This window comes from Hemiscyllium ocellatum, chromosome 24 (genome assembly GCF_020745735.1).
Source record: "Hemiscyllium ocellatum isolate sHemOce1 chromosome 24, sHemOce1.pat.X.cur, whole genome shotgun sequence".
In the NCBI taxonomy this organism is placed as follows: domain Eukaryota; kingdom Metazoa; phylum Chordata; class Chondrichthyes; order Orectolobiformes; family Hemiscylliidae; genus Hemiscyllium; species Hemiscyllium ocellatum.
Window position 1 is genome coordinate 30,189,342 of NC_083424.1, and position 121,896 is coordinate 30,311,237.

The 121,896-nt window shown below is 40.1% G+C and overlaps 2 protein-coding genes across 8 annotated transcripts; one reads left to right on the top strand and one right to left on the bottom strand.

The window, feature by feature from the left end:
* Positions 1–32,033: 32,033 nt before the first annotated feature.
* denr (density-regulated protein) lies at positions 32,034–69,798 on the bottom strand. Of its 2 annotated transcripts, XM_060844003.1 has the most exons (8): positions 69,663–69,798; positions 63,807–63,909; positions 62,142–62,161; positions 56,099–56,183; positions 44,747–44,824; positions 39,959–40,075; positions 39,519–39,658; positions 32,034–32,312 (listed from the first exon to the last, which is right to left on the bottom strand). In XM_060844003.1, exons 2-8 carry the CDS (start codon positions 63,898–63,900, stop codon positions 32,268–32,270), a joined length of 579 nt encoding a protein of 192 aa, XP_060699986.1. In that variant the 5' UTR covers positions 63,901–63,909; positions 69,663–69,798; the 3' UTR covers positions 32,034–32,267. The 2 variants fall into 2 exon arrangements, with proteins under 2 accessions (XP_060699986.1, XP_060699987.1); XM_060844004.1 differs by lacking the exon at positions 44,747–44,824.
* A 209-nt stretch (positions 69,799–70,007) lies between these two features.
* On the top strand, positions 70,008–121,551 carry ccdc62 (coiled-coil domain containing 62). 6 transcript variants are annotated; one of them, XM_060843657.1, is made up of 15 exons: positions 70,008–70,134; positions 81,974–82,067; positions 85,909–85,949; positions 88,155–88,313; positions 91,139–91,331; positions 92,719–92,885; positions 92,983–93,084; positions 94,229–94,400; positions 98,234–98,335; positions 98,906–98,994; positions 105,561–105,661; positions 107,430–108,365; positions 109,159–109,342; positions 113,139–113,279; positions 118,505–121,551. In XM_060843657.1, the coding sequence occupies exons 1-15, from the start codon at positions 70,111–70,113 to the stop codon at positions 118,520–118,522; spliced, it is 2,523 nt and encodes an 840-aa protein (XP_060699640.1). In that variant the 5' UTR covers positions 70,008–70,110; the 3' UTR covers positions 118,523–121,551. The 6 variants fall into 6 exon arrangements, with proteins under 6 accessions (XP_060699640.1, XP_060699639.1, XP_060699637.1 ...); XM_060843656.1 differs by lacking the exons at positions 113,139–113,279; positions 118,505–121,551 and adding exons at positions 73,083–73,376; positions 111,403–111,651; XM_060843654.1 differs by lacking the exons at positions 113,139–113,279; positions 118,505–121,551 and adding an exon at positions 111,403–111,651.
* The last annotated feature ends 345 nt before the right edge of the window (positions 121,552–121,896 follow it).

The following is a 121,896-nucleotide window of genomic DNA, read 5'->3' on the forward strand; positions in this document are numbered from 1 at the left end:
AATGGGAGGGGTGTTGGGCTGGGGGGAAGGTAGCTGGTAATGCAATAGATGGACGAAGGTGGGGGTGAAGGTGATAGGTTGAAGAGGAGAGTGGAGCGGATGGGTGGGAAGGAGGATGGACAGGTAGGACAGGTCAAGAGGGCGGTCCCTAATTGGAAGATTGGATCTGGGATAAGGTAGGGAAGGAGAAATGTGGAGACTGATGAAATCCACATTGATCCCATGTGATTGGAGGGTCCCAAGGAGGAAGATGAGGCATTTTTCCTCCAGGAGACGGGTGGTAAGGGTTTGGTGGTGGAGGAGGCCTAGGACCTGCATGTCCTTGGGGGAGTGAGAAGGAGAGTTAAAGTGTTCAGCCAGGGGGTGGTGGAGTTGTTTCATATGTGTGTCTTGGAGGGGTGGGGTTTGAGGTCGGAGGTGCAGGAAGTGGATGGGATGCGCTGGAGGTCATTCATTGACCATGTGGGAGGGGAAATTGTGATCTTTGAAGAAGGAGGCCATCTGGGATGTTCTGCGGTTGAATTGGTCCTCCTGGGAGCAGATGCGGCAGAGATGGAGGAAATGGGAATAAGGGATAGTGTTTCTACAGGAGGCAGGGTGAGAGGAAATGTAGTCCAGGTAGCTGTGGGAGTCGGTGGGTTTGTATAGATGTCCGTGTTGAGTCCGTCACCTTTAATGGAGATAGAGAGGTCTAGGAAGGGGAGGGAAGTGTCCAAGATGGTCCAGGTGAACTTAAGGTCAGGGTGGAATGTGTTAGTGAAGTTGATAAACTGATCAACCACCTCCGCACGACGTAGCAGAGGAAAAGGTGGGGAATGGTACCGGTGTAACTGTGGAAGGTGGATTTTTCTGCGCACCTGATGAGGAGACAGGCACAGCTGGGGCCCAGTCAGGTGCCCAGGCTACCCCTTTGGTCTGGAACAGATCATATTCACTTTGTACATTAAAAATCCCAAGCTCTTTTTTTTCCGATGTTTCCAACAATTTCCAATAATTTTCTCCTTTTTTTGTAAAACAATCAGATAACTGATTACTGATAGCTACTCATTTCAATTTCGAGATCTCTCCACTCTCCAGCATCTCATTGAAAACTGGAATATTAATTTTCAGTCATTTTTCATTTACATATTTCATTGAGTTCATGTAATCCTAGGGTGACGTGTTATCCATGTATTACTCAATGGCAATTGCTGCTGGATCTGCTTTAATAATTTCTTCCAATATTTTCACTAAAAACAATGCCATGTCTTTTGCTTCAGGAAGTAATAGAGCTTCTGCTGCTAATGTGCTTTTCACTGCTTGTTTAACCTTTAGCTTCCCAGACTAATGGGTAATATTTGCCTCCTTTTTCCAGAAAAGTTATAAACTCTGAACACCTGAGATCCTATTACTGAGACTTGCATAAGAAGCTTCACTAAAAACAAACTTCATGTTTCTGGCATCTCCCAGTGATCAAAACTTTAAAATGCAATGCTCCAAATCATTTTGTTTCATTTTTTCCTTTCTCTGAATATTATCTTCCATCCTGGGATTTTTCATAGCTTTACTCAATTTTAATACTTCAAAAATAGCATCTAGGCTTGTTTGGATGCATAGCCAATTCTAGTTGACTGTCCAACTAGACTTCACAATTCCTCTGTTTCAGTTTTAGAAACTAATGTATTGGTTTGTGGGAATCTGGCTTTGTCTGATATGAATGGGGCTAACATTTTCCAAATAAATTGCTGAAGCAATGGGACACCCAATCCATTCTGCCTGATTTCCAATCCAACATACTTAAAAGCCTAAGAAGTCTGATTTTCAATTTAGAATTGTGTTTTAAGCCCATTTATGACAACATATTGAAATTCACTGCTCCCAATCCACTATCTAGATGCATTATAAAGATGCCTGAAAGCAGCCTTTCATTGTGGCAAGACCTGCTTTTAACTGAAGACAGCAGAATTATTTACTGAGAAGTACCAAACATTAGAAGCATCTTTTAGGCCATATACACATTCAAGTAACTTCCAGAGAGTCCCCAGTTCATTTGGTGCCACTGGTGGAGGTCAAAGGAACACCTTCCTCTTGAGCTGATCTCTCTGTGGAAATGTAGTTTGGATATCAATTTGATTTACATTCCCAATCATTTGTTGCTAACAAAGCCAAGAAAATTTCGTAGAATCCCTACACTACGAATAGAGGCTATTTGGCCCATTGAATCTGCACTGACCCTCTGAAGAGCACCCCACCCAGACCCAACCCCAGCAACCTAACCCCACATTTACTATAGCTAAACCACCTAACACGCAGGGTAATTTAGCATGGCCAATCTACCTAACCTGCACATCTTTGGACTGAGGGATACGTGGTCAAGTAAAACTGAGTCATGTTGATCGGGCTTCATGCATCTCTTGTGCAGTGTAACGTGTATGCCTCACTCTGTCTAAGAACCCTATCATCTACAAGTCCTTGCTTCCCATGATTTGCCTGCACTGCTTGCAAGCAAAAGTTTTCGCTGTACGAAGGCTACAATAAATTAAATGCAACAAGGCAGGAATTGAACCTGTCCCTGGTGCTGTAAAGGCAGCAGTGCTAACCTCTAAACCACTGGGCTTCTCAAATTGCTTGCTTACTGTTGGTGTATCTACTCACATCTTGGACTCCAGTTATTTTTGAAAAACTTGTGCCATTGGTCTTGCTTTAGCTTCACAAGTCTCATCAGGAGATGCCTTTTCTCTGTGTAATTACCTATGTGATAGGACTGCTTGTCACCCATCAGGCATCTCTGTGCATTCTCTAAATTCTCTACAGATTTGTATTTCTTGTTCTTTGGCATATTTTATTAACTTATTTTTAGTTTGTAGCCACTGACACTTCCTAATCACATGGACCTCTGTTTTTGGTGGCCTTTCTATTTTGTGCTACATTTCTTTTCTTTGTTAAACCACACCCTTTATCTCACCTTCTATATTTTTCTGGATTGCTGCTGTTTGACTTCTGGGGGAGAGGGGTGGGTGGTAATCACATAATAGTGATGGAACTTCAGAATTTCCACCAAAAATTAACATCTGGACTATATCATTCCACAATCTGCAACAAATCCTTAGCATGTATAACTCACATTGCTGCTGGTGATAATTTAGTTTGACTCATCTGCTAATATTTTATGAAACATCTATTCCTGCATGTTTCCTTTCACATACACTTTGCTAAAGGGGCTTTCTGATACTAAATTCATAACTATTATGTTCATATTTGCCCACATAGATCAGTAAAATCCATCCCCCATTATGACTGAGAATTTTGGTTGGTGGTCCAGGTTGAGCCCCAAACTATTTTTCCATTACCTTATTCATATCTATTGTTTTATTTTTACTTTTTGTATTATTGTTGACTGACAAAATCTGCATGCCACATCTACAAAATGTAAAGTGAAAATGTTGTTTTCTTTATCCCATATACTTCAATCTATAAGCACTGCCTCATCTTGCAGACGGTAGACTGGCAATTGACCATGATGGTGTCCTTCAATATTTTTTGCAAATCTCACATCTATCAGTTACATCTACTATGGGCTTATCATATCCCCAATTCCTTATTCTTGTATTCTTTACTAATTTTTTAGTAAACATCTTAGAGGACAAATTAGCAAATTGCGTACGTAATTAACACAACCAACTTCTGGGTTCTAAATTTTAACCCCTGTTATCATTAGGACTTCTTTAGATTCTTTAATGGAAGGACTATGTTCTGTTAAAGGAATACAATACTTCCCCAGTTGAGTAAACTGAAATTTCACAGATTTTCCAAATACAATAATTTTGTTGTTTTCCACATCCAGTCTCATCTCTCTTGACTGATAGCCAATGTAATTTTGATTGTATTTCATAGCAAGCTATTGGTGCCCATAAAATGGTTGTTTCTGACTATTTTACAAGGAATGACTATACTTTTCAAAGATTTATGAGTTTTATCTTCCCCAAATCTAAAACTGGTCAAAGTCTCTAAATCATTAACTTTGTCCCTTATTACTCAGTGCGCAGATAACATTTCAGCCAGTCTATTCCACACAGAGCAGACATGCAACCACTGTGCCATACTACACAATTGAAAAACTCTGCCAGCAGCACATTCATTACTGGGCTGAAACTTCTTGTGACCAATACAATTCACTCTCTTTGATCCATCTTCTTCCTCCAAATTGTCTGTGTCATGTTTAGTTGTGAATTATATGTTTGGGACAGTTCATGGCATAATGGTGCTTTGAATCACACTTGAAACATCTATTCACCACACCCTGAACTTTTTTGGCACTCAGTCTCTTATTGTAAATCTCAAATTCTCTTCATTTCTCAAAATTATCAAGAGCATTCCAGCTGTCATTTCTAATTGGTATAGTTCTACTTATGTATCCAATCTGTCTCCAGATTTCGCAATTTATTTACATTGTGTCCTCCAAATTAGCCCCATTGTGCTATGAATGTTGTTTGGAAGGAATACTTTCTTAGGAATTTTCTTTCAGTGCTTCCAACATTTGTTCTAGTGTATAATTATTTGCAAATCCAGAAGTCTGTTCATAGTGGATGTTTTGGCACAGTCGAGAAACTAAATACCGGCATAGATTGAGAAATTTCCACATGAAGTTTCTGCAGTCTTACATACAATCTGCTGAATTCTATATGTACTCTTCCATAGTAGTATCCTGGGTCTTTCTAAATTTGTCAAAATCTTATCATACCTCATGAGCGGTCATTGAATCACTTTTTTGACAACATTTGTCCATAAAGTTAGCAATCTTTCCAAACCTTCATCTGTGTTCAAATCATCAAACTCCAATTTAAAAAAAAACTTCCTTCTTATCCTGCTTCTGCATGGTAGCAAAAGTGCCAAGGCCTCTTTTCCTCTTTAGAAACGAAGTAACCCAGGTCCACATTCTTCCACCTGTCATAAAGCTCACTTACAGAAAACTGGGATAGGTAATCATAACCCGAAACTTTACACTTCGACTCAACCATGCTCCGCAACCAATGTTACACTCCAAAAGATAACTGTTTTTTAACGCAATCCAAGACCAAACTTTCAGTGAGAGCTTTATTAACCACTGTTAACCACTGTTTATAAAACTCACACCCCAAATATTATTACTATTTCATAATAATACAATCAATTCCCATTCAATTGACCTTTAATTAAAAGGTCTATCTTGTGTTCTCTCATTCTATTATGTCTCAGGCATTTTTTCAGACCAAATGAGATAATAAGAACCTATGCCAAGCCCATCTGCCAACACTGTTCTCTTTACTCTTAAAAGAAATGGAGAACGTATTGCCTTTGACAACTTAGCAGGCAACGGAAAAAAAGGGCTGCACCAAACTCAAGGATCTACTTGAGGACATTAGCTAAAATGATGCATTAAATTCGAACTTACCAATGTTTAAATAAAGTATGAAATGAAGAGGAAGTGGTGTTACTTTGATAGATAGCTGATTTCTTGGTATGATTAGTCATCTATTCCCTTGTAGTCATTGTGCTATTTAAAACAAGTTGTTAACTGACTGATGAGATATATTTTCTCAATGTCATCTTAAACAATTTTCATGTGCTAGAAAATCCAAATAATTCATTACTTTTAATTATTTTTTCCTTGATATGAAATCTTCATCATCTGATATATCTTACTTGAGCAGCCATTCTGTATGTATGAGGTTTGACTATGCAGAGGGAATCATAACTAAATTACATCCAATCTTTTCTCAAGAATAATATACAGGCACTTTACAGTGGGAATTGTAAAGGCAATGATCCAATTCCCATTTATTTTTCATGGTATCAGACAGTGATTTTCATCAATCAAATTGCTTGTAAAAGACATCATAAACAAGTTAATTGCTACAGAAATAGGATCAAGACAGCGAGCTCCTCAAGACTGTTCCATCATTCTATTGATCTTACTTAATTTTCACTTCAATTGCATTGACTGCTTTTGATCTTAACACGCATATCTAAAAACAATACTTTCTACCTTAGAAGTTTTAATTTCCCCAAGATCTAGATAAAGCTTTTTGTGTGCAAGATACTTCCTGATTTCAGTCCTTGATGATCTGGTTCCATATTTTAAGTTCTGTTTCTTACTGAATGCCTAGAATTGAATTCAGTGCTTCAGAAGGGATCTGGTAAAGACTCTACAAAGTTAAAGAACAGCATATCTCTTTTGTATTCAGCCCCTTAAGATAAAGGCTAAATTCCTCTAACGTTTTTGATTGCTTTCTGTGTGTCAAGCACTTTTAGTGATTTCTTTAAATGGACACCCAAGTCTCTTTGCTCTTCTACAGTTCTTAGTTTCTCAAGTTTTTAGAATTTGTCTTTCCTGGGATGAAATAAATGATTTCACACTTCTTCATCTCCATTTAGTTTTGTTCACCCAATTCTTCCATTCCCTTTCATAAGTTTCTGGCTTTATGTGCATTTTCCGTTGTGTCTTCCCGCTTAGTGACTCTGCAAATGTGATTACAAAACTCTCCACTTCTTCCTTCATGTCACTGAGGGGTCTTATTGGCTGATACAAATAAACATATAAGTTAACATATACAAGTAAAGACTTTGAATTTTGAGGTCACGTACTGTCATAAAGTCATACAGCCATACTGCACAGAAACAGACCCTTCATTCCAACTCATCCTCACCAATCAGATATCCTAAATTGATCTAGTTCCATTTGCCAGCACTTCACCCATATCCCTGTAAACCCTTCCTTTTCATGTACCCATCCTTTGAAATATTGGAATTGTACCAGCCTTTACCACCTCCTCTGGCAGCTCATTCCATACATGTGCCCCCCCAAACCCCCACCACCACCCTGTGCATTAAAACCTCAGGTTCCCTTTTAAATCATTCCTGTCTCACCTTAAACTTGTGCCCTCTGGTTTTGGACTCACCTACCCTGACTAATCACCCTATTTATGTCCCTCATGATTTTCTACACTTCTATAAGGTCACCCCTCAGCCTCCGATGCTTCAAGAAAGAAAGCCCCAGCCTATTTAATCTCCCCCTGTAGCTCAAACCGTCCAACCTCGGTGACGTCCTTGTAAATCTTTTCTAAACCCTTTCAAGTTGAACAACATCTTTCCTATAGCATGGAGACCAGAATTCTAAAATTGTAAAATCATGCAGCATTCTAAAAGAGGGTTCTCCAGGTCCCTAACATTAACTGTTTAAGTCCTGCCTTGATTTGTCTCACATGTTGTTCCAAATATTTATTTGTATTAACATGCTTTTCACTTGGGGCACTGGAATAGGAAATCTGACTGATTTTACTGCCTATCCCAGTTGATGGTAATATTCGACAAGTCAGACCCCAGAATGATGTTTGGCTTGGTAGATCATAAAAGATTTTTTTTAACTTTTACTTGTTCAAAATGATGACTGGGGACTGCAATGTAGGGCACATGAGGTTGCAATTTTTTTAACAACAAAACTTATGTTTATTATACAAAGAAAGAAAAACACGAACAAATCTATATATATAGAAGACAATATTATCTTACCGCGATCATCACAATAAATTTCAATAATATATTTCCTCAATTAATGTTTCCTTACACTACCCATTACAGAAACTTATTTCCAGAGAAATAGCACTTGTGTCACAGCTTTTTAAATCTTTAGTTAACTCATTCCTTTTTTTGTAAATTATGGAGAATATCTTACAATTCCTTACATAGTCACTGGCATAAACCTGTCACAATTCTGATGGCCTAAACCTTTGCAGTTCTACCTGGTGAAGATTTCTCTCTAAGCTCTCCTGGCTTAGAAGCTTCACACATTGGAAGTCACTTTAGCTAGGCTGACTGGTCTTCCTGAACGACTTGTTTGTCCTGCTTGGAGACTGTTCTGCAATCTGGACTGAACGCTGAATTCTTATGAACTGAGAACTGAGCAAGGCTAATTAGAGACCAAAAAGAGGATTTACATCTGGACAGAGGAGACATGGCTGAGGAATCAATACTTTGCATCTGTCGCTATCAAGGAAGCAGATGCTATCCAGCCAATGGTGACAGAGGAGGAAGTCTCCGCAGTGGTGCCAGGCAACTAGGAAATTGCACGTATTATACCCTCGATCAAATAAAAGGTTGCAAGAATAAGCCTAGCAATTACAGATTAGTCATTTTAAGTTTAGTCGTGGAGAAGCTTCTAGAAATAATTATTTGGACTAGAGTTAATTGTCACATGGGAAAATGGTGGATTGATTAGTAAGAACTAGCGTGGATTTCTAAAGGGCAAGAATGTTTAGCTAACTTGTAAAGAGGTAACAGAAATGGTCAATGAGGGTAATGCTGTTTCTATGGTGTACATGGGGTTAGTTAGCTTAAATGCCTGGCTTGCAATGCACAGAGACGCTAACAGCGTGGAGTCAATTCCTAGACTGACTGAGGTTACAGTGAAGGACTCCTTCACAACCCCTCCCCTCACCTGAGGCATGGTGACCCTCACATTAAACCACCACCAGTCATCTGTCTCTGATGAAAGAGCAGCCCTATGGTCTGGTAAGACTCCGTTGAACTTTTATGGGCTTCCAGAAGGTGTTCAGTATAATGCCAAACAACAGACATCCGAGAAAAATTATAGAATAAAAGGGGAAATAGTAAAGTGGTTACAAAATTGGTTGAGTGATTAAAAACAGAGAGTAATGATGTAGACATTGTTTGGTTTGTAGGAACATTTGTAGTTCCCCAAGGGTCGGTATTACGACAGTTGCTTTTTCTGATATATATTAATGACCCTGATCTTGGTATGCAGGAATAATTTCAAAGTTTGTGGGTAATACAAAACTTGGGAGTGTGGTAAACTGTGAGGAGAACAGTGTCAACCTTCAAAAGTTGAACTGGAAAGTTGCTGTCTAGCTTTGATAAGCATTATTTATGACTAAATTGAAGTTTCCTGGGTTACTGCACCATTCTACTCCCATTGTCTTATTGGTTAAAGTCTCAAATGAACAAATTAATATTGGGATTTGTGTTTAAATTTTAACCTTGAACTTAAAGTCGGGAACATTTAGGAGATAGTGATCATTGTATCATAAGGTTTAGTATGATGGTCAATCCAGAGCAAGAAAAATCAGTTGGCAGAGAACCAACGTTAATGGAGCAAGAACAGAGCAGGGCAGATGATACTAGAATGAAAGATTGAATAAACTGAGCAATGGGTTTCCCTCAAAGAGGAGTTGATTCAGATATATTCAAGGAATATTTTATCAAACAGGAATGGTGAGCCACACAAATTTAGAGTTCTCTGGATGACAAAAGAGACAGGAATTAAAATAAAGAAGAAAATATCTATTATGAGATGAGCCAGGTAGAAAATACAGCTAACACCGAAGAGGAATACAAGGGTTTCAGAGGGAAGGTGAGAAAGTGTATTAGAGGATCAAAGAGGGATTATGAGAAAAGACTGGCTTCCCATATAAAAGGGAATTCCAAAGTCTTTCTTAGGAATATAAATAGTTAAAGAATATTAAGAGGAGGAGTAGGACTGATTAGAGACCAATTAGGAAATTTACATGTGGAGGTAGGAGACTGTCTTTTGAAGGGCTTATGCCCGAAATGTCGATTCTCCTGCTCCTTGGATGCTGCCTGACCTGCTGCGCTTTTCCAGCAACACATTTTTCAGCTCTGATCTCCAGCATCTGCAGTCCTCACTTTCTCCATGTGGAGGTAGGAGACTGGTCTAGGTATTAAATGAATATCTAAGAATTAGATAGTACACAGGCCATGGTGACAGATGTGGAAACTTCAATAACCGATGGCTCAAGTAAATTGATAAATAATGTGTTGGATAGATTGTTGATGCTTAAAGTTGACAAGGCCAAGTTGACAAGGGACTAGATGAGATGCATCCAGGGTATTGAAGGAAGCAAGAGGGGAAATTGCAGGGGCACAAACCACAGTCATTCAGTCTGCCCTAGACTCTGGGGAGTTAAAAGAAAACTGGAGAATTGCAAGCATTATGCCCTTGTTTGTAAAAGGTATAAGGATTAATCCAACAATTACAGATCAGTCAGTTTAACTTCAGCAGTGTTGAATCATCTAGTAACAATCATTTGGGACAGGATTAATGATCATAGGGACAAATGTGGGCTAATTAAGGACAGCTGGAATTAATTTCTTAAATGAACATCTTAAATGAAAATCATGTTTCACTAATTTACTGGAGTTTTTTGAAGAGGTAGTGGAGAGGGTTGATGAGGGTAATGATTTTAATGTAATGTACATGAACTTCCAAACAGCAAATTCATTTCCAAAATGTTAAAGCTCCTAGATTAAGAAGGGCAGTAGCAATATGTAAACAAAAATGCTTGAGTGATAGAGAAAGAAGATTAATGATTAATGTTTTTACAGGCTGGAAGAAGATTTGTAGTGCGGTGCCCCAGTGGATGGTAATAAGGCCTTTGCTTTTCCATATATATATATATAAATGATCTAGACCTTGTCCTACAGAGAAAAGTTTCAACATCTGCAGATAGTATGGACTGTGGGGAGCGAAGTATGAAACTTCAAAAGGGAACTGACAAGTTGATGCTAGGGCAAATGAAATCCAATGCGGAACTGAAATGTTACATTTTGGTGGAAAGAACATGGAGCAAAAGTATAAAACAAAAGGGTATTACTGTAAAAGCATGCAGGAGCAGAAAGACTTGGCAGTATATGTACATATGGTGTGAGCAGCTACCAAAGCATACAATGCCTGGCCTTTATTAATAGTAGTAGACAGCATAAGAGTGAAGAGTTTATGTTGAATATGTATAATACTGTACACAAATTATACTCTAGCTAAATATTGTGTACAGTCTTGGTGCCACATATCAGAAAGTATATGAACACATTGGAGAGAGTGCAGAAGAAGTTTATAAGAATGGTTCCAGGAATGAGAAACTTCACTTGTAAGGATAAACAAAGCAAACTTTAAAGCCAAGTGCTGGAAAGTGGGACTAGTATAGATTGGCCAAACTTGATGGACAGAAAGGTTTCTTTCGTGTTATGAGAGGTTGGGATTGTTTTCATTAGAAAGGAGAAAGGTAAGAGAGGCTTGATAAAAGTTTTCAAAATCATGAGTGGTCAGAAATTAAACGGGAAGAAACTTCCCAAATGTAATAGGATTGAGAACAAAAAGGCACAGATTTAAAGCAATTTGCAAAGGAAGGAAATGGAATTGTGAAAAAAATAATTAGAATCTGGAATGCACTGCCTGGAATGTGGTGAAAGCAGGTTCAATTAAAGCACTCAAGAGGGCATTTGATGATTATTTAATTTGAAAAAAAATATGCAGAGGTATAAGGAAAGGTTGGCAGAATGACACTGCGTTATAATGCTCATTTGGATAGTCGGTTACAGTGATGGGCCAAATGGCTTTTTTCTGCATTGCAATGATTCTGTGATTCTGTAATTATATACTAATCAAATTTCTGTGCTGTAGTCAAGTTGTCAGAAGAAGTTGCTTCTGTATTAAGATGGTGCTATATTTAAACTGGGGTTTCCCTTCAAACTGGATGAGGTTTTCTGCAGAAGATATCTGAAGTAGGAAGATTTGAAAATTATTTAGAGGCTGAGACAAGAGTATATTTCAGAACAGCTGAAAATCAGAACGAAAGCCAGAAAATGCTTGATACTTGCAAATAGTCTGGTAACACTTGCGGTGAGTGAAAAAAGATTGAAAGTTTCAGGTCAAAGACTTTTTCTAGTTATGAGTTACTGATCTGAACTATGAAAGGTCAGAAAATGATTGTAAATTATGGTCTTTTAAAAAAAATCATAAAAAGATAGACAGGGTGGTGAAGAAGGTGTTTTGTACACTTGCCTCTATTGGTCAGTGCATTGAATATAGGAATTGGGATGTCATGTTGTGGCTGTGCGGGACATTGGTTAGGCCACTTTTGGAATACTGCGTGCATTTCTGGTCTTCCAGCTATAGGAAAGATGTTGTGAAACTTGAAAGTGTTCAGACAAGAATTAAAAGGATGTTGCCAGGGTTGGAGGATTTGAGCTAAAGGGAGAGGCTGAATAGGCTCAAGCTATTTTCCTTGAAGCATAGGTGGCTGAGGGGTGACTTGTTAGAGGATTACAAAATCATGAGGGGCATGGATAGGGTGAATAGCCAAGGCCTTTTTCTCAGGGTATGGGAATCCAAAACTAGAGTACACAGGTTTAAGGTGAGATGGGAAAATATAAAAGGACCACAGGGCAACTCTTTCATATAGATGGTGGTGAATGCACGGAATAAGCTGCCAGAGGAAGTAGTAGAGGCTGGTACAATTACAGGTACAACACTTAAAAGGCATCTGGATGGGTACATGAATAGGAAGAGTTTAGAGGGATATGGGCCAAATGCTGGCAAATGGAACTAGATTAATTTACGAAATCTGGTTGGCATGGATGAGTTGTACCAAAGAGTCTGTTTCCGTGCTGTACATCTCTATGACATAATAAAAAATTTTACAGTACACTTGCCAGATCCTTTATTCTGATGACTGTGCTTATTGTTAACACTGCTACTAGGTAGTGCAGTAACTGCGCACTTAAACATGGCGATGAAACAGAAGGGAGCAGCAGCTACATGGAACAAAGTGAACTGCTGGTATAATCAGTTATGTAGAATCAAACTGATGAACATGGCTCACCATAATCAATGGACGTGTCATCTTCTGCTGTGTTGATTGTTACTTTCACCTTAAACCTATGCTCCATAAACCTATGTGACATAGTGATTAGCAGTTAGCACTGTTGCCTCACAGTGCCAGGGATGTGCATTCAATTCTGCCGTAAGCAACTCTCTATGTGGAGCTTGCTTATTCTGCTCATGTCTGCATGGGGTTTTCTCCAGGTGCTCCTGTTTCTTCCCATGGACCAAAAATGTGCAGGTTAGATGGATTGGCCATGCTAAATTGCACATAGTGTGCATGGATGTGTAGGCTAGGTGATTCAGCCATGGTGAATGCAGGGATGGGATGGACCAGGTGAGATGCTTTTCTGAGGGGTAGTGTGGATTTGATGAGCCAAATGGCCTGCTTCCATACTGCAGGGATTCTATGATTCTAGCTTTGGATTCCTCTACACTCGGGAAATGAACCTGACTATTCACCCTATCCATGCCCCTCATGATTTTAGAAACCTCCATAATGTCACCTCTCAGCCTCCTGCACTTGTGAAAAAAATGCCAGCCTATGCAGCCTCTCCCTATAAATCAATCCCTTCAGTCTAGGTAAATGTGCAAATTTTTAAAAGGGACTTGAAGGGCAACTTCTTCACACAGAGGGTGGTGTGTATTTGGAACAAGCTGCCAGATGAAGTGGTAGAGGCGAATACAATTACAACATAAGTACAAAACATTTGGACAGGTTCTTGGCTTGGCAAGTTTAAAAGGATATATGTCAAGCACAGGCAAATAGGACTAGTTTAGGAACCTGGTTGGCATGGTTGACTTGGGCTGAAGGGTCTGTTTCCAGGCTGTACACCTCTATGACTCAAAAATGAAGGGCATCAGCTTTGCTATCTTTTCCTAAAAGCATTTCAACATGATGGGTGAACATCAGATAATTTACATTTGTAATTTGAACAATGCCCTAAAATCTTTAACATCCTTGGACTGAAAAGCCATTGAAGTTAAAGTCTCACTTTTATCAGTTTGAACAGGTTGTAAAATCCGCAGTGGTTGGAGCAGCATCTGTAATCCAGGGATGAAGGTGATTCACATGGGCCAGACCCACTTGATACCCCACTTCAAACAGCTGCCATAGACACATGTAATAATTTAATACTGTCCAGGAAATACAAAGCTGCTGCCTGGAGAAGTGTCAGAGGACTTCTGAAATGATCATTTTAGCTGATGTCCCAGCACCATCTGTGCATCTACAACTGACTATCACCTTTGCTGGCCATCTTGGGTGTTGGTAACTCACTGTTTATGATATATTAAAATTCTTGGGAAATTTATTTTGATGTTCAAACACTCATGTAGCCCACCTCTTTTAAGGCTATTCTAAATGCCTGCTGTTTTTGTAAATTCAGGTAATTATAATTGCTTGTAAATTAATGAGGGCATTTAGCAAGTTAATAGATTATTGTAAATTTCAGGTACTAGTTGGAAGAATCCAGGATTAACTATTTTTTCCCAACTTTTTGTACTGCTAACCATTATGATATCTGTAGTATGGTAAATGCTGAATCTTTTATGCATCATCCCATATAATGACATTGCAGTAGTCTGCTGTGAGATGAAACTGGTTGAACCTGTAAGGTAGACTGTCCCTTTAAGGCAATCCAATATTAGACTGCAACGTGCTTGAGATCAGTCAAGGGGGATGGTAGACCATGATGCAGCAACACTGTGGTTAATCACACATTTATCATACAGAGAGCTACACTGCAAGATTAGAGAAACTTAAGTAGGGTGGTCATACAGTGTGGGAACATACTCAGGTCTAAGGCAACTCTTAATGCATTTTGGTTACTTACCCACAAAGCTATCCTGTTCAATGAAGAGTGGGAGAAATGACTGCAACCTGCATATAGCAAAATGAGACAATTTTTTCCCCACCAAAATATACACAAAACTACAAAAAAGGCTTACTTTCAGGGTCAGATGTTAAACAATACCAGATTATAATCCAACAGGATTTTGGAGCACTGCTCCTTCGTCACTCCACATGAGCTTCCTCTTCAGGAGATCTGGAAGTCTTCCAACTCGGCCCAACAAGTCCACACCGACCTGCCGAAGGGTATACCACCCAGACCCATATTCCTACATTTATCCCTTCACCTAACACTACGGGCAATTGAGCATGGCTAATTCACCTAACTTGCACATTTTTGGATTGTGGGAGGAAACCGGAGCACCCGGAGGCCTGTTTCCACACTGTAAGTAATCTAATCTAATCTAACTATGGAAACATATAGATGTTTGTGGTAATTGCCCTATCCATGCTTTCACATGTATTTTATATGGGTGCTTAACATCTGGAGCATGGTTCATGTCCTCCGTAATAATTGAGTATATAATACTTATAACAGAGAAAAATTCTCAAAGTGCTTCACAACCCAAAGGTGAAATGATTGGGAGGGTTCATTAAAAACTTGTATGGTCAGGCGGATGTTCAGGAAGGTCCTTAAGGAGGAGAGTCTTCAGGAGGGGATTCCAGACCACATGCAGCCTAAACAATGAAAAGTCTTTGGCTGCCAATCATGGAATGAAGAAGGCAAAGGAATAGTCAAGTGACCACACACAGAAGAATGGACAGTTTGGAAGAGGATCGTCCAGAGGTGCAATTGGAGCACAAGGTGAGATTCATCCACTGTGAGGTTGTGGATCACAAGGCAATGTTCACAAGTGGAAAGGTAGTCAGAATCATGAAGTCTAGCCTGAGTTTTTATGAAGGGCTTATGCCCGAAACGTCGAATTTCCTATTCCTTGGATGCTGCCTAACCTGCTGTGCGTAAACCAGCAACACATTTTCAGCTAAGTTTTTATAAGCCTACTTCCTGAAAAGAGAGTAGGCTCCTAGTGCTATCACAAACCAGTGGGTCGCATTATGGTTTATCATATGAACTAGGTCTTTGATGGAGTTCAGCTCTCTGTGGCCTGTAACAGCCTGACAGCTGAACCACAGACACTGAAAATTAATTGTTATTTGACCAGGAAGCCTTGCAGATCAGAATGTGCTTGGTGAATTCAGGTTGTAGCTGAGAAATACCCATCCTTTAAAATATGTTATAATGAAATCTAGGCTGGATGTGTTGTGGGTAGTATCCTGGTCTTTGAACCAGAAGCTCTGGAATAAGTCCCACCCAGGACTTGATGGCCAAAGAATGTGCATTCATGACATGGCCAAACAGATAGAGTATCAACCTGCAACTGCTTCCAACATATGCTGATGGCAGATGATAACAGTGTGACGGAACCCTGGACTGCCATATGTTTGAAGGAGTGTTGCAGCTACCATTATCACTATTCATAGCCCCAGACTGCAGCGTGCATGTTCACATTGCTATAGCAACTCTGACTTCCTGAGTGAACTGTAACACATTACTAACAAAGTTTAAGTTATCCAAAAACATTGATATACTTACTAGTGGATCTTGATCGGCCATTATGAATCAGAGAATACATTGTTAGGGATCAAAACATCATAATGTATTATTCACTGTCTAAAGTTTGGTTGTTTAACTTAAAAAAATCTTAAAAGGACAGACAGACTTTGTTATCTTTTTAAAGTATTTATTTACTATCTGACAGCTTGGTGAGAGGGAGAGGGTACAATCAGAAGTGACAATATTTCTGTTGAATAAAGAGAACTATGGAGCTATGAGGGAGGAGCTAGCCAAAGTTCAATGGTGCAATACCTTAGCAGGGGTGACAGTGGAGGAACAATGGCAGGTATTTCTGTGTATAATACAGAAGATGCAGGATCAGTTCATTTCAAAAAGGAAGAAAGATCCTAGGAGGAGGCATGGGTGGCCATGGCTGACGAGGGAAGTTAAGAAACATATAAAGTTAAAAGAGAAAAAGTATAACCTAGCAAAGATAAGTGGGAAAATGGAGGACTGGGAAGCTTTTAAAGAACAACAGAGGATTACTAAAAAGGAAATAAGCAGAGAAGAACACGAGGTACGAAGGTAAACTGGCCAAAAATATAAAGGAGGATAGTAAAAGCTTTTTCAGGTATGTGAAAGGCAAAAAAAAATGGTTAAGACTAAAATTGGGCCCTTGGATACAGAAACAGGGGAATATATTACAGGGAACAAAGAAATGGCAGAAGAATTAAATTGGTACTTCAGATCTGAGTTCACTGGGGAAGACACAAGCAATCTCCCTGAGGTAACAGTGGCTAAAGGACCTGAACTTAAGCGAATTTATATTTGCCAGGAATTGGTGTTGGAGAGACTGTTAGGTCTGAAGGTTGATAAGTCCCCGGAGTCTGATGGTCTACATCCCAGGGTACTGAAGGAGGTGGCTTGAGAAATCGTGTATGTGTTGATAATTATTTTCCAAAGTTCGATAGATTCAGGATCAGTTCCTGCGGATTGGAGGGTGGCTAATGTTTTATCACTTTTTAAGAAAGGTGGGAGAGAGAAAACAGGAAATTATAGACCAGTTAGTTTGATCTCAGTGGTGGGAAAGATGCTGGAGTCTATTATAAAGGATGAAATTACAACACATCTGGATAGTAGTAACAGGATAGGTCAGAGTCAGCATGGATTTATGAAGGGGAAATCATGCTTGGCTAATCTTCTGGAATATTTTGAGGATGTAACTCTGAAGATGGATGAGGGAGATCCAGTAGATGCAGTGTACCTGGACTTTCAGAAAGCTTTTGATAAAGTCCCACATAGGAGGTTACTGAGCAAAATTAGGGCGCATGGTATTGGGGGCTAAAGTACTAACTTGGATTGAAAGTTGGTTGGCTGATAGGAAAGAAAGAGTAGTGATAAACGGCTCCATTTTGGAATGGCAGGCAGTGACCAGTGGGGTACTGCAGGGATCAGTGCTGGGACTGCAGCATTTTACAATATATGTTAATGATAAAGAAGATGGTATTAGTAATAACATTAGCAAATTTGCTGATGATACAATGCTGGGTGGCAGGGTGAAATGTGAGGAGGATGTTAGGAGATTATAGGGTGACCTGGACAGGTTAGGTGAGTGGATAGATGCATGGCAGATGCAGTTTAATGTGGATAAATGTATGGTTATCCACTTTGGTGGCAAGAACAGGAAGGCAGATTACTACCTAAATGAAATCAATTTAGGTAAAGGGGCAGTACAAAGAGATCTGGGTGTTCTTGTATACCAGTCAATGAAGCTGCAAATGTGTTGCTGGTCAAAGCACAGCAGGCCAGGCAGCATCTCAGGAATAGAGAATTCGACGTTTCGAGCATAAGCCCTTCATCAGGAATAAGAGAGAGAGCCAAGCAGGCTAAGATAAAAGGTAGGGAGGAGGGACTAGGGGGAGGGGCGATGGAGGTGGGATAGGTGGAAGGAGGTCAAGGTGAGGGTGATAGGCCGGAGTGGGGTGGGGGTGGAGAGGTCAGGAAGAGGATTGCAGGTTAGGAGGGCGGTGCTGAGTTGAGGGAACCGACTGAGACAAGGTGGGGGGAGGGGAAATGAGGAAACTGGAGAAATCTGAATTCATACCTTGTGGTTGGAGGGTTCCCAGGCGGAAGATGAGGCGCTCCTCCTCCAGCCGTCGTGTTGTTGTGTTCTGCCGGTGGAGGAGTCCAAGGACCTGCATGTCCTCGGTGGAGTGGGAGGGAGAGTTAAAGTGTTGAGCCACGGGGTGATTAGGTTGGTTGGTTCGGGCGGCCCGGAGGTGTTCTCTGAAGCGTTCCGCAAGTAAGCGACCCGTCTCCCCAATATAGAGGAGGCCACATCGGGTGCAGCGGATGCAATAGATGATGTGTGTGGAGGTACAGGTGAACTTGTGGCGGATATGGAAGGATCCCTTGGGGCCTTGGAGGGAAGTGAGTGTGGAGGTGTGGGCGCAAGTTTTACATTTCCTGCGGTTGCAGGGGAAGGTGCCAGGGGTGGAGGTTGGGTTGGTGGGGGGTGTGGATCTGACGAGGGAGTCACGAAGGGAGTGGTCCTTGCGGAACGCTGATAGGGGAGGGGAGGGAAATATATCCTTGGTGGTGGGGTCCGTTTGGAGGTGGCGGAAATGGCGGCGGATGATACGTTGTATGCGGAGGTTGGTGGGGTCGTAGGTGAGAACCAGTGGGGTTCTGTCTTGGTGGCGGTTGGAGGAGCGGGGCTCAAGGGCGGAGGAAGGGGAAGTCTTCCCGCTCCTCCGCCCTTGAGCCCCGCTCCTCCAACCGCCACCAAGACAGAACCCCACTGGTTCTCACCTACCACCCCACCAACCTCCGCATACAACGTATCATCCGCCGCCATTTCCGCCACCTCCAAACGGACCCCACCACCAAGGATATATTTCCCTCCCCTCCCCTATCAGCGTTCCGCAAGGACCACTCCCTTCGTGACTCCCTCGTCAGATCCACACCCCCCCACCAACCCAACCTCCACCCCCGGCAAATGTAAAACTTGCACCCACACCTCCACACTCACTTCCCTCCAAGGCCCCAAGGGATCCTTCCATATCCGCCACAAGTTCACCTGTACCTCCACACACATCATCTATTGCATCCGCTGCACCCGATGTGGCCTCCTCTATATTGGGGAGACGGGCCGCTTACATGCGGAATGCTTCAGAGAACACCTCCGGGCCGCCCGAACCAACCAACCCAATCACCCTGTGGCTCAACACTTTAACTCTCCCTCCCACTCCACCGAGGACATGCAGGTCCTTGGACTCCTCCACCGGCAGAACACAACAACACGACGGCTGGAGGACGAGCGCCTCATCTTCCGCCTGAGAACCCTCCAACCACAAGGTATGAATTCAGATTTCTCCAGTTTCCTCATTTCCCCTCCCCCCACCTTGTCTCAGTCGGTTCCCTCAACTCAGCACCGCCCTCCTAACCTGCAATCCTCTTCCTGACCTCTCCGCCCCCACCCCACTCCGGCCTATCACCCTCACCTTGACCTCCTTCCACCTATCCCACCTCCATCGCCCCTCCCCCTGGTCCCTCCTCCCTACCTTTTATCTTAGCCTGCTTGGCTCTCTCTCTTATTCCTGATGAAGGGCTTATGCTCGAAACGTCGAATTCTCTATTCCTGAGATGCTGCCTGGCCTGCTGTGCTTTGACCAGCAACACATTTGCAGCTGTGATCTCCAGTATCTGCAGACCTCATTTTTTACCAGTCAATGAAGGTAAGCATGCAGATACAGCAGGTAGTGAAGAAGGCTAATAGCATGCTGGCCTTCATAACAAGAGGGATTGGGTATAGAAGCAAAGAGGTTCTTCTGCATCTGTACAGGGCCCTGGTGAGACGACACCTGGAGTACTGTATGCAGTTCTGGTCTCCAAATTTGAGGAAAGACATTCTGGCTATTGAGTGAGTGCAGCGTAGGTTCACGAGGTCAATTCCTGGAATGGCGGGACTACCTTACGCTGAAAGACTGGAGCGACTGGGCTTGTATACCTTTGAGTTTAGAAGACTGAGAGGGGATCTGATTGAGACATATAAGATTATTAAAGGATTGCACACTCTGTTTCCGCTGATGGGTGAGTGCCGAACCAGAGGACACTACTTAAAAATACAGGGTAGACCATTTAAGACAGAGATGATGAGAAACTTCCTCACCCAGAGAGTGGTGGCTGTGTGGAATGCTCTGCCCCAGAGGGCAGTGGAGGCCCAGTCTCTGGATTCATTTAAGAAAGAGTTGGACAGAGCTCTCAAAGATAGTGGAATCAAGGGTTATGGAGATAAGGCAGGAACAGGATACCGATTAAGGATGATCAGCTATGATCATATTGAATGGTGGTGCAGACTCGAAAAGCAGAATGGCCTACTCCTGCACCTGTTGTCTATTGTCTATCTCATGGTGAGATTATTAAAATTAAGCAGCAACTGAAGTTAAACAGAGTCTAACTGTTTGAGATCTTGGAGAGGATTTGTAGCTCAGGTTGTAAGTTTGCTCGCTGAGCTGGTGGGTTTGTTCTCAGACGTTTTGTCACCATGTGAGGTAACATCATCAGTGAGCCTCCGGTGAAGTGTTGGTGTTCTGTCCCGCTTGCTGTTCATGTGTCTTGGTTTGTTGTGTAGGTGATATCATTTTCAGTTCTGTTTCTGAGAGGTTAGCAAACGGGCTCCAAATCGATATTTGTTGATGGAGTTCTGGTTTGAATGCCAGGCCTCTAGGAATTCCCATGCATGACTTTGTTTGGCCTGTCCTAGGATGGATGCACTGTCCTATCCCACTAGCTCAGCGAGCAAACTAACAACTTGAGAATCTAGTTGTAACTTTGCAGCTTCAGTGAGGTTACTTTGTCATAGAGTCATAGTCACAGAGATGTACAGCATGGAAACAGACCATTCGGTCCAACTCGTCCATGCCAACCAGAAATCCCAACCTAATCTCAACCCACCTGCCAGCACCCGGCCCATATCCCTCCAAACCCTTCCTATTCATACACCCATCCAGATGCCCTTTAAATGTTGCAGTGGTACTAGCCTCCACCACTTCCTCTGGCAGCTCAGTCCATACACGCACCACCCTCTGCGTGAAAAGGTTGTCCCTCAGGTCTCTTTTATATCTTTCCCTCTCACCCTAAACCTATGCCCTCTAGTTCTGGCCTCCCTGACTCCAGGAAAAAGACTTTGTCTGTTTACCCTATCCATGCCCCTCATAATTTTGTAAACCTCTATAAGGTCACCCCTCAGCCTCCGACGCACAAGGTAAAACAGCCCCAGCCTGTTCAGCCTCTCCCTACAGCTCAAATCCTCCAACCCTGGCAACATCCTTGTAAATCTTTTCTGAATCCTTTCAAGTTTCACAACATCTTTCCGATAGGAAGGAGACCAGAATTGCACACAATATTCCAACAGTGGCCTATCCAATGTCCTGTACAGCTGCAACATGACCTCCCAACTCCTGTACTCAATACTCTGACCAATAAAGGAAAGCATATCAAACGCCTTCTTCACTATCCTATCCACCTATGACTCCACTTTCAAGGAGCTATGAACCTGGACTCCAAGGTCTCTTTGTTCAGCAACACTACCATTAAGTGTATAAGTCCTGCAAAGATTTGCTTTCCCAAAATGCAGCACCTCGCATTTATCTGAATTAAACTCCATCTGCTACTTCTCAGCCCCTTGGCCCATTTGATCAAGATCCTGTTGTAATCTGAGGTATCCCTCTTCGCTCCAATTTTGGTGTCATCTGCAAACTTACTAACTGTACCTCTTATGCTCGCATCCAAATCATTTATGTAAATGACAAGAAGTAGAGGACCCAGCACCGATCCTTGTGGCACTCCACTGGTCACAGGTCTCCAGTCTGAAAAACAACCCTCCACCACCCATCCTTTGTCTTCTACCTTTGAGCCAGTTCTGTATCCAAATGGCTAGTTCTCCCTGTATTCCATGAGATCTAACATTGCTAATCTGTCTCCCATGGGGAACTTTGTCAAACGCCTTAATGAAGTCCATGTACATCACATCTACTGTTCTGCCCTCATCAATCCTCTTTGTTACTTCTTCAAAAAACTCAATCAAGTTTGTGAGACATGATTTATCCTGCACAAAGCCATGTTGACTATCCCTAATCATCCCTTGCCTCTCCAAATACATGTACATCCTGTCCCTCAGGATTCCCTCCAATTACTTATCCAGCACTGACGTCAAGCTCACTGGTCTATAGTTCCCTGGCTTGTCTTTCCCGTCCTTCTTAAACAGTGGCACCATGTTTGCCAACCTCCAGTCTTCCGACACCTCACCTGTGACTATCGATGATACAAATATCTCAGCAAGAAGCCCAGCAATCACTTCTCTAGCTTCCCACAGAGTTCTCGGCTACACCTGATCAGGTCTGGGGGATTATTCACCTTTATGTGTTCCAAGACATCAAGCACTTCCTCCTCTGTAATATGGACATTTTGCAAGGTGTCGCCATCTATTTCCCTACAGTCTATATCTTCCATATCCTTTTCCACAGTAAATACTGATGCAAAATACTCGTTTAGTATCTCCATTTTCTGTGGCTCCACAAAAAGGCCGCCTTGCTGATCTTTGAGGGACCCTATTCTCTCCCTAGTTACCCTTTTGTCCTTAATGTATTTGTAAAAAAAATCTTTGGATTCTCCTTAATTCTATTTGCCAAAATTATCTCATGTTCCCTTTTTTGTCCTCCTGATTTCCCTCTTAAGTGTACTCCTTCTGCCTTTATACTCTTAAAAGGATTCGCTCGATCTATCCTGTCTATACCTTACATATACTTCCTTCTTTTTCTTAACCAAACCCTCAATTTCTTTCATCATCCAGCATTCCTTATACCTACCAGCCTTTCCTTTCACCCTGACAGGAATATATTTTCTCTGGATTCTCGTTATCTCATTTCTGAAGGCTTCCCATTTTCCAGCCATCCCTTTACCTGCGAACATCTGCCCCCAATCAGGTTTCGAATGTTCTTGCCTAATACCGTCAAACTTGGCCTTTCTCCAATTTAGAACTTCAACTTTTAGATCTGGTCTATCCTTTTCCATCACTATTTTAAAATGAATGGAATTATGGTCACTGGCCCCAAAGTGCTCCCCCACTGACACCTCAGTCACCTGCCCTGCTTTATTTCCCAAGAGTAGGTCAAGCATTGCACTTTCTCTAGTAGGTACATCCACATTGAATCAGAAAATTTTCTTGTACACACTTAACAAATTCCTCTCCATCTAAACCCTTAACACAATGGCAGTCCCAGTCTATGTTTGGAAAGTTAAAATCCCCTACCATAATCACCCTATTATTCTTATGGATAGCTGAGATCTCCTTGCAAGTTTGTTTCTCAATTTCCCTCTGACTATTAGGAGGTCTATAATACAATCCTAATGAGGTGATCATCCCTTTCTTATTTCTCAGTTCCACTCAAATACCTTCCCTAGATGTATTTCTGGGAATATCCTCCCTCAGCTCAGCTGTAATGCTATCCCTTATCAAGAACACCACTCCCCCTCCTCTCTTGCCTCCCTTTCTATCCTTCCTGTAGCATTTGTGTCCTGGGACATTAAGCTACCAGTCCTGCCCATTCCTGAGCCATGTTTCTGTAATTGCTACAATATCCCAGTCCCATGTTCCTAACCATGCCCTGGTTAGGCCCCTTGCATTGAAATAAATGCAGTTTAATTTATTAGTCCTACCTTGTCCCTGCCTTCCCTGACTGACTTGCTTCTATTCTCAACTGTACCAGTCTCAGATTGACCTCTTTCCTCACTATCTCCCTTGGTTCCCCCCCCCCCACCTTACTAGTTTAAATCCTCCTGAGCAGCTGCAGCAAATTTCCCTGCCAGTATATTAGTCCCCTTCCAATTTAGGTGCAATTTGTCCTTGTTTACCAGGTCACTTCTACCCCAAAAGAGATGCCAATGATCCAAAAATGTGAATCCTTCTTGTCAGCGTCTCGGTAATTGAAATTTAATCCTTTGACTAGTACTGCTTCTTCTGTGTCTGATAGGGTCCGGTCTGATAAGTTCTGTATCCATGCCCCTGTGTTATCGGTTTTGTCTTTTTTTGTGAGTTTGTCAAGTTATTTCTTCAGGTCCCGATTTTTCTTTTTCTGTGTTTGTCGTTGTTTGGTGTTAATGGCTCGTTCTACTGCGTCTGTCCATTCTTGATTTGTTGCTTGTTTGAATAACGGCTTTTGGTGCACAATTTCCCCGTTGTATTTTCGGAGTCTGTGGTGGGCATCATTGATTAGTTCTTGGAGCATTCTGCTCCATAAACCAGGAGCCCCCCTCAGACCTATAGTACAGACTGGCCAAAGAACTACAGGCAAGACTGAAGTATTAGTAGAAGAGTCACAGCACTCCATCCACTCCACCCAGGAATTCATAAAAATCATCAAAACACCAAAATAGAAGAAGACGAAGCAATGATGTCATTCGACGTAACAGCACTGTTCACCTCCATCAACATCGACCTAGCAAAGGAAACACTCGCCATACTTTTAGAACAGACCATCACACACACACACACACCAACCACCATCAATCACATTACCAACGAAAACATCATGATGCTAGTGGACCTGTGCCTCATCACCCACTTCACTTTCAATAACATAGCCTACAAACAAACCAACAGCACACCCATAGGATCGCCGCTATCAGGATTCATAGCAGAAGCGCTAATGCAAAGGCTAGAACAAACAGCCCTACCAACCATCAAACCAAAAATCTGGGTTTGCTACGTAGATGACACTTTTGTCATCACAAAACGAAACAAAATAGAAGAGACATTTAACATCATCAACAACACCCTCACAGGCATAACGTTCACCAAGGAGGAAGAAACTGACAACAAATTCGCATTTCTGCACGTCACAGTAGAAAGAAAGGACAAGGGAGAATTACAAACCTGTGTATACAGAAAACTGACAAACACTGACCAAATACTCAACTACACCAGCAACCATCCCAACACACACAAACGAAGCTGTGTCAGAACACTATTCCAATGAGCTACCACACACTACAGCACAGACGAACTTCGAAAAACAGAGGAGAACCACCTATACGACGTATTCAAGAAGAACGGATACTCAAAAAAACAGTGTGCAGATTACTCAAGAACAAACCACGACAAGCAGACCAAACACAGCCAGAAACCCTAACCACCTTACCATATATCAAGGAAGTTTCAGAAATGACAGCCAGACTACTGAGACCCCTCGGAATCCTAGTAGCACACAAACCCACCAACACTTTCAAACAAAAACTAACAAACTTAAAAGACCCAGTACAACCCATGAACAAAACCAATGTCATCTATAAAATTCCATGCAAGGACTGCCACAAACACTACATAGGACAAACAGGAAGAAAGTTAGTCACCAGGATACACAAACACCAGCTAGCCACAAAAAGACACGACCCCCTCTCCCTCATGGCCCTACACATGGATGAAAAAAGCCACCATTTCAACTGGGACAACACATCTATCCTGGGACAGGCTAAGCAAAGACATGCCAGAGAATTCCTAGAGGCTTGGCACTCCAACCACAACGCCATAAACAAGCACATAGATCTAGATGCCATCTATCAACCCCTCAGAAAACAAACAGGAAATGATATAACCACAAACCCCAGGAACCCCATCCAGGAGAAAGATATAAATAGAAAGCAGGAGACAACAGCTTCGCTTCACTTGGAGGTCGCCACTGATGATGTTACCTCGCCAGGTAATGAAATGTCTGGATATCAAACCTACAGCTCAGCGAGCAAACCTACACCCTAAACCTCAACCTGAGCTACAAACCTTCACAAACCTTGCGAAAACCTATGGGCGCAACACGCTACAACTGGCCCGAAGATGGGAAAGGAATGCCATCCGAGAGAATTCCACCTGCGAACAACTGTACTTCCTGTATGAATATTTAAGAAAACAGGTACTGCCAAAATGTCTCTAACATAAACCGCCGATAAAAACCCCTCAAGCCAGAAGTTTAACAGAACAAAACGGCCGCAGAATGCTCCGAGAACTAATCAATGACGCCCACCACAGACTCCGAAAATACAATGGGGAAATTGCGCGCCAAAAGCCGTTATTCAAACATGCAACAAATCAAGAATGGACAGATGCGGTAGAACAAGCCATAAACACCAAACAATGACAAACACAGAAAAAGAAAAATCGGGACCTGAAGAAATAACTTGACAAACTCACAAAAAAAGACAAACCCGATAACACAGGGTCATGGATACAGAACTTATCAGACTGAACCCTATCAAATACAGAAAAAGCGGTACTAGTAAAAGGGCTAAATTTCAATTACCGAGACGCTGACAAGAAGGATTTCCTAGCGGCATTAGAAACCACATTGAAGGACAACAACCTCACGGAAGAAACAACAAACGATCAAACAGACAGTTGCATCTATTCTGAGCCGAAAGAGGAAAGGAAACAAACTGAACACACAAGAAAAGTAAACCTTAGAAAACCTCTAAAAAGACAAAAACATTGTTATATTACCTGCAGACAAAGGTCGGCTCACACTCATCCTGAACAGAAGGGACTACATAGAGAAAGCCAATACACTACTCGCAGATATCAATACCTACCAACAGGTGGCGCTAGACCCGACTCCACAATTAGAAAACAAAATTACATATCTCCTAAGAAAATTACACAATTCCGGACAATTAAACAAGACGGAATTCCAGAAAATGAAACCCGACGGGACCAACACCCCACGATTCTATGGACTACCAAAATCCATAAACCAGGAGCCCCCCTCAGACCTATAGTCTCACTACCTGGAACACCAACTTACAGACTGACCAAAGAACTACGCGCAAGACTGAGGTACCTAGTAGAAGAGTCACAGCACTCCATCCACTCCACCCAGGAATTCATAAAAATCATCAAAAATAGAGGAAGACGAAGCAATGATCTTATTTGACATAACAGCACTGTTCACCTCCATCAACATCGACCTGGCAAAGGAAACACTCACCACACTTTTAGAACAGACCATCACACACACACACACACCAACCACCATCAATCACATTACCAACGAAAACATCATGATGCTAGTGGACCTGTGCCTCACCACCCACTTCACTTTCAATAACATAGTCTACAAACAAACCAACAGCACACCCATAGGATCGCCGCTATCAAGATTCATAGCAGAAGTGGTAATACAAAGGCTGGAACAAACAGCCCTACCAATCATCAAACCAAAAATCTGGGTTCGCTACGTAGATGATACTTTTGTCATCACAAAACGAAACAAGATAGAAGAGACATTTAACATCATCAACAACACCCTCACAGGCATAACGTTCACCAAGGAGGAAGAAACTGACAACAAACTCGCATTTCTGCACGTCACAGTAGAAAGAAAGGACAAGGGAGAATTACAAACCTGCGTATACAGAAAACCGACAAACACTGACCAAATACTCAACTACACCAGCAACCATCCCAACACACACAAACGAAGCTGTATCAGAACACTATTCCAACGAGCCACCACACACTGAGGCACAGACGAACTTCGAAAAACAGAGGAGAACCACCTATACGACGTGTTCAAGAAGAACGGATACTCAAAAAACACAGTGCGCAGATTCCTCAAGAACAAACCACGACAAGCAGACCAAACACAGCCAGAAACCCTAACCACCTTACCATATATCAAGGAAGTTTCAGAAATGACAGCCAGACTACTGAGACCCCTCGGAATCCTAGTAGCACACAAACCCACCAACACTTTCAAACAAAAACTAACAAACTTAAAAGACCCAGTACAATCCATGGACAAATCCAACGTCATCTATAAAATTCCATGCAAGGACTGCCACAAACACTACATAGGACAAACAGGAAGAAAGTTAGCCACCAGGATACACGAACACCAGCTAGCCACAAAAAGACACGACCCTCTCTCCCTCGTAGCCACTCACACGGATTTTAAAAACCCCACCATTTTGACTGGGACAACACATCTGTCCTGGGACAGGCTAAGCAAAGACATGCCAGAGAATTCCTAAAGGCCTGGCACTCCAACCACAACGCCATAAACAAGCACATAGATCTAGATGCTATCTATTGACCCCTCAGAAAACGAACAGGAAATGACATCACCACAAACCCCAGGAACCCCATCCAGGAGAAAGATATAAATAGAAAGCAGGAGACAACAGCTTCGCTTCACTTGGAGGTCGCCACTGATGATGTTACCTAGCCAGGTAATGAAACGTCTGGATATCAAACCTACAGCTCAGCGAGCAAACCTACACCCTAAACCTCAACCTGAGCTACAAACCTTCACAAACCTTGGACAATGACCTCTTGCTGGCCCCTCTCCCCTGTGAGAACATTCTGCACCCTCTCTTAAACATCCTTGATCCTGGCACCAGGGAAGAAAGACACCATTCTGTTTTTTCGCTGCTGGCCCTAGAAACGTTTGTCTGTATCTTGGACTAGAGAATCCCCTAATACAATTGATCTCTTGGAACCCGACATATCCCTCGTTGCATTAGAGCCATTTTCAATACCAGAAACTTGGCTGTTAGTGTTACGTTCCCCTGAGAATCCATCACCCCCTACTTTTTTCAAAACAGCATACCTGTTTGAAATGGGTATAGCCACAAAAGACTCCTGCATTAGCTGCCTACCTCTCTTACCTTTCCTGGAGTTAACCCACCTATCTGACTGTATCTGAGACTTTCTCCCCTTCCTATAACTGCCATCCATCACATACTGTTGCTGTTGAAAAGTGCTCATTGCTTCTAACTGTCTCTCCAACCGATCCACTCGATCTGATAAGATTCGCGACCAACAGCATTTATGGCAGATATAATCTGCAGTAACCCTTAAAATCTCTTTAAAATTCCACATCTGACAAGAAGCACATTTCACTCTACTAAAGGCCATTTTTGTTCCTTCACAATCTGCAGACCCAGAAAATATCAGCGTCTTATTCCTGTATAAACACTGCCCCAGGTTAAATGAATAGTTATGGCTTATATTTTAAGTTCAATCAAGAGACATATCTCCAAAAACATAAAGAAAGAACCCACTCTACTCACTACTGCAGACTTTCTGTAGTCCACTTAAAACAATTAACTTATCTGATTCTGCGCTATGAAGCTCGCCCAACAGTTCCTCCAAGATCAGTTGTGAATTTCACTGTTTGTTAATTTTCCCAGACACACTCCGATGTCCAGCGATACATGAATTCAAACAGCAAAGGCAGTGTCAGTTTCTTTCTTTCTCTCTCCTACACTGACCTCACCATGTGCTTCCTTTGTCTGTTCTCCTCTCTTTTAAAACTGCTGTTGTTTTGACTTTTTTCACAAAGTTCCAAAACAATGCAACAACATATAAAACAGTAATTGCTGCTCCTGGAATTTGAGGAAATCACCTCCAGCATCTAAAATACCTTAAAAAAGGAGCAGCTATTACAGCCAGAAATTTTTCCTGTCCTCCATCTTGGATTACCCATCATGCTGTCCTGGATTCTCCTGTGTTGTGTTTATTATGCAAATCACTGATTTATGCTCCATATTAAAAGGAACCTGACGAAAGCATTCTAATACAGGGTCATTTCTTCTCTTTCCATGGAAATTGCTTCTTTCTGGCAATGACCCAATTCTTGATTTCCACCTTTATCTGCCACTGACCGCAAGTTTTGAAACTATTTATTTTCAAATTCTTCATGCATGTACTTAATATCTTCTGCTCCTCTTCCTACAGTATAAATCATGGCATTCTAGTGCATAAATTGCAAAATACTCATTGGTAATGTTATGAATTAACAGCTCGAGTAAATAGTGTGTTGGGTGTATTTAGATTCATAGAGCTGCACAGCATGGAAACAGATCCTTCGGGCCAACTCGTTCATGCCAAACAAATATCCGAAATTAATTTAGTCCCATATCCCTTTAAACCCTTCCTAATCACGTACCCATCCAGATGCCTTTCAAATGCTATAATTATACCAGCTTCCATCACCTGCTCTGATAGCACATTTCATACATGCACTACAGTCTGCATGAAAATGTTGCCCTTTAAGTCCCTTTTAAATCTTTCTCCTCACACCTTAAACCTACGTCCTCTAGTTTTGGATTCCCCCATCATGAGGAAGATTTTGTCGATTTAGCCTATCCATGCCACTCCTGATTTTATAAACTTCTATTAGGTCACCTCTCAGCCTCCAACACTCCAAGGAGAAAAGTCCCAGACTGTTCAGCCTCTCTCTAAAACTCCAACCCTGGCAACATCCTTATAAATCTTTTCTGAACTGTTTCAAGTTTCACAACATTCTTTCTATAGCAGGGAGACCAGAATTGCACGCAATATTCCAAAAGTGACCTAACAAATGTCCTGACAGCTGCAACATGATCTCCAAATTCCTACACTCAACACACTGACCGATAAAAGCAAGCATACCAAATGTCTTCTTCACTATCCTGTTGACCTGGGACTCTGCTTTCATGGAACTATGAACCTACACTCCAAAGGACCTTACCATTAAGTGTAAAGTCCTGCCCTGAATTGCCTTTCCAAACTTTAACACCTCATATTTGTCTACATTAAACTCCATCTGCCATTCCTCAGCCCATTGGCCCACCTGATCAAGGTCCTGTCATACTCTGAGGGTAACCTTCTCTACAATACACAAGTCCAATACACTTCCAATTTTGGTGTCATTTGCAAACTTACTAACCATATCTCCTATGTTCATGTATCTAATTTTTTCCTTCATGTGAGATGGGCATTGTAAGTAAGGATATTATTATTGTTAGGAACTGAGCCCATGAAGTATTTGGAAATAGTGTAGAAGACAATGACTCGTTTGCAACATCAAAACTATTGAGATAAGCTAAAACAGCAGGGGAACCTACATAAAAAACGTACACAGAGGACTGATTTAATTGTGATTTACAAAGGAGTTAAAGAAACACTTTCTTTGAGTTGACAGTTTGTTTCAATACATTAAGGAACACCAGAACTCTCTACGTTAACTTGTAAAAGGTAAGATTTAGACTAAAATTCAGGTGTTTTTCTTCCATAGAATAGATTTCTGGAAAAGACTGTCTGATCTCATAATTGACACTGATTCACTAAATTCTTTAAAGAGAATGCAGGACCTACTTTTGGGCTGGGGCAGAAATCATGTCATTGCTCATCAAATCTTCGCTTAAAAGCTAAGTACTGCAAGGTATTATCATTACTAAAGCAATCTCCTGAACTATTGATTGCCTAAATGGGACAGAGATGATCTGATTTTTTTTCCTCCTAATTTGGCTTGAGATTTCATTTGGCTTTTTGCCACTTTCATCGGATAACAGAGTCACTGGATGAGTGATTCTATAGAGTGCAAAAGAGAGCAGCATACAAACTCAACACTGATGGTGAAGCAATGCACCTTATTCTGAAAACTCCATGGGTGAGGCATTGATGGCTACGGCTATCTCCTCTCAGTTGCTTTTTGTCTGTTTCAAAGGTGTCTTGCATCTCTGGCAGCAGATCATTTTTGTGATACTCACAGAAATTGAATATTCTTTTTAGTCTCAGTCATTGATTCTGATGAGAATCATGTTCCTTCTGCCAATGATACCATAACCTCTTTGTGCAGGTCACCAAATCAAAAACTAACAGGTTTTTGCCTTGCACTCAGTATCAATCATTAGCTGCTTATTTAACAGTTCAAGATTATTCATTGTATTAATTAATTTCACTCTTTTATGAGTGTTTCTCAGTGAAAGAGTTATTAAGCTCCCACAGGACAAGAATTCTATTAAAAGAGTTAATGCATCCTTATTTATTGCTATTCCATAAATAAAATTGACATCCTTGTGCTGGCTGGTAGGTATTACAGGACAATGTGTTGCATATAAAGCTCAAGCAAAAACAAATCACAAATATAATGATCCACAAGCAATCAAAACAGATATTTTATTAAACTAGGGATCTCTTTAGTGCACAGAATGTTTTTTTTTAAAACATAATCCAGAAATTTCACAGGAGCTTTGGCAACCAAAGTACAAGAAAATAGCCTCAAATCCATTGAGGATGTTGACTCAAGAGGTTGTCTGTAATAAAAAGCCTTTTTATTGTTTGGCTAAATTTACTTTGCCAGTTGAATTGAACAATAAAAGTGCAGTCTACTAGGTCACTTCTTCACTTCGCCAAGATCTTCAATGGAGTCATCATCCACCTGTAAGAATAATCTACAGTAATAAACTGAAGCCACTTAAAGTATGAAGTAATAGCTTTGCACTCAGTCTTACATTATGCAGAGAAGCCAAATAACCATGAAACAAAATGTTCTGCCAGCTTTAATCAGTGCAATACTCTTAGAATCTTTGAGATATACAACATGGAAACAAAGCCTTTGCTCCAACTCATCCATGTCGATCGAGTTTCCCAAACTAAACTAGTCCCATTTGCCAGCATTTGACCCATATCCCTTTAAACCTATCCTACTCATGTATCCATCCAAATACCTTTTAAATGCTTTAATTATACCAGCTTCCACAACCTCCTCTGACAGCTCATTCCATACACGCACAATCCTCTGCTTGAAAAAATTACCCATTTTAAATCTTTTGCCTCTCATCTTAAGCCTGTACCCTCTAGTTATGGACTCCCCCACCTCAGGGAAAAGACCTTGTCTATTCACTCTGTACATGCCCCTCACGATTTTATAAACTTTAATAAAGGTTACCCTTTAGACTCTGATGCTCCAGAGAAAACACTCCAAACGATGCAGCCTATCCCTATAGCTCAAACAATCCAACCTTGACAACACCCTTGTAAATCTTTTCTGAAACTAAGTTTCACACCATCTTTCCTATACAGGGAAACCAGAACTGAATGCAGTATTTCAAATGTGGCCTAACCAATGCCCTGTACATCCACAAGATGACATCCCAATTCCTATACTCAAAACACTGACCAATATATCAAATGCCTTCTTCACTACTCTGTCTACCCATGAATCTGAACCCCAAGGTCTCCTTTGTTCAGCAATACTCTCCAGGGCCTTAAGCTTAAGTGTATATGTCCAGCCCAGTTTGCCTTACCAAAATGTAACACCTCACATTTAATCTAAATTAAACTCCGTCTGCCCTTTGGACCATCTGATCAAGGTCCCATTGTACACTGATGTAACCTTCTTTGCTGCCCATTACACCACCTATTTTGGTGTCATCAGCAAATTTACTAACCATACCTCTTACACTGACATGCAAATTTTTTAAACAAAATGACAACTCAATTGATGAAGGAGTTGTTAGGGCTGACTGCAAGTTTGATGACAGAAGATACCAAATCACTTTCAAACCTTATACCAACTGGCTTTTTGTAGTACTACTTGCATTTCGGACAACCTCAATTTCATTCAAACATCACCTCACCTCAATTTTGACCTAGCACAATGCAGATTTAGCCTTTATGCCTTGTCCAGACTTCTAATTCTTGCCCTTTTCTACCCTCTGCAGAATATTTTATTTCCCCCAATCTGGACAGTTCACATGGCCTCTTTGATTTTTTTCACTGGGAACAGTCTGCACAACATATTAAATTCACTGCTCCCCTCATTCATTTTAACCTCTCTCCTTCTGAACTCACAACACCAGGTTATGGTCCAACAGGTTTATTTGGAAGCACTAGCTCTTGGAGCGCATGCTGGTTTCTGTTCTTTTAAATTACATTCTCGAGATAGCTCAGCTTTTCTAACAATTGGTGTGAAGTCTGTCTGTGTCACAATGTCGAGTCAGACTGATGGGACCTCTTGAAGAAAGTGAGGACTGCAGATGCTGGAGATCAGAGTCGAGAGTGTAGTGCTGGAAAAACACAGCCAGTGGACTGAATAAGCGATCGTCTGAGTGCTGGTTGCGTGAGACAGATGGGCTTACAGGATAAGCTTCATCTTGATCTCTCTCTCTAAACTTAACAAGCAGTCGACCCTTGTCTCCTGGGACTTGAGAGTGACAGAATCTTTGAGGTAACCCGCACGCTTGCACACTAACGAGTTGCTTTGTGCAAACCAGAATTAAATCTGGGTTAGAATCCCTAGACATATAGAGTAAAAAAAAGGGGTTCGAGTCCCTGTGACAATTAAAATGAAAAAGGGGTTAAAGTCCTCTCGGGAAAAAAAGAGTTTAAAGTTCCTCTTACAGACACAAGGCTTGAGGCTCCAGAGCAGGAAATAAAGGTTAGAATTTGGTGGTACTTAAATTTATTGCCCTTGTCCCCACACCTCCCCTTAGGGGTACGTTTAGGGCCACATAGCATCACTGGGAAAAGGGGGAGAACGTGGAGCTAGTCCACTTGGACTCAACAGTGAAGTGCATTTACAGCCAAGGAAGGTTTGTCTGGGTTTTTGTTGTGGGAGTCTCAGTTTCTGGACTGTGGATTCGACTCGGCGAGTCTTTGTTCTGGGGGAGGGGAGTGGTGTGGCATAGACAGCGGTCTGCTGCAAGGCTTTTTTTTGTGGGTGTGATTTAGTCAGGAGGGTATGACTAGTCTTTCTTTCCGTCGTGGCCTAGTCTGGTGGGATGGAGTGGCGGTAGATGGTCCAGTTTCTTGGGTAGGTGGGGGGGGTTCAATGTAAGTTGTGCTGCTGAGAGTATTTGATATTTAAATAGTTTGGTTTGATAAAATACTGGTTCAGAAAATCCTTTTCAGTAACTGTTTTTTGTCTTCTTTGACTCAGGATCTCAATTCAATGTGTTTGTGGGCTATGTAATAGGACAGATTTTATTTTTACATTAATATTGTACATTATGCCCTTTTTAAAATTATCAAACTTGTTTAGATTAGATTACTTACAGTGTGGAAACAGGCCCTTCGGCCCAACAAGTCCACACCGACCTGCCGAAGCGAACCCACCCATACCTAACACTACGGGCAATTTAGCATGGCCAATTAACCTAACCTGCACGTCTTTGGAGTGTGGGAGGAAACCGGAGCACCCGGAGGAAATCCCTCGCAGACACGGGGAGAACGTGCAAACTCCACACAGTCAGTCGCCTGAGTCGGGAATTGAACCCGGGTCTCAGGCGCTGTGAGGCAGCAGTGCTAACCACTGTGCCACCGTGCCACCCACGAAACCTTAAAACAAGTTAATTGAGGACCTTGAGCCCGATTTGTTTGAAATTCTACAATGCCTGTTTCAAAAACAAAATTGTCATGTTTTAGCCAGATGCAAATACTGTACTATATCTTTGCGGCTGTATTTTTAATGCAAAGTGTTCATAAAAAGAAGAATGCATTTTAAGTTTGATGTTTTGTTAAGATTTTAGAGAGTTTTAGAACTTGAGGTGGAGCTGTTTAAGTTCTTTCAATTATTGTTTAGACTTCATTGGTTTCCTTCATATTGCAAATTCAAAGAATGTTGATCTCTACCAAAGTTGCGACTGTTTTATTTGGGAAGTTTCATTTGGAGAACATAATATATTCTGCACTTGTTTCCTACGAATATTCGAGATTTAGATCTGAACTGAAACTGCCTCTTCAATGGCTTAAGCACAGGAAACATTTTGTTGTTTTCTTAGTGTTCCAGATTTTTGAAGTACTTTTCCTGAAAGCTTTCACGTTAGCCAAGTAGCAATTTGTTAAAGGAAAATAATGTTTGAATAATCTGAATGAGGTACTCGAGGATTTGATTTGGGACCATTGATTGTTGTTTATAATTGACTGAATTGTTTAGGCAGCACAATGTAGAAGCTTATGGATTATATAAAACTTGATAATGTCATAAAGAGTGAAAAGAGTGAACAGAGTATCAGACTTCAACACAACTGAGAATGTTGAAATAGGCAAACACAATTCAGTATGGTTAAATGTGTGACTGTCTTCATACTGATATTCACCAAGGCAAGGAATGAATAAGACAGGAAATGCAAAAAATACTTTCAGCAACTAACATCGTCTCTAGAGTTTCTCCATTCACAGGTAAAACCTGTGACCACCACCCGCTCCTCCACAACCTGATCCAACAGATTTAGATTCAATCAGCTTCCCAGTCATGAGCACAAAAAGTGAAGCAGCTAACAGTGAAGAGGAAGGCGGGACACTTTTTGTCAGTGGCCTTCCTATGGACATTAAACCATGTGAGCTTTACCTTGTCTTTCAATCATTTAAGGGATATGATGGTTCACTGATCAAGCTAACATCACAACAGCCAGTTGGCTTTATTACATTTAACAGCAGAGCGGGAGCAGAAGCAGCAAAGAATGCTGCATTCACCTAGCCTGCTGCTGCAGCTGCTGCACTTCACGCTCAGATGTGCTGGTATCCTCCATCTGAAGCATCTCTGAAGAATGAAGTTTCATCAGTTTTGTTAAGTATTTAACGGCCCTTATCTGAGAATTCAGATTTCTCTGTGGAGTGACGTGCAAGGACAAACTGAATTTTGTTTTCAGGTAGGACTTTACTGAAGGAGATTTTGGATAACTGGCTTGTTACCTCTCAACTTGGAGGGGGTGGAGTGGTCACTAAGGACTGTGGATTTAAGAACTTTACTGGTGAATTTTTTTCCATGTGGAAGGATCCTATCTACTACACGAACTAGTAATTTTTGTTGTGTGTCAATAACTTGCTTTTAATGGCTGTAAGATTCTTCTGAATAAATTGGTCGTGCCTTTCTCATCCCCGATCTAGGTGGTTATCATGGAATGATAAAAGGAGGGAATGAGATATTAAAGAGCTAATTTGTTCTACAGACCTGCAAGAAATTGAATAGCCCAGGGGTAGAGTGATGTGTCTTTGTCTTATAGGTGGAATGTGGGAGGTTTACATGGCTTTTCCTTGCCATTCAGGGATGATTTACATTTTCATCCAGAAATCAATAAGAACATTATAGTCGGAATTTGACTACTCCCCTTAGTAACTAAAAACAATTTGCAACAGACTTGACCATTAATGGATGATTTGCATTATATAGTTTCTGGAGGTGGGGTGGTCACTGCTTTGTGTCTTGATTGACATGTGACAATGGGGGAGCTGCCTGGGGTTTGCCTTGTGGGTAGTAGCAACCGTGATGTAAAGATTTTTGTATAAAGGAAAGACTGTTTCCTTTGTTTAGGGAGCGCTTTTGCCATGACCCCATAAGCCCTGCGAGGTGTGTTAAAGGTTTCTCCAAAGCTTATACTGTACTGTGCTTAATAAAATTTGCTTGTGCACAGAAGTTGATGTTTGCAGCTGCATCAGGTCTGTAAGAATCTCAAAAGTAAAAGAACTTAACAGCTCCTACACACATACATACAAGTTTATGGGGTGAATTTGTTTTTGCAGAATTACATTTTATTTTGCACATAAACTGCATGAATCCATGTAAAACTGTAAAATTATGCAGATGGCTTGTCAGGCTGACTCAACATTGGGACACAGACAGACTTCACATCTACTGCTAGAAAAGCTAACTATCTTGAGAATGTACTTTAAAATAAATTCTGGGATTTACATATGATAGAACAGAAACCAGCATATCCCATTCTAAAAGATGAAAGATTTAATCTAAAATTGTTTAATCACATCTCTATCTCATTGAACTCGTTTGGTTATAAATTCTGTGTTTGTGATCTTATTCTCCACAACTATCTGAAGGGGTGGTGCTCCAAAAGCTAGTGCTTCCAAATAAACCAGTTGGGACCATTACCTGGTGTTGCGTGATTTTTAACTTTATCCGCCCCAGTCTAATACCAGCATCTCCAAGTGCTTCTGAAATGGCAGGGTTTTATTAGATCCAAACCAGAAATTATTATTTAAATCATGAATAAGAGTAAAATAGATCATTGCATGACCAGTCTCTCTCTAACACTTTTTCTCACCTTCCACTAGGTCATAACTTCACAAAATATCAAGTCAATCAAGTCATCATTTTACAGACTTGTGCTGACTGCATCTCCTCTGGAGATCAACCCTGCACAACGTTATCCTTCATTTGGACAGTCTTCAGGCCTTCTACCATTTACTTGAACATAGGCCCAGCCATTTCCCAACAGCCTCCTCTGCCAGGCTGAATCTTTTAAGTGCTTTTTGCTTTGACCTTTCAGTTCTTTCCAATGAGGAGTCACCATCAAACCTAAATAGAGCCTAGCAATGCATGCTTTTCCATGGATCATTCCCTCCTTCCTTTCCACTATCTCAGTATATTGATGACTGTGAATCAGTGGAATGTCTTATTCTCAACGTAGACTGGAAAGTTTCATCAACCTCACTTCCAATTTCCATTCTTCCCTCACCTTCACACAGTCAGTCTCTAAATATTCTCTTCAATTCCTCAACTACTATCTCTGGGATTGATTGTGAACTAATATCTACTATAAGTGCAATGACCATCAGCTCCCATGACCACACTTTCCTCCATCCTGTAACCCCGAGGACTCTGTCCTTCTCTCAGTTTCTCCACCAACTATGAGATCTCCAGTGTTTGTAATATTGTCTTTCAATTATATATTGTCTCTACTTCTGAAATACAGCTACGTATGTTTAAAATGTAGAAAATAGTCAAAGCTAGCGGTAATTATGGAGCATGAAACACCATGTCACAGCTCATTGACTTTCCATGTTGTTTAATTTACTCAGCTAACTTTTAGCAATTTTGATGCAAGGTCTCAGATGCCAGATCTGAATATTCCTAGCATTTTTATTTTTATTTCAGATTTCCAGTACTGGTGGAATTCTACTTTTGTACAATTACATACGTCGTTAAGGCCATATGGTATAATTGCATGGTCTTCCTTGGTCAATTAATTAGGCTAACCTTCAGGATTTTGACAATTACATCTTTCTCAGTTTTCACTTCAGAATATCTAGCTCCAAATTGAAAATAGTTTCCTCGAATTAGAAAATTCATTTTCCAGCTTTTCATTATCAAAGAAAATTATATAAAAATTTGGACTGACAAAAATCTATACATTTTGTAAATAATTAACAATTACTATTCAAAATAAACCAAAACCTATTGTACGTACTGCTTTTATTGGGCTTAGTCTTTTCAGTAAGTTTTATTCTCTAACGTAAAATTAAAGAGCCAATTGTTCTTTCAATTTGAAATTCTCTTTCCTATTTTTCAAACTTCTGCTTGTAGTCATATAAAAAAGCACACTGAATCCGAATAATAGTCAGCAAAGTTGTACCCTGAATGACGCATGCAGAATTTTTTTCTGCACCTCACACATTCTACTGTATAAGGTTGGAAATTACAAGCATTAATTACAGTAGTCAATTGGTCTGGATGTAAGTTTGCTCACTGAGCTGGAAGGTTCGTTTTCAGTTCTTCATCACCATATTATGGTGATGAAATGCCTGAAAATGAACCTCCCAGCTCAGTGAGCAAACTTAACATCCAGAACCTCAACCTGAGCTACAAATCTACTCAAAACTCACTAACAAACTGGTCTTTTAGTCTTACCTCTGGCCATTTTTCTTGAATAACATCCATAATATCATCTGTGACATCACCCTGAATCGTGATTTCATCTTCTCCTGTAACTGATGCTCCACAGGAGAACTTCTGAGCAAAGAATCTCTGTGCTTCTTTTAGCTCGATCTCTGTTAATACAAAGGAGATCCACCAATAATGGCATCATCCAAATTTGTGTTCCAGATTCAGAACAACAATGTAAGGATGGTTACCCATTTGATCTAGTAATGTAATTTAGCCGAGTCAGTTTGTCTGCTTCACATTAAATAGTTACAAGATGATTCACTCATGCTGAGACTGGGGAGCAACAAATTATAATAAATAGAAAACAATTGTACCCATGGAATGTCTCCCAATCCAAATTTTTCACACTCTCCATAATGCAAGAAATATTAAGAGGACAATTAAAAAAAACAGTAAATACTTGCCAAAAGTTGCAAGGCCACATACTCTAGTTACATATTTCTTTTTTGCTCTTGGAATTTTAGCTATTGTAACCTTTTGAGGTGCTGTCTTCTTTTTTTGTTTAATTATGCCTCGGCCACCTAAAGGAACAAAAAGGAACTTATTTAGCAAAACAGAACGTAATTTCTCAGGTTACACTTGGTTTATAATGAACAGATCACACATAGTAAATTGACAAGTGTACAAAGCAAGTCTGACATACATTTGAGATGCATTCCTGACGAAAGGCTTATGCCCAAAATGTCGACTCTCCTGCTCCTCAGATGCTGATCTCCAGCATCTGCAGTCCTCACTTTCTACTATTTGAGATGCACTTGTCTTTTAAGCATTTCTACGAAGCTAAATTCACCAAGTACCTGACATAGTAGCTTAGATTTGTCAAAGTATGTGATATTAAGTAATAGCAGTGACAGACATATAATGGCTGCTGAGAGGGAAATTTTAAGACTTGTAATGTGCTTGTCCGTGCTGATCTTGTTTCTAAATTCATAACCAAATTTGAAGTACTCACTGAACATGAAAGTATTTTCTAGATCTTCATTTGACATTTTAAGTTATATATCTTGTTACTACCATTATGTGAGACCTAAATTGTGGCAATCATATATTAACTAAGAGTATGACACTTTAAGTAGAGCTGTAAAAGCAATTCATTGTGCAGGGTTGTTGTGGAGCCCCAAAATGGGTGACAACAAGACTTATATGTAGACCTGTTATTTATACCTGATGTCAGTGGCAACGTCCAGCAAGGATCTCAGTGGAAGCGAGATGGCTTCAAAGAGTGGTCTGTTTCAACAGCAGCAGCACAGCAAAGGGAACTCATGGCTGGCCACCAAGCCCATGGCACAGCATGTAATAAGGACTGTAAAGTTAAACACTGTTTATTTTCTGTCCTTGTGTTTTCGTAGAATTCCTAAATGTAAAAGCAAGCCATTCAGCCCATCAAGTCCACACCGACCCTCCAAACATTCCTCACAGACCAATCCCACACAGGCCAACTCTGTAACCCTGCATTTTTCATGGCCAATCCATCTAACCTACTCATCTTTGGAATATGGGAGGAAATCGGAACACCCAGAGGAAACCACACAAACGGGGAGAATGAACAAACTCCACACAGACAGTCGCCCAAGACTGGAATCGAACCCGGGTCCCTGGGCCTGTGAGACAGCAATGCTAACCACTGAGCCACCTCATATGAGCCACCGTGCTGCCCCATTTGAGCCACCGTGCCATGTTCTGTGTTTTGGTTTATTTTTCTGTGCTTTAAGATGGTGCCAGAGACTGGCAACATTGTACAACATTTTTCACTGTATTTTGTAACAAAATAAATGAGAATAAATAAGGTCTTGACACTTATTTGAATGAATAGTTATGCCTAAGCACGTTTATCCAATTAAGTAAATGCAAAAAGATCCACAGTAAGTTTGCTTATTAAGTGAGGAAACGGTACCAGAACTAGTGACTTTGGAAGGCAGGAGTGAAATTAGTGAAGGCTTCTCACTGTTGTTTACAATTCTGTTGAAGCGTTTAAGTGTGACAGCAGTAATAGGTGGACTTTAATGGCAATCTTGAGCAATCAATATTCACTATTTAGGCTCCCTTATGAATTAGTGTCATTTGTATCTCAGCAAGGAGTCAACACTTCCAGGAAAACAAGTGTACGGAAATCTAGAATGTTTCCTTCAGAATTGTTCTCTTCACAAGTTTTGTTTTGCAGACAAGTGCTGCAGTCTTCTCACGGTTACTATAATTGCAGTGTTATCTCACAGGAAACCAAAGCAGCTGCAGAAATGGGTCATTTTTAATTCTATGGCAAACTGTTTATTTTGTAAATAACCAGCCAGTTAATACTATTTGCACAAATTAATGGCTGTTTCCTAATTGCCAAATCTCTTAGATCCTTTCTGGTACACTAGGGTTGTTCAGTTAGGTCTGTGCGAAGAAATGAAATAAGCCTGGAAACAAGAGTAGAACCACAGAGTACTTGGAAACAGGAAATAATTTTAATAGGATGAAACAGTACCTCATTGAAGGTGTTCATATATAAACATGGAGGAACATAGTTAGAAGAGTTAAATCTTTTTGAGTGAATGATTGCAATTAAATTCAGTAGATATTTCAAATTACTGATGAATTTAGAAAGTGATCTTCTATACCAGCAGGCACAGAACTGGTCTTACAAGTTTCCTGTCACTCAGCAACCATTATATGTCTCTCATTGCCAATACTTAGTGTCACATACTTTTCACAAATCCAAGCTAATGTGACAGGTACTTGGTGAATTTAGATTTATAGAAATGCTTAAAAGACAAGCACATTTTGTTTAAAATCAGCTTCTATGACTAATGAGGATGGAGTGTTGATTCAAACTTGTTCCCAGAAATCAAGTTAACTGTTAAATTATGAAAATACAAGTATGGCAGAAAATAAAATACATTTTGTTGAAGCTTTTCATCTTGCACTCATCAGGACAATTTGCTAGAAACACCAATTTAAAGGGAAACCAATATTTATACACAATTAGGGGAGTGTGCCAATTAGACACCACAATTACAAATGGATTCTGACCGGTAGATGTGTTGCCCTCAGAAATGAACCAGAGAACAAGTGTCTTGTGTACAAGTTCTTTCTATCCGCAAAGAACTGGATTCCTTGTGTCAATACATGTAGCTTTCTGAATTTGAGTGTGCCTTATTGCAAGTCTGACTGATGATCCTAAAAGGATTGCCAGCATAATTCTTGCACAGCCAGGATTATTTAGTAAATATTGTTCAATTACTGAATCGCCTCAAATGTTGAACATAGTGTGGAGTGTTTTCCAAGCATGTGCTAGTTGGGTAATAAATACTGTGCTTGTTGCAATTAGCCAAAGGGGTATGCTGTTTGATACAGCTTGCCAGTCTTTGGGACATATGACCTACATACCTAACATCACAGTGACTCTGAAATTCATACATCATATTACATGTGTGATGTGCAGACTGTCTTTTTGGCTTAATGGCAATATCCTATTAGCGGTGAAACCACTTCTGTAGCTAATGCATAGTAGCTCAGATTTTTAAAGCTACCTTACAGAGTCTTTGGAGGTAGGCTGGGCACTTTCGGAGCATAACAGGATAATTTCAGAGCTTATCACTAGCTTGAGCAACAGGTGAAGCTAGATATTTCATGCTGATACCATGAAGTACAAAACAAGCATTTTCCATCAATAACAGGATGTTATTGAATAAAGACAAATGAATAAAGTGGTATAACAATTCCAGTTCTAGTGCGATGCTAGGTTTAGAGGCTATACATTCCAAAGATTGGCAGATATCAAAAGGCACATCACAAAACTATCTTCAACAGAAGAAATGTCATTGAGGGACACTGAGTCATATTGCATGGAAACAGACCCTTCGTCCAACTCATCCATGCTGACCAGGTTTCCAAGCGAAACTAGTCCCATTTGCCTGCATTTGGCTCATATTCTTTGAAACCTTTCCTATTCGTGTATCTGTTGTAACTGTACCTTCATCCAGCAGTTCCTCTGGCAGTTCATTCCAAAACCATCCTCCATATGAAAAAGTTGCCCCTCAGATTCCTTTTAAATCTTTCTCCTCTCATCTTAAAAATAGGTCCTTTTGGTTTGAACTTTTCCACCCTAAGGAAAAGACTTTTGCCTTTCACCTTATTTATGTCCCTCATGATTTTATAAACCTCAAAGGTCACCCCTCAACCTCTTATGCTCCAGTGAGAAAAGTCCCAACTTCTTATTACTCCAATCCCAGTAAGATCCTTGTAAATCTTTCCTGAATACTCTCCGATTTAATAATATCCTTACCAGGTTAGTAGAACTGTACACAGTACTCAAAAAGTGGCTTTACCAATGCCCTGTACAGCCACAGCAGAATGTCCTAACTCCTGTATTCAAATTGCTAAGCAACAAAGACAAGTGTGCCAAACACCTTCTTTCCCACTCTGTCTATCCATGACACAACTTTCAAAGAACCATGTACCTGAATCCCTAGGTCTCTGTTCGACAACACTACCAAGATCCTACCATTAACTGTACAAGTACTGCCTTTGTTTGTTTTACAACATATATTTATCCAAATTAAACTCTATCTGCTACTTCTTGGCCCACTGGCCCATTTATCAAGGTCCCTTTGTAATCTCACTGTCCACTATACCATCAATTTTGGTATCATCTGTAAACTTACTAACCATGCTTCCTAAATTCTCATCCAAATCTTTTACCTTTTATAACAAACAACAGTAGACCCATCATTGATCCCTGCAAAGACTGCTGGTCACAGGCCTTCAGTCTGAAAAACAATCTTCCACTATTCCCCTCTGTCTCCTACCATCAAGCCACTTTTGTATCCAGTTAGCAAGCTCACCCCAAATCTCACATGATCTAACTTTATTAACCAGTCTACCATGCAGAACCTTGCCAAACAATGAAGTCTCCGGTTACTTCTCAGTTAATGTCTTAACTAATCAGTGTCAAACTGCCTGGTTTATATTTTACACAAAATTTGGCAGTTAACTGCTGGACATCATTCAACTGTTCCATTATCCAAGGCAACCAATTGGAGTCCAATCAGCATTCTCTTCTCGTACACTATAAAATAAATGTGTTCTTCTTCAGATTGGTATTTCTTGTAAATTGTCTTGATGAATGAAAGACAAAAAGCTTAAAGTGCCTTTTGTAGGTCTGCACTACCAAACAATTCTATAAATATTTAAAATAAAGACATAGTAACCTCGTCGTTGTTTCTTCTTTTCTTCTTCTTCTCCTACTGGCGGTTCCCCCCCTCCTGCATCTTGTTGTGGGCTTTGATCTATTTTTAAAAAAAAATTGCACTACTTGGTGAAATTCCATGTAAAATGAAAACTAACTGCTAACCTTGAAGAAAATAGATAGAAACCTAAAACCATTTCAGGTAAAAGTCCCTGTTTTCTGATCCACACGTTCAAGCATAATCTCACTGGCCAAGAGAGCACATGCAAGGGTGTTGATAAAAACAAATGTAAAATAGTATTTTCATCAGGGAAGGTTAAGATCGAACTGTAAGCACTTCTGAAGTATCGGAAGACAACTATTCTAGTTAGATTTAAAAACGCACTTTTGTTACAAAGGTTACTGTGGCAAAAATATTATGAATCTTACAATACCGAGTAAGTTGAGGGGAAAAGATGTTTGTTGTAAGTGTGAATTATGGTAGAAAACTAGAGTATAGCAAATGTTACAATAAAATTCAAAAAGTGAAAAAGAACAACTGGGAAATTCCTGGGATAATTGTCTTGGCTCTGTTGTCTGAAAACTCCAAGAATGACAACATACGGTTAACCTACTGCACACTGAATTGAGTGAGTTGGGTCTTTTGTAACAGTGGTGGTACCAATACTTTCAGGCCAGTAAGTCCAGATTCAAACCTCATTCCACCCAGTGTGTAATAACATGTCCAGCATGTTGATTACAAACATTTTCTTTAAAGCATGGGTTAAACTAGAATAGCCAAAATGTCAACATTATCAGAAAAAAAAATCAGATGTGGTTTGACTGGATGAAAATTACTTTTTTGAAAAGGTCAGTATTGAATATAAAGGATAATCTGATGAATGTTATGTGAAGTTCACAAATGAAAATATGGACCCTCATTAAAGGGACAAAGGAATTGAAAATGGACAGAAAATCAAGAATTTCTTTTGATTACTATAATGCAATTTGAGTAAAACCCAAGAATGCATGTCGTTTTTGTTGAATAAAAGACAAAACTGAAGGCTGTATCAGAATGCACACGGTTTATCTTTTTGTTTTGAATGTTAAGAGTGCAAACTAGAAATAAGTATGATCTGATAGCTTTTAGAGACATAGTTACAGGATAATTTAGTTTGAGATATGGATTCTGAAGGGTAGAGAACAGCAAGGACAGGAAATCACCAAAAAGTCAGCAGGGTGACTCTGTTAGTTAATAATAGCACAATAGTCAGGGATGACTCAACTTGAAGAAATCAGGACATAGATGTGGTTTGGGTAAAAAGAGAAATGATACAGAAAAAAAGTCACTTGCAACATGTCAATAGTATCCTCATAGTAAGGTGGAGTATAAAGGAAAAAAATAACAGAAGTGCATGAAAAAGGCACAGTGATAATCATGGGAGGTTTTAATCTAAATAAACCTTGGATGAAAATCAGATAGGAAAGTAATTTAGCTAAGGAATTAATTGACTGTTTTTGGGAGAGTTTCTTAAACAGCACATTCTGGACCCAACCAGACAGGGTTGTATCAGACATGGCAAGATATGATTAATGAATGGCCTCTGAAGATTCCTAGGTGTCAGCCACCAGAACATGATTGAATTTTCCAAGTAGTTTTTAGGGACAAAGATTATTTTAAATTTAAATAAGAGCAATTATGAGGCCATGAAAGCACAAGCTAAGCAAAGTGTACTGGCAAATTAGGTTAAGTGATAAGTCAATCGAGGCACACTAGAAAAGATAGTTATCAAGGAGATATTTCAGAATACACTGAATAAATACTTTCAATGAGAAAGGAGAATTTCAAGGGGCGGACTCAGCATCTCTGGTTAACTAAAACAGTTAAAGACAGAATCAAACTTGAAGAAAGTATAATTGTGCAGGTCAGAGGATTGGATTGAGTATAAATCATGCAAATATTGACTAAAAGATTAATGCAGTGGAGGGATAAAAATAAAAAAAAGGAAGCTAGCTAGAAATATTAAAAACAAATAGTAAGAGCTTCTATGAATATTTTTAATAGGTGAACATTGGTCCAATAGAACCAGAGTCTGGGGAATTAATTTGCAAAATCCACAGATAACAGCTGAATGGAGCAGATAATATTCAGATACAGATCAAGGTGATCACATAGCATCAACACCAACTGGTGTGCAGACACAATGGCTTCTGATTCTGGAGGTCTCTACCACACACAGACCTTGGATGTCCATATGGTGACAAGAAAAATAAGAGGGAATGTATATTGGAGCTGCAGACTGCCAAGTACCTTCACTTGGCTGATTCATTATTTTTAATATTCCAAAGTTCCCTTGATTTGGAGATGGTTCTGTTAGATTGAAAAACAATGAATATAACTTTTTCATTCAAAATGGAAGAGAAACAGAAAGCCAGAAACTGCAGGCCCATTAGCTTAACGTCTGATACAAGGAAGATATTGTAGCAGGACACTTAGAAGAGTAGAGGAGAGGAGAGTAATTAGGCAAAAACTTCATGATGCTGTGAAAAGAAAATCATATTTAACCAACTTGTCAGAGTTCTTTGAATAAGTAATATGCTGTGAATAAAGGGGGACTGTACTTAGATATCCAGAGGCATGAGATAAACATCAAACTTTATTGAGATAAAATAAGAACTTATGGTGTAGGGCTTGACACATTAGCATAGATAAAAGATTGGTTGACTAACAGGAAATAGTATGCTGGAGGCAATGGCCTTGCAGTATTGCTAGATTTTCAATCCAGAAACTCAGCTAGTGTTCTTAAGACCTTAGTTCAAATCTTGTCTGACAGATGGTGGAATTTGAATTAAATAAAGAACCTAGAATTAAGGGTCTAACGATCACTATGAAACCATTGCCAATTTTGGAAAAACCCATCTCATTCACTAATGTCCTTTAGGGAAGGAAGTCTGTCATCCTTACGTGGTCTGGCCTACACGTGATTCCAGACCCACAGCTATGTGACTGACTCTTAACTTTCCATCTGGGCAATTAATAGGTGGCCCAGCCAGAGACGTCCACATTCCGTGAATTAAAAAAAGTAGGTAAAAATGAGTCATTTTCTGGCTGGCAAGTTGTAGCAGGTAATGAGCCAGAGTTTAGTGCTATTTCCTCAATCTTTTGCAATTTAAGTTGGATGAAATGGCTGAAGTTATGATTGCTAACCTTGCTAATGATGCAAATATATATAGGAAAGCTGTATTGAAGTGGAAACAAGGAGGCTGCAAAAGAGATATAGATAGGTGAAATGAGAGGGCAAAGACACGGCAGATGGAGAATACTATGCGAAAATGTGACACTTTCCATTTTGACGGGATGAATAAAAAAAATTGGTAAACGGGTAAAAGATTCCAGAATTCAGATGCAGAGAGATCTAGGTGTCCTTGTAGATGACCACAGGTAGACAAAGTGATCAGGAAAGCTAATATAAAGTTATTGTTCAGTACAAAGGGAATTTATATTTCAGCATACAGGCATTGGTGAGATCACATCTATTTGTCTTCTTTTTCTAAGGAACTATGCAAATGCATTGGAAGCAGTTCAGAGTAGGCATACTGCACTAATGCATGGAATAGACAGTTTGTGTTATGAAATGTAGGACAATGCCTGTACCAACTGGGGTTTAGAGCATTATGAAGTGACTTGATCGAATGCAACAGGGTACATATGTAAAGGATGTCTTTCTTCAAAGGCAATAGAAGAGAACTCTTTGAATTTCTTTTAGGAAGAGGGAGATAGATTCTTGATAAACAAGAGGTGAAAGGAACGTGGAGTAATCAAATCAGCCCTGATCTTATTGAATGGGTGAGCAGGCTTGAGGTGCGGAGTGGCCTACTCTACTCCTAATACCTATGTTTGCATAAAGACCTCTGAAATGTGAATGCTAATATGCAAGCTTAAATAAGCAAATAGGTATTGAAATTGCAAGAGCTAAAAAACATCCAGAAACGAACATGAGAGTATTTCTGCTATTTGATCACATCTGGAAATCTAGAGATCTTTTCTGGAAGGCAGAGGGCAGTAGAAAGATGGACCAACCGAGGGGAGGGTGGTCACAAAGCTAGTCCCTTTTCTTTTCTAAAATCCGTTCCTTGGCTCAAGGAGACTCTGTTCTTGATTTTTTTCAGAGGGGTAATAAACCAGGCCAGGCTCCAATCAGAGATGAAAAGCATTTTGAGAGGCCTTTTGTTTATATGTAAATAGATGAGACTTCAGGCCAAAGTGGCCATAGAAGTGACTTGTGTAATGAAAGGGAGTGGTCAGCTCTCCAGCTGAGCAGTTTAGTTTAGTCCTGAACTGGTGAGGAGTTCATCAGGGAGCTGTATGGAAACTCTCTCTCTCTCTCTTTCTGCCCTTCAACTTCAACCTGTAAGCATGTGTCCCATTTATACTGATTTTTCAAGGGAGTTTGCTTATTGGGACAGTTGTGTATGTTCGGAACAGCATAATTAAGGCTAGTTTTGATAGATGGAGTTCTGTAGGCGTTCTTCATTTTGTTCTGTGTTTCATTTTGTAATGTTGTGAATACATTTTTGTGTACTTTAAAATCTAGTAGTCAGCCTAGCTAACTTACTCATTGTTATTTTCACTGTACACTTACCAAACCAAATTACAAAGTTATGGTCTAGGCTGCCTGCTTAAGAATGTTTTGAGCAGTCTGGCCTAGTCCATAACAGAATGGGAGCTTTTTGTGGTAGGTGCTAGTGTCTTTATTTCAGGTGTTGGTTGGTTGGGTAGACAAAGCTTGAGATAGTAATGGCTCTTTCAGTCACCAAGATTTTCTGGATGTGGATGCAGTGACTTTGGAAGTTTTGCAAAAACTGAATAACGAGTAAAAAATGAGGTCTGCAGATGCTGGAGATCACAGCTGCAAATGTGTTGCTGGTCAAAGCACAGCAGGTTAGGCAGCATCTCAGGAATAGAGAATTCGACGTTTCGAGCATAAGCCCTTCATCCTGATGAAGGGCTTATGCTCGAAACGTCGAATTCTCTATTCCTGAGATGCTGCCTAACCTGCTGTGCTTTGACCAGCAACACATTAAAAACTGAATAACACCAAGTTGCAGGAATTAGCAGAGAGGCTGGAATTGGAACTGTCTGCTTCTATGGGGAAAGGAGTGTTAATTATAGCAGTAGCTCAGCATTTAAACTTGCTGAAGAAACCATCAGAATCTATAAAGATGGCAAGAATTCAATTGCAAATGAGCAGCTTGGGTTAAAGGCAAGAGATAAGGAAAGGACAGCAGAAATGAAACAGTTTGAGTTACAAATAAAAGCAGAACAGAGAGAAAAAGAGAGTAGCAGAAGAAAGGGAAAAAGAGAGAGAGCAGAGAAAGTAAAAGAGAGTGTTTGAACTTCAAAAACGGACACTTAAACCGGAAAGTCAGCATAAAAGGCTGGAGATAAAGGCTGAGGGTAGGCCTAGTGAGGAAGAGGATGAGGATGAGCAAGTCCCTGGCAATCAGAAGCCTCGTGAGAAACTGTAAGTATGTTCAAGCATTGCATAAATTTGATGAGAAGGATGTGGAAGCCTTTTTCATCTCATTTGAAAAGGTGTCTAAACAAATGCAGTTGCCAATGGCACTGTGGATTTTGTTGATCCAAACAAAACTTGTAGGTAGGGCTAGTGAGGTATTCACATCACTATCAGAGAAGGTACCTGGGGAGTACGAGGTGGTGAAAAAAGCCATTTAAGTGCATATGAACTTGTACCAGAAGCCGATAGATAATGTTTCAGGAGTCTAAGGACAGACCCTGGTTAAACCTACATTGAGTTTGAAAGGGTCAAAGAGTAATTTCGATAGATGGATAAGACTTTTAAAAATCAAGCAAACCTATGATGCCCTTAGAGAGGTAATCATTTTTGAGGCATTCAAAAATTCACTGCCTGAAGTAATGCAAATTCATGTGGAAGAGCAGAGAGTTAAAATAGCAAAGTTCACAGCTGAGGTGGCTGATGATTATGAGCTGGTCCATAAAACTCAGTTCAGCTTCCAGAATTAATTTCAGTCCATGGGGCAAAGAAAAATCCTCACATGGAACGGGAAAGGGAGATCTCAGTGAAGATCATAAGGGGAACTTACCCAGGGTAAAAAAGAAACCCTTGAGGCAGACAAAGAAATTAAAAAGCTCCGGTGTTTTCATTGTAATAAAGTGGGCCACACAAAACCACAGTGTTGGTGGGCTAGGAGAAAACCAGATGTAGGAAAACAAGACAAACCTGGGAGTTTTGTTGGACTAGTAACAAAAAGCAGATCTGCTTAAAAAATATACATACAAGGTTAAGCTTATTCATACAGGCCAGGAGTAGTAGTTAAGGAGGTTACAATATTTAAGGGACACAGGATCCTCTCAGTCTGTAATGCTGAAGGATGTGGACATATACACTCCTGAGGGACTATTGCCAGAAAAGGTAACAGGAATTCACAGTGACATAAAAAGTGTTCAATTATGTAAAGTGAGGCTAGAGAGTCCAGAGAGAAGTGAAGAATTTGTGGTAGGAGTACTGGACAAACTCTCACCTCCAGAAATACAATTTGTCTTTGCAAATGATATAGCTGATTCACCAGTAGGTGTGCTGCCTACTCTAGTTGAAAAGCCAGTGGAGATGCACGCAACTTAAGACATGGAGAATGTTTATCCAGGAATTTCCCTGATTGCGTGATCACAAGATCACAGAGGCACAAGTTAATGCAGGATGGAACAAAAGGCACAGATAAGGAAGCTGATGTAGCTTTATCAAGAAAATTTCTATGATCAGGTAAGTAGAACAGAGAAGGAGCAAATCTGTAAATATGCAAGTATCTTTAGCTCTGCTAAGCTGATTGAATTACAGCAGAAAGATGAGAACTTAACACAATTATATCAAAAGGCATTTACAGGGAAGGAAAGTGAATGCATTCCTTGTGTTATTATTTAACAAATGATGATTTAATGAGGAAATAGAGACCATCACACATTCAAACAGATGAGAATTGGGCAGAGACTCATCAAATTGTTTTGTCAGTAGGGTATAGAAAGGAAGTGCTGAGAGTGGCGCATGAGCTAGCACTTGGAGGTAATTTAGTAGTGAGGAAAACACAGGCTAAAACACAGACATTTTTACTGGCCTGGACTACACAAGGATGTTGTTGAATTTTGCCAGACATGTCATACTGTCAGCTAATTGGAAAACCACAGGTAGTAATAAAACCTGCACCTTTACTATCTATTTCAGCATTTTCACATGAGTTTTAATTGATTGCATAGGTCTCCTACCTCAAACAAAAAGTGGGAATAAGTATTTATTAACAATAATGGATGTGTCGACTAGATTTCCAGAAGCAATCCCCATTATGAAACATCACAGCTAAACGGGTTGTGGAAGAATTACTTAAATGTTTACTAGATACAAACTGTCAATAGAGATCCAGTCAGATCAAGGATCACATTTCACAGAAGGTTATGGATAACTTGGGAATAAAGCAATTCAAATCTACTGCTTACGATCCAGAATCGTAGGGAGTGCTAGGGAGATGGCATCAAACACTAAAGACCATGTTGAGGGCTTATGGTCAGGATTATCTAGATGATTGGGATAAAGGAGTTCCGTTTGTATGTTTTGCAACCAGAGACACACTGAAAGAATCAAACAAATTCAGTCCATTTGAATTAATTTTTGGGCACGAAGTAAGTGGACCATTAAAATTGATTAAGGAAAAATTAAGAAGTCAGAATTCAGAGACCACACACTTAGTCTAAGTGTCAAATGTTAGGGAATGATTAAATAAAGCTGAAGAGTTGGCTAGATGGCATTTAAAAGTATCACAGCACACAATAGTGAACAAGAAATCACAAATTTGCAATCTTGCACGTGGGGATAAGGTATTGGTGTTACTTCCAATGACAGGTGAACCTGTAAAAGCCAGGTTTAGTGGACCTTATCAAATTGAGAAGAAATTGAATGTGGTGAACTACTTGATAAGCACTCCAGACAGGAAGATATCTCACAGTGTGTGTCATGTGAATATATCAAAAGGTATTTTGATAGGGAAGGAAAGCAAGAGGAGAAGGTGCTCATGATTACAGCACAGAGGGAAGAACCAAGTTCCGAGGATTCTGAATTGGACATTCCTCAAATCAAATTAGACAATGAGGAAGTTGTCAAAAATTGGGATAAATTATTGAGTTATCTTCCACAAGAAAATTGAAAAGACCTGGAAGAGTTATTGCTATACATGGGGAGATAGCGGAGATAAACTGGGAAGTACTAACCTAATTGTGCATGATGTAGATTTAGGAGATGCTGTTCCGATGAAGCAACATCCTTACAGGCATAACCCTCTAAAGTTGGCATAAGTTCAGAAGGTGATAGAGCGCATGCTCCAAGATGGCATAATCAAAGTGAGTTAGCGACTGGAGCTCACCTATAGTCATGGTGCCAAACCCAGATGGTACCCAACGGTTATGTGTAGACTATTGCAAAGTCAGCGCCGTTACAAATACTGATGCATATCCAATTCCATGATTGGAGGACTGTGTCAAAAAAAAAGTGGGACAAGCAACTTACATTTCTAATTAGGACTTGCTGAGAGCCGACTGGCAAGTACCTCTGTCAGAGGCAGCAAAGGCAATTTCTGTTTCCGTAACAGCAAATGGACTATATCAGTTCAAAGTTGAGAGCATGTTGCTGGGAAAGCACAGGTCAGGCAGCATCCATCACCTTCATCCACCTATCTCACTTTCTCAGCTATGGATACCTGCCGTGCTTTCCCAGCAACACACTCTCAACTCTGATCTCCAGCATCTGCAGTCCTCACTTTCTCCTATATCAGATTAGATTAGATTACTTACAGCATGGAAACAGGCCCTTCGGCCCAACGAGTCCACACCGACCTGCCGAACCGCAACCCACCCAGACCCATTCCCCTACATTTACCTCTTCACCTAACACAATAGACAATTTAGCATGGCCAATTCACCTAACCTGCACATTTTTGGACTATGGGAGGAAACCCACGCAGACACAGGGAGAATGTGCAAACACCACACAGAGAGTCGCCTGAGGCGGGAATTGAACCCGGGTCTCTGGCACTGTGAGGCAACAGTGCTAATCATTATGCCACCGTGCCGCCCATATCAGTTCAAAGTCATGCCATTTGTTATGAAAAATGCTCCGGCCACATTTCAAGACTGACTACCGAGGTCATTGCCAGAATACCTAACCTATTGATGACCTGGTTATTTTCACTTACTCATGGAAGGAACATTTACAGCATTTAATCGGATTTGTTCAACTGTGGAAGGCAGGTTTGGTGGTAAACCTAGCTAAAAGTGAACTTGCCAAATCCCAAATCACCTTCCTGGGCCATGTTATTGGACATGGACAAATGGCCCTATGAGATGCAAAAGCGAAAGTAATTGGGGAATTTCCCACACCGTCAACAAAAAAGCAGGACTACGGTTCCTTGGATTGAGTGGATTTTACTGAAAGTTTGTGCCGAACTCTAGCAGTGTGGCTGCTCCACTCATCGAATTGTTAAAAAAGGACAATTAGTTTCAATGATCAGAGGACTGTCAAAAGGCATTGAACAGCCTAAAGTCTGTGTTAACCACTGCCCAGTGTTAGCCACCTTGGATTACACGAAGCCTTTCAAGGTAGCTATCGATGCCAGTGATGTGGGTGTTGGTGCAGTGCTCCTGCAGGAGGATGATGAGGGAATAGAAAGACCCATTGGGTATTGTTCCAGAAAATTGACCACTCATCAACAAAAATACTCAGTGGTGGAGAAAGAGACTTTAAGCTTGGTGTTGGCCTTACGATATTTCAGTGCTTATATTACCAACAATGCATCTGAGACGATCGTATACACTGATCACAACCCATTGACATTTGTGGAAACATTTAAGGACAAAAATGCCAGACTGTTTAGATGTAGCTTGTTCGTGCAGCCATTCGGTTCAACAATTGTGCATGTGGCAGGTCACAAAAACATGACTGCCAATGCATTATCGAGATTCAAATGCGATACGGAGGCGTTTGGTGGTGGGTATACCACTGCCTGAATTTGCAGGTAGTTGTGCATGTTCATAGTTAGTATAGTGTATGTGTGTGTTTAGACTACTAACCGGGGTTTGAAGGGTTAATAATGAAACCATCGTTTGGTATTGATGGTTCATATTTTTCTTTGGGTTGGGGGGGGGGGGGCGGAGGAGAAGAGAGGAGGTGTCACAAAGCTTGTCCCCCTTTTTGTTCTCAAATCTGTTCCTTTACTCAAGGAGACTCTGTCCTTGATTTTTTTCAGAGGGGCAATAAACTGAGCCGGGCTCTGATCAGTCTGGTTTGGTACAGAGATGAAAAGGATTTTGACACACCTTTTGTTTACATGTAAACAGAGGAGACTTCAAGCCAAAGTGGTCAGGTTTTTAAAGTGACCTGTATAATGAAAGGGGTGTGGTCAGCTCTCTAGCTGAGCAGTTTAGTTCAGTCTTGAACTGGTGAGGAGTTCAACAGTGAGCTGTGTGGAAACTCTCTCTCTCTCTCTCTCTCTTTCTGCCCTTCAACTTCAACCTGTAAGCATGTGTTTCATTAATACTGGTTTTTCAAGGGAGCTTGCTTACTGGGACTGTTGTATATATTCGGAACAGCGTAATGAAGTCTAGTTTGGATAGACGGAGTTCTGTAGGGGTTCTTCATTCTGTTTTTTGTGTTTCATTCTGTAATTTTGTGAATAATTTTTTGTGTTTTAAAATCTAGTAGTCAACCTTGAAGAAACTTTCCCTGACAAGTGACCAGATGATTTCTGAACAATTAATATTAGACTTCACAGTATTATACACAGAAAACAAAGAAGAGCAATATTCACTAAGTTATGCAAACATCCTGTGTTTGCATGCACCACTTATGAGGCACCAGGATCGAAATGACATATTCTTAAGAAATAGCTGAGATTGTTTTAATACAAACTCTTGGCAATTTAAAAAAAACAAGAAATCACATGGCTCTGGGTTGTTGGGGGAAACGGGGGTGCTGCACTGCACAGCACATCATGAGGCTCAAATACATTACGTCAGAACAACTGAGTCAATAGATAAGCTGCATTTTTTCATATCTGCCATTTACATCAATATTTTCTTTTAAAAGCTCAAACAACATACAATCGTGACTGCAGATAGTTTGGTCAGAGTGAACTTTAAATGTATCAAATTTGCAAGAGTGCTACATTTAATTATTAACACTTTATTAGCAGATATAGTATACGTATGCACCATGTCTGGTATATATTATAGCATGAACTTCATTCTGTAGTTTTGCATCCTTAAAGCATTGGTCCTCAAGACTGAAAAATGTTATGGAAGATTTTTTTTTGTTACCTATACTGAGTTTTGCAAATTCCTCTGGGCAATTCTTTTCCAGCCACTGTCTGCACTTGGTATACTGGGGCATGTATTCACAATACTGTAACAAAGCACACATATAAGTAATTACTCAAAGAACATATATATATCATCTCAGTTTGAGTCACACTGATGATTCTATGTTCAAAGCAGTTACAACCTCTGCTTGCTCTCTTTCCATAGATGCTGTCTGACTTGTTGTGATCTTCACTGTTGTTTTCAATAAGATCCCACATGACCTGCTGCTACCCAATGGTCCAAGATTTAAAAGGTGGCTCTTGTTGTGCCTGTTACCTTTAAGCCAGGAGGCCAAGGTTCAAGTCCTGCCTGGTCAAGAGGTATGTAATAGCATCTGAGAAAGTTGGTTAGAAAATAGTTTTACAAGGTACATTGCTGCCCTCTAGTGGAAGAGATAATAAACATCAAAATTAATTAACCTGGTAACAATGTGTTGTGAATTAAACAAAATATAATTAGAAAGCTGCAGTGGTTGCAATTTTTGAAAAAAGGGATGTGCGCATCACTGGCTGAGACAGCATTTATTGACGACACTAATTGACCTTCAGAAAATGGTGATAATCTGCTTCCTTGAACCACTGTAATCTATGTGGTATAGGTACACCTACAATGCTGTCAAGGTAGGAATACCAGGATTTTGGCTTAACAACACTGAATGAATGGGGATATAGTTTCAAGTTCAGATGGTGAATGGCTTGGTGAGGAACCTGCAGAAGATGGTGGACAATTAATCAATTCACTGGAAGGTGAAGCTCCAGAAATATCACCGTCCTCAATGAAGCAAGCCCAACATTATCAGTGCGAAAGAAAAGGCATTTGAGCACATTCAGCCAGAAGTCCTCCAACATGGACACTAGATGTTGGTCTTCTCCCCGGGAGCCCAGAATCACTGTCTTCAGCCAATTCGATTCACATCACATGATATCAAGCACAGCTAAAGGAACTGGAACTCAAATGTTATGACCTTGACATCATTTTAGCAATAGCAGTACTGTTCCAGAACTAATTGCAACTGATTAAACTGTTAGCATAGATACAACACTGACATCCAGCTGGCAATGTAGTAAATTGCCCTGTACACAAGATGCAGGAACAAATCCAAACCAGCCTATTCTCAATGAAAGCTGTGGACAGTCTGTGGCAGTGGCTCAACAATAAGCTGTTTACTGATGTTTAATTAAGGTAATGTCACTCAACTCCTGACCTCATTATCGCCTTGGTCCAAACAAATGGACAAAACAGCCAAATTCCAGAGGTGAAATGAAGGCGACTGCCCTTGGCATCACGGCTGCAGAGTGTGGCATCAAGGAACCCGAGCAAAATCAAATCAATGGGGATCGAGGGAACTCTCTGTTGATTGGAGTCATACCCAGCCTAAAGGAAGATGGTTGTGGTTGTTGGAGGTCGGTTATCTGAATTCCAGGCCATTTCCTCAAGATAGTGCCTTGGGCCCAACCATCAATGGACTTTCTCTCCATTATAAGGTAAGAAGTGGGGATATTCATTGATGCCTGCACAATGTTCAGCACCATTTGCAACTCCTCAGACACTGATGTAAGCCATTTTCAAATGCATCCAACATTAGGCTGAAAAGTGGCAAGTACCATGTGTGCCACACAAATGCCAGGCAATGACCATCTCCAATAAGGGAGAGAATCTAAGAAACACTCCATGGTATACAGCACTACCTTCACCGAACCCCCCCCTATCAATATCATGAAGAGGTTATTGACCAGAAATTGAGCTGGTTATAAGAGGTCAGTGGGTAGGACTCCTGCAGCAAGCAATTTGCTTTGTGACTCCCAAAGATCTGTCCACATCTACAAAGCACTAGTTAGGAGTTTGATGTAATACTCTCCAGGCATGACAGCAGCTCCAACAACACTGGAGTAGTTTGACTCCATCCTTGACAAAGCAGCCTGCTGAATTAACACCACATTGACAAACATTCAGTCCTTCCATCGCTGACACTCAGCAGCAGCGACATGTATCATCTACAAGATGCATTGCAGAAATTCTCTAAAGCTGCTTAGACAGCACTTTCCAAGCCCACAACTACTAACATCGAGAAGGACAAGGACAGTAAACACATGATAACACCACTAACTGCAAGTTCTACTCTGAGCTACTCACCATCCTGACTTAGAAATAAATCATAATTCTTGCAGTGTCACTTGGTCAGGATTCTGGAACCCCTTGCTCAACAGCATTGTGGGCTACCGAACCAAGTGGATTGTTGCTGTTTGAGAAGTAGCTCAAGGACAATTAGGGATGGACAATAAATGCTGGCCCAGCCAGCAATGCCCATGTCCCAGAAAAGAAGCAAATGCTATTGCCTCTTCTGAGTGGGATATAAATAATAATATGAGGGGCATGGATAGGATAAATAGGCAAAGTCTTTTCTCTGGGGTCAGGGAGTCCAGAACTAGAGGGCATAGGTTTAGCGTGAGAGGGGAAAGATATAAAAGAGACCTAAGGGGCAACTTTTTCATGCAGAGGGTGGTACGTGTATGCCATGAAATGCCAGAGGATGTGGTGGAGCATTTAAGAGGCATTTGGACGGGTAGATGAATAGGAAGGGTTTGGAGGGATATGGGCTGGGTGCTGGCAGGTGAGACTAGATTGGGTTGGGATATCTGGTCGGCAAGGACGGGTTGGACCGAAGGGTCTGTTTCCATGCTGTACATCTCTATGACTCTATATACTTGGGTTGGGTTAAAATACAATTTATACATAAACAATCTCAAGTTTATTAAAACTGAACATTTGTAAAGTATAAAAAGGTGTTGAGAGTACAACTGAATAGCTTGAATGGTAAACACCTGCACCCCAAAATCTTGGTAACTAAAAAGAGATATTTGAAAAAGTACAATTCGCCTTCTTCCACAAAGACTCAACGTTTCAAATTCCCTACACACAATACAAAGTTGATAAACAAATATTGAATGGAAGATCTGGCTGATGAAGGTGCAACATCTATGATTGTCTTTCAACAGGCTATATTTTCTTTTTCCTGTCTTGAATGCTAATCTCTAAATATTCCAACTCAAAAATACCTGTATTTTTTAAAATTCATTTGTGGGACTTGGGTGTTGCTGACTTGCCAGCATTGATAGCACATCCCTCTTTGTCCTGGAGAAGGTGGTGGTTGGTGCTGAGTTGCCTTCTTGAATCGCTGCAGTCCACTTGCTGTGGGTTGACTGCAATGCTCATAGGGAGGGAATTCCAGGATTTTGCCCTCTGATACCCATTGATTCCAGTTTTGTCAGGGTTCCTTCTTGCCATACTCGGTCAAATGCAGCCGTGATGTCAAGGGCTGTCACTGTCACCTCACCTTTGGAATTCAGCTCTTTTGTCCATGTTTGAACCAAGGCTGTAATGAGATCAGGAGCTGAGTGACCCTGGCGAAACCTAAACTGGGCATTACTGAGCAGGTGCTGCTTGATAGCATTGGTGATGACCCCTTCCATCACTTTACAGATCTTGGAGAGTAGACTGATTGGGCGGTAATTGGCTGGGTTGGATTTGTCCTGCTTTTTGTGTACGGGGCAATTTTCCACATTGTCAGGTACATGCCAGTGTTGCAACTGTACTGAAAAAGCTTGGCTAGGGGAGTGGCAAGTTCTGCAGCAAGAGTTTTCAATACTATTGCCTGAAAGTTATCAGGGCCCATTGCCTTTGCAGTATCCAGTGCATCCAGAAATTGTTGATATCACGTGGAGCGAATTGAACTGGCTGGAGACTGGTATCTGTGATGGTGGGGACCACTGGAGGAGCCCGAGATAGATCATCCACTAGGCACTTCTGACTGAAGATTGTTGCAAATGCATCAGCCTTACCTTTTGTAGCGATGTGCTGGGCTTTTCCGTCATTGAGGATGGGGATTTATGTGCAGCCTCCTCCTGCAGGGAGTTGTTTTACTGTCCACCATCATTCACGATTGGATATGGAAGCTCTGCGGAGCTTAGATCGGATCCGTTGATTGTGGGATCACTTAGCTCTGTCTATCACTTGCTGTTTATGCCATTTGATATGCAAGTAGTCCTATTTGGTAGCTTCACGAGGCTGACACCTCATTTTTAGCTTTGCCTGATGCTGCTCCTGGCATGCCCTCCTGCACTCTCCACTGAACCAGAGTTGATCCCCTGGCTTGATGGTAATGGTTGAGTAGGGAATATGCCAGGCCACAAGATTGCAGATTGTGCTGGATTACAGTTCTGCTGCTGTTGATGGCCTCAGAGCGTCATGGATGCCCAGTCATTAGCTGTTCGATTGGTTCAAATCTGTCCCATTTAGTGCCACACAACACAATACAGGTTATTCTCAATGTGAAGGCTGGACTTTGTCTCCACAAGAACAGTGCAGTGGTCACTTTTACCTGTACTATCGTGGACAGATGCTTCTGCAGCCTGCAGATTAGTACGGATGAGGTCAAGTATGTTTTTCCCTTTTGTAGGTTCCTTCACCACCTGCCGCAGACCCAGTCTAGCAGTTGTATCCTTTAGGACCTGACCAGCTCAATCAATAACACTGCTGCAAAGCCACTCTTGATGATAGACATTGAAATCCCCCACCTGGAGTACATTTTATGCACTTGTCACCCCGAGTGCTTCCTCCAAATGTTGTTCAACATGGAGGAGTACTGATTCATCAGCCAAAGAAGGACAGTACGTGGTAACCAGTAAGAGGTTTCCTTGACTATGTTTAGCCTGAAACCATGAGACTTTGTGGGGTCCGGAGTCAATGTCAAGGACTCTCAGGGCAACTCCCTCCCGACTGCCTGTCACTGTGCTTCCACTCTGTTAGGTCTATCCTGCTGATAATGACAAGACATATCCAGGAACGGTAATGGTGATGTCTGAGGTGTTATCTGTAAGGTATGATTCCATAAGAATGACTATGTCAGGCTGTTGCTTGACTAGGCTGAGAGACAGCTCTCCCAGTTTTGGCACTAGCCCCCAGATGTGGCATGGTCGACAGAGCAGTTTGTGTTTTTGCCGCTGTGTTTTTGCTGTTGTATTTTCTGGGTCCGAGGTCAGTGCCAGGTGGTCCATCCAGTTTCATTTCTTTGCTGTGAGTTTCCAGTGATTGATTCAACTGAGTGACTTGCTTGGCCATTTCAGCCGCATTGCTGTGGCTCTGGAGTCACATGCATGCCAAACTAGGTAAGGATGGAAAATTTCCTTCCCTAAAGGACATTGGCGAACTAGATGGGTTTTACCGACAATTGACAGTGGCTTCATGGTCAGTCGACTCTTAATTCTAGGTTTTGTTTTGTTTTTTATTGAATTCAAATTCCACCATCTGCTATATTGGGATTCGAACCCATGTCCCCAAAACATTATTCTGGGTTTCTGGATTAATAGTTGAGTGATAATACCACTAGACCATCACCTCCTCTTAAAAACCGGTATACACTGTAATATTCAACTGGCATTCTTCATGACAAGGGCACTTTCGACCTGTAAAACAATTTCTAATAAACTTGTCCAGAGATGTTATAAAACACCTTTGGAGCAAGTGTGACTTGTATGTGGGCATTACACCACAAGAGCCCCTCCTTTCAGAACTATACTGAAGACGGAGTTACTAACCATAGAATGATTCACTGACAGGTGTCTCAACTGGCACCAACTGAATGACTGCTTAGTGAGCACAAAACTGAAGGTCAGTAATTTCTATAAGATGCAATAACACTAAGCATTAAATATTTCCGAGGCAGTAATTTTCACTTTATCATTAAATTTAAAGATTGGGTGAAGAATTGACTTCGAAAGAACTTATACTTCACTTCCTACCCTGCAGGTATTACAGCTGTGACATACATAATCTGTAAAGTCCCATGTACAAATAGCACTTAAATTAAGCGAATCTCAAATGAATCTCAAACGAGTAACTGATATGCAATGTATTTAAATAAAAGTAAAATGAAAAGAGAAGTACAAAAGCAGAAAAGTTAATCAAGAAGGTATGTTCATTCCACGTAATTAATACCACTTACCTCTGTTGGCAATGAACAGACTAGAAAAAGGAAAGAAAAAATAATTCTTGTTATTATTGTCCTGAAAAAAAGTGTTTCCTCAGCCAAAATCTTAATTTACTGATATTTCAGAATAAGTAAAAAAGCAAACAGCTTAAAAGTATTTGCATATAATTAAAGTAATTAAAATTGCCTGAAAAAAACTTAACAATACATGTCTATTAAATAAGACTATGAAATGCTATAAATACACAAACTCTATCAGCAAATACATTTTAAAAGACAAAAAGTCCTCAACTCCATATTGAATTCAGGGTTCAGTCATCTAGAGTATTGATTTAGTCAGTCAACTTCCTGGATACTTTAGTTTCATAGAATTATAGCTTTAAAAAACTTTGTTCAGAACTAGTGCAGAGCGATGTGAAAAAAAGCTAGTATCTAACAGTGAAAACAATCAATTTTGTGATCATAATGTTTTTATTTAAAATACATCTGACTATAAATATGTAGATATTCTAACTCACGGTTAGATGGCTTGCTAACAAACCATATTGTTAGCAAGCTAATGTAAATTCCATTGATCAATTCACAAAGTTTTGGTTCAAAAATTAAGTTTTTGGCATTCAGTACGTTATTTAAAAATAAATTCAATTCTTAGAGCATCATCATGTTCAATTCAACTTGTTTGTTTTGTATTATGAGTTAAACAGCTGCCTACAACTTGTTTCTTCTTCTGATTTGCTTCATGTAATAGTTGTTAAGGTGTTCAATATCTTTTCCATTCTTGTTTATGTTTCCATAATCTTCCTCCAACCAATACAACAAAACGAATCTGAGCTCATAAACCTTATCATGAATCCAGCTATGACTGAATACACCATGTGATGCAAACTAGATGGCAAGTGATATTTTAGACAGGGTGGAATGTTTTGTGACTAAATCTTTCATATCTTTATGAATCTAATCATCCAACCCACATTGTTCTGTTTTGGAGCAGGATGCCTGCAATGTTCCTTTTTGTGACAGGTAAATTTAAGGTACAAATCCAGTGTTGAGGGCCTGCTGCAGGTTACAGGACAATGTAAGACACGAGTTCCCATCACACAGAACGAATAATGAGTTAAATAGCAGAAATAACCAGAAATCACGAGGACTGGCAATAAATGCTGGCCAGCCAGTAATTCCCACCTCCCACAAGAGAAGAAAGTGTATTTTCATTTTAAAAAGGCAGAAACAATCAGTAGAACAAATAATTTTTTTGTACTGCAATAAACTGTTGTATAAAAATAAGAAGCCTCTAACTACATTTGTTCTATACAGCATGTGTTACCATTCAACGAATGTTTGAATAATAATGTTTGAGACTGAAATGGAATGAAGGAATAGGTGAACAAGATATCAATTCATTATGAACTAGTTGGAAAATATGGGGAATTAATAAGCAGCGGGGTGCAAATGTTATGGAATGCGATTTTAATTAAAATAAAATTCCCACTAAATGTGAGGAAAGGTCACCAAACCAGAAACATTAACTCAGATTTCTCTTCACAGATGTTGCCAGACTTGCTGAGCTTTTCCAGCTACTTCTGTTTTTGTTACTAAATGTATGGAATAGGACTCCGTTTAAATAGTTACCTTGTAATGCAGAACACGCATAAAACAATTTTTTTTTCTGACAAAACTTACTTCCACAGTAGAGTACTTTTAATGGGCATTGTGTCTTATTGCTGGCTGGTTTTGCTTCTTTATTTTCTGCATCTGCATTTTCAGTAGACGCCATCTCACAAATCTAAAGATCAGATGTAAGCAAAGAACAGGATTTAATTTTATCTATTGACCTTAAATCAAATATATATGTTGAAATGCAAGATTTATTCATATTATAAGATATTATATGTGAAGAGTTCCAGAATTGTCCAGTTTTTGTCATTTAACAACATCTTTCAAAAAGGCTAATAGATGGTGGACAAATTGAATTGTTCAAATCTTAGATCCATAAATGTTTGTTATGCAATGGATCAACAGACACGGAGAATGAGAGATACACATCAGCCATAACCTTATTGAATGGTCTATTCTTATTCTTAAGACTGGAAACCTGATAGCATGTTCACGATATGTTGGCATGAAATATTGTTTTTCATTACATAATGGTACTACAGCTTTAAGAGGTGTGTCTTATTCTTTTTCTATGAAGAAAAGTAGAGACAGAGGTGCTGAGTGATCTGTTCAAAACCAATAAACTGCTGGTGAAGCCTTGGTTTTTTTTCAAAAAAGGTTGGAACAACAGAAGCAGCCTGAACGCCGGGGTCAAGCTCCCACAGAACCAGGATGTTTAATGTTAGCTTTCAGCAGTTGCTGGGGACTTGAAGCTGGATGTGGAAGTTCTTATTCCTCTCTCTCTGTTACAGCTCAAAGCTTGGGCTCTCTTTCTGCTACTACAATTGCTTATGAGATAATCTATTTAATTGAATTTGTCTCTGCCAAAGCTGTATTTACGGTAACAGTTAATTAGCAATAAATAGATCGATTATTTTGATAAGCATTTCAATACAGTTAAAGTTAAGCCAATTCTTTTCTTTTTTCGTCTGTACTTTAACTGTAGTGTAAAATTCAAGTGTGCTTTGCTCAAAGTTGAGCAGTTTGACCAATCTGCGTGTTTCTGGAATGCAACACCTTACACTTACCATTAACATAAGAAAAAGTTAGAGTGTAGTTTATCTTCTTAATATATTATGAGAGATCCATATCAGTTAGATCCCTGGAAGTTTCCAGCATTACACTCAAAACGGAGATCAACAGCACTTTAAATATTACAGGATCTAATAGCACTTGCAAAAAGATAATGCAAAAGTGGACAACAACAGAAAAGAACACTGGAGCTAATGATTAGAACTTAGGTTGCTTAATTAGATAGGAGAAAGTGAGGTCTGCAGATGCTGGAGATCAGAGCTGAAAATGTGTTGCTGGAAAAGCGCAGCAGGTCAGGCAGCATCCAAGGAACAGGAAATTCAACGTTTCGGGCATAAGCCCTTCTTCAGGATTCCTGTAGAAGGGCTTATGCCCGAAACGTTGAATTTCCTGTTCCTTGGATGCTGCCTGACCTGCTGCGCTTTTCCAGCAACACATTTTCAGCTGCTTAATTAGATAAGCTGACAGACAATGAATTAACATGAAAGCAAAGTACTGTGAATAGTTGGAAACAGAAATAAAAACTGAAAATGTTGTATACTCAGGTCAGGCAGCAGAGGTAGAAACAGAGTTCACATTTCAGACCAGTGGTAAAAGACCATTGAACTAAAATGTTAATTCGGTTCTTCTCTCTCCTGTTATCTGAGATTGGAGGTATGCACTGTTGCTCTAGTCCCAATTATCCATGGATCATAACATAAAATAAAAAAGCCTTTCCCCACTTACCAGGATGAAATTAAATATTTTATCTCACCAGATTTTAAACAATAAGATTTAACAACCTGGTTTCTTAATAAACACAAATATCGATTTACTATCGAAACTAAACTTGTTCAATTACGATGCAATAATTGGTTAACATACACAGTTGAGAATCTAGAATTATAATTGTTTCTCTCGATAAATATCCTCAAAACAAACACACATACACTATTCAGGGAAGATGAGAAGGAAATTTTCTGCAGAATTCAGCTTTCAAGAAAAAAAATTGGCTAAAGGTTATTTTCAAAGGGAAAAAGGATAAAGCATACAATATTCTGCAGTGAGTTACCCTCAGGCTCTGTTACGTGATCAAACCACTAATCATGATGGCTATGTCAGCATGAAATCTCAGACATGGCTTGCTCAAGAAATACCAACTTGAGATGTTCTTTCAATCACTGTTTAAAAAGAACAGAGGGATTTTATCCAGGACCAAAATAGAGAGTTTGCTTAGCAAAATTGGAGCACAGCTTGTTCAAACTACATTAGATGAAACAAGGAGCTCTCCACGTCAGTCACTGTCCCCAGGAGGGACAACAGCAAAGCAAGCAGTTAAAACCAAATCTCTGGAAATCTTTTAACAAGGCTTTTTAATGTCCACAGTAAACTTCAATGAACTCTTTAACGAAGCCAGTCTAGGTACAATGCCCACGCAATATGGAAAAGTAATTACATAAGTGATAGAATTCTATGACATTCAGGCAAATCAGAATAGCTAAATCACACTTAGAACACAGAGCTCAGCTTTGGTCATTTGACTGCAAAAAAAATCTATTTGCATTAGAAATAAGAGCCATATGCTGTTGGCATCCAGCTCCAGCAACTAGCTCAGGCTGAAGCACACAGGGTGAAACCTGGCATCCGGTTAGATCAGACCATGGTATTAAATCACAAGTCACATCCAACACTACTACTACTTGCAGTTCCACAATGTTGCTGATCTCTGACATTATGTTATCTTGCTTTTATCCACAATACGGTCATTTTTTGACTTGATTTCTTCAACAGACTAACTGGCTTCTCATTCTTTGCCCTCCACAAACTCTCAACTTTTCAAACCATGGGGCCTGTATCCTGTACTCACTATGTCCATCATCAAGTCCTCACTGGCTTATGTCCACTATGTGTTCAACACATTCATTTAAAGTACTGGTTACTTTCAAAGCCCCCATGGCACCTCTACCCTTTGGACTTCCAAGTAGGGCATAGGCTTTGTGCGATCCTCCCATCTTCTTTCCCACCCACTCCACTAGTCTTGATCAAAGCGTTGATAGTGAGTTTCCAGGTGATTCTAAGTAATTGGTTGTAAAACCCATTATGACACACTGAGGTTGTGAAGAGGTACAACAGAAATGCAAGCATTTTATTCCTTGCCTGTGCAGATAAATCATCCTCTGAACACGAGTCCTGTATGTTATCAGAGAAAAAAAGTCACCTATAAATAGGCTACAAACCTAGATTAAACTAAATTTTTTAAAAATGAAGTACAGCCTTTGTAGAAGCTATTACAGCACTACAATCAGTTGTTTTGGTGTAACAGATGTTATTGACTTACCACATGCTAGGATGCAGCAAAACCTCAGGGAGACCATATTACATAACTAGTCTAGTAAAACTGCAAAATAACCAGACATCTATATGGTAATTGAGCGTCCACTCCATTCCCGATCATGTTGAGGAGGTTAACTGAAATAGTTATGGATTACTAGTACCATTTCACTGTCAGAAACCATTGACACACATCACTGGCCTCCAGCTGGGCCTGTACATTTGTGTAGTTCATGATCCAGCCTTCGCATTGGATCCATCAGGCCAATTTCTGTTTTTGCCTAAGTTGACCCTTCACAGTTTGGTTACTGCACTCAAACACATCCAGCAGTGTTCACTATACAGTAACCAAGAGCAAAAAGAGTGTGGTACTGGAAAAGCACAGCAGGTCAGGCAGCATCCAAGGAGCAGGGAAATCAACATTTCGGGCAAAAGCCATTCATCAGGAACGCGGCTGGGAGCCTCAGGGGTGGAGAGATTAATGGGAGAGGGGTGGGGATGGGAGGAAAGTAGCTAAGAGTGCAATAGGTGAACGGAGGTGGGGATAAAGGTGATAGGGGAGGGTAGTGCAGATAGGTGGGAAGGAAGATGGGCAGATGGGACAGGTCATGATGGTGCTGAGCTAGAAGGCTGGAACTGGTAAGGTGGAAGGTGGAGGGGGCGGGTAGAATGAGGAAACTAGTGAAATCACATTGATGCTATGGGGTTGGAGGGTCCCGAGGCAGAAGATGAGGCGTTCTTCCTGCAGGCATTGGGTAGTAAGGAATGGCAATGGAGGTGGTCCGGGACCTGCATGCCCTCGGCAGAGTGGGAGGGGGAATTAAAGGGTTTGGCCATGGGGTGGTGCAGTTGGTTGGTGCTGGCATCCCGCAGTTGTTCTCTGAAGTGCTCTGCGAGCAGACGCCCTGTCTCCCCAAAGTAGAGGAGACCGCATCGGGAGCAATGGATACGATAAATGATGAGTGGAAGCACAGGTGAAATTTTGATGGATGTGGAAGGCTCCTTTGGGCATTGGACAGAGGCGAGGGGGGAGGTGTGGGCGCAGGTGGCAGGAAGGATGGGGTTTTGAGGAACGTGGACCTGACATCCACCCTCCCCCGCCCAACCCACTCTCCCGTTTATCTTTCCATCCCTGAGGCTCCCAGCCTCACTCCTGATGAGCGGTTTTTGCCCGAAACATTGATTTTCTTGCTCCTCGGAAGCTACCTAACCTACTGTGTTACTCCTGCACCACGTTCTTGACTCTCATCTTCAGCATCTGCCGCACTCACTTTCACCTAGTAACCAAGAGCAGGGATCCTGATGATTTCCATCCCCTATTCCCCTCACCTGGACAGAGTTGCTGGTTCAGCACAGAGCAGGTGCCAAGCTAGGTATCTCCTGGTTTAGATGGGAAAAAAAGCAGCATGGGTGCTATTGGTGAAAAAAGACAAAAGAAAAAGGTGTTGACTGGTCATCAGATGGACTCGGAATGGTCAAGGCATTGCAATGAAGATTATTCGTTGAAAATATTTTGGTTAATTTTTTTAAAAGGTGCAGCATTGCAAAGTGTCAGCCTTGGGCCCATTTTTTAATTGGTACAATGATCTGATAGTTTTCCTGTGTCCTATTTTGGCATGAGGCTTACACAGATAGAAAATGGCTCAGCCCTATTTGTAAGCTTACTTACAAGACAGAAGACCAGGAGACAACAGTGCAGTGGACATTCTTCATGACAACACCTCAACAAATCACAGTTGATTCATCACCAATCTGCACCCTCTTTTCATGCAGTATAAATTATTGCAATATGGCAACTTTGAGTCCGTCCTAAAGACTGCAAGGTGAAAGGCATTGACAGCGTGTCTGTTTTCAGCAAAACTCAAACTCCATCCTTCTAAGCAACAAACTGTTAATAATTCAAATGAAATAATCAGGACTAACATCAGAATTCCACCTCTGTATTATCAAGTCCAGCTAAGAAACATAGAAAATAGGAGGTGTAAGCCAGTTAGTTGATCTGGCAATATGATCATGACTGATCATCCGAACCAGCACACAAGCTGTTCTTGCTTTCTTCCCATTTGTTTCGATCACTTTATGCCTAAGAACTATATCTAACTCCTTCCTGAAAACATTCAAAGTTTTGGCCTCAACCACTTTCTGTGACGGAGAGACATCATTCTGGGTAAATACATTTCTCCTGATAAAGTGCCCTAAATTAGGCGGATGTGGGCTGATATTGCCAAGTGCATCTGATTTTATAGGTTTTGGACAAATTTTACTCACAGTAAAGGTTCACCGAAAATGTGTTTGCTATTCAAGATAAAGGCTTATCCAACATGATCCAGGCACATAATGCAATACTTTACCAGCATAGGGGCAAGCAAATCTAAAGTGAACGATGTTGAACAGACCATTAAAACACAGATTTTTAAAATGAAATAATTCCAGGAACGCACGGCCTGATTAACACCTTGATGTCCACTTTAATACCACAGCGTGTGGATTTACCCCGGACAGCTTTGGCGTTCTATACAGGAAACTACACAAACTCCAAACCTTATCGACTGCCGCCAGTTTCCAGCGTAATCATCTAAAGCCGATAATGTAAAGGCTCATCAAGAGAAGCGAACCGCCTGAATTAAGCCGCCGACCCGAGCGAAACCTGCGCACGTCTCCCGTAGGACCTCCCGTCTCTTTCGTCGCTCGAATAATGACGATAGGGGATGGCCCAACGCGGCGCCGGTTCAAATTTCTGCGCGCTGATCACCCGCGACTTCTTTACACCATCCGGCCAATGGCGTGAGAAATGGCGGATTGTCGGCGGGGCTTTATTTTTTTTTGTTGTTGTTGGCGGTCGGCGTTGTGCAGGCGCCGGCGGCCGGGTCCTCTTGGTCAGCCGGTCGCTCTGAAGATGGCGGTCGGAGTTGGAGAGGGAGAGGATTTTGGTTAAACACCTGCCGCCTGTTCCTGGCCCGGGGCTGGTGGAGTGTGACTGGACACGGCGATGAGACCGAGCCGGCGATGCAGGGTGCGACTTCTTACTGTTTTGTCATTGATGCTAAACTGACCAAACTCCCCCCGGGCATCGTTTTGATGAAGGGTCACTGGACTCAAAATATTAACTATATTTGTCCCTCTCCACAAACGCTGCCAGATTTGCTGAGAAGTTCAGCTTCCGCAGTTATTTGTTGATCAAACATTTACATTTGGTTGTAAGCAGAAAGTGTTATAGAAGCCCTGCACCTATGCAGAAAGCCGCTGAGTTTCCTCAGTATTTACTCCGTTTATTTCGATCCCCTGCATCGACAGTGCGTTGTTGTTGTTTACATTAGATTTTATGTGAAAATAGTTTTAGACTAGCGATAATGAGACTCGTTAATTGTCACAACCTGGACAGTGGTAATGATAGTTTAAAGAACAAAGACTGGCAAGAATTTCTGATTAGTTTTGAGGAGACTTCTCTCGATCAAAAAATGCCCCTGAACCAAGCCTAAAGAAGGAGCTGAGCTCCAAAAAACTGGGAATATTCAAAATAAGAAACAGTGAAAGAAAGCGTATGCCTGATGAATGTACAAGTGACAGAATCATTGAGAAGCAGCTCCTGCAATCACAGGTTGTTTCTTTCCCATGCCTGCTGATGATAATAGTTGGTCAACTAACTTTGAGGCTATCAGCAGCAAATATGGAGCAGTGATAAAACTGGGGCATGATAGCTGAGGGAAGGGAGGTGAGGAGGCGTGATAAAGTCCATGCAAAGAGGAGATGGATGCTAAGGCAGGAAGAGGTGGGTCAGCAAAGGATTAGAAGCGGTGAATGCGTAGAGGAGAGAACAGTCTTAAATCTGTCAACAAAGGAATATTCATCTAACTGAAAACTAGGAAAGATTGAAGTCAGTGAGATAATGAACCTTTTGGAAATGGATGTGTGGAGTCACTAGCTTAAAGCTGCATAAATTCAGGCACCATTTGATTGAAAACAAGTAGAATTACTAATGTTATTAACACAGTTATTTTGGATAATTTAATACTGAACAGGATTATTTCATAGGAATGATTTGCTTTTGTGGTATTGCAACTCAAAATGTTTCAAAGACCAAATTACTAGAGATATGCAGTGACTGTTAATGATAAACATGCAATTGTGCATATATGAAGATCCCATTAAAAATGCCTCTTTAATATTGCTATTGTATCTATTTTTACCACCTCCTCTGGCAGTGCATTCCAGGCACTTACCACCGTCTGTGTAAAAAAAAGAAAACAACCTGCTTCTCACATCTCCTTTAAACTTTCGCCTTTTACCTTCAACCTATTTCTCCTAGTAATTAATAGTTCTAAAACAAAAACAGAAATTTCTGGGAAAACTCAACTCATCTGGCAGCATCTGTGGAGAGAAAGCAGAGTTAACGTTTTGGGTCCAGTGATCCTTCAGAACATTTCTGACCTGGGAAAAGGATTCTGACTATCCATTTTATCTTTATTTGTTCTTTGGTGTAACAGCAGCAAAGAGACAGTATGTGAAGAGACTAGCAGCTCTAACATAAAGGGGAATTTGAAACTCATTTATAAAAATTTCAGTGTTAAAAGGTGGTGAGAGGGATTGGGAACCAGTTATACATCAAAATGGGCTTTACACATGAGATAGAGAGCATGATTACAGTGCTAAACTTTCAACCTGGCTTTACCAAGACAGAGAATGCAGCGAATGCCCAGTCAAATAGGAGGCTGTTGATTTGAGGTGGGTTAAAAAAATTGATAGAGGTATTTGAAATGTTGCTTAAATTTTAACATAAGTCACCAGGAGCAGATGGAACGCATCCAAGAATCTACAGCAGATGCAGTGTGGATGTAAATTGTGGAGTTATTGGCTATAATTTCCTTGGATACAGTGGTTTTTCTAGAGGACTGGGAAATAGCAAATGTCACAGTGGTAGAGAAGATTTTAAAACTGATGATCTGAGACTAAATTAGCAATCACTCAGAAAAATGTGGATTCATTAAAGAAAGTCAGTAGAAATTTGTTAAAAGCAAATCATGTTGAACTAACTTGTTTGAGATTTACATAGAATACAGAACATTGCAGCGCTGTATAGGCCCTTCGGCCCTCGATGTTGCGCTGACCTGTCATACCAATCTGAAGCCCATCTAACCTACACTATTCCATGTACATCCATACGCTTGTCCAATGAGGACTTAAATGTACTTAAAGTTAGCGAATCTACTACCCTTGCAGGCAAAGCATTCCATACCCTTATACTCTGAGTAAAGAAACTACCTCTGACATCTGTCCTATATCTATCACCCCTCAATTTGAAGCTATGCCCCCTCGTGCTCGCCATCACCATACTTGGAAAAAGACTCTCCCTGTCCACCCTATCTAACTCTCTGATTATCTTATATGTCACTATTAAGTCACCTCTCAACCTTCTTCTCTCTAACGAAAACAAGTCCCTCACCCTTTCCTCGTAAGACCTTCCCTCCATACCAGGCAACATCCTAGCAAATCTCCTCTGCACCCTTTCCAAAGCTTCCACATCCTTCTTATAATGCGGTGACCAGAACCGTACACAATACTCCAAGTGTGGCCGCACCAGAGTTTTGTACAGCTGCAGCATAACCTCATGGTTCCGGAACTTGATCCCTCTATTAATAAAAGCTAAAACACTGTACGCCTTCTTAACAACCCTGTCAACCTGGATGGCAACTTTCAAGGATCTGTGCACATGGACATTCTCTGCTCATCTACACTACCAAGAATCTTACCATTAGCCCAGAACTTTGCATTCCGGTTACTCTGACCAAAGTGAATCACCTCACACTTGCCCGTATTAAACTCCATTTGCCACCTCTCAGCCCAGCTCTGCAGCTTATCTATGTCTCTCTGTAATCTACAACATTCTTCGTCACTATCCACAACTCCACCGACCTTGGTGTCGTCTGCAAATTTACTAACCCACCCTTCTATGCCCTCATCCAGGTCGTTTATAAAAATGACGAACAGCAATGGACCCAACACCGACCCTTGTGGTACACCACTGGTAACTGGACTCCAGGATGAACATTTCCCATCAACCACCACCCTCTGTCTTCTTTCAGCAAGCCAATTACTGATCAAAACTGCTATATCTCCCACAATCACATTCCTCTGCATTTTGTACAATAGCCTACTCTGGGGAACCTTATCGAACACCTTGCTGAAATCCATATACACCATATCAACCGGTTTACTCTCATCTACCTGTTTGGTGACCTTCTCAAAGAACTCAATAAGGTTTGTGAGGCATGACCTACCCTTCACAAAACCGTGCTGACTATCCCTAATCAAATTATTATTTTCTTTATAAATGAAATAATTGTTAATGATGTGTACTTGGAGTTCTGTTTGATAGAGTTATATAATGGATTTGCAAGCAAAATTGAATTCCCTGGTATAACAATAGTGCAACCCTGTCCTTTTGAAAAGACATATATCCTTGGATGTTAAGTTAATTTGGATTGGTAATATATACCAACATCCCATGAATGAATAAAAAAATTTAAGGTACCTCACAAAAGGTTAACAGATCATACAGGGCGAGGGGTAATATATTCGCTTGGATAGAAGATTGGCTTACCAGTGGAAAGCAGAGCGTCAGGATAAATGGGTCTTTAACTGGTTAAGGTGCCATAGAATTTTGTCCTTGCACCTTAACTATTTACAACCTATAGTAACTTGAATGCAGGGATAGAACATGCAACAGCCAAATTTATAGATGATACTAAAATAAGTGGAAAAGAAAGTTTAAAATTAAGAAATTTATAAATGGATATGGTTAAGTTGGGTGAAGAGAGAACTTGGCTGAGAGAGTTTAATATGGATAAGTGTGAAGTTATCCAATTCAGTCAGAAGAATTAAAAAAGCCTCCTATTATCTAAATGGAGTGTAAACTTTAAAACAATTTGATGCAGTGTGATCTTGGTTTTCTTGTATGTGAATTCCAGAAAACTATGATGCAGGTGCAGGAGGTAATAAGGAGGGCAAAAGGAATTTTGACATATATTGACAAAGGAATGGAGTATAAAAGTAGGTTAGTGCTGCAACTGGACGAGGCATTGGTTAGACTGCATCTGGTACAGCATACAGTGTTAGTCCCCTTACTTAGGGAAAGATGTAATTTCATGGGAGGCAGTTGAAAGGAGGCTCACTTGATTAATTCCAGAGGTGAAAGGCTTGTCCTATAAGGAGAAATTGAGTAGTTTAGGCTGATCCACGCTCATGTTTAGAAGCATGAGAGGCAATATAATTGTGGTATTTAAGGTACTAAGGGGGATTGATGATTGGGGGGGGTGGAGTAGATGTAGGATGGATGTTTCTTGTTGTGGGGTAATCTAGAATGAAAGGATATAGTTTTAGGCTAAGGGATGGCAGATTTAAAGCAGAGATGAAGATGAATTACTTCTGTGAAGGGATCATGAATTTAGAATTCCCTACACCAGAATGCAGTGGAGGCAGGAACACTGAATACGTTTAAGGAGAAAATAGATTTTTAATTAGTAAGGGTTTATGTGGAACTGACAGGAAAATGAAGTTGAAGGCAAGACGATAATTGCATTAGATTAGATTAGATTACTTACAGTGTGGAAACAGGCCCTTTGGCCCAACAAGTCCACACCGACCCGCCGAAGCGCAACCCACCCATACCCCTACATTTGCCCCTTACCTAACACTACGGGCAATTTAGCATGGCCAATTCACCTGACCCGCACATCTTTGGACTGTGGGAGGAAACCGGAGCACCCGGAGGAAATCCACGCAGACACAGGGAGAACGTGCAAACTCCACACAGTCTGAGGCGGGAATTGAACCCAGGTCCCTGGCGCTGTGAGGCAGCTGTGCTAACCACTGTGCCACCGTGTCGCCCTTATAAAAGTTATTAGGTGGCTGAGCAGGCTCAAGGGGCTGAATTGCCTACTCTTGCTCCTAGTTCTTATCACCATCTTAAAAACATTTGGAAAACGGGACATTTACCTTTGCTTCCCACAGTCTGTGATCAAGGTGAGACCAAGAGTGGTGATAACAGATTCTGAACATTTAAGGAGGGGTATTGAGGACAGTACAATGATGATTTTCTAGTTTGGCTGGGATGAAAAGGAAGTCTGTGTGAGGGGAGGATGATTAAATTTGGCCAATCTTCTAGAAGGAAAGATGATTTGTTCAAACATAGAAGATTCTGAAAGGATTATTGACAGGGTGGCTACGGAGCGGTTGCTCCCTCCAAGGTAATTAAAAACGCAGATGCACAGTCTCAGGATAAGAGGATGATCATTTCGGACCAAGAGCTTGAAAAATTCCTTAATGCAAATGTAATCAATATTTGGGATTCTGTTGTCAATAGGTTGTGAATGCAGCATTGATGAATATCTTTAAGAGTGAGATGCAGAGATTTTTGATCCCTCAGCGAATCCTGGTTCCAGGACCGGGCAGTGTAGTTAAAACCAGAATTGTGTTGAATGATATAACAGGCTCCTTGACCCATGTGATCTTTTATTATAGGAGTGGTTTTTGATCTGGAATATTGCTTTATAATACCCTTGGGAGGAGCCCTGGGACCTTTATGATATTAAAGGTGCTTGATAAATACTCCATTGCTTTTCCTTGATTTGCTTGTTTTCTTATCCCCTGTATATGGGAAACAATGTCTTGAAAATACGAAAGAAATTGGATTAATTATTTGTATCTTTGCTAAATTTTATAGTGGACCTACACTCAGCAGACTGATAGGTCAGGAACCATTATGTTTTATCAATGAACTTTTCTCAGGCTTTAAACCTCAGCCATGGAACTAACATCCTACTCTGGGTTTCCGAATCACTTCAAAAGTGTTGTAATGATTATGATCCGCAGCCCACGAATGAGGACTCTCTATTGAAAAGGACCCAGTTAGAAGTAAATGGTTGCAGGAAATCTTGTCTTGGAGACCAATTGAGGACAAGGAATAGGAAGAAATAGAAAGACCACACACGCGCACGCGCACGCGCACGCGCACACACACTCACACTCACACTCAGGCGGTGAGACCGAGAAGGGATGAGCTCTTTCCTGTGGTTGAGGGGAAATAGGTTAACCATCCAAATTGGCAGCTGTTGCTGAATATTGTGGAGGCTGAATGCAGAAGGGTGAGGTGTATAGGATCTTGGGGAGCAGTTTTGCAAAACATGTAATGAGCCCATTTGGTTTGGAAAGAAGAGTGGCATCCAACACTCTGACTTTCCTAGCATTCTCTTATACAGCACTCCTCAGCCCAATACATTTCAGTTCCACATATTCCTTTTTCCAAGGCTACCATTCATCCTTTCCCCTCCTCCTTCCATTGTCTTAGTCACCTTCCACAAATGTTTTATTTCCATCCTCAACACACACTTCTCTTCTTGCATCTGTAACCCTTTTTGTTTGCTGGGTGAGAAGCTGTCAACTCCAGAATGAGGCAGAGAACCAGCATGTGGGGGTTGGACCTCCAGCCATTGTCATCTGGAGTTGGGTAGAAGCAGATTCAGTTGGGCCTTTCAAAACAGGATTGAATTTGTACCTGCAGAGAGAAAAAAAATGCAAACAACAGGTAAAGAGCAGGACTGTGAGAAGTTGAATTACTCTTGCAGAGAGCTAGCATCTCTCAGTGGACTGAATAATCTCCTTCTGCACTGTAACCAGTCGGTGATTCTATAATAGCATCTTTCAATGAATTTCACCATCTCAAAGGCAGAGGAGGGATCACACTGCAGTCTTCTAGGTGATAGGCTAATTGATTCATCTTCATTCATCCATCCAGGATTACTGTGCACATACTCTAAATGGTTATCTCTTCAACAATTCCAGTGTTTTCGCTTCTCCTACTCTGCTTGAAAATCTATCCCAAATGTTGACTATTCCCTGCATAAAGAACCCACCTGATATCAGTCCTAATGCTAACATTCATTAGTTTGAATCTGTGTCTCGTTGTTCTGCTGTTTGAAGTTGTGTTCTAGAACAGCCTTTTCTGTACTGTTTCCTATCTGTGTACTTCCAGATCCGCTTTCAAACTCCTCTCTTCTAGCTTTTTCAACACTAGACGTCAGTGTTTATATTCCAATCTTTATAATTTTTTCAATTCTGATTAATTAATCCCATTTTCTGTTCCCTTCTTCCATTTGGTACATTTGGTGAATGTTTTGTGTTGTTTAACTGAAAGTCCTGTCACCTGTAGCTAATTTAGTATTTGAAAGACTGACTAATTACTTGGTCCTATATATTCTGGTAAACCAACTAAGCTTTCAGTTCAACATTTTGGTATTAATAAGCAACCCAAACTAGAACAAAGTCAATTGCTTATAGACCCTTTATTTTACAGGTGATGTATACAAATAAATGTTTAATTTTAGGGGTACAGTCAAGTGATGACACATTGAAAATGAAGCTCAGGTAGAGAATCTGATGCTAGAGTTTAATGTGTAAGGTTTGAGAGCATGCTGGGCAATTGTCTTGTATTGCAGTACTCCTTCAGGTTTACTAGAGCATTTTAATTTTTTAAAAATTGTCAGTGGTTCAGTTGATCAGAAAAGTTAATGGTGACTGGTAGTCAGTTGGAGCTCAGCATAATATCTGTGAGCTGATTGGCTGCTTGGTACTACTATGCCATCATAGCTGAAGTCATAAAACATCACTTCATTATTTGTAAAATGTCCGTATATCATACAGTCAAATAAACTCTCATTGCTGTTGTTCAAACTATATTGGATGCTTGCAGACAAATTTTTATTGGATAGGTCTACACAATTTTTCACTTTTGGGAATTTATTCCCAAGTTCACCATTCTGCAACCTGTGTACAATGGTGAGTACCTATCAATTATCTTTTCTGTTTATCTACAATAATATATTTCTGCACGGTGAAGTTGCTCATTGTCAGCACCCATTTGATCTCTAGCTTTGTTGCTACATGATGTATCTATTCATAACACCAGCTGGTTGTACGATTTCTATGTACTCAGCTGCAGAGTACTTCTATTTAAAGATCAATATGTTTCTTTACCATTGAAACCATTTACCTAGAAGGGAAAGGGACAAGATTATAATTCATCATATTTCATGATACTAGTTATTAAATTGCATTTGGGCATGTGCAGGTGTGGCAGTCTTTGGTGCAGGAGTACAAAATCCTTCTGCCAGGGGCATCTCACCTGTCGGAGGAAGAGAAAGAGCAGCCTGGCTCTAGCTGCACTGAAATCACAGGCTATTACCATGTAGGAGTAAGAGGAAGTGGATGAAAAAAACTTCATAGTTGTACTTAGTGATTCACTTGGCGATGTGTTGCAGCAATTTTGTGCTTTGTTGATGCTCATTTCAATGAATGAGACAATTGATTTGAAATTCTTCTCCCAGTTCCTATTCGATTGTATCCTGAATTTTCAAGTGAATGGTATGATCAAATTATATGAGGAGGAAGGATTGTTGTCTGTTAGAGTGAATTATTATGGGGTACAGGGGCAGGACAGGGTTCTTGCTGGCATTATCAGAAGCTCTCATGAAAACATATAAAGTCCAGGGTGTCTGGGTGATGCTGCTTGAGCAGTTGGGTGAGGTGGCCACATGGGATGTAAAAGCAGCAATGTGCTACTGAGACTTTATAAAGCTCTGGTTAGGCCCCGTTTAGAATACAGTGTCCAGCTTTGGGCCCCACACCTCAGGAAGGACATACTGGCATTGGAGCGTATCCAGCGAGATTCACATGAATGATCCCTGGAATGGTAGGCCTGACATACGATAAATGGCTGAGGACGCTGGTATTGTATTCATTAGAGTTTAGAAGGTTGAGAGGAAATCTAATAGAAACTTACAAGAAAATGTACGTCTTAGAAATAGTGGACGCTGGGAATTTGTTTATGCCAGGCGGGGATACTAGGACCCGAGGGCACAGCCTTAGAATTAGAGGAGGTCAATTTAGAATGGAAACGAGAAGATATTTCTTCAGCCAGAGAGTGGTGGGCCTGTGGAATCCATTGCCACAGAGCGCAGTGGAGGCTAGGACATTGAGTGTCTTCGAGGCAGAGATTGATAAATTCGTAATCTCGCAAGGAATTAAGGGATACAGGAAGAGTACAGGCAAGTAGTGTTGAAATTCCAATCAGCCATGATTGAATTGCCTTACTTCCACTCCTGTGTCCTATGGGCTTAATGTGAGTCTGCCTCCTCTGAGGATGCAACTTGTTCTGTTCTTTCATTTTCCTGCAATGCGACTCCTCTGCAGCACATTTTGTGAAATACTGCACTCTACAGTTATACTGGATACCCTCTGTGCAATATACTACAGAGCATCTCCATATGTGTCAAAGTGCCTGAAGCTCGCCTGGAATCACTCAGTGCTTTGTTTTCTTGTAGTCCTGTGGTTGAGTGGCTCCTGATGCATCTCCTCTGGTTCACTGATAGAGGGATCCTCACTGGAATCAGCATCGAGACTTTTAGATGGTAGACCTTGTCACCCAGATGAAACTGCTACAGAATGAATGCTTACAATTCTCTGGATAGTTAGAAGGTTCCTGACCACCTAGTGGTTACAGATGATCTAAACATTGAGGGACTGAAAATTCTTGTGATCGATGAAAACTGCACTTGAGAGTGCTTTGATTTGTAGCTCTCTCCATTCCTGCAGAAATCTAGCTATTCCAGCAAAACCGATGCTGTCGCTCTATCCCTTGTCTAATACAAACATAAAACAGATAATGGAGCTCTGAAGTAAAAATTGAAAATGCTATAAGTACTCAGCAGGTCAGTCAGTGTCCGTAGAGAGAGAAACCAAGTTCAAGGACCAGATCTTCTTATGTCTTGATTAGTTGGCAGCCTGTTGGGATCCCACAGAATTTGGACATACTGACACTATGATATTAAGTTGGCAATTCTCCTGCTCACATGGATCCTCCAAAGGTTTCTGACTGAACTAGAATTGGGAGACTTTAATCAGTTCCAACTTAATAACCTGGATCAATACCCAGCAGATGCTAGGCAGGAAAGTCTGAGTTGAACTCCTGTGTAGCACTTCAACTGACTCTCCAACTTGACTAGCTCCCACCAGCAACTTGACATTCCCTCATGACCTATGTAATACCCACCCTACTGATTTAGCACTCTACGCCCTACCCTGCTTACCTCACCCACCCCACCTCCTTAGTCATTTGTTTCATGTAAGCTATCCACATGCTTACCGTACAATCACCCATTTACTTGTACTCTCATTCACTAACACATTGGGACATTTCAGCTCTTATTTACCAGAATGCAGCAATTTGTGTTCTTAGAAGTTAATGTGGCTCATGGTCTGAAGTTTCCTGTGATGAGTGAGTTCTGCAGAATCCTCTATTGGAAGGTTAACCAGGAAGATTGGAGTGAGTTAAGTGGATAGCTTTTCCTTTGATCATGATCGGAAATGGGTTCTGAACTTGACTGGACAATTTGGACCAATGCTTGCGATTGATGTTCTGATGAAAAGACATTAAGCTGAAATAGTACTTTGTTTCTGTCTCTGCTGATACTGCTGGACGTGCTGAGTATTTCCAGCATTTTCTGTTTTTATTACTCCGCTGTGTCAGACTGACCTCATTATGCCAATGTGAACACAAGTTGCAGGCTTGGCAGGCAAGCTGGTGGTGATTGGGAGATGCAGTTGAGTGACTCCTTAGACCTCACCAGCAGGTCTCTGGAAGGAACAGGAGGTGAAACCATTCAGGGCCACGGTAACCTTGATGTCAATTGGCCTTGTGTGCCCATCACTCTCTTGGAAAGTGGTCTTATTCCAGGAGACTGCAGTTGTCAATGTTGACCTATCATGAAAGCTTGAGCCTCATGAAGTACTGTTATTCCAAGAAGTTCAGAAAATTCACCTTCCTACTTTCAAGCTGAAATTTTCTGTTCTTCGTCTCAAGATTTGGAGTAGCAGGAGCGTGGGGAGAAGTTACAGTTAGTGTTCAACTGCTGGTGTTTTTCTTGCTCTCCTGGTGCTGCAACACTGTGTGACTGTGCCTGTTGCTCTTCTTTGGAGGTTCAAGCTAATACTGCATCAGTGATGACAGGCAGCAGGAAAGCGGATATCGGGACCAACAGTTGCAGCACCAGGATCAACAAGAAAAGCACCAGCGACAGGGTGTCAGTATCAGTTGGTGGAATGTTAAACCATGACAGCTATCACCAACTTATAAAATTCCATCTATTTTGAGATTTGAGCTTATGTTCCCAGAGCTTTAGTTTGGCACTGTGGATTATTGGTTCAGCAGCAAAACCACTGTGTCACTGTTTCCACTTAAATGTCACCCAAAGCATTGAAATTGGGCTTTCAAGTCAAATTCAGCCACCATAGATCTTTCAGAGAATGGCCACTCATCTTATAATTTCTGTCTTTCAAGGCTTCCCAGTATTGCCAGTTTCATTGTCCAATGAGTCTCTGTTTTGGATCCATCAACATAGCATTCAGTGTGGCTTAGGAAACTCGGGAACTGTCAGTTAAAGTTGCATTGATTAAAGCACTGCACCGTCCCCACCCAAACCCCTCTATACATGGCAGGTAAATGATTGCCTGCTATTTCTGCTGTTTGTAAAATCACCTATTCTTATTTCTCCTGACTTGCTGGTCTTCCTTTCGATTTGGCAAGTCTTTTCTTGTCTTATGCAAAGAATACTCTCTACACAAAAGCTCGATCCTGAAATTTGTGCATACATACAAGCCATAGCACTGGTATGTCTTCATAACATTGCTCTGCATTCTAGTTTTGAATTTCATATATACACAAAGGAAATGAGAACGGAGTCTTAGTTGTCCACAATCATTACATTTGAAGTAGCATTATATTTTGTTTCATTCAAATATAGGTACCGGGGGTTGAAATGGAAGGAAACCAACCTTCTGGAGACTCCCCTCTTATTAACCCCAGAAATCCAGTAAATGCATCAAGCTCTGCATCAGGTATTGTGCTTGCATTTTATGATAGAGCCCTAACATGATAAGTTTTTCTATAACATTGAGAAGTGTTGTGAGTAAATTACCACAAGCTACCTTTAATTCGATTACTTATTAAGAAATCTCACAGTCTAGTACTGAAACAATTGCATGTAGCAACCAAATAAGACCTCTCAAATAAGCAAGTTAAGCCTCACAACCCAACTGAGCTAATAATGATGGAATTCAGCTACGATTCCAACCAGCAGAGTCTGTCTCTTGATTTGTCTAGTATTCAATCCTTGTGCATTGTTGTTCTTCGAAGTTCAGTTGCTGGAGTTCTATTTTTATACAGTTTTCTGACATTATTATCGTTTAGATTCTTTCATCCAAAATATTGATTACTCCTCTGGGGCTATCAAGTCTGCAGCTTGTCTATTTATCAAAAGTAATTTTCCTGATCCTTGTTACGTTGGCATTGACTGTCCATTTGAGTACACAGCTTTTTTACAATTAACTCAATAAATTCATCTGCAGAGCAATTATTTGTCCTTGTGGCAAAAGGCAGCCAGTTATCAAGCAGGTGTTAAACCATTCCATTCATGTAACTTTGACTTGGTAGGACTAATAAACTGCATTTATTTCAATGTAAGGGGCCTAACAGGGAAGGCAGATGAACTCAGGGCATGGTTAGGAACATGGGACTGGGATATCATAGCAATTACGTAAACATGGCTCAGGGATGGGCATGACTGGCAGCTTAACATTCCAGGATACAAATGCTACAGGAAGGATAGAAAGAGAGGCAAGAGAGGAGGGAGAGTGACATTTTTGATAAGGGATAGCATTACAGCTGTGCTAAGGAAGGATATTCCCAGAAATATATCCAGGGACGTTATTTGGGTGGAACTGAGAAATAAGAAAGGGATGATCACCTTTTTGGGATTATATTATAGACCCCCCCCCCGCCAATAGTCAGAGGGAAATTGAGAAACAAACTTATAAGGAGATCTCAGCTATCTGTAAGAATAATAGGGTAGTTATGGTAGGGGATTTTAAATTTCCAAACATTGACTGGGACTGCCATAGTGTTAAGGGTTAGATGGAGAGGAATTTCTTAAGTGCGTCCAAGACAATCTTCTGATCAGTATGTGGATGTGCCTACTAGAGAAGGTGCAAAACTTGACCTACTCTTGGGAAATAAGGCAGGGCAGGAGACGGAGGTGTCAGTGGGAGAGCACTTTGGGGCCAGTGATCATAATTCTATTAGTTTTAAAATAGTGATGGAAAAGGATAGACCAGACCTAAAAGATGAAGTTCTAAATTGGAGAAAGGCCAATTTTGACGGTGTTAGGGAGGAACTTTCGAAAGCTGATTTGAGGCAGATGTTAGCAGGTAAAGTGACAGTTGGAAACTGGGAAGCCTTCAGAAATGAGATAACAAGAATCCAGAGAAAGTATATTTCTGTCAGGGTGAAAGGGAAGGCTGGTAGGTATAGGGAATGCTGGATGACTAAAGAAATTGAGGGTTTGATTAAGAAAAAGAAGGAAGCATATGTCAGGTATAGGCAGGATAGATCGAGTGAATCCTTAGAAGAGTATAAAGGAAGTAGGAGTATACTTAAGAGGGAAATCAGGAGAGCAAAAAATAGGGGACATGAGATAGCTTTGGCAAATAGAATTAAGGAGAAACCAAAGGGTTTTTATAAATATATTAAGGACAAAAGGGTAACTAGGGAGAGAATAGGGCCCCTCCGAGATCAGCAAGGTGGCCTTTGTGTGGAGCCACAGAAAATGGGGGAGATACGAAATGAATATTTTGCATCAGTATTTACTGTGGAAAAGGATATGGAAGATATAGACTGTAGGGAAATAGATGGTGACATCTTGCAAAATGGCCAGATTACAGAGGAGGAAGTGCTGGATGTCTTGAAACGGTTAAAGGTGGATAAATCCCCAGGACCTGATTGTCTGGAGGAATGAATCAGAGAATAGCTGATGGCTCTTTTAAGTTGAAATAGGTGCAAAATCCGTACATATTCTTACTTTCTGTAGTAAATAAGGTCTTTTGTATTCATGTAGTCTTTAGAATGCAAAATGTCCACAGAATGAGCTCAAATTGATTGTCAGTGTAATTCTTAGCATCAAGTGTACCCGAGAACTCTGTGGGAACTAGAGAAGTGATTGCTGGGCCTCTTGCTGAGATATTTGTATCATCAATAGTGACAAGTGAGGTGCTGAAAGACTGGAGGTTGGCAAACATGGCGCCACTGTTTAACAAGGGCAGTAAAGACAAGCCAGGGAACTATAGACCGGTGAGCCTGACCTCGGTGGTGGGCAAGTTGTTGGCGGGAATCCTGAGGGACAGGATATACATGTATTTGGAAAGGCAAGGACTGATTCGGGATTGTCAACATAGCTTTGTGCGTGGGAAATCATGTCTCACAAACTTGATTGAGTTTTTTTGAAGAAGTAACAAAGAAGATTGATGAATGCAGAGCAGGAGGTGTGATCTATATGGACTTTAGTAAGGCATTCGACAAGGTTCCCTGTGGAAGGCTGATTAGCAATGTTAGATCTCACAGAATACACGGAGAACTAGACATTTGGATACAGAACTGGCTCAAAGGTAGAAGACAGAGGGTGGTGGTGGAGGGTTGTTTTTCAGACTGGAGGCCTATGACCAGTGGAGTGCCACAAGGATCGGTGCTGGGCCCTCTACTTTTTGTCATTTACATAAATGATTTGGATGTGAGCGTAAGAAGTAGAGTTAGTAAGTTTGCAGATGACACAAAATTGGAGGTGTAGTGGACAGCGAAGAGGATTACCTCCGATTACAACAGGATCTGGACCAGATGGGCCAATGGGCTGAGAAATGGCAGATGGAGTTTAATTCAGATAAATGCGAGGTGCTGCATTTTGGGAAAGCAAATTTTAGCAGGACTTGTACACTTAATGGTAAGGTCCTTGGGAGTGTTGCTGAACAAAAAGACCTTGGAGTGCAGGTTCATAGCTCCTTAAAAGTGGAGTCGCAGATAGATAGGATAGTGAAGAAGGCATTTGGTATGTTTTCCTTTACTGGTCAGAGTATTGAGTACAGGAGTTGGGAGGTCATGTTGCGGCTGTACAGGACATTGGTTAGGCCACTGTTGAAATATTGCATGCAGTTCTGGTCTCCTTTCTATCGGAAAGATGTTGTGAAACACCAAAGGGTTCCGAAAAGATTTACAAGGATGTTGCCAGGGTTGGAGGATTTGAGTGACAGGGAGAGGCTAGGGCTGTTTTCCCTGGAGCGTCTGAGGCTGAGGGGTGACCTTATAGAGGTTTACAAAATTATGAGGGGTATGGATAGGATAAATAGACAAAGTCTTTTCCCTGGGGTTGGGGAGTCCAGAACTAGAGGGCATAGGTTTAGGGTGAGAGGGGAAAGACATAAAAGAGACCTAAGGGGCAGCTTTTTCACGCAGAGGGTGGTATATGTATGGAATGAGCTGCCAGAGGAAGTAGTGGAGGCTGGTACAATTGCAAAATTTAAAAGGCATCTGGATGGGTATATGAATAGGAAGGGTTTGGAGGGATATGGGCCAGGTGCTGGCAGGTGGCACTAGATTGGGTTGGGACATCTGGTCAGCATGAACGGGTTGGACCGAAGGGTCTGTTTCTGTGCTGTACATGTCTATGACTTCTCCTTCTCCCAAGCATGGCTAATTGCTTTCAATTCTTGTATAACGATATGTCTTTATCCCTTAAGAGTTTATTTCGTGAGTTATTGCTGCTTCTTTCAATTCTGAAGTTTACACTTTCACCATAGTTTTACCAAGAACTGATTCCTGCAGATGTTACTGAATTGTGATTTTACTCTCTTTCAGAAATTCACCTTGAACAGTGGCAAAGCCCACCAAAACCTAAGGTAAGGGTGAACACTCCAGTTAGATGATGATTGATGGTCAAGTTTTGCTTCACTTATATTGGTGAAGGCATTGTCTGGAGGAGTGAATCAGAGAATAGAAGATGACTCTTTTAAGTTGAAACAGGTGCAAGATCGGTACATATTCTTACTTTCTGTAGTAAATAAGGTCTTTTGTAGTTGTGTAGTCTTTAGAATGCGAAATGTCTACAGAATGAGCTCAAATGGATTGTCATTGTAATTCTTAGCGTTCACATGAGGGAAGTGGTATAGTGATTATGTCACTGGACTAGTCGTCCAGAAAACCAAACTAATCTTCTCCAGACATCGATTTGAATCCCATAGAAATAATGAAATTTGAAATCTGTAAAAATCTGGGATAAAAAGTTTATTTACTGCTGACCATGTACTGTCAATTGTGGTAAAAACTAATCTGCTTCATGTAGGTCCTCTAAGGGAAGGAAATTTGTCATCTTTACCTTGTGTGGCTCAAGATGAAGCAACATGATCACCTCTGCATGATTAAGGATAGACAGTAAATGCCAACTTAGACAGTGATGCTCACATCCCATGAACAAATGGATTTTTAAAAAAAAAGGATTATTTAAAAAATATAGGCCAATTGCAGAATCGTGCATAATGTTGGACATTACGTTTAGAATTTTGCAGTTATGAGCTGGTTGGGTAAAGTCAGTACCTTGCCTACTGTGAATAACTGAAGAGAGACACTTCCTTTGTTTTAACATTTGCAGTCTTCAGGAAGTATGCCCAGCTAACATGAGCACTGAAAATTATATAGCTTATTACTTGTTTTTGTGATAAGCTGGACTTCTTTTAGGTTTTGCAGCAACATCCTGTTATTGGCAAACATCACTAGTTGCTACTTGTACATTCTCCTGGACAATGCTTCCACCAATCAGCGCTCTCTTATCATTTAGTTGGAAATGTTATTCTCATTTACATTAGTAAAGAAGAAAAATTAATAGAAACATGAGAAGTGTGATTAGCATACCATTTAATTGTTGAAACTTAAGTGCTGCATATTTCCTTTTTGACATTTAACAACTCATAAGATTGGAAAGCCAACTGATCTATACCAAGCATCTTTGAAACAGCTGGCAGATGAAAGTTTCTTAAACTGCATTTTTCCCTCTCCAGTACCTTGATTCTAAAACACCCACCGACATCACCAACACTCTTCTCCCCCCCCCCCCCCCCCCCATCTCTCAGCTTACAGGTGAGGGGGAAGAGTCCAGGTTTGACCATGTCAATTCAAAGACCCATGGCAACCCTTCATTCCTGACATGTTATCATCATCGACCTTGTAGACAGGAGTGCTTTGAATGCAAAAATCGTGGCCTCCTGATGTTGGTAGTGCCCTGAAATAATTTCAGTGTATTTGGCCAGTAAAGCACTGCATGCAACTTCACAGCCACAGTATGGTAAAAGGTAATAATTAGCTAAAAATGCTAACGTGAGTGTTGAAATATGAAATTGGTAAGAACAGGAATAGTTCCATCTCCTTGGCCCAGCCTTCCCTAGATTGAAATGAATCCTCCTATCCTTTTTTTTTCATTTAACCTACATGGTTTCCCTGCTGACCTTCACATCCACATTTTTGTTTGACACTTCCATTATGGTGGAACTCCATTCAACCCATCATTTTTAAAACTGTGATCCTCTAACTGTGAGAGACAATTTCTTAGCTCTGATCTCCAGTTGCCAAATTCCCAGTTACACTTGCAGACTGACTTCAGATTTGCCTTTGGGAACATTAAAAACAGGAACAGGAGTAGGCCATTTGGCCCTTGGAAACATTTGTGGAAACAAGGCCAGACTGTTGAGAATGATTGGGCATCTACATCCCATGACTTTCTTTGTTGCCTGCTTAGGGATTTGTATTTGTACCTGTAAGCAGCAGCATTGCTGAGACTGGGAGTTGGTTATGTATTATTTAGATATATATTGAACTCCTGGCATTTTTTTTGTCTGCCTTTTAAATCTCCATTTCCATCAACACTACAAATCCAATAGATAACACTGTCTCTGATGTAAATAGATTTCCTGTCCGGAGAGCTCGCTGCCTATTAATTTTACCATTGACAATTTGTACATAATTCTAATTCTTTAAATTTTAAATGAAAGGAAATTTCAGTGCTAATTGTTAATTTTACAAAAGTAACATTTGATTTTTGATTATCTTCTCAGCCTTCACTGGAGAATGTTAGCAGTTCAAAATCTATAGGAGATTCAAAGATGAACTTTGGGAAGATGCAAGATTTTGCTGCAACAAATGCAGGAAGATATAAAACTTGTCCAACAAAAGCTATTCAGCCAGTTCCTATATTGAATGCTTCTGCGAAAAATGTAAGTAATTTGGGGTTTGGGCTAAGCTAGCCTCTTTTTTTTTCCCTTTTATTCCAGGTGGCACATGAGGAAACCCAATCATTCCACTTTTTAATCCAACAGATCATCTGCTAAGTTGTTAGCAAGTCAAAGTATGCTTTTTAACCTCCCTATCTAGGAGAATTGGCAAGGTGGGATTTGGGTGTTGCCACTCTTCTTCCGATTGATGCGAATATCCCACTGGACTAAATACCCCAGAATTAAAGGCTACAGCTCTGATCTCCTGCTTCCCTGGACACCAGATAAATTTAGTGAATGGAAATGGACTCAAATACTGAAATGGTAAACTCCCTTCACCTATCTCTGGGTCTTGGTCTTAATAATTCCTAATGTAACTGGGCGATATAAATTGACAGTTTGGTTCTATTGGATATCAGAATGGATAGTAAATAATGGTTAAGTAATTTTGTTGTCAGATGTAAGCTGGCTTGAGAGGAAGCTGACCTTAACTTACCTTATCCTTGGCAAGCAGCTTCTATTGCCAGGTCTTTCCTCTTTGTGATTTCCTGCTATGGTGTTGCTCAATTGGGATTTTATTCTGTAAAATATGTATCTGTTTGTTTTTCAACAGACGAGTTGAACATCAATATACTGTGACCCCATGGTTATCACTGTCTTTGTGGATTTTGTACATTCCCTCTGTTTCTGTGTGGGTTTCCTCTGGGTGCTCTGGTTTCCTCACACAATTCAAAAATGAGCAGGTTAGGTGAATTGGCCATGCTAAATTGCCCATAGTGTTCAGGGATGTGTAGGTTAGTTCTAAATTAACATTTAAATTGAAAAGGAATTCCAGTATATGCAGCACGTTATGATAAAACTCCAAAACTGCCTGAAATAAGCTACAGTACCCAGTATGTGATAGTGCATAATTTAACATTTTGGGTACATATCTTTGATCAACCAAATACATGAGAAAGAATAGCAAAGATGCAAAGTTGGAGTTGGAGCAGAAATTAAACAAAAATACCAGGAAAATGTGGTGAATATGATGAGAAACCTTTTTCAAACCAAATATTGGCCTGACTCCCCATTTTGTTTCTTCTTTGGGATGTGGACATTGCTGGTTGGCATTTATTGTCCTTCCCTAATTGGCAGGCACTGTTAAAAGTCAACCACGGTGGCTCAGTGGTTGGCACTGCTGCCTCACAGCACCAGAGACCCGGGTTGGTTGCCAGCCTCGGACAACTGTCTGTGTGGAGTTTGCACGTTCTCCCTGTCTCTGTGTGGGTTTCCTCTCACAATCCAAAGGTGTGCAGGTTAAGTGAATTGGCCATGCTAAGTTGCCTGTCGTGTTCAAGGATGTGTAGGTTAGGTGCATTAGTCAGGGGTAAATGTAGAGCAGTAGGTTAGGTGAATGATTCTGGGAGGGTTACTCTTCGGAGGGTCAGTGTGGACTTGTTGGGTCAAATGGCCTGTTTCCACACTGTAGAATTCCATGTTCCCATTGCTGCCTGGATTCACTTATAGGTCAGGCCAGATAAGGATGACATTTTCCTTCTCTAAAGTAGTGAATAAACCTGATGGACATTTCTCAGATTTCATGACCATCATTGTTAATTCTTTTCTGTCCACTCCCCTGTGCCCCCCCCCCCCCCCCCCGCCCCGATCCCGATAGACTATCTGCCAGATATTCCCAAAGTGCAAACATCCATTATTGTCAAAATACTAAAGCTAAGGGAACAAAGGGCTATAGTATCCCAAGAAGAAAGATGAGGTGCTGTTGTTGAATCTTACATCTTATCTTCATTAGAAAAGTGTGATTTAATACTGGGTGTATATGTGAAATACAAATGAGATTGAATCATTATGATTTTTCCCTTCAAGTACGTAAAATTGACCTTCAAAATTTTGCTTTTTTTTGTTAGAGCTATGCTAATACTAATCCATTGGAAAGAAAGTAAAATTAGTCTTGGCCCGAAGTCTAATATTATAATATTGTGTTTAGAGTGTGGTAGGAATTTGGGAATATGACTAAATACTGGAGCTGCTTTTCAGGATAAAGAAGGTGGGATACCCTTTGCTGATAATGAACAGGTACCTTATTCTTGTGGAAATTGCTAAATACTGGTCTGTTTTATAATGAAATCAGGTCACAGTTTGTTACAAAAATGTAGCATTGTGAAATTTGAAATTTTCTGGGTTGTAATTGGTGCATTTTAATGAAATATGTGTGTGAAGGATATGGATCGAAGACATATGGAATTGAAGTACACATTAGTCATGATGTAAACTAATGATAGGATAAATTTATGGGGCTGAATAATCCACCCCTTTTCCTATGTCAACAATGGAAGTGTTAAATGAAAAATATCTATCTGCTCCACTTATCTTTATCCAGGGAGAATGAAGACCTGTGTGAGAAGGCAATTTTTGAAATATCATGAACACTTTCCAATCTTTACTTCTAGCTTACTAATAAAATAATTTCAAGTATAATTTTTCAGAAATCATGGGAAGGAGAACTGAATTACATTTAGAAGCTAATTGAAAATTATTACTAATTTTGCAAATTCAGTTATGTTTACTCTCTAAAGCTATGTAACCATATGTAATATTTTACATCTATCAGAGTAATCATGTTGTAAGCATAACAGATTCAGATATCATACATTTTTTCTGCATTGGTATCTGGGGCTGCCCTTTTGGGAACAGTCATTATCCAAACTGCTGCCAATATTATTTATGACCAAACTGCTTATCAAAATCAGTATTGTCCATTTTTTATGAAGTAAGATAATCAAACAAACCTAGGACAAATTTCTCATATCGTTACCTTTTTGTCCCAGAATGCAAATACAGATCTGGAAAATGCTACTATTCAGAAACAGCGCAATGAATTACAGCTACTTGTTGCAGAACTGAAAGATCGGGACAAAGAGTTAAATGAAATGGTGGCAGCGCACCGAAAGCAACTTGCGGCATGGGAGGAGGATCGTCTGAGGATACTTAGCCTGGAAGAGAGATGTGCTAAATTGGAACGTTAGTATTGTTTTTAAAAAAAATTATAACATGTTCAGGTGGCTAAAACATTTAAAACTAAGTTCCAGTAGTTTCTCAACTAAGTGTGAAACTCAGAAGTTCTTCGAAAGAAATACTTCCTTGGTTTGTGCTATGTGACTGTTCTCTCTTCTGGATAAAATACCATTATATTTTTACTGGAATCATCATTTTGCCAGTGGAAATGTTGTAAGTCACATTTTTATTTCATTGACTGTAGCCGGATTCACTGCACAGCAACAACATCTGATTACACAGTGCTTGAAATTTAGTAAAACATTCTACATCTCTCAGCAGTTTCAAACAAAGTTGCTTCTCATGAGGACACAAGTAGGACGTTGCAGGGTATAGATCATAGGAAGCTGAATGTATAGCAACCAATGGTAGACCAATTAAGATTGAGGAAGTGCAAGAGGTCATAAATAGAGGAGTACAGAGATTTCAATCATTGTAGAAATGGAGGAGATTACAATAAGAGGAACAAATTCAAGGAGGAATTTTAAAATAAGGGCAATAATTATAAGCTCACATGTTGGATTTGAAACCAGTGTAGCTCAGTGACCATAGAGGTGATGTGTAAAAGTACTTGGTGTATTATAGGATACAGATATCATAATTTTAGATGAGTTTAAGTTTGTAAATGTGGAATCTGACAGGCTATGTATCGCAATTTCAGTAGCAAATACACTGAGAGATATGGAGTCTTAATGACAGAGTAGGTTTGCAGTTGGAAGTTCAGTCAGGGTCAGTCACAAACCATAGTTATGAATGATTTAGTCCTGCCTCCATGTAAGAAAGGCACGGAGTTGGTGGTTTGAAAACAGAGTTTCTAGAGGTGAAGAAGTCATTTATTAACATTTTATTTGAAGGAAATTTCAGCTTGTTCAGTACGAGATTTTAGATCCGTGTGACAAATAAAACTCACTGACGTATAAAGGGATCTTAATGATGTGACCTTTTAGTCCAGCAATAGTTTGTGCTTTCAAGCATGAAAAGAAGAGAAATAATCCCATAACTAAACCTTTCAGAGGCCATAAACATTCCATAAAACTTCTTTATGTCTCATGTATTTTGATTAATTAATCATAAATGGGTAAGCCATTTCTCAGATGAGGTGCAGTAACATCATTTATATCCAACCCAGCAGAGTTTGCTGCTTTTCAGAAAAATGGAGTGAGGCTATCTACTGCAAATTTATAAATTGTTCTTTCCAAAATACATCTGGATGAACAACATTCTTGTTGGTTCAGTAGGAACCATTCTCTACAGAATTGAAATGTACAAAGGAGAACAGATAAATGGATCATCAAGTTTTGAAAAAAAAAATCCTGCTACGTGATAAATTGTTGGTAACATTGTGTTTTAATAGATGAACTGCGAAACAGGAATGAGACCATTAGATCCTTAGGTGCGCAACAAAAGATTTTGGAATCTCAGCAAGCTGATTGTCTGAAAACACTGACCAGTACCCAGCAACGGCTGAAGGAAATATCTGAAAAAGCAGCAGAAGCTGCTAATACCTGTGAAGAATTGGAGGTAAGATTGCCAGTAATAAAATTGTAGATTAGATTAACATTTCTGTTTCATCGATGACCTTTTAACTGTATTGTTGTATTCTGTTTACCTCATGCAGGACAAGAACAAAACCCTCAATTCCTCCAATTTAGAGCTTTCTGCCCAGGTGGGACAGTTAGAGGCACGTGAACAGGAACTCACCGCAATGCTGGAATTAAAGGTATTAAAATTATGGTCCAGAACATGAGCAAATGCTTAGTAAATTCTTAGCAAATATTCTTTGATATTAACGTTTCTATCTGTTATAATGCATGTGTTTTCTCTGTGTGACATAATCCCATGTTAAATAATAAACTTTAAGTAATGAGTGAATATAACAATCACCACCTCTTGTTACCAGTCTCATTTTACAATATGCCACGGTCACTTGGTGCTCTAGCACTTGAATGTTGCTGAGAAGAGAAACACGCTGCTGAAATGTCTTGTTTTGCACACAGGATAAGCACTAGAATGCCAAATTTAAAATGCTCACAGCAATTTCTACTACAGAAAGAAAAGGATGATAATTGGTTGGCAAGTTGATTGTACAAACTTCTTTTCCGCTTAGACATCCTTTATATCCTCGGGACTCAACATTGAGTTTAACAATTTAAGAGCTTGACCACCACTGTCCTTGTACATTCCTTACCCTCACAACCCTGTCATGGAATGGGTTGCTTTCAGTAAAACTTCTCTTCTTCCTTGACGATTTTTCCTCCCTCTCTGGACTCTGTCTTCACCTGGTCACTCACTCCTTTTCCACCCCACACTGTCATCAACATGAATACCACCTTATCATACCATGACCTCTACATGTTTCCAATTCTGAAGGAAGATCTTTGGACTCAAAGCATTAGTTTTGCTTTCTCTCCACAGATGCTGCCAGACATGTTGAATTTCTCCAGCAATTTCTGTTTTTGTTTAAATGTATTCCTTTTGCTTGCAGTGAGTAGCTTCCTGCATGTGAATGTCTACCAGTCCTAGGGAGTGTAAATGGGACACTTTACAAGCTCAATTACTTGTAAGTGGAGTTTTAAATGCGCTCATTTATGCTTTCTAGAAGGGGCATACATTTAACTATCGAGACTATTCAGCAATAATCTCTCTTTTCAGTATTATTCAATACCGTGGTATTTTCTTTGTAAAAGCAATATAAATACATGATGTTGTTTTCCATTCACTAGTGGTTTGTGACTCTGGCCCTGGTGTATTTGTTATATCTAAATTGCACCCTCTATATTCGAGGATAGAGAAGTCTGTATGAATCAAATTTTAGTTTTGATATCTAACACCACAATAACTATGGATTTTTACCTTCTGTCTAGGACAAGGATATGGTTGACGCCACCAATCATATCATGGATCTTACAGCTAGGTTCAAAACCTTAGAGGGTGCATTACGAGAAGCCAGGGTAAATGAAACGAATACCAGAAAAGAAGTGCATGATTGCAAACAACATTCAAAGAAACTAAGACATGAAATTTGCAAGCTCAAAGGTCAGTTGTGGGTTACTTGTTTTTAAAATATTGAGTTTTTTTTTAAGTTTCTTTGTTGTGAACAATTGCAATTATTGAAATGAACATAGAAACATAGAAAAATACAGCGCAGTACAGGCCCTTTGGCCCTTGATGTTGCGCCGATCCACGCCCACCTAACCTACACTAGCCCACTATCCTCCATATGCCTATCCAATGCCCTTTTAAATACCCATAAAGAGGAAGAGTCCACCACTGCTACTACTGGCATGAACTCACGACTCGCTGAGTAAAGAATCTACCCCTAACATCTGTCCTATACCTACCACCCCTTAATTTAAAGCTATGCCCCCTCGTAATAGCTGACTCCATACGTGGAAAAAGGTTCTCATGGTCAACCCTATCTAAGCCCCTAATCATCTTGTACACCTCTATCAAATCACCCCTAAACCTTCTTTTCTCCAAATGTAATTACAATTCACTTTCAATGTTGTAATGATACCAAGTGATTACTTATCCAGCAGTGTTCATCTTTGCTTAGTCATGACCCAGTATGTAATAAAGCTGTATGACAGTGATGTGATATATTGGGTCAATTTTTTAAAATTATTCATGGGAAAATTGCTGTAGTGGGTACAATTGAATCAGGAGAAGAGGTGAGCGCACCGATAACTATTTAAATGATTTGTCTGCTCTTTTAACTGAGTGGTGAGAAAATTATGGGGTTCATGTGCTGTTTGTACCAAAAAATCTACCCAATAAAATAGACAAATGTTCTTTCAACAGGGAAGGGGAGAGAGAGAGCACGAGAGAGAAAGAGGAGTATGTGGGAAGTGAAACCTATAGGGTTGAAATGAGAAAAGAAAGAAACGAAAAAGAGAAGGGGAGCAAAAAGTAAATAAGAAACAACAAAGGAAAGTGATTGTGTAACTGCTGACTGTACCTGACCCAAGATAAATTTAAAAATCACAGCACCAGGTTATATTCCAACAGGTTTACTTGGAAGCACTAGGTTTTGAAGCGGTGCTTCTTCATCAGGTGGTTGTGGAGCAGAAACAATATTGTAGAAGTCAGAGAAATATTGATGGGGGTGCATGGACCTCCTCTGAGACCGACAAAGGTATTGGAGAATCCATCGTGAACCTGCTTGTTGTGAATAGAAGAACTGTTGAGAAAGGGGACTTGAATTGGGAGATGGAGGACACACAAGAGAGGAAAGATGCCTGTAGGCTGGAAAAAGGGGAAATTTGAAGAGGAAGAAAAAATGAAAATTGTCTAGTAATTAAGCAATTGTCTTTTTGTGAGCTGACAATGTGTCAGAGTTTTCAAGCTAATTAAATATTCTTGAAATACAAGGACTGCAACAAAGTAGGAAGCACTGCAACTCAGTTGTGCCCAGCAGGATTTTAAACAGAGATAGATAATAGACAATAGGTGCAGGAGTAGGCCATTCAGCCCTTCGAGCCTGCACCGCCATTCAATATGATCATGGCTGATCATTCCTAATTAGTATCCTCTTCCTGCCTTATCTCCCTAACCCTTGATTCCACTATCCTTGAGAGCTCTATCCAACTCTTTCTTAAATGAATCCAGAGATTGGGCCTCCACTGCCCTCTGGGGCAGACCATTCCACACAGCCACCACTCTCTGGGTGAAGAAGTTTATCCTCATCTCTGTCCTAAATGGTCTACCCCGTATTTTTAAGCTGTGTCCTCTGGTTCAGCACTCACCCATCAGCGGAAACATGTTTCCTGCTGCTAGAGTGTGCAATCCTTTCATAATCTTATATGTCTCAATCAGATCCCCTCTCAGTCTTCTAAACTCAAAGGTATACAAGCCCAGTCGCTTCAGTCTTTCAGTATAAGGTAATCCCACCATTCCAGGAATTGACCTCGTGAACCTACGCTGCACTCCCTCAATAGTCAGAATGTCTTTCCTCAAATTTGGAGACCAGAACTGCATACAGTACTCCAGGTGTAGTCTCACCAGGGCCCTGAACAGCTGCAGAAGCACCTCTTTGCATCTATATTCAATTCCTCTTGTTATGAAGGTCAGCCTGCTATTGGCCTTCTTCACTACCTGCTGTACCTGCATGCTTGCCTTCATTGACTGGTATACAAGAACACCCAGATCTCTCTGTACTGCCCCTTTACCTAAATTGATTCCATTGAGGTAGTAATCTGCCTTCCTGTTCTTGCCACCAAAGTGGATAACCATACACTTATCCACATTAAACTGCCTTTGTTTTGAAGGTATTGGCCTGGACACAGCAGAGGAAAAGTCCCTTCTTTGAAAGGGTATAATGGATTTCTTTCATGTTCACCAATTGGCAGCATATCTGATCTGAACACTGGTGTGTTCAAATCTCTAGAATTTGCTGCCAACTATCAATTATCAACAGAATAGCTAATTGTAGTGGGGTTAGTCCACCAGGTGGGGAGAAACAAACATATGCACCCCTGATCAATGTGGGTGGCAAGTAACAATAAAATTACTATTGTGCTAGTTGGACTGAAGGGTCTATTTCCTCTAAGATTTCCTCTTTGGAGGTGGATTAACCTCAGTATCACTGTGCCTCAGGTGATGGAAGGGGTTGGGAAGAAGAGTCCTTCATGGTAATCTCAGCCAGTGTGGGAATCAAACCCCGTCTGCCGTTATTCTGCTTTCCAAACCAGGCATCCAGCTGACTGAACTGATCAACTGACCCTGTTATGGGGGGGGGGAGAAAGAGAAGCTTAAGCCTTGATGAAAGCTAGAAAAGGAAAGGAGTATTAGTCTCTGGACTTGATGAAATGTAAAATTAGGATAAAAACAAATCGAGAAATAGTTTTGTTCTGAAGAAGAGTCACGAGAGCTGAAACATTAACTCTGATTTCTCTCTATGGATGCTGCCAGACCTGCTGAGTTTTTTTGTTTTTTGCTTCGTTTCCGATTTCCAGCATCTGCAATTCATTTGGTGTTTTATGAAGTTAGGATACTCATTGATATTGCAACACTAATTCATTACTTCATATTAAAATTGCAAAAAACAGAATTGCTTTACTGTCATCTAACATTTGTATGAAATAAGCATCTATACTCACTTGGACTACATTTACAAACTAATTATTACTTGCCTGTCTATCAGATGTCCACTTCTCTTGTATTTAACAATTTTAAATGTCATTCTGAAACATATTAAAAATGCACAAATTTTTTTGCAACACAAGATTCCTTGCAGCAGGACAGTATTGCAGAACAATGGATGGTGACATCAGCATTCAAGTGTATTCGGAATATTTGCTATTACTTTTCTTATGATGGTTGTAGGATTTAAATGTTCGACCGTATAAAATATGATGTTGGAGACAATGTTGTTCCAATGTACTGCTGCCTCAGTTGCTTGAATAAATGTACCATTAAACATTGGATCATAGAATGGCAGATGGTTCCAATCAAGCAGAATTCCTGCATCTGATGTGCTTATCTGACTGTGATTTTGCACTTAGTCGTGAGGCCCTCTAGCCAAATGTAACTTAATCTGTTCACTGGCAGGAATAATGTTTTCGAGGTTTTAATGTCAAGAGAAGAGGAACAAAATGGGAAAAATTGGAAATCAGCTATTCCTAAAACTGCCCTAAATTCAATTCTGGCGATTTCTGAGTTGAACATGTTTGGAAAGTATTTCTACCAGAACTTGCACAGTATTGAGAATTTCATTATATTAAAAGTTGAATCATGTTACATCATTGTTGTCACTTATAACCTATTAAGAAAAAAGTTATCTTTGGGCACAAAGAAAAATTATGTTTTCTAGTTGTCAGCAGTGGGAATAAACCTCATGAACTGAGATTTTCCCTTTTATTTTTATTTAGATGAGTTAGATGAAAAGACTGTGGAAAATAATGAACAAAGAGAAGAAATTATTCGTCTTAAACAAGAGAGGCAATATCTAGGAAATGAGCTCACTTTAGCAGGTAATTGAAGAACTCTGAAGTAGTACTGGGGATGGATGTCAAACTCTGATTGCTACTAATTTGTTCGATTACAGCTGTGGTGGGCTTGACTGTAAAGACATCTTTGAACTTCATAAAAACCAATATGTGGAAACACACCTTCCGAAATGATCAGATGCACAGGATTAGATTACTTAGTGTGGAAACAGGCCCAACACTGACCCTCTGAAGGGCAACCCACCTAGATCATTCCCCTACATTTACCCCTTCACCTAACACTACAGGCAATTTAGCATAGCCAATTCACCTAACCTGCACAACGTTGGACCATGGGAGGTAACCGGAGCACCCGGAGGACACCCACGCAGACAGGGAGAATGTGCAAATGCACACAGACAGTTGCCTGAGGCCGGAATTGAACCCGGGTCTCCGGTGCTGTGAGGCAGCAGTGCTAACCACTGTGCCACCGTGCCGCCCCGTTTTGATGTCATTTTGATTTTTGTTTTTTTTCTTTCCAGTTATGAGAATACTGCAGTGGCAGATTAGGATTCAAGTAAAAATTCACTGTCTTGTTTTGTGATTCCATTTCAGTTGAAAGGGAGAAGAGGAAAGATCAGATACTGGAGCTGGCAAGGTCAAAACAGGAGCGAGCGGACACTGAATTGCATGGTCTTCGACAGGTCAGACATTTTGAAATTCATTAATGCAATCAAACGTTGAAGACAAACGTTGTTTTGAAGCAATCACAATTCAAAGTTGTATTGTGCATAAAAATAAATGATTCTCACGGTCTGTGGAATATTCAGTAATTTGAGATAATGTATAAAATTAATCATTAGATCACTAATAGCTCAGCATGTTTCCTGAGTGAAGTTTGAGCCATGGAAATTCGGATGCTTCCAAAATGAATCACTCCCATGCCAAATTACATTGTTAAAGAAATAGTAGACCACTCCGCCCTTTGAAGCATTCTGACTTTCAGTTAAATCACGGCTCTTTAATCTCTCCAATCTATTCACCCACCTTTAACCCATGTCTGTTGATATTGTTACCTAATAATAATAATTTGTCACTGTCTTAAATTTCAATTAACCCAGCATCTACCGTCTTTTGGAGAGAGAATTGCAGATTTCCACTCTCCTTGGTGTGAAACATTGCATTACAGTTTCATTTAGTCACTGGCTGCAACCTTTTGAACTGAAAGGATTACAAGCCAAGCTAATGCAACATGTCCTCATAACTGGGCGACAGTGAGGTCTGCAGATGCTGGAGATCAGAGTTGAGTGTGTGTTGCTGGAAAAGCACAGCACAGCACAGCAGGTCAGGCAACATCCGAGGAGCAGGAAAATCAAGCCCTTCATTAAGAATGACCTCATAACTCCCAGCATAATTATGATTGTTGTTAAACTGAAAGATCTGTATTTTCCAGGTTCCTCCCTTTTTATTAAAAATTAATTGATCTTTTTCATAGTAAGTCAGGTGATTAATCTCAGCTCTGTGTCACTTGTTGGACAATACAATTGGCCTCAATGTCCTTAAGTTAGGGAGGGCAAAATAGGCCAACCTGTTCTTGATTGCTGTCTTGAAACCATACAAAAAAGTACATCAGAGTGTGTACATGTATAACACCTACAAATACACAAGTCCAGAAATGCTACAGCCAGGCTCATTTTCCTTAAGCTGACAATACCTGCTGTAGAGATTCATACAAGGATAATGGTCAATTGGGCAAGGCACTAAGGAGCACCTAATAAAAACTGAAAGCACTGCAGATGCTTTAAATCCGAAACAAAAACAAAGTTGCTGGAAAAGCTCAGCAGGTCTGGAAACATTTGGAGAAATCAAAGTTAACATTTCAGCACTGGTGACCCCTCCTTAGAACTGATGGTAGCTAGGAAAATGTCAGTTTATATACAGATGATAGGGTGGGGGGAGGCACTAAGGAATAAACCATGGGTAGGGATGGAACCCAGAGAGAGAGAAGAACAATTGGACAGACAAAGGAGTCGTTAATGATTTGGCTGGGAGGGTGAATAGCTGTTAATGGAGACTTAGTGGCAAACAATAGGTCGTGTGTAATGTGATAACAAGGCCTGCTATCTGGGGTCGGAGTCCAGGAAAAGGAGGAGTTCAAGCCCTAAAATTATTGAACTTGAAATTGAGTCCAGAAGGTTGCAGGGGCCCCAAGAGGAAAGTGAGGTGTTGTTCTTCCAATTTGCCCTGAGCTTCACTGGAGAACTACAACAAGCCTAAGACAGAGATGTTGGCCAGGGAACACAATGGTATGTGAAAGCGGCAGGCAGAAGGCAGAAGTTCTATGAAGTGGTCATCCAGTCCACACTTAATTTCTCCAATGTAGAGGAGACCCTATTGTGAGCAGCAAATGCAGCAGACTAGATTATGAGAAGTGCAGGTAAAGTGCTACTTCACCTGGAAGGTATGTTTGGGCCCATTGATGCTGAGGAGGAAGGAATTAAATGTGCAGATGTTACACCTTTGGCAGTTGCAAGGGAAGGCTGTGGAGGTGGGAGTGTTGGGAGTAGAGTAAGAGTGGATCAGGGTATCCTAGAGGGAACAGTCTGTGCGAAAAGCGGACAAGGGAGGAGAGGGGAATATATGTCTGGTGGTGGCATATCGCTGGAGGTGGTGCAATTGGCAGCTGATGATCTTCCGGATGCGGATGCTAGTGGGATGGTAGGTAAAGACAAAGCAAAGACACCTATCACTGGTGTGGGAGAGAAAAGAGTGGGTGAGCGCGGAAGGGCAGAAGATTGGTCGGACTCGGTTAAGAGTCCTGTCGACAACGCTGCTGGCAAATCCTCAGTTGAGGAAGAAAATGGACATTTCGAAGGCTCCCTTGTTGAAGTTGGCCTCATCAGAACATAGGCGATGGAGGAACTGGGAGAATGGAATGGAGTCTTTCCAGGAAACAGGTACAGTAAGGAGCGCCTGTTGCTTTTGCAGCCGTGCCTCTGCAAAGAGTAAAAAGCTTTGCAGGTGAAGATGAACAATGGGGAGTAAATTAATATATACGGTAATAGCTAGTTCAAATTGCGTAAAACCTGACTATTTACACCAGTCACAAAAGCACTTCTGATTTTAAAAAAAGTAGCCCAATCCTCCTAGTTTCTATTTAGCTCTTTGAGCTTGTGCTGCCATTCAATATGATCATGGATGATAATTCAATTTCGTATTCTGAAGAAGTATATCAGTCTTCTTTTTGAAAACATTCGCTGTTTTGGTCTCAATCGCTTTTGAAGCAGAGAATTCCACAGGCTCACCACTCTCCAGGTGACGAAATTTCTTCTAATCTTAGTTGTAAATGGCCTAGCCCATATCCTTGGACTGATAGTCCTGGTATTAGATTTCCTGCTTATCGGAAACATCCTTCCTGTATTTACCCTGCCTAATCTTGTTGACATTTTGTACTTTCCTATGAGATGCCCACTCAGTGAATATGGCCCGAACTCCAGTGAATATAATCCATAAAGGCTACACTTTATACTTTTTTGCCCAAAGCAACCCTTAAGGTTAGGGTAGTGTTCGCAATAGTAAGCTCTAGGGCAACAAGGGATGGGCATTAAATGTCTCTGCCAGTGATACATGCATCCCCAGAATGAATGAATAATAAAAAGCTCTGTAGATTTTGAAGAACCAGAACTGAAAAATTGAAAGATTAGGAAAACAGCCAGTCACATTGCCTAAATTCAGAATCTTGTATGCAAATTGTTATTTGCGAGGGATGAGGCCTGGATTTCTTGTGGATAACTACAAATGCAGATACCACTAAAGTCGCCTTCTATGTGTCCAATTCATCCCCTCAATAACATAAATACACTGTATAATGTTCCAAAAGTATTAACATGCATAATTAGTTAACAAACAATGAGAAGAATAAACATTATCATAAACGTGCATACCTTTAATAGAATAATCTTGAGGAAGGCACGATGAGAGTGAAGTTAAAGAGGATACAATAGCTAGAGATGGAGGTTGTAATTTTGCTGCTGGCTCTTGGCTGGTTAGGCTGTTGGAAAGAACATCATTAGGGGGCACTAAGATGTCTTTTTCTTAATACCTTTTATAAATTTCAACATGAGCCAACGCATTTTCTATATCCCTTTTGACTTGAATGCTATGCTTGAAAGGTGTATATATTCAAACAATAAATTTATTAATACTTTTGATACTATTGCAACTTCCTCCTTCTTCTTGAGCAGCCAGACAGAGATTTCAACTCTTCCCATATTCAGGATAACTTCACACTAATTCTTCTAAACCTTCTGCTGTTGACTGTTTTCTTTCAAGCAATCTGTTCATTTACCATGTCGGAAAATCCTTCTCTTCCAACTTCTTCAGCCAATTTAACAATGCAGGAGACTTCTGTTGATAGGAATGGAAAGCTTGTGAAGTCATTCACACCCATTGGTCATATCTTCCATCAGCAAACATTGAATGTGGATAGTGTTAATTCACTCTGAGATACTTCTATATTGTCATCCATGTTGTAATCTTTCCAACATTTTAGTATGTGAATTAGTATTCATGGCCTGATGAGTGTGTCCAAAAGTACGTTTTGTATAATAACAGGCCTTCATTATTGAGGTTGCACCCTGATCGAGTGACTGAATAAGGGTGATGGTGTTGGGAGGAGGGAATACCACATGGTCAGTAATCACAGCCTCTGTCACCCATTATCTTCTATTTGACTTGCAAATACATACAACAGATTCTTGCTTTTCCCTCTTAAAGCATGAGGATTCTTGGAATGGAACAGAACCATGGGTTTCACCAAATGGCGAATGATGTTGCCACAAATTTGAGGGTCATGTGGTCCTTCACAGCCTTGAAACCCAAAGCCCCCTTTACTGTTGTGAAATGTATCTTTGTATTGGCATATGCTTCCACCATAATGACATTTCATTGGTATTAAAGACTTGTTGAGGTCTGTACCCTTTTTCTTCTAGGTTTCCATAACTCTTCCAGACCTCATGATCTGCTGATACTGCCTCCCCTTGTAAGCTCACAATATGCAACAAAAAATGCTCCTTGAAGTCATTGAACCATACTTCTGATTATAATTTCAAGGCAGACTCACATGGAGAAACATATCTGTGCATATTCTCAATCTTTTGGAGGCATTGGCTGCAGCTCAGAGCCTTGTGAATATGCAGATCCATAGGTAGCAAATCAGCAAATAATGAGGACTGAGTGTATCACTTGTGATCAATAAGGTGCACAGAAGCTGCACCATAAGGAAATTGTTGTAATTTGCTCCTGTAAACGTTTCAGTATGGATTGTCAGAATTTAGCAAGATGGCACCTCTGGCTGATAAATCAAAACACTATGCTATGAACATGGGTTTGTGCCCAAAACTGGCACAACATATGACTGCCTATGGAGTGGAGAGACTACATTATTTTTAGGTCCAGCTTTCTTCGTTGTTGTAGCTAGTTTGCAAGTGATTTGAACAGACCTTGGAGCAGGTAATCTGTATAGAGTCATAGAGATGTACAGCACGGAAACACATTCTTTTGGTCCAATTCATCCATGCCGATCAGATATCCCAACCTAATCTAGCCCCATTTGTCAGCACTTGGCCCACATTGTCTAAACCCTACCTATTCATATACCCATCAATAACGTTCAGGGCACAAGATGGTTTTGAAAGCCAAGTGACTTACTTCAATGCAAATCAGACTTCTTTCAGAAACTAATATTTTGGAATACAGTATATATGTGTAATTTGAGAGATCATGTAGTAAATATGGAATTCTTGGGAGGTAATGGACCTAGAATTTCTAATATTTTCCACCACAGGGTGGAGGTTTTTGTTATTTTTGGTCTGCTTTCAATTTAATCTTTATTAATTTAATATAATTAGTCGACATTTCTACTATCATTGTTTCAGGGCAATACCAGGATGGTAGAAAGTGACTTAGATGGACCTTGATCTTTTTCTAACATGAGCTATGTTCTCATGAATGCGCTGCATGGGTATACCCATGCGGATCACCTTGGGTGGGATTGCTAGTTTCAGAGTTGATGATCAAGAATATTTGTGTATTTTGAGCACCATTTTACCATTTACTCATTAGCTTCTCAAAGATGAATGCAACAATTTCCAAACAATGTCTGCTTTTTGTTCTCTTTAATTTTAGTTTACTTTTGTTCGCTTGTTATGTCGTGCTAAGCTCTCCCTCTGATGATGAATAAATCTGACACACTGAAGTCAAGTGAGAGGAGACTGAATCTTGTAACTGCTGCTAGTAGGTGTTACCAAAGTCTCGTTATGAGAGCAGGCACTTTACTCAGGTGTACCATGTTTGTGATGTAGAATAGCTAATGTTGAAAATCTATGGTTTAAATTAATGGCTGTTTTGAGTTTGGTGTGTTCTGATGTTTTGATCAGGAGGATGGCAGCAAAGTAAACACATCTTAGGATGTGTTATGCTGCTGCCAAAAACACCAAGATACCTGCTCCTAACGACTTAAACCTCTGTTTGTTATTTGGCCTCCAACTAGTGGCTATTCTTTTGGGAGGAAGGGAAAGCTATAAGCCAGGTATCTTTTGGGTTTTGGTACTTCTAAAATGACAAGTTTTTAGCGACCAGGTAAGCAGGTGGTTCTGCAGTATTCATTGGCACTGTTAATGGATTGACCAGCCAGGCCAGCTCACTAGTTTAACCTGGAGGAATTCTTCCAACTCTGCTCCAGAGAAGCCAAGCAAGCCAGAACATTTAACAGGTAGGCTGAACTATCTGAGCAAGTTACAAGAAGCATACCAGTTTTTGTTGTGCAGCCTTAACTGTTTAATATCTGAAAGTGCTGTCGCATACGCAGTAAGATCCCCATTCTTGGGCTTTACCAACTAATGTCTAGGATTTCTTAGAAATGGTAAAGAGTGTGTTTCAGTGGAAGTACAATATGCACTTTTTGTTGAGTGTTTTGAGATTCTGCAGTTATTTATTTCTCGTAGATTAATTGCAATATTTAAATTCTGCAATTCTTCATCAAAATACAGTTCTGCATCTATGCATCATTGGTATAATATATAGAAAGTGTAATTTCATTTTTAAATCCATAATTCCATACAAACTATCAATAGTTATTAATAGTCATTATTATTTCCTTAGTTCAATCTACATATGTTGTCTTTTCCAGATATTTGTTTGAGAAGCAATGTGTTTGTTTCTATCTAATCCTTTATATCTGTTATGTACTACTTCTATATCTGGTGATCAGGTGAATGAAAAACAACAACATGACTTGCAGCTTCTGCATCTGAATCTTGAAAGTTCTCAGGAGTTGATCCAAATACAGGAGGAGAAAATTCTGGAAATTAGGTAGGCATAAAAATTTGATTTCACTCTTTATACGGTTTATGAAAAAAAACTCCTTCCAATTTATTTTAGGCATAATGTAATAAATTGACACATAATTACATCAAATGTAACTTAATAAACAGGAATTATTTCAACAGTTTTTAAATGATTTATTGTAGCATGTTTAACTAGCATATCTCAGTGAAGCAGCTATCTTGGGTGAGAAAGGTTTCATGAAACCTGGTATTTTGCTTCTGAAAACATTGCCCTACAATAAGCTTTAGAAAAGTGGACTAATATAATAAATATTTCCCTTTGTCTCTGAGGAAAGCATGTACTTTCCACTGGACTTTACAAGGCAGCTCACTTTATGGCTGTCTTAGATAATGATTTACATTCTGCTACAATAGTGGAAGCAGCTACAACCTTGAAGTTGTCATCTTTTGTTTGTGTTAATATCTATTCTAGTAATCAAATTTATTTGGTTATCATCTTCAGTGGCTCCTAATACAGCAGTAGAGCAGAAGTGAAGTATGAATTTCAATTTGTTCCAGATGAGCTTCGGAGTTGTGTTTTGAAAGAGAGGGTGTAACCACAAACCATAAAAAGTTTTGCTTGTTCCAGAATGGCATAAAATAATAATGTAATCAGTCAGGGACATCCACATTGGGAAGCACGAGAACAGTGCAATTTGAAATTGTGAATTAGAGAACAGAAAAAATTCTAGAATTTATTTATAATGGTCTTATATCTGCACTATACAATGATTGATACCATCATAACTAGTCTGCTGAGAGTCATAACTAGGGATGGACATAGGAATCAGGAGATTTCTTACCTGCTTTTATGGAGGGCTCCATGTTCAAAACTATGGAAAGTGTTCTAATCATGCTATTTAAATTGATACAGTGTTAAGCGTAGATGATACAACAAACTTATTTAGTCTAATGTGGGAGTTCAGAACAACGGGATATACCTTAAAATTAGAACTCAGTCAATTAGTAAAATTAGGAATCCTGTTCTCATTGAAAAAAAGGTAAGAGAAATCTGGAACTCTCTCCCTAAAAGGTTGTGATTGATCCTGAGAACTTTTCTAAGATCAAAATCAAAATCTTTGTTAGTTAAGGATAGAAAGGTAGGGAGGAAAGTATAAATTGGAGTTGAGCTCTAAATCAGCATTAAAGAATGTTGGAAGCGTTCAATTGGAAATTGAAACTGATTTTTTTTAACGGCTTGTGAGATTCCAAAACATTTGTTAAATGTTCCTCAATTATTTTAAGGCATAACTAGCTTCAGTAATTTAAAGTATTAGTGTTAGATCTTAGAAATATGTTGCAGAGTGGACATGGTGACTGATGGCTGTTTTATACCTATTTCTGATGTTTACTTGGAATGCTATTTCATAATGTGGAGACCTGATTTAATGTTTACATGTGCCAGGCTCTACATATTGAACCAATGAGAAGAAGTTGAAAATTTGGGGAAATTGAACTGGTACCCTGTTTCAACAATTCCATTGTACATTCCAGTATAATGTTCCAAAGCTTATATTATTGTCATGTAGAATTTGAAACTGATATCTTCCCTCAAAGTAACAGCAAAATCACAAATGAGGGTGATTCTAACTATTGTAATTTTTTTATACTAGTTCAACTAATTCCTTCATCACCACTTCATTTTGACAATCTTTTATATGGTCTTTTTAAGAGTTGTACAAAATTCAACAAGGGTGCTATAAAACTTTTTTGCCATTCATCCTTTTAAACTTTTCTTTCCTTTCTTTTTTAAGTTCAAGTCGACTTCTCTCCGACTCAATGACACCGAGCAGGGATGGGCGTAATGAGATAGAGGAGCAAAATCACAAAAATGATGTAGTTAGAAAATGGAAAAAGGAGGCAAACAAAGACTGCGTAGTGACCAGACACAAAGAAGAAACAACTAAACCAATGCAAAGCTTTAGTGATGAATTAATTTCATATAATACCAAAGAACAAAGCCATATGTTAGTCTCAGAAGTGGGTAATACTGCCAGAAATTATACCTCGACCGAATATGTAAATGCTCAAACATTCTGTCCTAACAATTTCGACCAGACTGCAAATGGAAATCTGGCATTCAAGAACTATAGTCTACAGGTTAATGTTAATGATTCTAATAAAAAAACAACAAAATATGTTCTCCCAAAGCAAAGCTCCAAATATACAACTGCAAATGATTGTATCTCACCTCAGTCAAGAGATGACAATTTACAGCAAGTGTCAAGGAAGCAAAAATGGAGATTTGAAGAATCGTCTGATGTCAATCCCACAGAGTGTATGGAACAATATAATAATGTAAATTATACAAGCATTGATCATCACAGTCCTCGCTGCAGCAGTTCTTGCAAAGGCAATTTAACCAGCAGTTCAGTAGAAAATCATTATACACTTTGTTCAAAGACAAGTGCAACTTCTATTGTATCAACTAAAGAAGCAATGAAGACGTCAGAGAATCATAAAATGGAGGACAAGTACTGTAACGAATTGAATGAACGTAAAATTAATGATGAAATGATTCGACCTCATACAAGGTATGAAACCGACCAGGAGCCTCCAAACCCAGAACAAGATTGGATGAAGAATTATCAGCCAGCTGTTGATGTAAAGGATTTGTGGTGGCTGTACCTAAATGATGGTTCAGGATCCTCACATGAGTTAGACAGTCCTGCTAGTATGGGAAAAAAGAGGTGTGATTATGCCTTGTGTTTTCTTAAAATAAAAGTTATAAGGATTAAAAGGGCAGCCGTTGATAGCACAGCAATGTACAATGAATTTGATTTAAAATTGTAGTAAAACCTCTAACATTCTGAACTATACTAGAGGGAGACATTTCCAGAGTGAATGTTGTAAATCTACATGGGTTTGGTGCAATATGTATCAATTTATGAGAGATACCTGTATTTGCATTGCTTCATTCACTGGACAACTAGGTTAGAAATGTTGATCAATAGGAATGTTTTAAAAGTTTTTTTTATATAAAGCTGTCAAACTAGGCTCAGCTCTATCAGTCTTGCCTCCAAAATTAGAAAGTTGAGAGTTTAAAGTTCAATTGTTGAAATAGTTGTATTTAGCAAAATACATTATATATTACATTTGGGAGGTATTGGGTAAGAAAAAGTTTGTTTCGAAAATTTCTTTCTCAATTGTCTATTATTGTAGCCTTAACTTGTAAATCAAAAATGCCTATTAGATATTCAACTGCTACATTAGTAGAGTTGTACTTTATGATTTGTCACTACTATTTGCACATTAGTTGGAGATTCGGAAACATTTGAAGCCAGTGCATCTTTATAAATGAGCCAAAAGATCTGAGCAGAATGATTTGGTTCTAATGGACTGTTCTGCCTGTTTTCAGCTTGCATTCCTTTTCATGACAATGAATTTTGATTTGGAGTGTGGGAAGTAGGTAGAATTTGGTAACTTTGAAACATGAATTTAAAAATGTCAGGTTTTCATTTTATTCTTCTGCACCATTAACAGTGAGGACAGGCTGGAATTGAATACATTTAGTCTGGATTCACCACCACGTTCTGTGAATTCCTCACCAGTCAGAGAGCGGTCAAGAGGAAAGAGCAGCATCCATGGTGACCTATCTGTGAATGACTCTGTTTCACCAGTGAGGCTGAACATTAACGAGGACAACGAAAGAGGGTCTGCTAATAATGTAAGCTTTTACAACCTGTTAAAGATTTTTCAGTAGAAAATGAAACTATTGGTAAGGACTTCTGCCAGAATGGTATCCTTTCGTAAAGATTTGGAGATGCCAGTGTTGGACTGGGGTGTACAAAGTTAAAAATTACACAACACCGGGTTATAGTCCAACAGGTTTAATTGGAAGCACAGTAGCTTTTGGAGCGATGCTCCTTCATCAGGTGATCATGGAGGGCTCAATCCTAACACAGAATTTATAGCAAAAATTTACAGTGTGATGTAATTGAAATTATACTTTGAAAAATTGATTGTTAAGCCTTTCATCTGTTAGGATACAATGATAGTTTCACTTCTTTCATGTGTAAATCACAAAACCTTTTTTTTTAATAAGTTGCATTCTCGAGTTAGCTGTTAACAATGGTGATAGGTGGCCAATATGTTGAAGATGTTGGTCCCCTGTGATCTCTGTCTATGCCATGGTGTTTAGATTGATTCTAATCTAAAAAGTGAGATAGTGGAGTTTTATATCAATTCATGCAGTTTTTGAGTTCAGAGTTCTACATGAATGCATGCAGTTTTTGAGCAAAGTACAATGTAACACTGCAAGTACAAATTCACCCACAAAATATATGTGTGCATGTGGGTCTTTGTCTGTCTGTGTGTGTGTGTCTCTCAGGGTTGGGGGTTGTGAATGTGAGGAAATGTATGTGTGTGTGTGTGTTTGTAGTGTGTGCAGAGTGTCTTAAGTCTGTGTGTCCGTGTATGTGTGTGTGTGTGTGTGTAGTGGTGGTCACCTGTAATGTGACATGAACCCAAGGTCCCGGTTGAGGCCCTCCCTATCGGTACTGAACTTAGCTATCAGCCTCTGCTCGGCCACCTTTCTCTGCTGCCTGTCCCGAAGTCCACCTTGGAGGATGGTCACCTGAAGGTCTGAGGCTGAATGTCCTGGACCACTGAAGTGTTCCCCAACTAGGAGGGAACCCTCCTGTCTGTTGATTGTGTGCGGTGCCCATTCATCCGTGGTCGTAGCCTTTGTTCGGTTTCCCCAATGTACCATGCCTCCGGGCATCCTTGCCTGCAATGTATAAGATAGACAACGTTGACTGAGCCACATGAGGACAAAGTGAGGACTGCAGTTGCTGGAGATCAGAGCTGAAAAATGTGTTGCTGGAAAAGCGCAGCAAGTCAGGCAGCATCAAAGGAGCAGGAGAATCAATGTTTCGAGAAGGGCTTATGCCCGAAATGTCAATTCTCCTGCTCCTTTGATGCTGCCTGACCTGCTGTGCTTTTCCAGCAACACATTTTTCAGCTCTGAGTCACATGAGTACCTGCCATGTACAAGGTGGGAGGTGTCCCCATGTGTAATGGTGGTATTTATGTCCACACTCTGACACATCTTGCAGTGTCAACCGTGACAGGGTTGTATGGAGTTGTCCTGACAGCCGGGCAGCTTGCTACAAGCAACGAACTGTTTGAGTTTTGGCGGTTGTTTAAAGGCAAGTAGTGGAGGTGTGGGGAAGGTCTTGGTGAGGTGCTCACCCAGATTGATAATGTGTTGCAGGTCACGAAGAACATGGCGTAATATTTCAGCTCCCGGGAAATACTGAACAACGAAGGGTACCCTGTCAGTTGCAGCATATGTCTGTCTCCTGAGGAGGTCATCACGGTTCCTTGCTGTGGCACCCTGTTCGTGAGAACAGTGTACGATGCTCAACTCATCGACCGCCAGTTCTGACATGACACCCTTCGTTTTTCAGTATTTCCCAGGAGCTGAAATATTACGCCATGTTCTTCGTGACCTGCAACACATTATCAATCTGGGTGAGCACCTCACCAAGACCTTCCCCACTCCTCCACTACTTGCCTTTAAACAACCACCAAAACTCAGTTCGTTGCTTGTAGCAAGCTGCCCGGCTCTCAGGACAACTCCATACAACCCTGTCACGGTTGAAGCTGCAAGATGTGTCAGAGTGTGGACATAGATACCACCATGACATGTGGGGACACCTCCCACCTTGTGCATGGCAGGTACTCATGTGACTCAGCCAACATTGTCTATCTTATACGTTGCAGGCAAGGATGCCCGGAGGCATGGTACATTGGGGAAACCGAGCAAAGGCTACGACAACGGATGAATGGGCACCGCACAACAATCAACAGACAAGAGGGATCCCTCCCAGTTGGGGAACACTTCAGTGGTCCAGGACATTCAGCCTTGGACCTTCAGGTGACCATCCTCCAAGGTGGACTTCGGGACAGGCAGCAGAGAAAAGTGGTCGAGCAGAGGCTGATAGCTAAGTTCAGTACCCATAGGGAGGGCCTCAGCCGGGACCTTGGGTACATGTCACATTACAGGTGACCACCATTGCATTATACACACACAGGTACTCTGTACGCACGCGCTCTCTCTCTCTCTCTCTCTCACACACACACACACACACACACACACACACACACACACACACACACACACACACACACACACACACACACACACACACTCCTGTACACACAGACACACAGAGGCGCACACAGATACCCACACACACTCCCACGCTCACACATGCACCCCCTCACAGACTTGAAGACACACTGCACACACTACAAACACACACATATACATTTTCTCACACACACAACCCCAAACCAGACAGACACACACACATGCACACATATATTTTGTGGGTGAATTTGTATTTGCAGGGTTATATTGTACTTTCCTCAAAAACTGCATGCATTCATGTAGAACTCTGAGCTCAAAAACTGCATGAATTTATATAAAACTCCACTTTTTAGATTAGAATCAATCTAAACACCATGGCATAGACAGAAAATACAGGGGGCCAACACCTTCAACATATTGTCTAGCTATCAGCATTGTTAACAGCTAACCCGAGAATGCAACTTTTTTAAAAAAAAGTTTTGTGATTTACACATGAAAGAAGTGAACCTATCACTGTATTCGAACAGATGAAAGGCTTAACAGACAATCAATTTTTCAAAATATAATTTCAGTTACATCACACTGTAAATTTTTGCTATAAATTCTGTGTTAGGATTGAGCCCTCCACTACCACCTGATGAAGGAGCGACGCTCCAAAAGCTAATGTGCTTCCAATTAAACCTGTTGGACTGTAACCTGGTGTTGTGTGATTTTTAACTTTCATGAAGACTTATTAATGCAAATATTTTTAACAGCAACCACATAATTAATTAGACATAAGCCAATAACGTAAAATATCTGCAAACTAATATGTCCTAATTTTTAATAAACAACAATGAATGCAACTAAAGAGAGTCATGTAATAAACAAAGCAAATTGTTAAATATATGAAATCGAAAATGCTGGAAATGCTTAATCTGGTCAGGCAGAAACCGTGACAAGAGCAGATCAGGTGATATTTCATGTCTAGCCCATTTATATATAGACTGTAATATTCTCCTTAGGTTATTTGAAAAGCTTTGAACCCTATTATGTTTGACTTGGAATTATACATACCAGATGCTAATAGAATAACCTCCTGAAAAATTACTCCCGGAAGTGCTACTTATCCAACTTTGTTAAATGAGAAGGTTAAGTGAGGGAAGTCTTAGGTATTTTGGAATTCTTGTATTTCAGAAGCATAACTGTTACAACTTGCCAAGTTAACAAGCTCTTTGAACTCACATGGGTGCACTTTTGTTATAGTGAACTGTATCGGTTGTCACAAATTAATATATATTCATTGGACACAGTAATTCTTGGAAACGCAAACTACTAAATGTGCCTTTGTATTAATCTAGTTAATATGGTTTTTCAAATTCTGTAGCCTTTCCGAGATGACTGTTCACCAACGATTAAACTGCAACGTCTGCTGGCTGAATCCCGACAGATGGTTGCTAGTCTGGAACGAAGCACTCAAGTTCCTCATAGCTTATCATCCTGTGCTAACAACAATAATAACGCAAGGGTAAGTGGGGTTGCACAAAATAATTTCTGTATTTAAAAGGAATGTGCAGAAGCCTACCTCTTGTAAGCCATACTTCTCAATCAAAAAGAATAATGCTGTCTCAACATTTAGAAATTATAAAAGCATCCCAGCATTGGATTTCTCATCCGTCTATCCTCTAAATTTATATCACAGTTCATGATTTGAAGTGTAAAAGTTAACACACATGATGTGTTTACTGTATATAGGTATTATAAATCAACTTGCATCCATCCCCTTTCTTGGATCTGATTTTTTGTTATCAATTGGATCTTGAGTATATTTTGCTCCTGTGGAATTGCAAGATTAATCAGATGTCATAGTGCTCATGGATGGAGAGGAATTACTTTGTGTCAGGCTCACATCACTTCAATTTCATGGTCAGAGATCAAAACCATCCCAGAGCGATTGCAAATTTGCAATGCATATTTTCCTCTATGTCAGACATTTTAGAGAATGTGGCTGTTGATAAAGATTTGAATTTACCCTGTTGTTTCATCATCAACTTGGAAAAGATGCAGAATTTGGAGGTAAATATTTAAACCTTCAGCTATTTGATATGTCAGAAAGCCTTCAGCTGTATCACTGCCATAATAATGTACACAAATATAAAATATCTCAACTTAACTTTTGAAATGTTTTTATATTTCCTGATAGATTGTGCCTATTTGAAGGAATGCAAAATATTAAACTCTAGATTGCTTGCATTTATTTTCATTTTAAAGTTGAGCAGTGCAGCAGCACTTGTGTGTGCATTGACAAAGCAGTTCATCCTTGAGAATTCAGCTGTCGTGCCAATCCTGACATAAGAAAACCTCTGAATCAATTTATGACTTGCACCAACCTTTCAAAAGCCATCTTGGAATACAGCAGAGATGCCATCACCATCTTTCTGTGAACTAGCTAGGTTTTTCACCATTCCTAAGAATTGCTCAAAGCTGCACATGCTCAGAAAGCAAGATCTCTCTTTTCCTTACATACTTCCTGTGTTATATGGTTTTGATCCTAGAATTGACTGACAGAAATTTCTCCCAACTCTCTCGCTCTTTGGAGGTATTCAGAGTCCTCAACTGTGGAAAATGTGACTCCAGATTTTATGCTCGGAGGAAATGGTAAATAAAGAGTGTGAACAGTGATGGAGCAAATACCCCAACTACTTAAATATGAACAATCAAGTAACTGCTTGAATATTGTGAAAACAAACTTGTACTTGGGTCTCAAAATGATTGGCTGATTGATTCAAACAATCTGTTCCTTTGGTTGTTCATTACATACAAAGTGTTGACTTGCAAAACCTAAAAACAAGATATTGACAATTAAATGTGATCCTGTTTTGAGGCAGCACAGCTGAACACTCCTGAGTGTGCCAGTGTCTACACAAACAACTCAATTCCGTTTCTCAGACAAGCCTGTATGGTGGCTCATTTATCTTTACAAGCAATGATATACATTCATACAAAGACTCATTCTCAAACAGAGCGAGTTTTTGTATCTTGCATGTTACTCGAGAGCTGGGGCAGCCAGTAGTTTTTCCCTTAGCTGAGGCATTGCCATGGCAAAAATGAACTTTCCCACCAATCAGCCACCATTTTCTCCAGTGGGTGTAACTGGTAATTATTTGAAATTTGGCATTGGTCCTGATTAGTGCAAACTGAAATGCACCAATAATGCATCTCTGCCACCATGTTTAGTGTAACTGTTCTGCTTATTTGCACGGTTAGCTCAGTTGGCTGAATGGCTGGTTTGCATCCCTAGAGTGACACTTATGGAGCAGGTTCAATTACTTTATCAGCTGAGGTTATCATGAAGATCTCAATTTTGCCCCTTGCCTGAGACATGGTCAGGATAATCACTCAAAGGAGAGTGCTATCCTATTGTCTTCTGGGACTATGATCATTTTATATTTACACTATAATTATAATTGCAATACTGTTGTTTCAAGGTAGGAAATAGCAACCAAAAATTACAATGGCCTAGATTTATTATGTTATTTTGTCTTGTCACTCCCTAAGCGAAACCTGTTGATTAACTCTTTGTAAGCTGCTGCTAGAGTTACTACTTTTAAACTACGTTAAGAAGATTACACTTGATAAGTGAAAATATTTTTGCATTTTCGCTCCTTCGTCTGTTTCATCCGATGTGCAAATCTGTTTTTTAAAAACCCAAGTGATATGCAATATTATGTTTTTTCTGTAATTTACAATTTATTGATTTCATGCTTTAGCTAAATGTGGATTTGAAGGTGTGGTAAATTGTTTTTGTAATTGTTGAACGATAAACCAGTTAAAACACAACTGGGGGACTTGAAATCAAGCAAATTGTATAGTACTACAAGTTCTAAACCTACATTATTTTTCACTGGGATCTCAAAGAGAATAAAAGTTGTAAATTTACAGCAAGATCAATGATAAATTTCCCATCTTCCACCAGAAGGAAAGAATTGAGCCTATACATTGTGAAGAATAGTAACTAACTTCTGGCATTTGTTCAGTGCTCAAAGTCCACTTGAACTTGTGTTTTTTTTGCATTTATCAATTTCACAAATTGCTGGAGAAACTAAGTATTTGATGGCAATATTTATTGTTCTATCCTAGTTGCAGTGGCAACTGAATAGCTTGCCAGATAAACTGCACAAAAGCATTTAGAGTCAACCAATTACATTATGGCCAGATGAGTGGTAGATTTCCTTTTTTGTGGAATGTTGTTGAGTTAGTTCGGTTTTTGATGAACTGAGCTCCTATTGTCAATCAGGTGCTAGCCCACAAATTACTCAGTAGGAATTTTAATTGTAACTTATAGCATGGCAACAATTAATGACCAGAGCTACTTATTTCTTCTCAATATGCGCAGGGTAGATTTCTTTCATCCCGTGATCATTAACTTGTTGGTCTTAGCTCCCATTTTTGCTCTAAGACCCCAACTCTTGATTTGTTCTGAGACTCTAGGACTTGGATTCTGTGCACTGCTTGTACTCCCAGCAGTAGCTGCTGCAGCCTTTGGTACTGCAGGCATTACACAGCTGTTTTTTTTAGCATCTCTCCGAGATGGGGCTTTCTCCCAGATGAGGGGCAAAAGTCATGCCTCCAGCCAATTAGCTCTCCTTTGAATGTGAAGTGATTTGAGACAGCTAGTAATAGTGATAATGCTGTTCCCAGTTGACTCAGCAGGTAGTAGCATAGGCAACTCTACTCTCTGAAAAATCTGAGTCATTAATTTAATTGTTTTATAATGGTATCAGTCTCAAAATGATGTTCTTTTAAAGGTCAATTTCACTACCATTATTTTCCTATAATATAATTTGCAAAATGGAAAGCAAGGAACGATAGCAACAAAAACAGAAACTGGAAAAGCAGGTCTGGTAGCATCTGTGAGAGAAATCTGAGTTTACATTTTGGGTCTTGTGACCCTTCCTCAGAACTGTGTTCTGAGTCACTCAACCCAAAACGATAACTCTGATTTCTCTCCTCAAATGCTGTCGAATCTGCCAAGCTTTTCCAGCAATTTGTTTTTTTATGATTTATAGCATCCACAGCTTTATTGGTTTATGTTAAGGAGCAACAGCATCTGATTTATCAGATACTGCTGTTTATTTCTTAGTATTGAAAAGACACTAAGCAATTATATTTCCTGCTAAAAATCACACAATGCCTGGTTATAGTCCCACAGGTTAATTTGGAAGCACTAGCTTTCTGAGCGCTGCTCCTTAAGCACCTGATGAAGGAGCAGCGCTCAGAAAGCTAGTGCTTCCAAATAAACCTGTTGGATTCTAACCTGGTGTTGTGTGATTTTTAAGTTTGTGCACCCCAGTCCAACACTAGCATCTCCAGATCATATTTCCAGCTAGACTAATTCTCCAGCTTTCACATACTATAACATTGCAGATAGGTTTTGATCTCTCTTGAATTGGAAGTTCAATCATTCAGCAAAATGGCATTGTTACAATTCATAATTATTTTTGAAGAAAAGATCAACATCCCATTTAAAACATTTATTGCAGATTTGGTATAATATGGTAAGCAGCTATTAATGTGTTTTTGATGATTGGCAAGTAACAGCGGGCTTTTCACGTCGGGTGTCCTTCTTTGTATGTATGTACAGAAACTAGTGATAGTGGGTTGTGTCTTTTGGTGGTTAGTTTGTGTTCATGTATCCTGGTGGCAAGTTTCCTGCCTGTTTGCCTGATGTAGTGTTTTTTTTTACAGTTCTTGCATGGTATATTGTAAATGACGTTAGTTTTGCTGGTAGTATCTAATGGATCCCTTAGGTTCATTAGTCGTTGTTTAAGTGTGTTGGTAGGTTTGTGGGCTACCATGATGCCAAGGGGTCTGAGTAATCTGTAAGTCATTTCTGATATGTCTGATGTAAGGTAATGTGGCTATGATTTATGGTTGTGTTGTGTCTGCTTGTTTGGGTTTGTTTCTGAGGAATTGCAAGGAGGATTGTGTTTATTGGGTACCCGTTTTTCTTGAAATGTCACATAGCTATTTTTCTTGGCTGTTTGTAGTTCTTGGACGCAGCAGTGTGATGTAGCTTGTTGAAATCATGTCTCGATGCAGCTCTATTTGTGGATGTTGGGATGATTGCTTCTGAAGTTAAGTATTTGGTCTGTGTTTGTTGTTGCTCTGTAGACCCTGGTTTGAAGCTCTCCGTTAACTGTATGTTCAATAGGTACATCTAGGAATGAGAGTCTGTTGTTGTTCTCCTCTTTTATGAATTTCCTTCCTCAAAAGCCAATGGGAGCAGAGCCTTTGAATACTTTTATGGGACAGATTGATAGATTCTTGGCTATTGGGGAGGTGGTGGTGTGGATATTTTGAGGTTACAATCTGGTTAACCATTGCCTTATTGAATGGTAGAGAAAGTTTGAGGGGCCAAATGGCTGACTTCTGCTCCTAGCTAACATATTTGTACGTTGCACACACCCTCAGTTCAGTAGCTGCATGAAAAACGTAGTTGAGTGAGGAAAGCAAGGATACACTGTGATAACTTTAGTATTATTTTGTTACATTTATCTTTTTAAAATGAAATAATTGGTGGTATAATCAATATTAATTATAGGAAAATAACATGTCTTGGTTAAGAGTTTTGGCATACTTTTAAGTGACGTTGTTTAATTCAGTGAATTTTAAATTTTGATGTTCTATAACCTATATTTAAATCTTTAAATATTTAATTCTTGAACAGTTATCATATAATATATTTTGCAGGATGGTTGCTCGCTCTAATATGAGAAAATCACTCCTGTGTGACAAGATAAAACAACAGAAAATTGCAAAGTGGAGTGAATGCTGTAACAAGAACTTTAGGCGGCAATGGAAGAAGCATTAAACTGCCAATATCTATGACAGTTACACTTAATATTTACCGGACCAGATTCTGATGTGTTTTAGGATGCAGATATGAAAATTGCAAATAAATACTTGGAAGCAATTGTCATTTGTGGACAGTTATAACTATAGTAATGGTATTTCAAGCTGTAAATATTTTATTTTTAATATCCCAGTCCTGATCAGACTATCAGGAGTATCTGTTGAAATTAGACACAGAAAATAATTATGTTCAAGGTGGTGTTTTAGAGCAAGATCACAACACTTTTATAAATAAATTTTGCTGTTTATAACATAATAAATACATTTTTAAAATCTCGTTTATATAATCAAATAAATTGAATGGCTGAAATCCGTCTTCAATCAGCTGATTAAACTAGCCCACCTTTTCAGTTTTAACCATAGTTACAAAGCATATGTGATATCAAATGCAGAAAAGAGAAACTCCAGTGAACCATCAATATGTAGAGGGCTTCTCCTGTTCTTTTGTGTTTCTGTTGCTTACCTAGTCAATGAGTCTTTCTGCATCTTTGGTAATCCATTTAATGAAGTACTCTGCCTGATCTACATCTATATTATTTTGAATACTCTGTTAATCTGTAAAACTAGTGAGAATGTGATTTTTTTATTACTAAGGGGGAGGCTCAGTGGTTAGCACTGCTGCCTCACAATGCCAGGGACCCAGGTTCAATTCCTCCCTTGGGCAACTGTCCACGTGGAGTTTGCACATTCACTCCATGTCTATGTGGGTTTCCTTTGAGTGCTCTGGTTTCCTCCCTCCAAGGAGGTACAGGTGAGGTAGATTGGCCATGCTAAATTGCCCATCGTGTCCAGGGATGTGCTTGCGAGTTAGGTGGATTTGCTGGATTGCAGGGATAGGGTAGGCCCTACGGGTCTGGGGTATGCTCTTCAGAGGGTCGATGTGGACTTGATGGGCCAATACTTCCACACTGTATTTCTATGATTCTAGATGTCAGCGACGTTGTTCCTTGAACAACTTTCCTTTATTTTTTAAGCTTTTCTGTTTTGATTTAGCATGATCTTTCTAAGCCCCTGGATTTTATTACTGAAACATTAACATTGCAAAATGAATCCTTTTCTAATAAATCATTGACATGATGTTGAGAAAAGACTGATTCAGAAAGATAGTACATTTGAGCCATTGATCACACAGGCTAATGAAATACTGTACAGTGTACAAAACATTATATACATATTTGAGAACAAAGTTTCTATGGATGCTCACTATTAACATTAAATTGAAAATGCGTTTACCACGTGCTATAATTACTAACTTTTTTTTGTTTCTACCTCTCTTCAAAGTGGCTCTCAAAGGCAGTTAGAGATGGGTAAGTGTTGGCATTGCCAGGTATGCCCATATCTCTCAAAAAAATAAAAAATAAAATATAGTATGGTTTTTACATGCAAAACTAGGATTAAAACTAAGCTATCCAGCTTCTAGTGGCCTGCTCTGCCATTCGCTAAGATCATGTCTACCTAAAATCCACTGTCCCGCCGTATCCTTGATTTTCTTAATGTTCAAAATGTACCTTAGCCTTGAACTGAGCTTCCACATTCTCATTCTAGACCCTCTAGTCAAAGGAGTGCTGAGTCGGCCATAGAGGCAGCAACATGTTAGGCAAACCCAATTCTTTCTTCAAGATGTTCATATATGCATATTCCATGTGGACTCTGGGTATCAGGAGTGGTGTTCTAGCCAGATTCCTCACTCTAGTATTGAGGTACATTGAAGTGATTGACCCTACTATTCTGGTTAGTTTAGAAAATTAGCATTTGGTAGGGATTGGTTGGATTCATTCCTGGTCCATTTATCTCAGTGCCAACTGAAATGTTAATGTCCTTTTAAAGATGCTTCAAAAATGCATACACTTTGTTATTTCATTTTCATGTAAATATTATGCTAACTGTTACATTCATTGTATAAATTGTAGAACTATTTGTATTTATTTTTAATGCAAAGATAGTGCTGTGGTCCCATGAATTATTGAAGCACACCATTAGTTTCATGAATATGTAAGTAAATAGTTTCTGTTTGCTTTTGATGATTAATGTAGGTCTACTTAAATGTACAGAAATATGTTTTCAAACTATAAAGCTTTCTTAGTTCCTGCAATTATATGATGGATCATTTCATTCTGAAAATTAGCGTCATGAGTAAATGGAGTAAGTTGCATTCTTTCAGGAACTAGTCAACCAGTTGGTGGAATATTTCATTTTGAATTTCCAGCCTCGACTAACACTTGGCCTGTGCCTTCATTATATGGTCAAGTGCCATTGCTTGTCTTGAGATGGTGGTGTAATTCACCATATGAGAGAGGCAAGAAGATCAACTGCACCTCAAATAAAACTGCCCACACCCAACCTCCCCACCATTGTGCCTCCTTTGAGATTGACACTGCCAATTGCAACAGTTGAAATACACTGGACATGAGAGTAATGGAGAAAATACGTACTTTTATTATGAAAACATTTGCATGAGAGGAACAACAGAACAAGTATTATTTGTTAATACTAACTTTAATACACTTTTTTTGTAATTTTGTATTTTTTTAATGTTTTATTTTGTTGGGGCTTGGCCATTACTGAAAATGTAAATAATTTGAGATATTTATTGATTGTTTTATTATAAAACTCAACAGTGTATGTTCCTACTGTCATATAATAGCACTAGTTTAGCTGAATTCATTGAATTAATTTTTTATGTATATGAAATTGGTTTATTTCAGACCTTTATATTGAAATTAATAGCAATTTTGTACTTGCAGCTTTTTTATTAGAATTTATTTAAGTTCCCAAAGGGTGTTGTGTGTTTGTATAAAGTAATGACATTAGATCTGCATTATGAAGGTGATGTACATGAGACTACATGATACATTTGGCCACTAAATGCTGTTTTCAAATTTTTTTGTAATGGAATTAGATAAAGAAAAATGTTCAACAAAATTCCTGGTGTAGTTGTAGATTATTTTAATGTAACGGTAAGTGTTGAAATCAAGGTTTACTTTAACTGAAACATTTGAGAAGCGAGATGTGCATTCATAAATCTTGACATCATTGTTTCCACGCTTTGACATAATTTTACTGTTGAGGTTTGTAGAATTAATGCCTTAAACTTGTCTCTTACTTTTTTCCAGGAAAGTTACAAGTTCTGAGACTGATCATATAATATGTACAAAGTTAAAAATTACACGACACCAGGTTATAGCTGAAAAATGTGTTGCTGGAAGAGCACAGCAGGTCAGGCAGCATCC

Excerpts from the sequence above, each read along its gene's own strand:
- denr (XM_060844003.1), bottom strand. The coding sequence starts at position 63,900 with ATGGCGTCTACTGAAAATGCAGATGCAGAAAATAAAGAAGCAAAACCA. Across the intron at positions 40,076-44,746 it reads AAAGAAGAAACAACGACGAG|GTGGCCGAGGCATAATTAAA; the intron begins GTTACTATGTCT and ends TTGTTCCTTTAG. Across the intron at positions 32,313-39,518 it reads TTCAAGAAAAATGGCCAGAG|GTGGATGATGACTCCATTGA; the intron begins GTAAGACTAAAA and ends TTATTCTTACAG.
- ccdc62 (XM_060843654.1), top strand. The coding sequence starts at position 70,111 with ATGAGACCGAGCCGGCGATGCAGG. Across the intron at positions 85,950-88,154 it reads AAAGCCCACCAAAACCTAAG|CCTTCACTGGAGAATGTTAG; the intron begins GTAAGGGTGAAC and ends TTATCTTCTCAG. Across the intron at positions 109,343-111,402 it reads AAAGAGGGTCTGCTAATAAT|GCAAGGATGCCCGGAGGCAT; the intron begins GTAAGCTTTTAC and ends TATACGTTGCAG.